Genomic DNA, 144,179 nt, shown 5'->3' with positions numbered 1-144,179 from the left:
GACCCGCCAACCCGCCTCTTAGGCGGGTTCGGGTTGGGCTTAAGCCAACCCGTTTAATAAACGGGTCGACCCGCGTAACCCGTTTATTAAACAGGTCGGGTTCGGGTTGGGGGTATGCCAACCCGGCTGACCCGTTTAATAAACGGGTTAGGCGGGTGGGTCAACCCGCCAACCCGTCTGCCTGACCCGTCAACCCGCCAACCCGATCTGTCAACCCGACCCACCAACCTGCCTACCTGCCAACCCGATCCGTCAACCCGCGAACCTGAAAACTCGTTTACCCGACCCAACCCATTTATTAAATGGGTTGGCGGGTCGTGTCGGGTTACCCGTTTATTAAACGGGTCGGGTTCGTGTTTGCCACAGCCGACCCGTTTAATAAACGGGTCGAGTTCGGGTTGAGGTATGCTGACACGCCAACCCGCCAACCCGACCCGATTGCCACCCCTAATGCTATCGCGATTTGCTTTTACGGGCTATGTCTATGTCAACGAAGGACGAACATTATAAGCCTTTGTTCACCATATACATCGCTAATCCCTTTTGTTATTTTCATTCAAGTAGGGTGAGCATCACAACAATTTATGAATAGTACATGTTTCTAATCGCTTATTGGATTTTCATTGACGAAGAGCAAACATTACAAGCCTTTGTACACTGCATGCATTGCTAATCTCTTTTGCGATTTGTAAGATATTATTTGTTTTCGAGTATCGATTTGTGAGATATGGTTTTGTTTGTCAATATCGATTTGTAAGCTATTATGTTAAATTTCTGTATATCAATTTGTAATATATTATGCTCAATTATTGTATATCATGGTATAAGATATTATGTGTTTTCTAGTATCGATTTTTATGATATTTGTAGTATGATTTTTATTGTAGAATTACAGTAAAGAATTATAATATTACAACACAGAATTATCTATTTACAACAAAGAATTATCGATTTACAACAAAGAATTATAGAATGCTAAACATTATATCGATTTGTAAGATATGAAAGTTAAATGCTACAACTATTTTGAAGCTGAAGAATCCACACACGATTCCTGTGTTGGGTTGCTCGCTTTTGAATTGAACAGAGCTTGTCATGAAACAAAACAATATCAGACACTACATTAAGTTCAACAAGAAATGATAACATCCTCCCAAAATTGTTATATAGCAAAAGACTTGTCATACTCATGTCATCGTTTCACTCAAACAGGTCGGGTGGATTGCAGGTTCCAACATTATAGTGCACGTCTGTATGGTATTGTTGCATGTTGAAAATTACACAAGATATTGATAGGTTGCACGTAATACAATTTACATGGGAAGCAATATATTGTATTACATACCTGTTCATGCGAAGGGGTTGGTTGTTTCTTAGACATTTTCTTGCCAACCAATTCCAGTGCACCCTTTTGTCTTCTGACGACTGCGATCAGAGGCAGGTTTCCTTTTGATACCCTTTGCTAGGTGAATATTTCCATCATAATCTACAACGTTTACTCCTGACTTGTCAAAGATGATGTTTACGCTTCGACGCAACTTCTCACAAGGGTCAGGAGAAGCGTGATTTTCACCTACGTTGTTCGATCCCGTTTTCTTAAATTGGTCTTCACGAGCTGCAACAGACTCATGGTAAATTAACTGCACTTTTCAATTAATTTCTTTGACACATTTTTCATACATACATAGGCTTCTTTGCTTTTCGATGACAAATCTGCAACATGCATAAGTGACCTACATAGTTGTTGGTAACGGGAGGTTATCTGGCACTTCTCATCAACACTAGATGGACTGACTTTATTTGTCTCTAGCAGTTCAATCTTTACTTGTCTCATCCATCTTCGCATTATATGACTCAGGTATTTCTTGTATCTTCTCTTGATTAAGTGCCTTTAATGCATGATGACATAAAATACCTTTGAATTCAAACATTTTGCATGTACATTCAACTGTTTTATTGTCAACATTGTACGTAACATGTGTTTCTTGCCTTTTTGGATACTCTTCATCATCCCATACAACATGGTATTTATGCATATTCTCATATTGCATATGTTCTTCTATGTTGCAATCCATGACCTGTATAACCTCCTTCTTAGTTCATTCAAATACAGTTAGTGTATACAGATCTGCAGGTCGCGTCAATATTTGCATGCCCAAAGTTACAAGGCGGGTGTTGATGCATTTCACATCTTGTTTAGGCTCATTGTCTAAGACCGTCTATAAATAATTCATACTCTTCCATGAAATGAAACATTATTAAATATGAATACAATGTTTTTTTCAGTGTGGCATGCATAGATTCAGCTCTTTGTGTGCTTATCATACCTGGACAAAAGTATTATCTTCTATATGCCAATGCCCACTTCTCTTTGTCTGCATCACAGTCTTCAAGGTCGTACATATGAATCATTTGCTCCCAATCAGATATAAAAGTGACCTCGTCTATGCTCTCAAGTACACACTGTCTAAACTTTTTATCAAACCTTGTCTTCTGATTAAAAATGTGTCCTATGTTCTTTGCTGCATTTTGAAAGATATGCCACAAACATAGGCGATGATGTGCATATGGCCATACATGAGACACTGCAACTGCAATTGCATGATCACCATTTATAAGTACATCTTTAGGGTGCTTCCCATTCATTGCTTGTGTAAATACTCTGAACAACCACTCAAAGGTTTCTTTGGTTTGGTCATACAAAAAAGCACCGCCTAATATGCAACTCTGTGAGTGATGGTTCACTCCGACAAACTGTGCAAATGGCCACTGTTCCATATTAATCTTCATTATCATATAAAAAATAAGCACATCATTAAAGCATTCATAATTCACTCTTGACTTTGAATCTGCCCAAAACATATTCACAGCATACCCATCTTCATCGAGTTGCATTGCACTAAAGAAACCAGGGTCAATGTTTGATTTTTTCTGTAGGTAATCAACCAAAGAACATATTCCTCCACTCTTTATGTTTTCTGACATCTTCCTTCTCGAATGGTTTCTTAGATTCATAGGTGTTAATGGTACATTCTCGCAACCACCATCTACGTGCGTGCAGAAATTGTATGCCTTCCTTGGTGCAATGCCGACGGTATCAACTATTTCAGCAATTACAGCATGCGCTTCAGTTACTTTACGATGTGACCTTAACATAGGAGTCATAAATGAAGTGGCTAATTCATGGTTATGAACATTGATTAAAGTATGAACTATATATTATCCATTCAGAAGTCTTCTTAACACCATTCTCGTTGGACAGTCGCATCTTGAATCTGGCTTGCTCCTTGTTGGATTTCCACTTGACTTCTTTCAACCTTGCTTAGAATAAATATATGCCTTTCTCACCATGACACCCTGTGCATTTTTTGCCCAAGAATACCATCTAATACTGAAGCCAAGTTTTAAGGCATAATCATTGTAAAATTTATATGCAGCTTCCTCATTATTAAATTGCATTCCCTCTACGGGAACAGAGTCAAGTGTACTATCATGTAGACTTGAGGTACCTGCACCTTTGTCAAGTGCACTGTCATGATCGTCTACCTCATTATCGGCTTGCATTTCGTCTGCTAGAATATTCAAGTCAAGAGTGAATCCAATGCCTACACTCTTCTTATCATGTGCATCATTAGTACACATATTCAATTCTTCAGGTGCGTTGATAGTATGGATGTCCGTTGCTCCATGACCTCCCAATGATTGAGATATGTCATCTTCATTGCAACTATCTGATATGCTCAATACTGTTTTGTGCAAAATATCAATTTGCGTTAGCAAGCACATACGTTTACTACGATTTATTCAAGATGCATATAATGATGACTACTGATTAGTTAAGCATAATAGCTTACAAATCGATATTAACAAACAACACCATATCTAATAAATCGATACTAAAAAACACATAATATCTTTCAAATCGATATACGACAATTCAACATAATATATTATAAATCGATAGTAACAAATAAAACAATATCTTACAAATCGATAGTAGAAAACACATAATATCTTACAAATCGATATACGGTAATTCAACATAATATATTACAAATCGATATTAATAAACAAAACAATATCTCACAAATCGACAATAGAAAATACATAATATCTTACAAATTGATATACGATAATTCAACATAATATATTACAAATCGATATTAACAAACAAAATAATATCTCACAAATCGTCACTATAAAACACATAATAGCTTACAAATCGATATATGACAATTCAACATAATATTACAAATTGATATCAACAAACAAAATAATATTTCACAAATCGATATTAGAAAATACATAATATCTTATAAATCGATATACGACAATTCAACATAATATATTACAAACGAAACAATATCTTACAAAATGATATACATGTTACTACAACCGCAATTTGTGTTACATTGCATATACTGAGTGAATAAACGATACCAGATGGGGTAGAGGCCCTTGCTCGCATCTGTAACCAAGCATTCTTGTCAACAGGTCCCAGCGTCTTACAAATGTCTTCAAGTTTTCAACCGTTGAAACTATAAAATATACCTGAAATTTCAAAATGCCTTAATGACACTCAAGATGGCATACGTTCTTCAACAATAGCACAATGACATGGAAAGGTACTCAAGACTTTTTAATGACACTTGTTGAAATGTTTGTGCTTCATTGCTTTTTTCCATATTGCTTACCAAAAATGAAAGAAGAGAAGACTGTAAAAAAAGATGGCCGACAAATCTTCCTTTGACACCCACCAATGATCAAACCAATTATTCGATTTATAGTTATCTCCAAGAGGTAGGAACGAACAAAAAAAAGTTTTCTATCTAACACAAGACAGGAACGAGAAGATAGCCATGTGTTGTAGCACAAACTAAAAACAAAGGCAAAACGTGTAAATCTATATATTTGGAGCGAGAAGACATTTGCGTGCAACACATATCTATTTTATAGAAGAACATTTCCGTCAAAAGCATATCTACCTTTTTTTATATGTTATTTTATTATAAAATCATCCCGGGCAACATTGACATCTGTGATGGCTCCCAAGATATTCCTCCGTACACGCTCATTTGTGTTTCGGGGATAACACACAGCACCCCTCGATCACTTAAGCATGGACTGAGTTGCCCGCGTTTTACTAACAAGCCACCGTAAACATTCTTTAATATCACAGCCTGATTATATTCCAACTAAATAGTCAACATAGCGTGCTTTAACCTAAATTGCCGATAAGCCCATATTGGTCATTGCGAGAATTAAGACCCTAACAAGTTGGTCCTAATTCGGGTAGTGATTTACAACGATTTGCTTACTGAATAACACTACAAATCGCTATAGCGATTTGCGGAAGACACTATAAATCGCTATAGCGATTTGCGGAAGAATCTACAAATCGCTATAGCGATTTGCGGAAGACATTACAAATCACTATAGCGATTTGCGGAAGACAGTACAAATCGCTATAGCGATTTGCGATTTGTAGTGTCTTCCGCAAATCACTATAGTGTTTCGTTGGAGACCTGAAAATACTACAAATTACTGTAGGAAAGCCCGATAATACTACAAATCATTGCTGGAAAGCCCAAAAAAAATTTGGTCCGGAGGGCGCTGCCCCCCGAGCCCCCCCCGCCAGGGGTGGCCCCCCCTGGACCCCCGCCCACTGACCGCGCAGTGGGATCCACGCCGAGGGGGAGCCCCCAGACCCCCCTCCTGTAAGGGCAAAAACTCTAAATCAGGCACATAAGTAGAGAGAGAAGGGAGAGAGAGTGAGAGGGTTGGTTTTCATGGCCTTCTCCAGGAGGAACTCTTTACCTCCCTTGATTTCTTCTCTAGAGAGAGAGAGAGTTTTACAGTGTTTTACGAAGAAGGAAGAAGAAGAAGATGGCGATGGAGCAATGTAGGATCGTCTGTTGGATGTGCACAGAAGTAGAGAGAGAAGTGAGAGAGAGTGAGAGGGTTGGTTTTCATGGCCTTCTTTAGGAGGAACTCTTTATCTCCTTTGATTTCTTCTCTAGAGAGAGAGAGAGAGAGGGTTTTACAATGTTTTACGATGGAGGACATGTTTGTCCTTTTTTTGAACAGAGAAAGAAGAAGAAGACTTTGAAGAGTCAACATTATCCTCGACTTTCTCGATGAAGGACATGTTTGTCTTTTTTTTGAACTGTTTGTTTTTTCTTTTTTGAATGAAAGGCATTTTTGTCATTTTCTCAAACCGTCACTTTATGAGAAGAATAGCAAGAAATGATACTTAAGTCTTTGCAACAACACCAAAGTTCGATGCAAAGTTATGTCAACATACACGGGAATACGAGCCCTATCTGCTTGTATACTTGGTGCGCCCCGAACAAAGACCTGAGATTCAGTGAATCATCGGGGGTTAACATACACCACCCTCTCCTGTTTTAGGTGTAATTTCTATCTAGAGCTAAAAGGCTGTCTGATGTATACGTTGGCTTTCTCCGTACCAAAGATACCTAAAGGATCACTTAAGCATAGACTGAGTTACTCGCGTTTTACTATCAAGCCACCGTAAACATTCTTTAATATCAAAGCCTGATTATATTCCAACTAAATAGTCAACATAGGGTGCTTTAACCTAAATTGCCGATAAGCCCATATTGGTCATTGCGAGAATTAAGAGAGAAAAGAAACACCATTATCACTTTGGCTGCTTCTTGACTTACGTTTTCTTGTTGAGGGGCAGGGCTTCACCTCTCTCTCTCTCTCTCTCTCTCTCTCTCTCTCTCCGCACGCACACCCTGATACCGTAGAAGCGGGCGAGGTCGGAATCAAGGCCGGCGGAGCCGAAGGGGCACTTCATCCTATCGATCGAGACTCGGGAGGAGGGAAGGACACACTAGAATGGCTCGAGGGACGTCTCAATCTCAGTCGGCGTCGTCGTCCACATCGCGGGCTGGCCTGGTGGCGGCACCGCGCGGGACAGCGGCGGCTGCGGCAGGTCTCAGGAGGAGGAGGGTGACGGCCGGAGGAGGAGGAGGAGCGTCGGGCGTCGGCGCCAACAACAACGTGCTGAGGTTCTACACGGATGATGCGCCGGGGCTGAAGATCACGCCCACCGTCGTCCTCGTGATGAGCCTCTGCTTCATCGCCTTCGTAACCCTCCTCCACGTCGTCGGAAAGTTCTACCGCTACAGATCCGGCGTATCCCCCTGAGCTGCCGCTGCTAGAGCTCTCTCGTTCTTGTTTCTCCCTGCACTTTACCACTTCCATCCTGTAAGAAGATCTCTTCTGCTGTTTTTTCCTTTTTCCTTTTTCCTTTCCCCTTTTAGTGTGGAAGGCTTCATGATGTCGTTTTCTTGTTTCCTTTTGAAAAGCTATGGCTTGTGTGTTTCTGTTTAATGCTGAATGGTTATGGAGTGATGATGATCAAGTTTTGAGTTTCCTTATCTTTTTGCTTGTTTAGTTGAATAATCGAAATTGAATGTTGTTAACCGTGCCTTTCAATTGTTGTTGGAATTGGATTGTTCAATTATGCGATTTTTACTATGAACGGTTATGTAAGACGTCGTGTTTGGAAGTGTTGCAAGAGAGGAGATGGTGAATATGGACTTTGTTCTTGGCATGCTCTCTTTCTTTTTCCAGTATCATGCGGCGATGGGTGTGGTGCGAAAGCGTTATAGCATTAAGCGTAGTTTTATTTGGTAGTGGTGAATTTAAATCGTTAATTGGATCTGTTATGATAATATGAGGCAATTGATGTCGATGGCTAGAAGCATGTTGTTATAATTCTTTGGTTTTCTGATTCAGAAATTGTTGACTCTTTCTTATTTCTGGATGAACATAACATTTCCTCTGTTATACAAGCTTAATGGTGTGACCTTACAGAGTAGGGTGAATGTAAGTGAGAAAATGTACATTAGCTCTAAAAACATTCAATCACTTGGTCTACAGTTAGCACATGGATGCTTCTTCGTTATAATGCTATTGCTGCGTGGTTGATCTTGTGGAAAAGCAATGCTCATACCTTACAGTTCTTTTGGAATTACATACCTTAAAGTTATTGCAAATCTACTGAATACGTTTCAAACGGAGCTTTGTTATAAGGGTTGACTTTTCTGGAAAAAATTCTAATGACCTGACTGTTAATTTGATGTGATTTGTGAACTTTGTGCTAGAAAAGAATTCTGCACAAGAGATATGCTACTTGAATCACTAGTGTGGAGAATGGAAAAGAAAAAAAATCCAAAAAATGCTTTTTGTTGAATCCTTACAAATGCCTAAAGCTAATGAGTCAGTGCCTAAGTGCAGGTTGGTAACTGATGGTTGGTAAAGCACCTATGATTGTTTTCAGTGGTTCATAGAGGTTTCTAATAGATTCACTGTGCATCATATGTTTTCATGTTATTTCATATCTTGTTTCTTCATTATGCTATGTGTCTACTTTTCTAATTTATTTATGATGATGCGATAACTCCATACATTCTTCATGTAGTTTCGTCTTTTCTTATTTTTTTCAAATACCCTATTTAACTGATAGGAAGGAATCTTTTGTTTGAACATGTGAGTTGCTTTATCAAAATTTTAACTTATTTCCCCCTCATCTGCTTTGTAGACTAGAATAACTATATATAGTTAAAGACAAATTAAAGGATATGCAATATTTTGATACAGCCTGATCCAGGTGTGTCAATTTTCTTTACTCATGCCACTTCACTATGCACATTATCAGTACTTTTGCATGCCACTTCCAACTGCAGGATGTCAAGTTTTGCTCCAAATTGATTTATTGTACTTCTTACAGAGTATTAGCTAGTATGCTGGTAACTGGTAATGCTCTCAAAGCATTCAGATCTTGTATAAAATGTATAAATGCAATACCATGTATTTGTTCTGTAGGTTATTGGAACCTCCATGATAAAGAGTATGACACAGGGATTTTAATGATAGTTTTGACAGTCATATGTGAATGTGTAAAAAGATGAATGTGTGCAGCCTTTGTTGAGAACTGGCATGATCTAAACTGGTGGGAAAATTTAGACACTATTTTCAGTTGTACCCTGGAGGCTTTAGCAAACCTTAAAAAGTTAAAAGAAAAGAGGCTGTTGATATATCAAACAGGATCTGTACTAAATCTAATGTGACCTTATCGGTTAGATTGGGATCTTTCCAAAGACATTGCCTATCCGATTTTCTTTTATCTATAAGAAGATTAATGATTCTAAATGCTGAGTATGTTATGTACACTAAGGCCAGCCTTATCCAACATGGTCTCATCTTGATTGAGCTCAAGTTATATATGAACTGACCTTGTCTATTTTAAACCAACTCGAACTAACTCTGATTGATTTGATACATTGTAAGAGGGAGAGTTATATAAAGAAAGTTAGAAGCCTCTATCAAATAAAACATTCTACTTGGAATTTTGCAGTATTAGTCATTTTCATTAGTGCCCTGGTATTTCATAACATTTGCCATAAACATGCCATGGAGCCTAATTGTGGAGTGTGGACACTGGTTGAATTCAAGCCTTTTGAGTTTTCTTATCTTATTCAATATTCAATTCCATCATATGATAATCAGCCCACTCATTTGTATGTAGGAGATGAGCAAAATTGTTCTGGGTGATTTGGGTAAAGAGTATCACAACTCTAAGTAGTGAAAATGGTTCTCTCGAGGTTGAGAGCCCACCATGAGTTTATTGTCCATTTACACATAATGCTAGTGTGGGTTGCCAGTTAATATGGTTGTTAAAATATGTATATTTTTGTATTTTTGTTACAATAGGTATCTCTTGTATATCTTTTTTTTCTTTTTCTATTTGTTTTGGTCATAAGTTATGTATACTTTGGTATATAGCTTCTGTCCTTGTGTCATAAACTATGTTCACTACAAAGTGTACATGTTACAACCCGAATTTTAGGCACGGAAATTCGATCTCGGGGCTTGCGGTTTATAGCTTGCGTCTAACCTAGAGGTACTGGTGCAACCCAATATCCAACGGTTTAGAGACTATGCCGGCACACGTTCATCACAACTTGTTCATAATGGGCGATTCGTGTGCACAACAATAAGGCCAAGTGATGCGGGTTTGATGCCAGGTAGATGTTGCTTATCAATAACTGGTCCTGATGCTCAGTAGAAGCTGAAATCGACTTGGGCAGATTAGCAATTGGCTGCAGGTTATCATCGTTGGCACAATCCTTAAACGTATGGAGAGAGAGAGAGAGAGAGAGAGAGAGAGAGAGAGAGAGAGAGAGAGAGAGAGAGAGAGATCCATTCTCTCTTGTGATGAGAGCTTCCTAGAGAGGAGGGAGAGGTTGTTCCTCTCTCCTTAGGCCAAATTCAGAGAGGCAGGAGATTGCTCAAAAAGAGGAAATCCTTGATTGCCTAGAGTTTCTTCGAGACGACTTATATAGCTTTGTATAAGAATCAATTTCTCTTCCCACTTACATGAATTTCCCTAAGCCAAACATAGAAAGAAAATACTAATTCACTACTCTTGATCTATGTCACATGGGTGCGGGTACGGGTACAGGTGCGAGTACGGGTGCAGAGCAATTTCAAAAATTTTGGACACGGGGACACGTCTATATATATACAACAACAACAACAACAACTACGCCTTCATCCCAAAACAATTGGGGTCAGCGATATGAACCAAAAAAGAAATTCATTTTGGGTCTTCCACATGAATCCTTTTCCTCCAATCATTTCTATCCAACGCCATGTCCTCGGTGAGATTCAAAGCATTCATATCCTTTCCTATCATCTCCATCCAAGTCTTCCTAGGCCTACCCCGACCTCTTTTAACTAATATATTTTCCCATTTCTCCAACCTTCTAACTGGAGCATCATTAGGCCTTCGCCGAATATGTCCAAACCACCGTAAACGATTCTCTCGCATCTTATTTTCAATGGGTGCAACACCTACCTTCTTACGTATCTCTTCGTTCCGAATCTTATCTTTTATTGTATTTCCACACATCCATCTAAGCATCCGCATCTCAGCTACACTCATTTTTTGAATATGATGTCTCTTGGCAGCCCAACATTCCGTACCATATAGTAAAGCGGGTCTAATAGTCGTCCTATAAAACTTTCCCTTCAACCGCAATGGCATTCTACGATCGCACAACACTCCAGTAGCACTTTTCCATTTCATCCACCCAACCTTTATCCTATGATTTACATCTCCATCAATTTCTCCATACTTTTGAATGATGGATCCCAAATATTTGAAATAATCATTCACCGGTATATCTTGCTCACCAAGCTTCACTACACTCCCATCACTACTTCGTTGCTTACTAAACCGACATTCCATATATTCAGTCTTACTCTTACTCAACTTAAAACCTCTAGCTTTCAATGTCTGTCTCCATAATTCTAACTTAGCATTAACCCCAGCTCTAGACTCATCAATCAAAACAATAACATACACCACGGTACATTTTCTTGAATTGATCTTGTAAGCTCATCCATCACTATCGCAAATAGGAAAGGGCTTAAAGCAGATCCTTGATGTAACCCAACCGTTATCGGAAAATCGGTTGTCACCCCTCCACAAGTGCGGACATTGGTTACTACTCCTTCATACATATCTTTAATTATACTAATGTACTTGAGAGAAACACCTTTCTTCATCATTGTCCACCAGAGAACGTCCCTAGGTACTCTATCGTATGCCTTCTCTAAATCAATAAAAACCATATGCAAATCTTTGTTCCTCTCTCTATATCTTTCAATAAGTTGTCTAAGAAGATGTATAGCTTCCATAGTTGATCTTCCAGGCATAAAACCAAATTGATTCTCCGATATCATGACAACCTTCCTCAACCTAGACTCAATCACCCTCTCCCAAAGTTTCATAGTATGACTCATGAGTTTTATACCACGATAGTTTGTGCAATCTTGTATATCACCCTTATTCTTATATAAAGGCACCAAAGTACTCTTCCTCCACTCATTAGGCATCTTATTTGTTCGCCAAATCAAGTTAAAAAGATTTGTCAACCATTCTAAACCTTTCTCTCCCAAGCATTTCCAAGCCTCGATAGGTATACCATCTGGGCCAACTGCCCTTCTTGATTTCATTTTCTTCAAAGCCTCTGCAATTTCTTTCTTTTGAATCTTGCGCATGAAGTCACGATTTATCTCATGAAAAGGAATGGAGAAGTCTCCAAGATCTTGAGCATGACTATCATTAAATAGCTTATCAAAATAATCTTTCCATCTCTCCTTAATCTCCTCATCTTTGACTAAAACCCTTTGCGTTTCATCTTTGATACATCTAACCATACCCAAATCCTTCGATTTCCTATCTCTCATCTTTGCAAGCCTATAAATATCCTTCTCGCCTTCTTTGGTATCCAACTTGTCATAAACCTCCTTATATACCTTAGCCCTCGCGTTTCGAACAACTTTTTTAGCTTCCTTCTTTGCTATCATATACTTCTCCAAATTCTCATTATCACGACTCTTACTTAGATTTCTATAACACTCTCTTTTAACCTTAATAGCTAATTTGACATCCTCGTTCCACCATGATGTATCCTTACCTAGTGGTGCACCGCCTTTAGACTCACCCAATACCTCCTTAGCTACTTTTCTCATACCACCCGCTATCTTATTCCACATTGATTCTTAATCCTCCTCGAGACACCAATCAACTTCCTTAACTACCTGCTCTACAAACATTCCTTGTTTAGCTCCTTTCAGTGCCCACCACTTAATTCTAGGATCTATCCTATGTCTATCCCTTTTGCGGCATTGTCTAATTCTAAGATCTAAAATTAAGACTCTATGTTGTGTAGCTACACTTTCTCCTGGTATAACCTTACAATCGATGCAACAACCCCTATCTCTCTTTCTAAGTAGGAAAAAATCTATCTGACTCGTATTAACCCCACTTTTAAATGTTACTAGGTGAGACTCCCTCTTCCTAAACCAAGTGTTTGCTAAGATCATATCATAGGACAAACAAAAATCTAAAATCCTTTCTCCACTTTCATTTCTTTCTCCTATACCATAGCCTCCATGGATATTCTCAAATCCATCCCTACTAATGCCTACATGTCCATTAAGGTCACCGCCGATGAAAAGCTTTTCTCCATAAGATGTCTCTTGTACTACTCCATCTAAATCTTCCCAAAATTGATGCTTAATGGAATCATCTAAACCTACTAGAGGTGCATAAACACTAATAATATTCGTACCTAATACTAATTTAATAAGTAAAATTCTATCACCCTTCCTACGGACCTCAACTACATTATCTATAAACTGACGACTCATAACAATCCCTACTCCATTCCTATTCCTATTTATTCCTGTATACCAAATCTTATATCCCCAAGGTTCTATCACTTTAGCTTTCTCACCTACCCATTTGGTCTCTTGAAGACATAAAATATCAATTTTTCTCCTACACATAACATCTACTAACTCTACCAACTTACCAGTTAAAGACCCTATGTTCCAAGTGGCTAACCTAATTTTATGGTCTTGGACTAACTTCTTTACCCCCACCCGTCCAACAAAGTGAGGGAACCCTTGCCTATTTGACACCACACCCGGGCGCCGGTGTGACGCGTCGCTTCTGGGCGACGACCTAGCAACCCTTGCACATTTATCACTGCCTCCGGGCCTAGAGAGTACAGCGCGTCGCTCAGTAGGGAACGCCCCAACGAAATTCTCATATTGGTTCATTTTCATAGGATATGACAAAGTTTTTATGCTGGCTGTCACAGGCCTACCGCAACCCTCCTCCTTTATCCGGGCTTGGGACCGGCAGTGTATAACTACACAGGCGGAGTTACACGTCTATATATATATTTAAAAAAAAAATATATATATATATATATATATATATATATATATATATATATATATATATATATATAATGTAACAACAATAAGATCTGATCCCGATACCGTCTTGGATCCGAATCGAGTTCGGATCTGGACCCAACCCGAGTCCAAATTAATTTTAATAAATGGACAAAAATAGACTCGGTCAAAGTTGACCAAGTCCAAAATGTGGATGGACTCTGCCCCGGTGTGTTGACCGAGTCCGACACTTAGTTGACTGTGTCCACCCCATGTCCGTGTCCACACCCGTGTCGGGGCGTGTCAACGTGGGTGCGTCGACCTTTTAGCCGAGTCCGTGTGACTTAGCTCTTGATGATGATGTATATTGGTTTGAGATACACTCTAATTCTTAACAATGTGCAAAGTTTATTTGGTTAGAAAATAGATAACCTCTTTCCATACTTGGGCATGCCTATATTTACAGGGCAACCAAAAGCTAATATGTGCAGTCCTGGCTCAAATCACTACAAACAAACAAACAACAACTACGCCTTCATCCCAAAACAATTGGGGTCGGCGATATGAACCAAAAAAGAAAATCATTTTGGGTCTTCCACATGAATCCTTCTCCTCCAATCATTTCTATCCAATGCCATGTCCTCGGTGAGGTTCAAAGCATTCATATCCTTTCCTATCACCTCCATCCATGTCTTCCTAGGCCTACCCCTACCTCTTTTAACTAATATATTTTCCCATTTCTCCATCCTTCTAACTGGAGCATCATTAGGCCTTCGCCGAATATGTCCAAACCACCGTAAACGATTCTCTCTCATCTTATTTTCAATGGGTGCAACGCCTACCTTCTTACGTATCTCCTCGTTCCGAATCTTATCTTTTATTGTATTTCCACACATCCATCTCAGCATACGCATCTCAGCTACACTCATTTTTTGAATATGATGTCTCTTGGCAGCCCAACATTCCGTACCATATAGTAAAGCGGGCCTAATAGTCGTCCTATAAAACTTTCCCTTCAACCGCAATGGCATTCTACGATCGCACAACACTCCAGTTGCACTTTTCCATTTCATCCACCCAACTTTTATCCTATGATTTACATCTCCATCAATTTCTCCTGGCTCAAATCACTATGATGCAAAATAGCTTGCGAATTGGAGTAGAAAGCTGCAGTTGTTGCTTATCCGAGTTTTTGGATTATGCATTTCAGGTTACCTCAAAGTGTGGTGCAAGGTATGGAAAGCATCACGTGTAGCTTCTTATGGAATGACTAAGATAGTGGACACCATTCCCACTTGATGTGCTTGGGTAAATTATGCAGACGTAAAAACACTGAGACAAAGAGCTGATCTTTGAATAGGAAAAAATATTGATCTGCAGGGTCCCAATTCAAAATTAAGTAGTACTTGCATACCTGAAAGGGGTTGCTGGTGAGAAAACAAGAATTTTCTTTTCTTCCTCGCTCTTCCTTAGCAGCGGTGAGGAAGGAAGCCGTCCTGGGTATAATTAGAATCCATGGGTCAAATCTTGCTCTTCTCTCCAAAACCTGGTTGGGCTGTCGCTTGAAGGCCCTTGCTTTCAGCTCATACTTGCTAGATATGGGTGGTCTGGATCCATATGGTTCAGATATAGAAAGGTGGGGAATCATGGGGCTGGGCTGGCCAGTATGAGTATTGCTAAAGGATCCATGGAGGATATGCAATGGGCCATTAGTCGACTTTTGGTTTGAACCATTGGTAGCGAAAATACTCACTGGTGTGCTTGCTAGGTGGTAGTTCATAAAGAAGGGGATCAATTTGGCCTAAGTGAGCTGATTTGGCTGAAACAAAGCATGTTCCAAGGGCTTCTCTCTCATTGTGAATGGCAATAGCTGCTTGGCTGGCTCATCACTCTGGGATGCCTAAAAAGATGGTTTTGAACTATCAAGCTGTTGTGTGCTATGCAACACAGGTGAGCAGATGACAAACCACATATAAAGTGCATAATTATTAGTGAGATTTCGAGAAAAGAACATGCATCTTTTTGGATGTTGGGAGACTCCGAGACTGGGATTAGATGAATCTCATTTTTGCTGGTGTCAAAAATGGTCTAAGGAGAAACAAATAAATCAAGCATGGCTGGTCGCTTTTCAGGTAATTATGCACAAATTGTGAGAAATCTGGAATAAAGTATTTTAAATTGATATCTGAGACAAATCAAGTATCTCATGCTGAATGAAGTGCATTTTTACGTGTTGTGCATTTGCGAAGGTTGGAATCACCCAATCAAACTCCCATGGCTTTATGTTGGAAGATGGGTCCCACCTACTGGAAAGATGATTGGAAGTTGTACAGTTTATGTCAAACATGTGGGAGATGGGATTTACTCCTAGATAACACAGAGGGAACACCTTTGTCACATGGGTGCGGGTGCGGCGCAATTTCAAAAATTTTGGACATGGGGACTCGGCTATATATATATATATAAAGTAAACAACTGATATGTATAAGATTCACTGATTATATATAAAAATAAACAGCAACAGTAAACAAATGGGCCTTCAAAATCTTATATATGTGATTATCCCAACAAAAAATGGCCACTACGTAAAGATTAATACCTGCCTATCAAAATAAAATCCTGAACACATGCCTGATCACACCCAATGCAGTTGCACAGATTGTGCAATGCAGTTGCACAGACTGTGCAATGCAGTCTGTGACTGTTGCAGCTGCATTGCACAGTCTGGCTATATATATATATTTTTTAAATATATAAAAAAATATTTTTTTTTAGTTTTTTGTCCTAAAAATGAACCAAAATAAACTCGGTCAAAGTTGACCGAGTCTATAAAGTGGACGGACTTGGACTCAGTGCGTTGACCGAGTCCGACTCTTCGTTGACCAAGTCTGGCCCGTGTCTGAAGCCTCACCCGTGTCCGCACCCGTGTTGGGGCATGTCGACGCGGGTGCGTCGCCTCCCCAGCCGACTCCGTGTGACATAGGGGAACACCTATTCATGGTTTGGTTGGTGCAAGATAGGAGATTGATGACATCAGAATGGATTGCCTGGATTGTTGTTCTGAAGGTCATTTCTTGTCAATTGTCATAGCTAGTTTGTTGCAAGTGTTGTCCAGAAGAGACAGTTGTCATCATCTTGGATGAACTGATTGAAAGGCAGGAGACAGCCCAACCTAGTGGATGTGGAACTGCTGGGCATTATAATTTCAAAGATGGGAATTTCATAGCATGGAGCTTAGCTAGAATATGTATCTTGAATTATGGTAGGATCTGGAAAGATGAGCCACCTGAATGGTTTTCAGATTCTTCATGCTTGCAATCTGATTGTAACAGGTTGTAATCTGGTAGGCCCAGCTTGCCAATCAAAATCGTAGAAAGTAAAAAGCAGCAGAGGGCCTCATAGTTTGCTTCTCCTTTTGCTTTTGTGAAATATCCTAATCTGTTAGTCATGATAACAGAAGAGATAGAATTTGGGGTACTGATGCAGAAGTGAAGAATAAAAAAGGAATCTTTTCTGCAGATATTGTCTTGGATTTTTTTTTTGTGCTTTCTCTCACACGTTTTCTGATCTATTCTATTGATATTGCTTTCATATTGTTTTGCGCGAATGATGGTAAATAATGAGCAGATGGAACAGTTCTGTGCGGCTGCAAGTGGAGATTCTCCATTTTCCTGAAGCTTGAAATTTTCAGGTTTGTGGAGGCTATGAAGTTAGTGGATATTGAAAGAAGAGTTAATAAAAATATAGGTGTAATTACAGTTATCTCTGAGCTAGTCTTGGATTTGGAGATCGCTACTGCACAGACATACATTAAGGCCTTGATGCGTTTAGCTAATTTCATGCCTAAGTTGGAATGATCGGATTTGCCAAAATTCTCTGCTGTAACTTGTTGAAGTTGGCTAGGGTTTCAAGAAAACCAGAAGAGAGAGAGAGAGAGAGAGAGAGAGAGAGAGAGAGAGAGAGAGAGAGAATAGTTAACCCTCATTAGGTCTAATCTCACTTAAATAAAGAGATTAGACAGGAATAAAGTATGTACAATAATACCCTTTGCTACAATAAGAAAATATGATAGATCCGACCTATTAAATAGTTACCAAACTACCCTTAATGCACATGCATAGATACGGTGACTGCTTCTCAGAACTCTCCCTCAAGCTGGAGCATATATATCAATAATGTTCAGCTTGTCACAACATTTTGAAAAATTTGAACTAGCTAGGGGTTTAGTAAAGACATTAGCAATTTGGTTCTCTAAAGGTATGTGCTTGGTACAAATGTACTCAGTCTGTACCAGGTCATGTACATAATGACAATCCACCTCAATATGCTTTGTCCTTTCATGAAACACTAGGTTATTAGCAATATAAGCAGCATCTTTATTATCACATATCATCTCCATAGGTAATGAGACTTTCACTTTGAGATCAGTCAACACAGATTTAACCCACATCATCTCTGCAGCAGTCTGAGCCATAGCCTGATACTCTGACTCAACGCTCGACCTGGCAACAATAGTTTGTTTCTTGCTTCTCCAAGTGATCTGATTTTCTCTAACACACAGAATCCAGTTGTTGACTTTCTATCAACAACCGACCCTGCATAATCTGCATTTGAGTAGGCTGTAACATCTAGAGAAGGATTTTGTTTAAACCATAGTCCTTTACCAAGAGATAACTTTAGATATTTCAGAATCATCATTGCAGCCTCCCAGTGAGCCTTTGTAGGTTTGTCCATAAACTGACTTATCTTGCTCACGGCTAAAGATATGTCTGGTCTGGTTATAGTCACATATAATAGATTGCTAACTAAGGAGCGATAACGGCTATTGTCCACATACTCTGATTTTTCATCAAACAAATAAGTCTTAGGATCCTTAGGAATCCTTGCAGGTTTGACACCTAACATCGTTGTCTCCTTCAGCAAGTCCAAGACATATTTTCGTTGTGACAAAACTAATCATTCTTTACTCCTTGCAACCTCTATGCCTAAGAAATATATGAGTGGTGCCAGATCCTTAGTCACAAAGTGTTTATGAAAGTGAGACTTTGTCTCAGAGATGTCTTTTTCACTGCTTCTTGTCACTATAATGTCATCAACATATACTATCATAACTACAATCCATGTACATGTCTTTTTAATAAAAAAAGAGTGGTTAGAGGCAGATCGAGCAAACCCAAATGCTGACATGACCTCAACCAGCTTGGAGAACCACACACGGGGACTTTGTTTGAGACCATAGATTGCCTTGTTCAACTTGCATACCTTCTAACACTCCTCCTGAACTTCAAACCCCAGAGGTTGCTGCATGTAGACTGTCTCTTCCAAGTCTTCATACAGAAATGCATTTTTGACATCAAGCTGACATAGAGACCAACCATGGTGCACTGCAACTGACAAAACAAGACGAATAGTCCCAAGACGAGCAACATGAGAAAATGTTTCAAAGAAGTCCATTCCATAGGTTTGAGTATAGCCTTTAGCAATCATGCGGGCTTTAAACCTTTCAATCGATCCATCTGAGTTATACTTAATATTTTAGACCCATTTACAACCAACAATATCTACCTCATGTGAAGGATCGACTAAGTTTCATGTTTTTCGAGAAAACAGTGCATCCATTTCATCTTGCATGGCCTTCGCCCATTCGGAGTCCAGAAGAGCTTGATGATGATTGAGAAGAACTGATGCAACAGATAATGCTAATACAAAATTCTTCATATTAACACCAAGTCTTGCCTCGAAAACAAATTGAGAAATAGGGTGAAGTGTACACTGCTTTTTTCCTTTCCGAAGAGCAATAGGTAAATCACCATCAACAATAGGCTCGTCAGTAGGGTCAGGGACACTCACCTCTGGAGAAGCTGATGGCAAATGCAGAGTTGGGTGGAGCTCGATGGGTGTACACTACAAGAGGATTTTTGTAACGAGACGAAGTCAGACTTGGAACAAGAGGCTCAAGGCAGACATACTCTAATGGAAAAGGAGGAACAGGACGAGGAAAGGAATCACCTTGACTGGTATGTAATCTTGGAGAAGTACTAGAAAAATATGGCATAGACTCAAAAAAAGAAACATCCGCACTGACATATTCTCTCTGGGATATGGGATCATAACAACGATATCCTTTTTGGTGCTTGTGATACCCAACAAAAACACATTTTATAGATTGGGGCGACAATTTATCTCGGTTGGGACCAAGTTTATGAACAAAGCACATGCAACCAAATACCTTTGGAGCGATAGGGAAAAGAGGAGCTTCAGTCCTAAGAATTTGAATGGGAATACGATCCCCCACAGAAGTTGAAGGCATATGGTTTATTAGGTATCCCGCAGTTAGAACCGCATCTCCCCAGTAAGACGCATGCATATTAGACTGGATCACGAGGCAATGGGCAACATTTAGAATTTGTCTATGTCTGCGCTCAGCTACTCCATTCTGTTGCGAGGTACGAGGATAATAAATCTGAGGTTGGATTCCAAGATTTTTGTAAAATTGTAACAATTCAGAGGATTTGAATTCAAGAGCATTGTCAGTGCGAACAACTTTGACACAAGAATTAAACTAATTTTTTATTTCAATAATCAAGGATTTGAGAATAATGTGGGCTTCAGCTCTATCTTTTAACAAGAATACCCAAGATAATCTAAAAAAATCATCTACAATGACTAAATAATAACGACACTTAGAACGACCAGGAATTCTACTTGGACCCCAAACATCAACATGAAGAAGATCAAATAGATTTTGACTTGAAGGACTCTGACTAGACGGAAATGAACTCCTATGATGCTTCCCAAGCTGACATGCTTCACACAGCAGAGTAGTGGATGGTGAGATATGAGGAATAACTCTACGTAATTTAAGCAATGGGAGATGACCAAGACGATGATGCCAAAGCCGCAGACTAGAGGACTCAACTGCCGAATGGACAGATCCAACTGGTTGATGTAGATAATAGACTCCACCTTCTTCATAGCCTCCACCAATCGTCTTCCACGTCATCAAGTCCTGAAAAGTGCAACAGGTAGGATCAAATATTACTCTACAATTCAATTCTTTTGCAACACGACTAATATATAACAAATTTTGAGGGACTGAAGGGGCATGGAGAACATTTGATAACTGAAGAGTAGGGGAGATGGAGATATTTCCCTGGCCAACAATGGGAGAGGAACTTCCATCAGCAAGAACAACCTTTTTATGGTTAGCAACACTATCCAAATTTAAAAAATCACAGGCATTTCCACGCAAATGTCTAGATGCCTCTAAATCAATAATCCACCTACTACCTTAGCAAGATAATTCATCACCTGCGGAACATGCAACATCAGCCACGGGGGAACTAGACGGACGATGTGCCAACAAATCATCATACTCAGCATGAGTGAGTGTAACTGAATCAGTAGGAGGAACAACATAAGACTCGGGTTTGACAACTTGAGTTGTAGGAACAACCTTAGTTGAAGATGCGGGAGGCCGTCCATTCTTGTCAAAGCATCTATCTTCTAAATGCCCAAATCTCCTCAGTAAGTACACTGGAGCTTGCCTCATCCTCCTGTGCCTCGACCACGTCCATGACCTCATGTATTAGGAATAAAACCTTGGCCTCGGCTATAGGAAACAGATAGAGCAGAGGTTTGTGATTCCGATTGAGATGAAGGAAGGGACATGGCAAGCCTGATCTGTTGATTATATGCCTCAGCAAGAGTGGGAACATAAGAGCCTGTCAACATCTGAACTTTGACAATTAAGAATTCAACTGACAAGCCAGTAAGGAACCATGCGACCATGGTGTGCTTTTTGTGTAGTTTTTGTTTGTCACAACACAATGGTCTATGTGCATTTAGTCTCTCAAAAGCTGCCTTCACAGAGGCATAGTACTGGTCTAGAGTTTGCTCTCCTTGCTGCAATTTATAGATCTCCTGCTGTACTTGAAGAATACGACTTACATTAGATTCTTGTAAGTATCTTGCAAATTATCTCACATTTGTTTTGCAGAGGTGTAATAAGCCCGTCAGCTATGTGAGGTTGCACACTATTTATAATCCAAGACATGACAATATCATTGTCTTCTTTCCATGTAGCATACTTTTCAGTTTTATCTTTAGGTTCATTTTTCAACAAAATATGTTTTCTACGATGCCCTGAGACAAACATCATGAACGTACGAGACCATCTAGCATAGTTAGTCTCATCCAACTTTACAAATGATCCATATGAAAAGGGATTTGCAAAGGCTTTATAATCTAAGCCACAGTTTCAGTCTTCATGTCTGACTTCTGAGTTTCAGCCATGGAAATAGATAATGGGTTTGTTCCAAAAATGCAAATACAACCACACACAACCACAATCGGCTGAAAACTCGGATATGATGTGCACACCAACTACCAACTATGAAACTGACTATACCAGATTTTAATCACACTGATAAAATCTGATATACACGATTAATGACTGTAATACGATGTTCAGATCTGAAACTTGCATATCTAACTTGAATTGGACTTTACCTAAACCATCCACCTTAAAAAAAATCGCCTTAAAAAAATCTGCAATAAGCTGCATACCACAACCACTTGCACAACTTCATATCTGAATTATACAGATGAGATATGATCTAACCATGGCTGCATCGTGACGGAAGCTGCAGGCCTCTTCGACGTCCACACTACCATCATCGGCCACCATCGACACGATCTGAAGTCAGATCCAAAACAGTCTGGTCACCATAAAGATGACGTGATCCAGACTGCAGTTTGGGTTTGACTTCAGATTTGAAAACATGAGTCTCCCTGCTCCTACGCGCACAACGATCACTGTAGGCGCTGTACACATTGGACCCAATCTGCTGTACACACTGAAAAAAAAGTGCTCGATCTGCGTTTCTGCTGGAGGAGGAGGATGGCTTCAGATCGATGTACATGGCTTCAGTTCTGCATTTCTACTGTACATGCTGGACCCGATCTATATGTGGGTCGATCAAATCAGACGCTCAGAGCTATGTCCTGCTCTAATGCCATGTTGAAGTTGGCTAGGGTTTCAAGAAAACCAGAAGAGAGAGGGAGAGAGAGAAGGTAAGAATCGTTAACCCTCATTAGGTCTAATCTCACTTAAATAGAGAGATTAGACAGGAATAAAGTATGAACAATAATACCCTTTTGCTACAATAAAAAAATACGATAGACCCGACCTATTAAATAGTTACCAAACTACCCTTAATTCATATGCATAGATACGGTGATTGCTTCTCAACATAACTAAATGGCAGTTGTAATCAATGGATGAAGAATTGAGTCGCTGTTTACTGGGGGGAAAAGAGTTTTTGGCAGTGTTGGCACCGAGAAAATGTTTAGGGGATGGTGAGTGCCTTCACTGGGAGAAGGTAGTGCTACTAAGCATCATCCCACACCCACTCATGCTATAGCAGAATTCAAATTGTAATAAACAATCGAAAACTTCCTAGATGTAGAATAACAACAATTTTTAATTTTAGAATTAAAGTGAGATTTAGCTCTATTTAATATGTTACTGTGGAGTCCTTGTTATATGATGCTTTGCTTTTTTGTTATGCTGGTTGAGGTGGCCACGCTCAAGAAGGGCAGTAAACTGACGAGGAATCCTAACTTTTGCTGAACCTTGTGCTCTTGCGACTAAGGTGCAGGTCTGCAACGAAAAGATGGAAGTCGTATAATTGTACAGGTGTGATGGACACATTCAAGGTCAAGTTCTATCAAGGAGGAACCTTTCCAGAACTTTTTAGATGTTAAATTGGAGATGCGTGGACATGGAAAGCCTCTATGCATCATAGGAAGTAAAACTTGCTCTCTTAGCTTTCTCTAGCAAAATTCTCATTTGCTCACCCTTAGCAAGATTACTTAAACAATTGAGGAATAAATTGTAGTGCCCCAATTTTTGAAACTGAAAAAATAGATTTTTTAAAAATTTCTCTTTACATTGGTTCATATTCATAGGTTATGACTAAGTTTTTATGCTGTCATGATATCGGAGAATCAATTTGGTTTTATGCTTGGAAGATCAACTATGAAAGCTATACATCTTCTTAAATAACTTATTGAGAGAAATAGAGAGGAACAAAGATTTGCATATGGTTTTTATTGATTTGGAGAAAGCATACGATAGAGTACCTAGGGACGTTCTCTGGTGGACAATGATGAAGAAATGTGTTTCTCTTAAGTACATTAGTATAATTAAAGATATGTATGAAGGAGTAGTAACCAATGTCCGCACTTGTGGAGGGGTAACAACCAATTTTCCTATAACGGTTGGGTTACATCAAGGATCTGCTTTAAGCCCTTTCCTATTTGCTATAGTGATGGATGAGCTTACGAGATCAATTCAAGAAAATGTGCCGTGGTGTATGTTGTTTGCTGATGATATTGTTTTGATTGATGAGTTTAGAGCTGGGGTTAATGCTAAGTTAGAATTATGGAGACAAACATTGGAAGCAAGAGGTTTTAAGTTGAGTAAGAGTAAGACAGAATACATGGAATGTCGGTTTAGTAAGCAACGAAGTAGTGATGGGAGTGTAGTGAAGCTTGGTGAGCAAGAAATACCGGTGGATAATTGTTTCAAATATTTGGGATCTATCATTCAAAGTATGGAGAAATTGATGGAGATGTAAATCATAGGATAAAGGTTGGGTGGATGAAATGGAAAAGTGCAACTGGAGTGTTGTGCGATCGTAGAATGCCATTGCGGTTGAAGGAAAAGTTTTATATGACGACTATTAGGCCCGCTCTACTATATGGTACGGAATGTTGGGCTGCCAAGAGACATCATATTCAAAAAATGAGTGTCGCTGAGATGCGTATGCGGAGATGGATGTGTGGAAATACAATAAAAGATAAGATTCAGAACGAGGAGATACGTAAGAAGGTAGGCGTTGCACCCATTGAAAATAAGATGAGAGAGAATCGTTTACGGTGGTTTGGACATATTCGGCGAAGGCCTAATGATGCTCCAGTTAGAAGGATGGAGAAATGGGAAAATATATTAGTTAAAAGAGGTCGGGGTAGGCCTAGGAAGACATGGATGGAGGTGATAGGAAATGATATGAATGCTTTGAACCTCACCGAGGACATGGCATTGGTTAGAAATGATTGGAGGAGAAGGATTCATGTGGAAGACCCAAAATGATTTTCTTTTTTGGTTCATATCGCCGACCCCAATTGTTTTGGGATGAAGGCGTAGTTGTTGTTGTCTCTTTACATGATTTTTTAGAAATAAAACATAAACTTTTTTAAACGATGTTCAAGCTTGGAGCGTGTTACCGTTCCCTACTTACAAGTGTAAGACTAGAATTAACTGAATCAAACCATTAATAGAATTGAAATAACTAAAAGTATCAATCTCATTTTATCGAGTTTACAAATTCAATGAAATGTTTAAATCATAATTAATGAAAATAAATAAAGTCTTCTCATAAGCTTAAAAAGAATGTGACTTTCTTGGCACTACCCTGAGCCTCTTGCCATCACTTGCCAAACTACTCTCTACTTAAAATTGTTAAAAGTAAGCGCATTAACAATGGTCGTGGTAAAAAATATCACACAACATAGGCATGAAAAAATTATAACACATCTCATACATATGTTCATAATCCAAAACATTTTTAACATGATAATTTTATGGCATAAACATTTATAACATGATAATTTTATGGCATATAAACATATACAACGTAAGTCAAGATTTCAAATAACACAATAAGATCACAAGCATTCCTAATTGACAAATCTTACCCATAAGAGCACCTTTAATCACACTTATTAAAAATCCAGATCATAAGCAATTATAGAACTAAGTATGTTAATATTCACCACTTATGCATGAAATCATAAAATATGAATGTAATTCATAAACATATATAACATATGACGATGATGTACTTGTGAACATTTTAGTTTATTGTTATATTGTTTCTCTTTCTTTTTTTGGAGGTATACTCTCAGTCCTTTACTCTCGATCAACAATCATTTGGGGGTTTATTATTTTATTTATTTTAATTACTCCAAGGATCCAAAGAGTATGTGAACTTTTATTAGGGTGGTATTACCGTGGGAACCCCCAATGAATCATGCAAAATCCTGATTTTTACTATGAAAAGCAATGAATTATCTATCTAGGCGTTTTTGGTAGCTTGGGTTCTTACGTCCGAGGATGGGGAATCCATGGAGATGTCTTTGCTTTTCGAAAGCATTAACAACACTTTTCTTGGTCGTGTATACCGACCATCCTCTCCAAGGTAGTCATCGTCTGAATAGACTACTAGGTATTCTTTATTTAGGGTTGTTTAAGTGCTCTTAGTACTAAGTCTCTCTTAGCCCAGTGTCTCTTCGAGAACTAGAACACAACATAAATGATTTGTAGTCATTCAAGACTAGGTCACGATCTTACCTCATATGGGTATCCTTGAGCCAACAATGCTTCCTTAAAGCTTATGTGTGTATAAACATATCAATCATATATTTAATTTGGTGCTCACTAGCACTCATAGTTTCATTGTGACTCACTCACGAGCCTAGTAAATGCATGACTTACAACACATCATATGCCACATACAACTCTATATGATGCATCATACTCATTTCAATATAGCATGAACCATGAATAACATAAAATATCACATGTTTGCCAATGCACACTACATGACCCATCTATCATGCTTAAAACTCATGTGCTAACATACAGTCTCATATGTCATCATGCATAAATCATAAATATGCTTGCATACAACATAAACATGGAACATCATATATTAGAAAATACATGATTAACATTTTATATCATAATCAAACATAAGATATAGAACAAGGAAAGTTCACAAGACATGACATAACCTGCACCAGGGACTGTATATATATGAATTTTAGTATTTTTCACGAATCTGTTAGACCATCTTACCGAGCATATCAGAGCTCTAAAAAATTTAGTCATACCAGAGTGTTAGCTCTTATATCCAAGTGATAGCTTAAAGAAAACCAATGTCATTTGTCTGTAGTAATTCATAGACTAAAAACTGTTTTTCAATACATGACATAATTTTGCGTCACAAAGAAACTGTCACCAGACCCAATCCGGGAGGAATATCAGCCTCTCAAACTTTTTGGTGATAATTATATGTGTTAACTTTCAAATGAATCTGATTTCACCAAAAAACTATCATATGATTTTTTTGGATTTTCTTGATCGGATCTTGTCTGAGACAATCCCAGATTCATATTTGCTGCAGAATCCTGAATTTTATCTAACATGTGTGATATTCTAGGATTCACAGATAACAAATTTATTTTTTTTTTTTATTTTTCTCAAATTCATCCATATAACAACTATAACATTTTTAAAAATCAGCAATAAACACCAAACCATTGATTTATTAGATTTTTCGCAAGATAGACTTTCAAAATTCGCTCTACATCGGAGAAAATTTATGTCTTGTGTTACAATAGCCATAACCCTCAATTCTGTACCACAACTGAGACTCAATTTTTTTTTGAGACACCTTCCAGATGTCTAGAAGGTCTCTATAAAAGGATTTGGCTAGAAGTGGTTCAGTTTGAGAGTTATAATTTTTCTACCATAATAAGTCGGTTAGAAAAATCATGACATTATGTGCATCATAATATATAACTTGCTAAATGATGCAACTTTTCGTGAAGTATTTTAAAAGATGTTTTTCAATAAAACTCGCTTGTGTAAATCGTGCATCAAATTTCAATTCGCAGTAGTGGTGAAGTCTGGGTCAAACACAGGAAACGTGAAAAAAAAATTGTACTCCAAACAGAACAATCTTTATTGCCTTAAATAAAAAGTAAAATAAAAAGTGTTATCCTCTGTGAAGGGCTTAAAAATAAAAAGACTTATTACAACCTGTTATCATTGCAAAATTTTACTTTTGCAAGTCAAACTGACATTTGAAAAAGTTTTTGAAAATAACTCATCTTCATTTTAAAATGCGGGATAATTTCGAAGAATGAGACTCGCCTATCGGTACGAGGTTCAACCGTTCCTAGCACATTTACCAGGGGTAATTGAACCAAGGATCAATCTGGTGCTTTGCTTTGCTTTGCTCTATTTGTCTAAATTGTGTTCTATTTTCTAAATACACAAAGAATCAGGCATGCGTTATGAATTTCTAAAAATGCAGGTTTTGAAAACATGATATTTACCTTAAAGATTTGAAATACTTAGGTCATCTTTGGAAAAGATAACACTTTGAAAACCGTGTGCCTTGTTGAGAGAATATTTTTGAAGAAAAAAAAAGATTGATTTCTGAAGAAATCTTGAAGCTTTGAAGAAATCGATTTCTGATAAACTCAAGATGACTTGGATAAAGTAGATTTCTCTGAATTAGAACTTGGAAATTGAAAATGTTAGGACTTGGAAAATTGTTATTTTGAACTTGAGAAATACTTGAAACATCCTGAAAAAAACCATAAGGGGTTTTGAGAAGATTGATTTTGAGGGAAATCAGGGCAAATTTGAGAAAATCGATTTTATGAGATGAAATTTGGAAAATGCATCAAAAGGATGGGCGTGTGGCCCTGTGAAATATGTTCATGATGCAATCTAAACCTAGATGATGCATGTATATGATTTTGAGAAAAGAATTCTGAAGATTTCTGAGAAAAATATTTAAAAAGGAATTTTTGTGCCTTATAGAATTTCCATGAATCAAATTCTCTACATATCCCTGACTATGACCACAGATATGGGTTGAATATAACCCACTTGATTCTAAAAGGATAAAAATATTTATAAAAGATTAAAATATGCTATGGTTTTTTAAAATAGCCTAAGAGTGTAGGTTGATTGTGACTTAAAAGAAGATGATAAATCTGGATTTCGTTCGTATTCTGACTATGTTCATAAATACAAACTCAATCGAGTTTACCAACTCTCTAGAAGCTAGTTCACGTGTCATTTGTGTAGATCATGGTGGAATTGAAATATGTGCATGAATGATAAACATAACAGTTATATATCAAAGTTTAAACTATATGCAATGCAAATCTTAATTCTAAGAAGGAATTTAAATTCTTATTCCAAATTTATTTACAATTTACATCACTAATTGAATTTAAATAAAGGAAAATGAAGGAGAATACAACCTTGAGCATCCCTGCAAAATTAGAAAACTTGTTAGTGAAGATATGTTGGCTTTTTTAGATTTATCCAGTAATATCTGGAAATTTTTGAATTTATCTAAATATAAGCCTTTTCCATGTTTTCTCTGATATAAACATAATGAAATATGAAATAATAAAGATAAACAACTTTGAAATTCGAAATTTGAGGAAATTGACAAAAATACTCCTGAAAACAAGACTATGGCCTTGAAATCAGGGTTTTTCAGAAAATATTTTGGTAAAACTTTGGATTTAGGGTTTAAAAAGACTCAAATCAAAGCCAAATCGAATATGCAATGTCCTAGCATGATTTTAAATATGTAAAAACCCTAAAAATACAAACTTTTATGAAGAAAATTAAAAATAACACAAAAAACCTGATTTTGCCAGTGTTTCGGGATCCTGCAGGCACCCTGTTTTGCAATATAATCAATTCAAGCTTCAAATGAGTTCCAAAATTAACAAAAATCAACACTTGCACTTCTGATAAGCCTAAAATTAAACTAGAATCATAAAAATCTATTTTTGACATTATTTAAATCCAAAATTTGCACAAAAACCCTAAAATGTGCTATTTTTACCTGCAGGTACGTACCTGTCATAGTGTCAGACCCGAATCAGGGGTCAAATCACCATGAAAATTTATAAAATTTTACAGAGGAATAATAGACAGAAAAAATAGAGATCCTCTTTTTTACAGATCGGAAAAATCATCTCCGGTTAGGGAGATATCATTTCTGCAATCTGTGCTTGAATTTAACTAATATAAAATAGGTGCTTCATGTTTTGGACACAGAGAAAAATAACAAACTTCATTCAAAATTTATGAAATTTTAGCAGTGAATAGCAGACACTCAGACAAAGATTTTTCTTTTTACGGATTGTCAATCGGATCTTCGGTTAGGAAGATACGATTGACACAAGTCAACTTAGGGTTTAAAAGAAGCATAATGAGTTCTGAGAAATTGATCTTACTTTCTGACATAGGAAAAATAGCAGACGCAGACAGAAAAATATGATAAAATTACAGAAAACAATAGACATCAATACGAAGCTACTGCAGTTTACGGATTGCAAATTGGACCTTGGATGATAGAAATATCACATCTGCAAGTTATACCTAAATATCAATAGCGATTTTAAGAAACAGGAATCACAGTTCGACTTTGTATTTTTCTGATAGGGTTCTCGAACCCAAAATCATCTGATTTTTTTACAGGGAGTTACTGACAAATTCATGGACTTACTCTAAAAAAAATCATAATTTTCAATGAATATTTAAGCATGCATCAATACGATTTTTGAGTGCCCAGATTTGAAACACATAAACATTCGATAAAACCCAAAAAATCCTAATTCAAACATGAAAAATAATGGAAAATTAGACAAATAATACAACAAAATTTAATTTAATGTTGTAACATATAAAATAAACATCAATATGACAAGAAAATAAAAAAGTACAGGGAATAAATGGTTGAATTTGATTTGCCTTTTGAAAAGATGGATTCAGCCCATTTAACAGGCAAATCGCACCTTTCTTTGGTTAAGAACATAAAAAATGTATTTATAAACTATTCTAACATATTAGAATCTTGGAAAACACCATTGAACAATATTAGATCATCTTCTTGGCTCTGTTTTAGGGTTCTTGATGATGAACCATGCTCAAATCCATGAACTAGGGAGCGCCCATGGTGAAATTCATGGCAAAATCATAAAAAAGATTAAGAAAACATAAAAAAAAATCATAAAACCTTACCTTGGATGGTTGCAGCTGCTAAGGAGGAAGGAGAGGGTGCTGGGAGGAGAGAGAAACTCCAAGAAACTAAGAGAGAGAGGAATAGGGGTCGACCCTCCCCCCCCCCCCCCCCCTTGGGTTCCTTTTATAAGAAATTTTTAGGTTTTTCAAAAGAGTTTTAAAAAGAACCAAACTTTTTTTTAATTGGGTTTGCTAGGGGGGGGGGGGGCGATTTTTGTGAGAGATTACTATCCTACCCCTAGCCCTAACTACCTAATATAATTCCTAATGAAACCCTAAAAGATCCAAATGTGGCGCCACCTAGTGTGGGCCCATATTGGTTTTTAAAACTTTAAAAACTACTAGTTAAAAACCAAAGTAAAAATAGATTTTTCAAAATTGATTTAGACTTTTCTAAACCCCTATTCTAACTAGGACACTGACTAACCCTAGTCTAACCCTGACTTCTGCAAATGTGGCGCCACCCCAAGTGGTCCCCATTTGGTTTTTCAAAAACGATTTTAAAACTTGAAAATAAGAGGTTTTCAAAAGATATTCAAAAGTAGACTTGAAATTGAAAGTTTTGAAATGACAGAGTCCTGACTGGGTCATAACTCTTCTAGATATGGCGCCAACTGAGTGAGCCCCACACCAGGGTTTTAAAAAATTTGAAATAAAGACTGAAGATGGCTTTGAAAAGGGGTTAAAATCAACAAATGAAATTCAGAGGTTTCGAAAATAGAGTCCTAAGCAGACTGAAACTCTGGACCAGATTTCTGAACCAATTAGGACTCTGAGATTTTAGATTTTTGAAAGCCAAATAAAGTTTTTGAAAGATTTTAGCAGAACTGGTAAAAATAAGTCGGAAAATGCAGTCAAGGTTAGAGTCCTCACTCAACCAAAACTCTGAAATAGAGTCCTGAATCAATTGGAACTCTACAAAATAGACTAATTTTCGAAAAATAAATTGACAAAACGAAAATGGAAGTAGAAACAAGATTCAGAATAGAGTCCCGATCAGGTTGAAACTCTGAAACAGAGTCCTGATCGGACTGAAACTCTATTTTTTGGGTTTTTCCTGAAAAACATATGAGAGAATTTATGAAAACCAGTGATAATGACAACAAACAATGACATCAGAACAGAGTTCTGATCCAACTGGGACTCTGGTGACAGAGTCCTAATTTGACCAGGACTCTTAAAATTTTGGATTTTTGAGAAAACAAATGAGGGAATTTTGAAAAATAGGTGAAAAAAAAGCAGAGATTGAAGTCTGGTTCAGAGTCTTGATCTGTCTAGGACTCTGAGAAAGAGTCCTAATTCGACTAGAACTCTGAAAATTTTTTGTTTTCTGGAAAACAAATAATGAGATTTTAAAAAGAACTTTTGAAAACAAGCGAAAATAAAGTTAAAAATGAACTTAGGATAGAGTCCTAATTCGATCAGGACTCTAGGATAGAATCCTAGAATTTTGAAATTCTGTGATAAAAGTGTAACAATTTTAGTTTATGAAGAGATATATGAAGGGATTTTTAAAAGATTCTCTCAAAATTGAGGTCAAGTTCTGAGTCCTGATCCAACTAGGACTCTTTGAATAGAGTTCTTATTCAACCAAAACTCTGAGTTTTTTACTCTTTTCGAAATATTTTGAAGAATTTGGTTGAAAACAGGTAAAAATAACAACGAAAGATAGAATCCTAATCCGACTGAAACTCTGAAAAAGAGTCATAATCTGAATGAGACTCTGAAATTTTGGCTCTTTTGAAAATCAGATGAGAAGGTTTTCGAAAACAGGTGAAAACAAGAGTAAATGATGAAATCGGGATAGAGTCCTGATTCGATTAGGACTCTGAGAAAGAGTCTTAATTTGACAGGGACTATAGAATTTTGGCCAAAACGAAGGATTTTGAAAGATTTTCTCAAAAACAGGTAAAATGATAGTGAAATGTAGAGTTCTGATCCGACTGAGACTCTAGAAAAGAGTCCTAATCCAACTAGGACCTTAGGATTTTGGCCAAAATGACAGAAATGGATAAGGGATAAGACTATGTCTGGTTTAAAATCAAAATGGAGTTTTGAAAATGTCTAAAAAGATGAAAAGACAGAGTCCTGATCCAACTAGGACTCTGAAATTTTGAGAAATTTGATAAATGAAGGATTCCAGAAGCGACACCACCTAAATGGGTTTCATTTGAGAATTGAAATCAGTTAAAATTTTATTTTAAAACAAATCCAGATTATTTTTCTGAAGAAAATATTTTTAAAATAAGAAATAGAAAGCCCTGGGGGTTGGCAAATGGCAAAATATCGGTTTAAAACCCAGGTATTTGAAATCGATTTTGAAAGAAAAGTTTTAAAACTCAAATTTGAATTTAATATTTTGAAAATAGGAGTGTTGGATATCGAAAATGAGATGCGATGACATACAATATAATGTAATGTTATGAAATTATATGAAATGATATGCCAAATGTATGCAGTGATATGCAATGACACATGAAATGTAGACCTTGGATGAAAGACTTGAAATCCTGGACCCCTGACAGAGACAAAGAATTTGGAGATTCTCATCTGAGGATGAGAACTGACAATTGAAATTGCACCAAACTAAGGATTGAATCTTGATTGTAGGATGGAGCATTGAAATTTTTGTAAAATTTGGGCTATGAATAACCCTGGCTCAGATATCGACCAACTGGTTTCCTGAAGACCGAACAAACGTATGGAACAATTTCTAAAACAAAGGTTAGTTATAACAAGAAATAACTCAACTAAATTTAAACTAACTATAATGTAATAAACTAAAAGATTTTAACTAACTACAAAACAAAGTAAGGCAAACTCTAACTAACCAAATTCAAGACAAACGTTAAATCCAAACTAACTAATTAAAGATATAAAACAAGCAAATTCGATCTAACTAATTGATCTAAAACTAATTTAAACAATCCTAATGAACTAATGCTAAACTATTGAATTAACTAAGTAATGAATAAAAAAACATGAAACTAGAACTAATTAATCGTAAAATTTAAAATGATTAAGCAATCTAATTAAAAGAAAAATGTTGGATCAAACAGCCTAACAAAACAATACTAAAAAAAATTTAATTATGCTGACTATGAAACGCAGAAAGCATTGGGATAACACAGGCCTGGGATCGATCAACATCAATCACGTTGGAGTGCATGATTGGTGGTGATTTCTGAAAAGACGCAGAACCAACACTGCGTATGATATGCGTTATCTGATTCCCGCAATCTGCTAAAAAAATTATTATTTATGCGGAGCAGATAAAAAAAAGAGTGTGATTGACAAATCACGTTACGCTTGATTCAAACGGGCAGCGTGTTCACGCTGCAAACACGCATGAACTGATCGACGCTCGATCTGAGGGAAATTGCGGGAATCAGATCCCTCAGACTAAACTCACTAAAGATGGCTCTCCACTCTTCCATGATGCCACCTTATATCGAAGCATTGTTAGGGGTTTACGATCCCTCACCATCACTCAGCGTGATGTGGTGTTTGTAGTCAACAAAATCTGCCAATATATGCACCAATCCACGATTGCTCATTGGTCTGTTGTTAAACACATCTTGCATTATCTCAAGAACACTCTTCATCATGGACTTCTGTTCAAAAGATCACCATCATTACAACTCAATTCAAACGTCAATCGGACCGGTTGCCCGGATGATAGAAAATCTATTGGTGGGTTAGTTGCTTTCCTTGGCCCCTAGATACTCTCTTGGTCCTCTTGCAAACAGAAAATAGTAGCTCGGTCCAGCACCAAAGCTGAATACAAATTCATAGCATGTGATGCCTCTGATCTCATTTGGTTCAAGTCATTGCTCAATGAACTTGGTTTCGTATCTCCAGCTCCCCTTATTCTTTGGTGTGATTACATTGGAGCATTGTACTTAGCTGCTAACCTGGTTTTCCATGCCTTTGCTTGTAACCATGTTAGCAAAGGTCATCTTCAAGTTCTATTCATTTCCTCGGCAGATCAATTGGCGGATGGTCTTACCAAACCACTCTCATTTGGCAATTTTTCTGCTGTTCGTGCCAAGCTCAAAGTGAGGGACCTCACGCTGAGCTTGCTAGGGCATGTTAAGGAAACCTACTCTCGTCACAAGAGAGTCACATCCAATGAACTCTATCGACACATAAGGATGGCAATCAAGAAAGGCAATACAGGCATTTCACTTCAAATGGACTTCAACCACCTCAGCGTATTCTTAGGAAAAGGGAAAGTGATCAACGTGATCACATTTGTTATCTCTTTGTAATCTAGCTAAACTCTTTCCAGATTCAATCTGCAACCAACGTTTTTATATATATCAAAGCCTCTCGTCTCTCTGTGAACAAGAGAGATTCGAGAGTTTTCCACTGTGTGCGTCGCTCTATTATACAATATCCCAGTAGAGCTGAAAGAAAGAAGCAGGAAATCCATCTGGTCCAGGGGCCTTATCAGGATTTGCCAAAAAAACTGCTTCCCGTACTTCGCAATCCGTGACTGGAGCAAGAAGTAGTTCATTATCGCTATCAGAACAGGAGGGACTAGAGGCCATGTGGGGAAATATACCACCAGAAGCTTGATCTTTAGTGAATAGAGTTTCAAAGTGACGAAAAAACACAACTTGAGTATGATCTAAATTAACAAGATTAACCCCTTGATCAGTGATACTATAGATGGTGTTCCTTTGACTCCTTATGCGCACCACAACGTGAAAAAAAGCAGTATTAGAGTCTCCCTTTTTTAGCCAACTATCCCTAGACTTGTAAAATTTTTTGACCATTTTTCCATTTGTGCGTGAAGAAGATGAGGGGTGGGTGTTTGGAACGGTAAAACACCATTCTTGGGATGCAGCATACGCACATTCTGCATGTCCGCCATATCCAGCGTTTGTCTGCAGAAGCTTCCCACAGGACACAATCAAACGCTGCCTAAATCTTGGTTGGTCCGTGTGTGAATGAACTTGGCCTAGGCCTCAAAAGGGTAAATATTATTGGAAACAAAAAATGGAAACTGGAAAAAGTGGAAAAGCCATGCAGAATAACTGGCTCAAGTAGTTATTCAAATAGTCCTCTAATGAATCAATTGTCGTCTTCATTGACTAACGCTTGCATGCCTCCTTGGGGCCTTGCAGGCTTGCAGCCCCTATGAGGTTCCTGTGTGTGTGTGTGTGTGTGTGTGTGCGCACGTGCGCTCATGTGTGTGTGCACATGTGATCCAGATTGCATTGGTCCTTGTTCACATCCATATTGCCAAGAAACTTGTGAGATTTCAAAGCCATCACCAACTTAAATCCTCTTTATTTTTGAAAAATGAGTTTAATATCTAAAGGAAAAAAGGTGCCATATTGACGCACCTGCAAAACTTTCCGAAAAAAGCTCTGCCACATAAATGACAAATAAATGCCTGAGCTCGCTCAAATAGCAGCAAGCCAGAATGCACTTAATGTTTGCCTGGTCTGAGTACCCACTTTGATTTGGTTCTTTCCCTTATGTTCTTTGGAGACAGGAGTATCCTTCAATGGAGAGGCCATAACAAGTTCCACTGTATAATTGGAAACTAAATGCATGGGTCTGTTTAGAGAGTACAAAGCCAGATAAGGACGCTGTTGTGGTTGCCTGGAACGCCCTCAAACACTTAATACTCTCAGAGCATCCATCAACAGTAATAGAAGCCTATAAATCATCACCTCAGAGAGTAACAGTCAAGCATTCTGGGATGGCATGCTCTGTAGACTTTATTGTTCATGCTGTTGATGCAGTTTTCTGCCTCGTGATTGGCAAGCGGTATCATTATCTAGTAGTTGAGGATTTTGATCATGAGATATCAGCAAAACATATCCCTCAAGAAAAGAAATCAGCAAAATATAAACTCCTAGAAAAGACTTTGTATTTAATCAAACGAATAAAAAGGCTGCACCTGAATAAATTGATAGCAACAAGCCAGTGCAAAAAGTTCAACAAAAAGTAAGCATACTGCTACACTTCCACAAACAGTTACATAAGACAGTCATTCTCAAATATTATTGACATGTAACTTGATTCAATGAGAAACTCAAATGGAAATCATCAACTCTAGAAACACTGCATATCTACAGCAACTTATAAGACCGCCCAAATTTATCTGAACTAGACATGACTCAATACAAACAATAGCAGCGTTTATTATGAAAAGACTCACACATATTTACACAATTACATCCAGGAATTAACCACGACCCCCACCACCACCCCTCAGAAAAAAACAAAGAAATCAAAAGATGACAGCCCCACAAAAAAGAATATGGAGTTGATCCTGTAAGAGATCATAGTCCTGATACTTCACTTACTGAGAAATCTTGGCTTGACTTTGGACTGTAGAGTATCTCATAAGGCCGGTCATTGAGGCTGTCCTTTAATATTGCAATCTGACCCTCCTTGACTAAAATTTCTTCGTCAAGCACTTCAATTTTTTTGCGCAAGGAATCCAGTTCATAATTTTGTAGCATATTCTTCTCACTGTATTCCTTCACTTGCTCCCATATCAGATCTCTTTCTTCTGATACCTGAGTTAGGATCCCCTTCAAAATTGTAAGCTCCTTTTGGTATTTTTGCAAGTCCATTTCAAGCTTGTTTACTGTTTCATTCTTTGTGCCAACCTGTCCACGATATGCCTCTTCATATAAGATGCAAATGAAAAAAGCACTCAACTAAAATAACTGATTACATCTTTTCATGCATGTAATTAATACAAATGCAGTTCAATTACAGGAGCCAACTAGAAAGAGAGATGGTCATCGAAAAGAATTATAATGCAACCATTTATAATTTATAATGCTAGTACACTAACACATAGTGGCCATTCTGTCTTCTTTTAATCACTATAGAAGAAACTTGAGCATCCATATCCATCTGAATATAAAGAAAGAAACTACTATTGGACATGATGAAGGGTTTACCTCAAGTTCAAGGTTTTTCATTTTGTGGGTTAGGCAGGATAATGAATCCTGGGTTCTCTGAATCTCTGATTTAAGAATGTCATGAAGCCTAACTGATGAAGCAAGTTCTGCTTGAAGACGTTCTAACTCGACCTCCTTTGTCCACAACCTCTCTCTTAATACTCTAGCCAGCAGCATTTCAGCCTCCAGCTCAAAGCGTGCATTTACCTAAATACACAAGGAAATGAATGTAAAAAAGTTAAGGAAAAGAATCAAATTCTTCTATTACCAAAGTCATAGTATAACTTGATTTTGGATACATTTGAGAATTAGCAATCAAATTTAGCCAGTACCAATTATCATTAACTACAAAAGCAACCATTTGAAGATGCATCAGCAGCAAAGAGCTTATTGCAGAGTTCATATTTGAATGATGCATCCTGCAATGAGCATGAAGCTGGTCCAAAGGCCATACTAGCTTCAAAATTTCCATCCTGGAATGTACACTTAAATGTCATGCAATTGTATCATTCAAGGCTTTTAGGTTCAAATGGAATTTCTGGTGGAGCAGTAAACCGCATAGATGTCACAAAGAATAACAATGAGAAAAGCAAGTCAGAAAGCATAATATGTGCTCCGCCAACTATTATATACTTTCCAATACTGGACCAGTTATAGTTTCTAATACTCTATCCACCACATAAAGTGGTTATTCCTGCATAAGTCATGAAAGGCATAACTAACATAAAGTTTTAATGATGTAGTTCCTAAACTATGCATATTGATAAAACACAATATAGATGTCCTGCACAACATTATTACATCTGTGTGCGCATATAATTGAACAAACTAGACATAAATCAACCAAGAGATCATAACAATATGCAAATATAGATGCTCTCAAGGATTTCCGTATCTGTACCTGCATACATGTATTTGAAAGTGAATAAAATAGGACTGAAGATGAATATATGTAGCTTAAGCAAACCAAAGCACATGTAAGCATTCCAGTTAGCCCGATGAAAACTAAGTCCACAGTGAGGAAAAAGCAGGAATTTGTTTAATATGTGCATTTTCTCTGACACGTAATGTATTTCCATGTATGTTTATTTACAGCATATTGAAGAATTACTTGATTATATGTCTATTGACCACTTCAGATATGTGACTGGTCATCCAATTAGTGTGATCTGCAATGCTGTGATTCACAGAGCTCACTTCATAATAAATGATATGAGTTTTTCACTTAATTGTTTTAGTTTTATGTATATCTAGTGCATGCTGAATGGAACACAGAGACATAATGATGTTATATGCTTCACCAGTTGACATAAGCATGTCAAATCTTCTACTTGGCATATATAAGGCCTCAGGCAGAGCAAATAAATACATACTGATACCAGTTTCATATGCTTCTTGTGATATAGTATGAGCTGTCAAATCTGCATATGATGAAAAGCCTGAAATTCAGCTGGATAGCAGCTTAACGATTATGTGTGCACATAATTTCTTTATTGGAGATATACTGAATGAAGCTCTTTAGGTTTCTGAAAGTGGCAAACCTCTTTTTCTTTTTGTCCTCCCTAAATATGATTAAACTTATGCTAATTTTACAGTTTTGAACAAGTGTTGCATGTACTGCCTTTGAATTCCGTTAATTAGCAGTTCAAGTAGAAAACACCCTTTATTACACCATGCAGGAGGCGGAGGAAGGAAGACAAATAAATGCATAAAAAAAGGCATCTCTTTTACCTGTGTTGTCTGCAACTTCATCCCTTGTTTGGATTCATTTCCATCAACATCCAATGATCGGCATCGGTAGCCACAAGATACAAGGCTGAGACTCTCATGCGAGATTCCAGATATTATCTGCAGACTCCTTTTGAAATTCTCAATTTCCTGTTTTAAACTCTGGACTTTCATATCAGTTTCAATGAAAGAATAGTCCACTAATTGATGAGCACCTTGTCCTAAATGTTCACCTTGCTCTGAAGAACAGTTTCTGCATAGCTTGTATCTGATGAACTCCAATAATTCATTACAAATAATGCTGTTCTGATCCAGCAGAAACAGCCCCTGGCCTTGCAAGCTCCCAATCCGAGCATGAAGTTCTTGATCAAGCTTGAGAATTGTTAATCCATCACCATTTCCAGCAGATTGCAATCTCTCCAGGAGAGATACATTCTCCCGTCTAAAGGTCTCTATTTCATATCTCGAGGACTCCAACTCCTTCCTCAATGTTTGCTCTATACCTGTCAGTCTCATTTGCTCAATCTGTAACTCACGCACATGGTCATTTTTATCAATTGATTCCTTTCCAATCTCAACATTCAAGTTCAGTCTTAACCCATTGATCGTCTTCTCTTGGTCACTGCAAGTCTTTTGTAATCTAACCACCACTCTCTGCAGGTCCTTACTCTCAATTTCCTTCTCCATGTAGCCTCTTCTGATATAGTCTCTATCAGCTTCTGCGCCATTGCAACGTTCTTCCATCTCGGTTAGGGACTGCCGAAGACTAGAAATTTCCACCTTTGCTTCTTTCAGTTTCATCATTAAGTCATTCAGCTGCAGTTCACTGGTTTCTAGTCTTGTCTGGTTCTCTGCTTCTTTGCTACTTAAGGAAACAACTTCTCTCTGAAGAGATACATTTTGCTCTGCCAAATCCCTAACACGCTCTCGAAGCCTCTTTTCTTCTACCTTAAACTTTTCATGCGTAGATGACCAATCACTGGACCTCCTGTCCAATTCCCTTTCCAAACATGACTGCATTTCATTTTTCTCCTTCTCAATCTTCCTCATCAGTGCCTCATGTTCTATCTTGGTATTTTCAAATGTACTTTTTAAATAGTTCCTCTCTATTATCCGTCTCTGTATTTGCTCAACCACTTCAGCGGCCAAATTTCTCCTCGCGCCACTAAGAACCTTTACCATGTGGATCAGTTCGCCTGATCCCAAAGCTCTATTCTGAACATGCTGCTCAAATTCATCTGAAACATGCCTAAGCCTCTCCTCTGCCTCCTTGTGTTCTTCTAGCAACCGGTCGTCTTTGTCATGAAAATTCTTCAATTTCCACTCTTCAGTTTCTTCCGTCTGTCCTTCAGTTTCTTCCGTCTGTCCTTGGTATACTGCACATTCTTGTTTAGGACCAACCAAACCATTGGTAGGAAAGGGCATGCACTCTGAACTGAACCTGTTCATGGTTGTAAATGGAATGTGTGCGGCATCACATGACTGCTTATATCCAGCCACATAGGAATCAGATCCTAAAGCAGGGGGTTTCTGCAGGCACCCATCATTGTAGTCTTCCGCCCTAGGGGATGATTCTGCATCAAACTCCTGTAATTTCAGCTTAGATTTTCTAGGAAACGCATTTGATGGTCGTTCAACAACATTCTTTGCAAGGTTGTGATTAGGTGAATAGCTGGAAAGGCTTTCCAAGCCATCTCTGTTTGAAAACAGGGAATCTGTGTCCCTAATATCCCGAAACGAGTGAGACCTCAAAACCTTATTATTATTTCCCAATGAATCAATCGCCAAAGAATTCTGGCTACGCGGAGGCCGCCCCAAGTTCCTCAAAGGTCTATCTTCTACCAAGGCACCATCTTCACCAGTACTATAATAATACCCATAACAATCCTGTTTGGACCTCATACCTTTGTCATGTTGCTCCCCATCGATGTACAGGTCCAAGGTTCCACTCGAAGCGTGGGTAAAGCGGGCAGATCGGCATCTTAGGCGCATGGGAGATGAATAAGGTGAGCTTCCAGCAGATTCAGGGTAGCTTCTCGATGATGGGTTTCCAGAGTCCATCTCTTCCCCTCCATAAGACTTTCGATTCAATTTGCTGGCTATTTTGACTCTCAATTGCTTTTCAGGGGTTATTTCACTGCAAATAGAAACCAGGAATGAGCACAAGAAAACACAGGCGATATATATATATATATATATATATATATATATATATATATATATATATATATATATATATAGAGAGAGAGAGAGAGAGAGAGAGAGAGAGAGAGAGAGAGTCTGCTGGATAAGCCACCTACCAGATGGATCGTTCATCCTGATGCAGAGGGACATGGTTTCTGCCAACAGGGGACTTGGCCATCTCTCTGGACCAGTTGTATCCATCTGAATCAAAGCCACTTGGATATTGTTTCTCTTGCTTGATAACAGAATCTTTGACGAGTTGGGACGATTCAACCCCATTTGCACCATCCCCAACTCCACCACCATCTTCCTTTTGAACCTTCCCGTTGGTGGCGGACGCTGAAGAATCTTGAAAAGAAGACCTAAAAAAGAATAGCTTCCTCATGTATGCTGCAAAAGGTAACAAAAAAACAAGAACCACCCTGAACACTCGTTCACTGCTCTTCTTTGATCACCAAAACAAACCGAAAAGTAAACTGAAACTCCAAGAAAAATTAATAAAGATCTTTTGGGCCTTGCCTTGCCCACTTTTACAGAACGCACGTACCTCTCTCTCTCTCTCTCTCTCTCTTTCGGAGAAGCTGAAGCTCAGAATCGACCGTACGGTAGAAGAGAAAGATGTTTCTTGGTCGTGGGCTATCGAATCTCAGATGGAAATCAGAAACCCTAGATTTCAGCGCCCTTTTCCGCGTGCCCTACAGCTTTTTGAGGATGCAACTGATGCATAACACCAGGCTAGCGACTTTCAAAAAGTTGGAGAGGGTTGTGTATGTTCGCCCTCCGATGATTCACTGAATCTCACGTCTGTGTTCGGGGCTTTGAATGAGCACCACATATACATGCACATGGGGCTCGTATTCCCGTGTATGTTGACATAACTTTGCATCGGACTCTGGTGTTGTTGCAAAGACTTAAGTACCCTTTATTGCTATTCTTCTCATAAAGTGATGGTTTGAGAAAATGACAAAAATGCCTTTCATTCAAAAAAGAAAAAACAAATAGTTGAAAAAAAGGACAAACATGTCCTCCATCCAGAAAGTCGAGGATGATGTTGACTCTTCAAAGTCTTCTTTCTTTTTCTGTTCAAAAAAAGGATAAACATGTTTTCTTCTTCTTTCTCCGTAAAACACTGTAAAACCCTTTCTCTCTCTAGAGAAGAAACATGTTCATCTCGTTCCGGTGACGGGTGTTCTACGAAATGTAAATCCCCCCTTTCTGTAAGGGCAAAATGCCATGAACACGTTGGGAGGAGACCTCAGACCCCTCTTCTGTAAGGGTAAAAGCTCTGAATCAGACTCCATAACTCTTCAAGTTGAATGATGCTACCCACACTGGGAGGAGCTCTCAGACCCCCCTTTCTGTAAGGGTAAAAACTCTAAATCAAACTCCACAACTCTTCAACTCCAGGGAACGAGATGAACACCCGTCACCAGAACGACGGCTCCGCTGAGACCTCCTCGTTAGGGAGAAGAAGAAGACGTGGTGGAGCTTCTGCTGGCCATCCTCAGCGCGACTGCACCGACTGGGTTGCTGTCGAGGAGGAGGGCGAGAACGGTGACTCTTAGCTTGGGCAATCTTTCTTTTGATGATTGTGGTTGTAATGTATCGTTGAAGTTAAAATGAGGAATGAAATGACAATAAAAATTGCTGAAAATTTACACAAATAAACTAGACTCAATAACGAAGACATCACCTTTTACGGATTTGGAATATGACCTCCGGTTAGGGAGATATGACTCTGACAAGTTGGTCCTAATTTGCGGAAGACACTACAAATCGCTATAGCGATTTGCGGAAGACACTACAAATCGCGGATTTGGAATATGACCTCCGGTTAGGGAGATATGACTCTGACAAGTTGGTCCTAATTTGCGGAAGACACTACAAATCGCTATAGCGATTTGCGGAAGACACTACAAATCGCTATAGCGATTTGCGGAAGACACTACAAATCGCGGATTTGGAATATGACCTCCGGTTAGGGAGATATGAATCTGACAAGTTGGTCCTAATTTGCGGAAGACACTACAAATCGCTATAGCGATTTGCGGAAAGAGGATTCAAATTTTTCCCACAACCAAAAGGAGTGGGCCCGGTTCTGGCCCACATTTATGTAATATAAATCATGAAATGAGTAGTGTCATAATCATGAGCAGAACTTTGTTTTTGTTTATCAAATTGGGTTTTTGAATCACTAGCCAAACATAAACAATGGGTGAAGAAAAAATAATTGCGAGACCAAGATGACTTAACTTTTGTTTCTTTTGGATCGTACGCACCGTAAAAGAAATGAGTGTGAACCCTAAACCCTATCCAAGAGACGGATCATATCATCATCGATTGGTGAGAACGTCATCACCACCCATCATTGGGATCAGAGACCATGATGATGATGTCATTATGTTGGGCCCCACCTATCGCCACAATCAGCGGTGGAGAGATACGTTATCACCGACAGATGGTGATAAGTAGAGGTGTCAATAGGTCAGATTTGACTGGTACCAAACCCTACAGGGTGAAGGTTCAAGGAGGTCCAATTAGAATCTGGACCAGCTTATATTACCCATTAATTACGAACCTTGAGAGGGAAAATTACATGATACTGTATTTAATTAGTTGAACTTTTAAATTAAAAAAAAGAAGATGAAATGGATCAATCTAAAATATCTGTCGATTTATATTCCAAGAAAATGCAAAAACAGAAAGAGCTGCAATCAGTCACGATAGCTTGTTTAAAGAAATAAAAGCAAAAAGAGAGAAAAACACGATATCATATTTAATTGGTTGAAATTTTAAATAAGAAAAAAAGATGAAACCGATCAATCTAAAACACCGCTCGATTTATCATTCCAAGAAAAACCGATATTTAAATCTCTGATTAGCAATTAATTACGATTCCTAATCATGGTAATCAATTGAAGCATTAAAAATCAAAATAAATCAGAATTATTTATCGTCACACTCACAACTTATGTCACATGGACTCTTCAACTAGGTGCCGCACCCGCACATGATGCTGTTAACGTAACCCAAGGTCATTTATGTTCAACTTTTGGACTATATATATATATATATATATATATATATATATATATATATATATATATATATATATAATTTTTTATATTTTGCCGCACCCCCGCATCCAAGTTTTTTGAAAGTGCCACACCCCGCACCCGCACCCATGTGACATAGCTCACAACAAACACATGGTTGCTGGTTTTTGAAATTGAGTCACTCTGATTTTGATCGAAGTTTTAGGAGAAACTTCAAAACATTCCTCACAAAAGCACATCCTTTGCAGTAGATCATTTGCTTTGTTGCAGAATTCTAGGCTTTTGGTTAAATGAATCTCTGTCAGTACAACAATACAAATTACAACATGAGAAATAGCTAAATGGTGAGCCAACTCCATGCAGGCCAACAACCAAAATCACATGGTATTGGAAGGCTACTTCAACATTTCTACATATTTCGGAGCAAAGTGGCATCCTGCTTCCATGTGACATCACTAAAACCAAACAATTTCACAAAACCGGAAATCAGCTGCTCGTGAATAACTTCATCAGCAGGAAGGTCCATCTTGGATTCTCTTCTCAAGTATGTCAACCCTTTATCATCTATCCCACATGGCACAATATGTTCGAAAAATTTCATATCTGGATCAATGTTGAAGGCCAACCCATGAGAACTGATGCCAGAGGCAATTCTCACACCAATAGCACCAATCTTTCTGTCATCAACCCATACCCCTGTTTCTCCACTTCCACCAGCACGAGCACACACACCATAGTGTGATGCAAGCTCAATCATTGTCAACTCAAGGTTTTCCACATAATTCCTTGCTCCTAATCCAATCTCTCTCAGTGAAATAATAGGATAGAGGAATGCCTGGCGTGGACCATGAAAGGTCATATCTCCTCCCCTTTGTGTGTAATGCAACTCTGCTCCCATTGATTGAAGTTCATCGGTTCATCCTCACAGACAAGCAAGTTGTGGATTGTCCTCCTTGCTGAAGTGACAACACTGTCTGGAATCCTGATTTTCTTAGAAATACCAATCTCCTGAACATTAAGTGCATCTAAGTAGTTCACCAACCCCACCTTCCACACCTCAGGGCTCCTCAGGGCCTTCATCTCTATGAATCTTCTAGTTCAATTGTTCAACATTTTCATACGCAAACTGATTGACACTAGCTCCAGCATCCGATAGAGGGCTTCAACAACATGCATGGTTACACAGAGGCAACATGGAAACAAAAAGGGTTTCTCAGTTATTCATTTCTGCACCAACAAGAATGCATGGTTTTAGCTACACATATTGTCAGGTGTAGGTGACCCACAAGGAGAATGAGATATCTGTACTATATTACTCAATTATGCATCCATGAGCACATAGACGTCTCTCGAACTTACAAACATTCTCTAAAGCTAAAAATTAGTACATTCACATAAGCATGTAATATATCAACTTGGCAAAAATTTGAGGGCATGGGGACCAAAATGAAGGAGACCTCAGTTGACAGGATCATAAGCTTTTGATAAATCTATTTTGAGACAGATCAGGAACCTTGTAAGCAATTATGGAGTGGACGACCTCATGGGCCATGAGAATGATTTCCTAAAGTTGCAACTTGCAAAAGGAAATGGGATGAAAGTCTGCAAATGATTGAGACTTTGCAAGCTTCGGAATCAATACTATATCAGTAGCATTAATTTTGCGGACTAACTTGTCTTTAGCAAAGAAATTTTTAATTGCCTTAGAGACATCATAGCTTACAATGTTACAGGTCGATCATGCCCCTGATGCCTTATGGTAAAAATAAAAAATAAAAAAAATAAAAAAAAAACTACAAAGGAAGGGATGCGATAAAACATAATCCTTACAGGGAATCAAAAATAAAAAGGGGAAGATGATGGTCATTTACCTTAGCTGTTGGTGGGGTTGATCTCCTTCAGGCGACTATAGGGATGCACCTCAGGGAGAGATCGATCTTCACTTGCCGAGGAGGGCTCGAGAGAGAGAAGCATAAATGGAGGAGAAGGGATCAGAGAGATAGTAGAGAAGGAAGAAGAGGGTGATGAAGAAAGAAATCAAAAGAAGAGAGGAAGAAGGAGAAATCGATCAGATGCAAGATGGAGGGGTGGAAGCGGATTTCAGAGGAAGCGTGAACCATGGGGAGGTGAGAACGGGAAAGAAAGTCGTATCCAATGGACTATCGACACAAATAAGGATGGCAATCAAGAACGGCAATCCAAGTGATCATGCATACATTTTTACATTTTATTCATACTATTTTATGCATGATCCATAGAAAAATCACATTAAAAACCCATTTTTATAGTTAGTTTTGAGAAACCGCATTGAAACATAAAATATCAGAAAATCGCCAATTCCAAAGCTTGCCCTGCATTTTTTTAGTGTTTTGTTTAGTTTAGGATTTTTCTAATTTGTAGTTTAATTAGATTAGGAATTAATTAATTAATTTTAGTTAGTTTAGAAGTTTTACTTGTTGAAAAACATATTTTTTAGAGGCGACCTCTTTTAGAATTTTTGAAAACTATCCGGACTTCCATAGAAATCATTTAAACCTAATTTTTAAATATAAATAGTCATTTTTTCAGTATGCATAGATGTTTTTTTCAACCCTGTAGCCTGCACCCTCCCCCCCCCCTCTCTCCTCTCTGCCTCCCTTTCTTTCCCTTTTTCGACCGATCAGTTGCCTACCTCTTTCTTCTACTTCTAGCTTCTTATGCTTTTCAATCTTTCTTCTAATCTCCATCGTCGCCTGTTCCTCCCATCCCCTCTGTCGGAGAGAGAGCGGAGTTCGTTTGATTGCAGCAGAAAAGACCATCTTCTTCTTCTCAATCCTCCCGTCGGAAGCAGATCGTACGGTTTGCTTCTTCTTCATCTTTTTCACCGTAGTTTTAGTTTTTGCATCTCATAATTCATGTCATTGCATCATCTGTATATTTAGTTAGATTAACTCTAGATTTAACATCTGAAAATAAAAAATAAAAAAGAGAAAGAAAAACATATATATTTCGCTTAATCTAGTTAGCCGTTTTCTTGATTTGTGCATAAAATACTCCTAGTTTAGGTAAATCGATAGTTTTAACATAGCATTTTCTGATATTGTCTTGTGTTTTAATTTAGTTTACATTAGATTTAGATTAGGTTTTCTCCAAATTGATTATTTTTCCTATTCGGTGTTTATTAGATTGATGAATTAGGTGTTTTTTTATATTAGCCGATTAGGGTTTTTATCTTTTTAATATAGTGTAAAGTATTTTGTCAAGCATGTTTTGTTGTAGCATAAAGTAGTGTTAGTTTACATTCATTAGATTAAATTAGGTTAACCCAATTAAATTTAGTTAGATGTTAGAGTAGAGTCCTCATTTCATCCATTATCGGGTTCCTTTTTTTAGCACAACACGTTATTCCCATCATTGCTGCAGTTTTTTTTTTTTATATTTTCTTTAGCTTCATATAAAGGGCCATCCATTATCGGATTTTTTAGCATGTTTTGACTTGATTTCTTTTCCTTGTTGTTTCTTTATTTTTTTGAACTAATATTCATCCAAATAAGATGACCCACTAGGATGGCGCGTCCTCTCCTAAGGAGTCTCTTACTTGACTCAAGATAGATGTTTTCCCTTTTAATAAAAATCTAATTTACTCTATTCTTAATTAGACATCCAATTTCAATTTAATTTGGGAAAAGTTCCGATTTCTTTTGACCTGGATTTAATAGACTTTATTATACATATTTTTTTCTTTTCCATGTAGGATATCCAGGTTGGGCACACATAGGGGGCGTCCAACCCATAGGACTCCAAACACATTGTAGCATTAGTTTGTTTTGAAATTCTAATTTCATAAATTTGCCCATTTAGATTTTTCCATGGATTTTCTTCTTGGATTTTAAATCCAATTAAGATCCAATCCAATTTATGCAAGCCATACCACATCCATATCCATACTCAATTAATAAAACCCATATCCAAATAAAAATCCAAATTCACCTTAAATTTTTTTCAAATTAACTTAAATTCTACATGTGATTTAAATCCAATTTAACACCAAATTTAAATTCAATGTTAAACTCTATTTAGACTATGACTCGATTCAATATATAGTTTTAAATTAAAGTTGGCATTAGATAAATTTTCAATTCTACCAAATTAAAGTATAAAATTTACATTTTAATGATTTATTCATTACTAAAAATCGCAGGTATTACATAGGATTTATGTAATAAACTGGAAAAAAAATTTAATTAAGTTTGGATTCGGGTCGGATCCAAACCCGGACCCGACCCAGACCCAAAAGGGAGGCACCGCCTCCCGTGTCTTTTGAAGATAGCAAGGCAGGGGTTTCAAAGAGAACCCCCGCCCCCCTTCTTCCTCTCTCGGTCTGTCTCCCTCCACCGACTCCCTCTCTGCGTTGCTGAGCATCGCCGCCGACGCCCCCCCTTCCGACAAGCATCTTCCCGCAGCCTCTCCAGAGGAGCCCCCGACGTAGGAGCTCCCTCTTCTCTTAGGATACCCCCCCCCCCTTCGTTGCCGCCGCCGCCGGCGACCACCAGGTACACCCCTCTTTTCCCTCTCAGTCTCTTCTCTCTCTCCCTCACCTCTCTCTGTGGCCACGGGAGGGGTCAAATCCCCTTCCTGTGCCCCCTTTTAGAAGAGGAGGGGCACGACACCCCTCTCTGCTCTCCGATACGGTTGGGGAGGGGGGGGGTGAGCCCCCTCCTCCCTGCCTCCTGTTACGGCAGAGGAGGGGCTCAACCCCCTCCTCTCTGTCCCCTCTGTCACGGCAAGGGAGGGGCCGAGCCCCTCCTCCCTGCCTCTTGTTACGGTAGAGGAGGGGCTCAACCCCCTCCTCTCTGACTCCTCTGTCACGACAGGGGAGGAGCCGAGCCCTGAAATTCCACTAGAGGGGGGGTGAATAGTGAAATATGATGCAGATCGATAAAATAAAAAATAAGGCAATAAGGCACAACACAATAAACACAAGATTTATACTGGTTCGGCCGAGTTACTGACCTACATCCAGTCCCCAAGTAAAACACTTGAGCCTTCCACTATAACATCCGAGTTACCGGATAAATAGTACAACACCCTCTTCCTCAGAGGTCTACTTCTCTCAACAGAGAAGGGAAACACCCTCTTCCTCAGAGGTCTACTTCTCTCAACAGAGAAGGGAAACACCCTCTTCCTCAGAGGTCTACTTCTCTCAACAGAGAAGGGAAACACCCTCTTTCTCAGAGGTCTACTTCTCTCAACAGAGAAGGGAAACACCCTCTTTCACAGAGGTCTACTTCTCTCAACAGAGAAGGGATACAACAGAAATCAGAAAGTTACAACACTTTCCTATAGAACCTTCAGAATGATATGTAGAGTATGAATGCACGTATGAAGATTCTCAGAATGATCTTTTTCTTTTCTTACACACTCTTGTATTTTTCTGAGAGTTTTTCTTGACTTTTTCTCTTCCTTTTTCTCTTTCTTTTTCTAAGCTCTTTTCTCAGAGTGTCGAGCAAGAATATTTCTCGTTGAAAGCTAGCTTGTCTTTTCACACTGTTGTGTTTGTATATATATAGTCTTTAGAAAACTAGTCGTTGTCTTTTTGAAATGATTGTCTTTTTGGGATATGAGAAGTCAGGTCATTTCAAAAACAACTTAGTGTGAAAAAGATAAGTGTACTATATTGCTTTTTCAAAAAGCCTTCTTTCCATACGAAACATTTTTGGAGTACACTATTCGTTGGTGTATTTTAAATGAGTTATTCTTTGTATTAGGTCTATTCTCATAATAAATGTTCTGTAGTATTTTTGAACGTTGAAGTGTAGTTTATCATGTAGTTTTGTCTTTACTCAATTTAATGGTTTGTAGTACATTGAACATTGGAATATATTCTATCATGTAATTTTGTCTTTACTCAATTTAATGAATATTAGTATATTAATATTTTTCTTACAAGTCGTCACTTATAATAAATGTATGTAAGTGTGATAAATGTTTGTTGAGTACTTTATTTATAAATGGTCATTTCTTAAAAGCTTTTTGGAATAGCATTTAATGTTTACAGAAGGAATGCTGACTTTAAGTAAGTCGACATTTTTGAGTGTGGGTTTTATTTATAAATAAATATTCATTTCTTTTTGAGGTGGCATTTAATGCTTACAGAAAGAATGATGACTTTAAGTAAGTCGACATTCTTGAGTGTGGGTTTTATTTATAAATAAATAAAGTCTTTTTCAAACACAATTGTCTTGTATATAAAATAATATTTGTTTTCTCAAATTGTCAATTCAAGATGAATGGTTGTGAAGTACACTAAATGCTTGAGTAATACTTATATTACAAATAGTCATTTCTCAAATAAATGTTTGTGTATTATCTTTTCATAATTTGTCTTTTCTTATATAAATGTTTATGTATTATGAACCAAAATTTCTTACGTAAATATTTGTGTATTATGAACTAATGTATTTTGTCTTTTCTTACATAAATGCTTATGTATTATGAACCAATACATCTTTTCACATTTTGTCTTTTCTTACATAAATGCTTATGTATTATGAACCAAAATTTCTTACGTAAATATTTGTGTATTATGAACTAATGCATTTTATCTTTTCTTACATAAATGCTTATGTATTATGAACCAATACATCTTTTCACATTTTGTCTTTTTCTTTCATATTTGAAATCATTAGCTTTTATATCTTGTCAAAATGTCTTTTTCATAAATGCTTGTAAGAAAGTACAATTAATGCTTTTGAAATCATGAGCTATTATATCTTGTCAAAATGACTTTTTCATAAATGCTTGTAAGAAAATACAATTAATGCTTTTGAAATCATGAGCTATTATATCTTGTCAAAATATCTTTTTCATAAATGCTTGTAGGAAGTACAATGATTTGTTTCAAAAAGGTGTTTTTGAAATGCTAAAATATACATAACGTATCCTTTTATGAAAGCTTAACTTTTTGTAAATAAATGGCTTGTATGATTTCAAAGCATATAGTCTAATATGAAATATGCATGCTTCTGAAGGTTCTGTTACATATGACTCTAAAGAAGAAAAAAATCTTCATCTTGAGGTAGCCGATCTTCTTGGATAATCTTTATGAATGTATGGCCCATCAAGCTTTTTCTTCAAAGTAGTATGATTGCATCAAATAGTTGCACTTGATCAAGTTGTCTTCACTCTTCTTAAGTGAAATAACCTTGCATCAAATACTCGTTAAATACATAGCACATCATATCCAGTCATAATATAACATATTCAGTTTCACATATGAAAGCATATCATATTTATCATATCTCATGAAAGCATATCATGTATTTATCATATATCATATATATATGCATCATGAAAGCATATCATATTTATCATGTATCATCAAAACATAGTTTCTCAACAAGCCCCTCCTCCCTGCCTCCTATTACGACAGAGGAGGTGCTCGGCCCCCTCCTCTCTGTCCCCTTTTTCACGGTAGGGGAGGGGCCGAGCCCCTCCTCCCTGCCTCCTGTTATGGCAAAGGAGGGGCTCGGCCCCCTCCTCTCTCTTCCCTCTGTTATGGCAGGTGAGGGGCTGAGCTCCCCTCCCTGCTCTCTTTTAGGCAAGGGAGGGGCTGCGCCCCCTCCTTGCTCTCGGTTACGGCAGGGGAGGGGCTGAGCCCCCTCCCTGCTTTGTGTTACGACAGAGGAGGGGGCCAAGCCCTCCCTGTGCCTCTCTTCTCGTTAGGCAGGGGCATCGCCCCTGCCTTCGCTGTTTTTTGCCAGGCCGGAGCAAGCCCCCTGGCATCGGGCGGGCCTCCGTTCGTTGTTGAAAGGAAAGGTGCGACCTCCTGCTTCCCCCTTAGTGGCTTGCAGGGACAGGCCTCGCTTCTTTGCTCTTCTGGCAAGCAGGGTGACGCCTCGGCATTCCTCGTGCCTTCATAAGGCAGGGGCGCAACCCTGCCTCCCCGTTGTTTGCTGACAGCATGTCAGCAGGGGCTTGTGGCCTTGTCTCTGCTCTTTGCGCTTATAGCAGGTGCGCATGTGCACGATGCCTCTGCCTCTGCTTCCTTTACGTCAGGACAACGACAATGCCCCTGACCTTCTATTTTGGTGTTAGCTTGCTAAGATCGTCACTTTTGCAGCTCATGCGACGGATCCTGCTTGCGCTCCGCGACCCGAGCCGTACATCGCTTACACTCGCAGACGCCAGCAAGCTTGCAACTCTCAAAGGTAGGGGAAGATTGCATAGAAGACTTGAACAATTGAATTAAGTTCAATTAACTAAAAAGGACAACTAAATAAATATATATCATATATATTTATATGAGTACGCATTTAACTCAAGGACGCGGTTTCGCAATCCTTGTCCTTTACTTTGCCGTCGTGCATCACACAAAGGTTTTGCGTTGCACTCCTGCTTATAGTTTCTTTACTTTGCCGTTGTGCATCACGCAAAGGTTTGGCGTTGCACTCATGTTTACAGTCTTTACTTGCCGTTGCGCGTTATGCCGAGGGTTGCGTTGCACTTTTGCTTACCGCCTTTACTTTGTCGTCGTGCTTTGCGCCTAGGCTCTTGCTTTTACATATGTGTTGGTATTGCCTTGCTATTGTCGATGACGTGCATGTTCTTGCTCTTTGTGTATGCCTTAAATGCATCCTCGTGGAGGATGCGAGGGGCATTTACCACTCTCCCTCTTGCGACAAGAGTCAGTCGGGAGCGAGCAACACATCCTCGACTAAGGAGAGGGATACCTTGCAAGGATCCTGGCTCTTCGTGTGCGCAGTCCTGCAGAGTCGACTTGAGATTTTAGGGAGCTGCGCAAAAGCATCAAAGACTACTCCAAATCGAAGCATTTGGAAAGATGTGACTGGTTGGTTTTGCTCGCCTTCTTGGCTTATCTCAGGTTATCCCGAATTGGGGGTTCTAGCGAACTTTTTAGCAGGTGTTCTGTTGAGAAACTTGTATCCCGTCTATCGAGGCCGGTATCGAGTCATGCGAGACATATAGATACCTCGATAGCGGATATGATTCGAGATAATCACATGCATAATGTTGGCACAAGATACTGTTGTTTCAAAAGATAAAGTAAAGTTGATAAACTTTACATCTTTGTGAAACACTCCTGTTGAGGCTTCTATTGAGGACCTATACCCCCTTCATCCTAGAGTACTTGTAGTCGTGCACGACACGTCTAGTACTGCGATGATCGGATGAGACGGTCATGCGACCTCGAACAACGCTAAATACAAAATGTTATAATCACATAAATGGCCTCACATTCGCCTTCACAGGCAAGATGCTCGAGTGGTTTAAAGACCACAACATAGAATGGGTCATTAGTTAAGCAACCCCTAACGTACCTATTCGCATCTATGTGTTTGTCAAGGGAGAGGACAAAGCGGTGCAAACTCCAATGGACAGGTTGTTAACGACCACCCTACGGGCAACGATCCGACCTCCTCAGTCATTGGAGTTAGGGGAAAGGGGCTACATTAGTTACTTCAACACTTCTGCAGAAGTTGGATGCGTCCGTGGCACAACCTCCTTTGGGGAATCCTCTCTCGGCTAAAGTTGTCTGTTTGGAGCGAACTCAACTAGCTATTCGGGTTATTGAAAATACATAGAATAACAGACGCCCGAACTAGTCTCAGTTGGTTCTACATTTTGCCTGCGCGTACCCGCAGGTTCGTAATTATCGAAACATAAGGTTTGTTCACACTAGTCATTGAGTCGTGAGATTCGCTTGCACTACTAATTCGCTTGCTTGCTCGATAGTTCAGTATGCTACTCGTTGAGCTATGCACGCCTGTCAAGGCGTTACTCTAGTTGGTTAAACTGTTTACGCAGTTCTTTGCGGAGTAATACGAAGCTTTTCATACTAGTTAAATGCTTATAATAATAGCATTATGCCAGTTGCTACATATTAGCATGTGACTTGCTTTATCCCTTGGTCGAATTGTTTGGTGCTTATTGTAGCGTAGCACTTGTTGGCTTGCATCTCTTATGATTGACGTGATTGCATACAACTCGTAATCTACGAACTGGTGGCAACTAGGATTGATGTGGCCGCTTGTCTTATAAGCTGCTTACATATTGTGATATAACTGTTGCCGTATGATTGCTTATGAATGACTTGTGATGTAATGGTTTATGCCTTACGATTAATTTAATTACTTGTTGATGGACTGAGCCATTTTATGGTAATTATATGTTTTACGAGCATTGATCATGCATATATTTTAGGGATATTTCATATAAAAATATGCATGATTTCATGAGAAAATGATTTAAAAAACCCAATTTTATGTTAGTTTTGAGTAAATGTGCTAAAATGATTTAAAAATAGAAAATGCATGAAAAATAATTTTATTTTACATTTTAATGCCTAATTTAGTTTTTGTCATAGTTGTAGTTGTTTAGTTTTTGAAAATCTTAAAAAAAATTAGATTTAAAATAGACTTAGTTTTATAATTTCTAGAACATAGACATTTTGAGTTGTTTTGCAAATACTTTTTGAAGAAAGGTTTTGAAATGGAATTCTTTGAAATAAGATGGACTTATGGAAAAACTTTCAAAATTATAAATACCATACGTAGGGGGAAGAGAGGCTTGTCTTCTCTCTTATTCCTTTGCCCTCTTTTCTAACCCTTCCCCTTCACCTTGTTTCTTTCCTCCTTCTTCTCCTTCTCCCTTGATCTCTCTTCTTCCTCAATCCGGTGGAGGCATCCAGCTACGGTAATGGCATATAGGAGGATTCCACCTCTCTTCTAATCCCTCCAGTGAGTTCGTCTTCTTATCTTCTTCTTCTTCTTTTTCTGTTTTGATAATTTGATTTGTTGAAGTTAGTAGATAGTATGTGTGATTCCAGCCTTATGTTCCATTTTCAATTCATTGTAGGTAGTATTAGCATTAGCATCTGAACTTTCAAAATTTTTTAGTTGTTTGTTTGTTTTCAAATTTTTTTTTCTACAGCATCACAGGTGATTACAGTGAAATATCAAAAATCCGGCTTACTTTAATATGAGATCTGATATTCTTTTGCCTTTATCAGTATGACTTAGGCATCTGAATCGGAAGTAATTAGATTCAAATCATCATATCTGTGTTTGTGCATTCATCAAATTTCAACAAATTTGTTTTTTTTATTGATCGAACATCTGGATTGAGCATTGTGTTTTTCGGCAATCACTATTTTCAAAGATCTCGGTGAATAGTTTTTTTCCTATTATTCCGATCGATCAATTTCAGGTGATCAATTATTTGATGCTGAATGATCAGAAATTCCTCTAAACATGCTGGATCTGTGATAGACCTGACAGAATTCAATTGCATTTTCCGATCGGATTTCCCTGCATCTACCGGAGTTCATTTACATTCACCCAAATCCGTTGCATTCATCGGATTTCCATTTGATCGAATAGAATCCTCTTCTGTTGCCGTGAATATCAAACAGAATCACTCCAACAATGGCTAGAATCTAGATCTTCCTCTATTAGCTGCCAGGATAATTTTTTTCGGAGTACTTCTACATCGGCTGGAAGTTTTCCTTCCACCGGAGTTCAGTCATTGCTCTGTGATCTGCCAGATAGCTTAGTTTGCCGGCACTGCAGCAATCTCCGATCATTTTCCAGTTCTCCGGCAATTTCTCTTACTGAGCCATTGTGAGAGCCGATCATATTTGTGTGAATCAAATGTGAAAAGTTATTTCCACAATGTGTTGAAACAAAATTGGGTTTTCACAGTCGGTTGAATTTAAAAACTGATTTTCACGGATGTGTTGATTTTAAAACTGGATTTTCACTGAAAATTATCTTGTTTTTACTGTTGGTTCTCACTGGAACTTTTATTGTTAGCTAATTGATAAAATTAGTTAGTTATTAGTTAATTGAGTAGTTAGTTGTTAGTTTATTAAATCACTAGTGATTAGTATAAAATTTTTGTTTGAAGTAGCTAAGTAATGTGTAATTGTTAGATTAGTTACTTTTGTTAAGTAAGTATTAAGTATTAGTAAAATGTTAGTAATTGTTTTGGAATTAGTTAGTTGTTATTAGATTTACTTAGAATTAGTTTTCAATTGTAATTAGTCATCTAGATTTCATTAATGATTTCTTTCGTATTCTTAGCATCTAGTTAGTATATTTTGTTTAGTATAGTTTTATTCTTTTATTTTGTACTGCTCGTGTTCATTTGAATTATGCAGGATAGCACAGGACTGGAGCGGAAGTGATTATGTGACACGAAGTACGAAGAATAAAGCCTCTTTTTACTTTTTAGTTTAGAATTAGGAATTTAAATTGGGTTTGTAAATATTGCACTTTACGCCCTCTGCGAAGGGTATTCATTTGTTGTAATAGTTAGTTGTTATTACTTTTCTTGAACATTTTACATTTCAATAATTCGGCAATAAAGATTAGTTTAGATTTGTGTACTTGAATACGAAATATTCCCGTTCCCTGAGTTCGACCCGGTCTCATCCACTAGTGAGAACCGGTTTTTATTATTTGATGTCTGGTTTTCACATGTTTTACATTTAAAAATCTTTTCAAAATTACAACGATTTAAAAGAAGACATCAAATTTTTGGCGTCGTTGCCGGGGAACGGCGTAATATTAGTATTCACTTTATTGCCTAGTGTTTGTGTTGCATTTAGGTTTAGAACCACGTATGTGCATATCTTAGAGAAGAGCTTACTTTTCTGCACAGCCCACCTACTAGGACCCCCTTAGAGGTGACTGTGTACGATTGGTACCGCACACATAGATTTTATATTTCTTTGCATCATCTCTGTTATGTTTACTTGCGTGGTGATTGTTTAGTTTTTGTCGTTTTTAGTTTACTCGCTTTGTAGTTTGCGTGGTTTGGCCGCTTAGTGCGTTAGTTAGGTAGAAAACCCAAAGTTAGGACGTGAGCTACATCGGTCTATTACGAGGTATATGCAAGGGTGACGCTCACTTGACCCCGAGCTGGTAGAGCCGATTGAGGACCCCGAGTCCCTTATTAGGAGAGCCCAGAGATCTGCAACCATGGCTGAGAATCAGCAGATTACTCGTCCTCTGAGGGAGTATTTCATGCCCAACACTTACACTCCCGCCTCCTGCATCACAAGACCTGATGTAGGAGCAAACCATTTTGAGATAAAGGCCAATGTGATCCAAATGTTACCCTTGTTTTATGGCCTTAGCAATGAAGACCCATATCGTCATCTCGATGAATTTTTAGAGATTTGCTCGACAGTGCGAATCAACAACTTTGGAGATGACGCGATGAGGTTGACCCTGTTCCCCTTCTCTCTAAAGGACAAAGCGAAGAGTTGGTTAAAATCATTAGATATTATTCGAATTACCACTTGGGAACATATGCAAAGAGAATTTTTAAAGAAATATTTCCCAATTGGTAAAACGAACCAGTTTCGTAAAGCGATAACCAGTTTTTCCCAAATTGAGGGAGAACAGTTTCATGAGTCATGGGAGAGATTGAAAGATTTTCGCCGCAAGTGTCCCCACCACCAGGTGCCTCGCTGGCAACTGGTGCAATATTTCTATGACGGTCTTACTGAAAAGAACCGTCAAATGGTGGATGCCGCATGTGGGGGCACATTTATGCTCAAAAGTGAGGATGAAGCATGGTCGCTTTTTGAGACATTGAGTGAGAATTCGATGCACCATGCGACAGCCTCACGGTTCGATAGGGCTGCACCTGCACAGGATAGCATTAAGAAGGCAGGTATTTTCGAGTTAGGGATGAACCTTGAGTTGAGCAACAAGGTAGACCAACTGACCCAGAAATTAGATCAGTTTTTGTTGGGTCCCTCCCCTGCCATGCAAGTGTGCGCGTTGTGTGCGAGTCCTGCACACCATGTCTTTGAGTGCCCAGTTGCGCCACAATATCCTGAGTTTGTCCAAGAGCAAGCTCAGATGGCTCAAAACTTCGCTAGGCCCGTACCTAATCCATTTTCCAACACTTATAACCCGGGCTGGCGAAATCATCCCAATTTCTCATGGCGCAACTCACAGATCCACCCCCCCAACCCTTCCCAGAGTCAACCAAGTCAAAGCGGTTATGCACCTGGATTTCAAAGATCCAATTATCCCCCAGTCCAACCTGTTTATACTCAACCTCAGTCTCATGAGCCTTTGCATAATCAATCTTTTGAGCATAAGATTTTGCAAGCTTTGAGCTCACATACCCAGTCTATTGCAAAAACTAGAGACTCAAATGGGGCAGCTTGTCGAAGCACTTAGCAGGCGAAATGAGGGGACATTGCCTAGCCAGCCTATTGTCAACCCTAAGGGAAAGGAGCCCATGCGTAGCTTGCATATGACCGATGCACATAAAGAGCAAGCTCAAGTAGTAACCCTTAGGAGTGGGAAGCAGTACCAAGCGAGGGAGGCTGCAGAAAAAAGAGAGAAGATAAGCGAGAACCAGTCTATCCCTAATGTTTTACCTCAGGAAAGCGAGAAGGTTTTTCCATCTGAGCCTTCACCATCCTACATTCCCAAAGCCCCTTTTCCTGAGGCGTTAGAGAGGCTGAGAGCACTAGGTAAGTCCGGAGTGAACATGCAAGAGATGCTTGAGATATTCAAGCATGTTCAGATAAACCTCCCCTTACTAGATGCTATTCAACAGGTCCTTGCATATGCAAAGTTCCTCAAAGAACTTTGTACGCAGAAAAGGAAGTCGATGTCCCATGTGCAGAAAAAAGATTTATTTAACCGGGCAGGTGAGCGCAGTATTGCAACATCAAACCCCACCTAAGCTCAAGGACCCAGGGACTCCTATCATCTCATGTGTCATAGGAAACATCAATGTTGGGCGTGCATTGCTCGACCTTGGGGCAAGTGTTAACATCTTGCCGGGTTTCTTTTATGACCAATTTGGATTGAAAGAGATGAAACTTACACCTATGACTCTTCAGCTTGCAGATAGATCTATCAAGGTCCCAAGAGGGATACTTGAAGATGTTTTAGTCAAGATGGAAGATTGTTATTTCCCTGTCCACATCGTGATATTAGATATGGAGGGAGTTGATAGCCCACAGCAGACTCCTATTATTCTCGGTCGCCCCTTCCTAGCTACCGCCAACGCGTGCATTAATTGCCGCACTGGTGTGATGGATGTGTCATTTGGAAATAGGAAGATGCGGCTAAACATTTTTTGTGCTGCTATGGGGCCTGCTGTTGACGATCTTCTGAGATTGTTTGTGATAGCCAACTATGAATTCATAGTTTCGGCTTTCTGTTTTAGCATGATTACATGCTTGACTCAGGTGTGAGAATCAGATCGTTAGCGATTTGAGTTAGTGATCATGTTTTGGACCTTCTATGAAAGGGTGAGCTTTTCTGAGAAAGTATGATGCCTTAGTACGTCATAACCAGTGACAGTTAGCCGCGTAAGACTTTGAGAGATGAGAATAGATTAAGGTTGTCCAGGACAAAGCGTTTGTTAGAAGTAGTGAGCGACAAACGATGTCTTGATGGTGATTAGATGCAGAGACCTCATTCTAGGAACGAGGACAAGCTTGTTGCATGGTGGTTCACAGCCTACGATCAATTGAATCGTATGCTGTGTTTGTCACTTGCGCTGCTTGCTTTGCACTGCTTACTTGCTTTGTACTGCTTACTGTTTGCCCTACTTACGCATTTGCACTGCTTACGCGCTTGCACTGCTGACTCGCTTGCACTACTTATTCGCTTGTACTACTTACGCATTTGCACTATTCACCTGCTTGCATTGCTTACCTGTTTAACTGCATATATGCTTTAAACTGCGTAGCCTACTGAATTAAATGTACTTAATTCAATTTCTTGTAGTATCTCTTGTGCACCTACTAGTTTTTCGCGAAACTAACCCATTCTATGGGTGCATGTGATGATTAGGTACTCTACGGGCGATGGCGCGATTGCAAGATAGCTTCAAGACTTCTTCTTCCTACTCTTAGCTCGCGTCCTGGACTCTATGGGTTTGTATCTGATTTTTTTCTTCGAATATCCGAATCTCGTGAGTTTTGGTTCTTTTAGCTAACGTGCCCAAAGTTGTCAGCTTGCCTTATGATTTATCAAAAGAAAAATCTTCCAGTGATTTTATAAACAAACTCTGAAGGAAAGAGATATTTCTAGTCTCTTGCCTGTTTTTCTGAAAATGTTTGCAAGTTTGAAATTTGGGGTGTTACAACTTGGTATCAGAGCTAAGGGAAGTAAGAATTCTTGACCATTGAGCATCCGCATCGCGCTATAAGTATACAATTTTTCTTATTTTATAGATGTTTTTAGCATTGTTAAGCTAAATGGCTTAACACGTTGTGCTTATATACCAGCATTGCTGGGTTTTTTGTAAACTACTCATGTCACGCATGAATAGTATGGATGTTTTTTGCTTCTTTTTCGAGTTTCCTCAGATTTTGATCTTTGGTATCCCTTGTTTACATCAAGGATAGTAAAGAACTCGAACAAAGATTCGGCTGACGAATGGTCAAATAATAGGAAAAATTACCCTGACTTGTATTTTTACTAATGTAGGTCAAGGTAATTTCGCGGATGAAATTCTTTTAAGGAGGGTAGAATGTAATAAACTAGAAAAAAAATTAATTAAGTTTGGATTCGAGTCGGATCCGGACTCGGACCCGAAAGGGAGGCACCGCCTCTAGTGTCTTTTGAAGACAGCGAGGCAGGGGTATCAAAGAGAACCCCCGCCCCCCTTCTTCCTCTCTCGGTTTGTCTCCCTCCACCGACTCCCTCTCTGCGTTGCTGAGCATCGCCGCCGACGTCCCCCCTTTCGACAAGCACCTTCCGGCAGCCTCCCCATAAGAGCCCCCTACGTAGGAGCTCCCTCTTCTCGCAGGATACCCCCCCTCCCCTTCATTGCTGCCGCCATTGGCAACCACCAAGTACGCCCCTCTTTTCCCTTTGAGTCTCTTCTCTCTCTCCCTCACCTCTCTCTGTGGCTATGGGAGGGGTCAAATCCCTTCCTTGTGACCCCTTTTAGCAGGGGAGGGTCACGACACCCCTCCCTGCTCTTTGATACGGTTGGGGAGGGGGGGGTTGAGCCCCCTCCAACCTGCTTCCTGATACGGCAGAGGAGGGGCTCAGCCCCCTCCTCTCTGTCACGACAGGAAAGGGGCCGAGCCCCTCCTCCCTGCCTCTTGTTACGAGAGAGGAGGGGCTCAGCCCCCTCCTCTGTCCCCTCTGTCACGGCAGGGGAGGGACCGAGCCCCTCCTCCCTGTCTCCTATTACGGCAGAGGAGGGGCTCAACCCCCTCCTCTTTGTCCCCTCTGTCACGGCAGGGGAGGGGCCGAGCCCCTCCTCACTGCCTCCTGTTACGGCAGAGGAAGGACTCGACCCCCTCCTCTCTGTTTCCTTTGTTACGGCAGGGGAGGGGCTGAGCCCCCTCCCTGCCCTTTTGATCGGTAGGGGAGGGCTGAGCTCCCCTCCTTGCTCCCTTTTAGGCAAGGGAGGGGCTGCGCCCCCTCCTTGCTCTCGGTTACAACAGGGGAAGGGTTGAGTCCCCTACCTGTCCTTTTGATCGGCAGGGGAGGGGCTGAGCCCCCTCCCTGCTTCGTGTTACAGCATGGGAGGGGGTCGAGCCCTCCGTGTGCCTCTCTTCTCGTTAGGCAGGGGCATCGCCCCTACCTTCGCTGTTTTTTGGCAGACCGAAGCAAGCCCCCTGGCCTCGCTTTTCCCTGGCATCGGGCGAGCCTCCGTTTGTTGTTGAAAGGAAAGGTGCGACCTCCTGCTTCCCCCTTAGTGGCTTGCAGGGAAAGGCCTCGCTTCTTTGCTCTTCTGACAAGCAGGGCGACGCCTCGGCATTCCTCGTGCCTTCATAAGGCAGGGGCGCAACCCTGCCTCCCCGTTGTTTGCTGACAGCATGTCAGCAGGGGCTCGTAGCCTTGTCTCTGCTCTTTGCCCTTAAAGCAGGTGCGCATGTGAACGATGCCTCTGCCTCTGCTTCCTTTACGTTAGGACAACGACAGTGCCCCTGACCTTCTATTTTGGTGTTAGCTTGCTAAGATCGTCACTTTTGCAGCTCGTGCGACGGATCCTGCTTACGCTCCGCGACCCGAGCCGTCCATCGCTTACACTTGCAGACGCCAGCAAGCTTACAACTCTCAAAGGTAGGGGAAGATTGCATAGAAGACTTGAACAATTGAATTAAGTTCAATTAACTAAAAAGGACAACTAAATAAATATATATCATATATATTTATATGAGTACGCATTTAACTCAAGGACGCGGTTTCCCGATCCTTGTCCTTTACTTTGTCGTCGTGCATCACGCAAAGGTTTTGCGTTGCACTCCTGCTTATAGTTTCTTTACATTGCCGTTGTGCATCGCGCAAAGGTTTGGCGTTGCACTCATGTTTACAGTCTTTACCTGCCATTGTGTGTTGTGCCGAGGGTTGCGTTGCACTTTTGCTTACCGCCTTTACTTTGCCGTTGCGCTTTGCGCCTAGGCTCTTGCTTTTGCATATGTGTTGGTATTGCCTTGCTATTGTCGATGACATGCAGGTTCTTGCTCTTTGCGTATGCCTTAAAGGCATCCTCGTGGAGGATGCGAGGGTATTTACCACTCTCCCTCTTACGACAAGAGTCAGTCGGGAGCGAGCGACACATCCTCGTCTAAGGAGAGGGATACCTCGCAAGGATCCTGGCTCTTTGTGTGTGCAGTTTTACAGAGTCGACTTGAGATTTTAGGGAGCTGTGCAAAAGCATCAAAGACTACTCCAAATCAAAGCATTTGGAAGGATGTGACTGGCTGATTTTGCTCGCCTTCTTGGCTTATCTCGGGTAATCCCGAATTGGGGGTTCGAGTGAACTTCTTAGCGGGTGTTCTGTTGAGAAACCCGTATCCTGTCTATCGAGGCCGGTATCGAGTCATACGAGACATGTAGATACTCCAATAGCAGATGTGATTCGAGATAATCACATGCATAATGTTGGCACAAGGTACTGCTATTTCAAAAGATAAAGTAAAGTTGATAAACTTTATATCTTTGTGAAACACTCCTGCTGAGGCTTCTATTGAGGAGCTATACCCCCTTCATCCTAGAGTACTTGTAGTCGTGCACGACACATCTAGTACTGCGATGATCAGATGAGACGGTTGTGCGACCTCGAACAACGCTAAATGCAAAATGTTGTAATCACATAAATGGCCTCACATTCGCCTTCATAGGCAAGATGCTCGAGTGGTTTAAAGACCACAACATAGAATGGGCCGTTAGTTAAGCAACCCTTAACGTACCTATTCACTTCTATGTGTCTATCAAGGGAGAGGACAGAGCGGTACAAACTCTAATGGACAGGTTGTTAACAACCACCCTACGGGCAACGATTCGGCCTCCCCAATCATTGGAGTTAGGGGAAAGGGGCTACATTAGTTAGCCCAACACTTCTGCAGAAGTTGGATGCGTCTGTGGCACAGCCTCCTTTGGGGAATCCTCTCTCGGCTAAAGCTGTCCCTTTGGAGCGAACTCAACTAGCTATTCGGGTTATTGAAAATACATAGAATAACATACGCCCAAACTAGTCTGAGTTGGTTCTACGTTTTGCCTGCGCGTACCCGCAAGTTCGTAATTATCGAAACATAAGGTCTGTTCACACTGGTCGTTGAGTCGTGAGATTCACTTGCACTACTGCTTCGCTTGCACTACGGATTCGCTTGCACGACTGCTTCACTTGCACTACTAATTCGCTTGTTTGCTCGATAGTTCAGTATGCTACTCATTGAGCTATGCACGCCTGTCAAGGCGTTACTCTAGTTGGTTAAACTGCTTACGCAGTTCTTTGCGGAGTAATAAGGAGCTTCTCATACTAGTTAAATGCTTATAATAATAGCATTATGCCAGTTGCTACATATTAGCATGTGACTTGCTTTATCCCTTGGTCGAACTGTTTGGTGCTTATTGTAGCGTAGCACTTGTTGGCTTGCATCTCTTATGATTGATGTGATTGCATACAACTCGTAATCTACAAACTGGTGGCAACTAGGATTGATGTGGTCGCTTGTCTTATAAGCTGCTTACATATTGTGATATAACTGTTGTCGTATGATTGCTTATGAATGACTTGCGATGTAATGGTTTATGCCTTATGATTAATTTAATTACTTGTTGATGGACTGAGCCATTTTATGGTAATTATATGTTTTAGGAGCATTGTTATGAGTGCTTGTCTTATTCAGTTGTTTTGTTTGGCTGACTGGTAGAGTTAGTTATTCTTCGCCCATAGAATCAACTGAATTGCCATATTTGCGTGTTCTCATGTGTCGTTTACACATGCTTTGAGGGCCTATTTGAGGATTGCAATATTCCTTGTGGCAATAACACGATGCGTAGGATTATATGCTTCTAGGTGAAGTGATACGATGCATATTGCTGATATGCATGTTTGTGCCCATATTGTGGCTATCGACCCTGAGAGCGGTCATTTGTGTTGATGCGTGTATCGCAATGATTTTCATTAGATATGAGATTTGTTGGGGACCCGCTTCCCAAAGGTTTTGCTGTGGGGGTATGTATAATCAAGATCTGGTGACCCGGCTAGAGCGGTAGAATCTCTGTGAAGATGTACACTGTTCACGAACGGGTAACCGCGAAGTCGGTGAATTCCTGTGAGGAAGTGTATGGTCCAAGATCAGGTATACTCTCTTGGCAGTAATTCCTTGTCAGGTCGTATATCCCCCGGACCGAGCGATCCGATGTGAATCTTGTGTTTTTGCTTACCATAAAAAGTTATGGTGAGCTGTGACGATCTTCTGAGATTGTTTGTGATAGCCAACTATGAATTCATAGTTTCAGCTTCCTGTTTTAGCATGATTACATGCTTGACTCAGGTGTGAGAATCAGATCGTTAGCGATTTGAGTTAGTGATCATGTTTTGGACCTTCTATGAAAGGGTGAGCTTTTCTGAGAAAGTATGATGCCTTAGTACGTCATAACCAGTGACAGTTAGCCGCGTAAGACTTATAGAGATGAGAATAGATTAAGGTTGTCCAGGACAAAGCGTTTGTTAGAAGTAGTGAGCGACAAACGATGTCTTGATGGTGATTAGATGCAGAGACCTTGTTCTAGGAACGAGGACAAGCTTGTTGCATGGTGGTTCATAGCCTATGATCAATTGAATCGTATGTTGTGTTTGTCATTTGCGCTGCTTGCTTTGCACTGCTTACTTGCTTTGCACTGCTTACTGTTTGCTTTACTTACGCATTTGCACTGCTTACGCCCTTACACTGCTGACTTGCTTGTACTCCTTACTCGCTTGCACTACTTATTCGCTTGTACTACTTACGCGTTTGCACTATTCACCTGTTTGCATTGCTTACCTGTTTAACTTCATATATGCTTTAAACTACGTAGCCTACTCAATTAAATGTACTTAATTCAGTTTTTTGTAGTCTCTCTTGTGCACCTACTAGTTTTTCGCGAAACTAACCCATTCTATGGGTGCAGGTGATGATTAGGTACTCTACGGGCGATGACGCGATTGTAAGATGGCTTCAAGACTTCTTCTTCCTGCTCTTAGCTCGCATCCTGGACGCTATGGGTTTGTATCGGATTTTTCCTTCGAATATCCGAATCTCATGAGTTTTTGTTTTTTAGCTAACGTGCCCAAAGTTGTCAACTTGCCTTATGATTTATCAAAAGAAAAATCTTTCGCTGATTTCATAAACAAACTCTGAAGGAAAGAGATATTTCTAGTCTCTTGCCTGTTTTTCTGAAAATGTTTGCAAGTTTGAAATTCGGGGCGTTACAACTTATGTCATAGTACATCTCAGCGGTTTGGGAGGTACAAAAAAACGGTCAAAGAGGAGAAACATTCTCACAAGTTTTGATAGAAAAATTGGTATGCCCAAATGGTGTGAAAGAAAATTTCCAAATTTGAAAGAAATGTTACAAACACCTTAGGAAAAGTAAGTACCAAATTTTAAGTTTAGGCAACATATGGGCAGATCATTATAGTTTTTAGAATTGGACAGATAGATAGACAAAACAAGATTGGGTCGGACTAGGTTTGGAGACTAACACACCCTGCTTGTAAAATTGATATCTTAGAACTGAGATTTAATAAAATAGTATTTTTTGAGGGTTCAAACTAGATATCTTAAGGAAGTTTGGGTCCAAATTTTAGACTTAGAGGATTCACTGTTTAGGCTGGGCAACTTTTGGAAGTTAAGCTAATTTCAAGGTTTATCAATTTTTAGGTCTAGTCCAGACTGGGTCACGTGGGTTCTAGTAAAGGTTATGGTTCATATATGTAATGACTTAGTCTGAGGGTTCTTGGGTTACCTAAGGACATATGTTAGGGTCTGATATAGGTTCCAAGGCTCAGGGATATCAGGTTGAGGCATATAAGAGGTCGGTGAGGTGGAACAGGTCATGCTACATGTTTTTCTGAATCATTAAGGTGCAATTTTGGTATTTCAAGTTTCAAACGGCTTAGATGGCTTTAAAAAGGGTTAATGACTGGTCCTAAGAGATGTTAGAGGTCTAAGAAGTATAAATACTTGAGACGCATTCGTAAAGAAGGTTGATCGGCAGAACCACGACTGATAGGGCTCTTACGTCGAATGCTAAGGTTAGGATCACTCTATAGAAAAGATACAGGTACAAGAAGGGCTTGGGCCATTGGAAGGGTTGAAGGACCAACCTAGGGAAGTTTGGCCTCACATGGATCACAAAGAGGAGAGGGAGAATCGTGAGGGAAGAGAGAGAGAGAAGAAAGATAGAGAAGAAGGAGAGAGACATGTTTAGAGAGAGAATTTGATAAACTTTAATTTCTTATTCTATAATGCATAAAGGATAACCCCAAACCTCTATTGATAGAAGATATGTGATAGAGTTCCTCGCTAATCAACCTATCCTAAAATATAAAGGCTCCTATTAAAAAATAAAGACTCAGTAAGGACTCTAGAGTCTTTCCTCTGATAAGAGAAACGCCTTAAAAGAACAAATCAACTAAGGACTCTTTCATAATCAACTTTTATACTAGGTTACATCCCTTCAGACTCTCCAGCATGGAACACCCTCTAGGATGGACCCCGCTCATTAATTGGCTTGTCTCCTTTGTTTGACACGTGTCCTGTTTATCCTTCTCTTGCCTTGGACTCTAGATCTCTGACTTGTCACCCATTAGAGAAGCCATGTTAGCTGCCATGTCATCAACTAGAGTCTCACCTAAGCCTGAATGACCCTCAATGCCTACAAGAAAAGGCATGTGGATCCTAGAACACAAATTTGTACCATCTTCTGAAATTTGAGTCGTAACATACCACCATGCTTCACACCACTTTACCCCTAAAGTGGAGACCATGACCCTTTGAATTGTCATATTGTCAGGATCGAACACGAGGTTTTGATCAACCACATACATTGTGGCAACTTTGCAGTTGCTCTTTCATTATTTCATAACCACTGCCCAACTCCCAAGCTGAGTGAAATCTAGGCTAAAGAGTTTGGGACGTGACCATGTTGCACCAAAGTTGACATAAGTACAACTTCGTGGCACAATCAGTTCAACAGTCACAAGACATGGGGTGACACCCTAAACTTCGAAAAGACCCATGCTCATGGTAGTTCAAAATTCTGCAGGTATGCTCATGACCTGGACTCTCACAATTTTCTCTTATAATCCATTTTGATTAGATCTGATCGTGCAGTGGGTGACCCAGTTTAGGCAACCTTCTTGTTACAGACCCGACTATCAGTCAGTACAGTGAAAACAAGACAGAAGATTATGCCCTGAATTTTTTAATGCCTTCAACACATGTTGTGACAGATTTCAGCTTGTGAGCTCTTGACTCGAACTGCTATCGATTTCATCATGCAATCAACTGCGTTCAACTGTTGATCAAGCCTTGCCAAAGATGGCTCAATTTGTATGTCTGGCACACCCAAGAGTGCTTCACTCCTTGCGGGTTGGGGTTGTTGATTCACTGTTTCACACAAGTGTTGCACTATGGCTAGGATTGTTCACAGTTGAGCTATTGCCTATCGGAGTACGCAGGCTCATGTCTCGTTTAGCACTTACAGATATGAATTACACTTAGTGCACACAGGAACAATGTGATTGACTGCTTGCAGGCGTAGTGCTATGGCGCACGTAGGCGCTTGCAACGTAACATGCACAAGTGTAGTAGAATGTTGTGCATGTAGGCACATGGAATAACCACGACGTTCGCAGATGCACAGGCTTCCACTACATAGGTAGGCACAAGCAGTGACTTGCACTTGTAGGCACAAGGCGACACTGAGTGCATGTTTGTGCTACAGTGCTCAACGCCCGATGGCAGGTGCTCTCAGCAGAAGATTGCACAAACTTAACCTACTGCATGAATGTACAAAAGGCAGCCTCTAGATGAACTCTTAAGACTATAGACAATTGTGATTGCACTTAACTGAATGCAGGGAAGCAACGCCGTGAGCATATTGCTCAGCAGTCGTCGAAGGCAAAAAATCCACAAAAAAGAAATCATTGTTGCAGATCAATTGTCTGCAATCGCGACACTGAAATGCTCATGCAACAGAGTGTGTGCTGATTTGCTTTACATAACCTATACAAGCATGATTATAGTGTAGTTACAGAAGTAAGCATGGTAGGAATATCCGATAGTTATAATTACACTCATCTGATCTAGATTAATGATGATCTAGAGCGTGTTAGGCTCATAGACATCTCAGCGCGAGTGCACAGACCTAGCCTTGTGCTATGGAGGTTGTGGTGCTTCTGTTGTTGAAAGTGCAGTGCTTAAAATGCTGAAGCTATCAATCGTCTCTTACGCAAGATGCTAGTTACAGTGAAGATGATCCGAGGCTTTGAGAATCATCTCCGCTGGAGATGAATATCTCAGTTTGAAGGATAATGGATAGGAGAGAATGATAAAGAAAGAAGAAGATATTCTCTTTAGCAATTCAAATTGCCTAAGAGAAGTTGAATCCTTAATTGAGGCCGGTCTCCAAAAGTAGGAGCCAAAAACAACTAATTTTATTCCACAAAATCTCAAAGATTACATAATGATTCAATTACAAAATCTCACATATTTATAGCATTGATTTTCACCTTGGCGCTAAGCCTTGGGTGGCCCAAGCTTCAAAAGCCCTTGTTGTCAATCCATGTTGTGTTGCTGAAACCACTCTGCCAATTGTTGTTCAGCCTGTACCACACCCATACCTACTTAGTTGCATGCTATGCTACGCACTAAGCTGAATTGACCCAGTTGCGGCATCCAACCTTGTTGTACCAACTGTGCTGGCGTGCTGACCTCTATCTGCCCTATATCTTGATCTCCTATGTTGTGCGACAGTTGATTCTTCCTCTTGTCTTCGTCTGGACTTAGTAGGGTCCGCAACAATCCCTCCCTTTTGAAATGTTCCTAGTCCTCTTGGAATAAATCTAGGATACTTAGATCTCATGTTGAAATCCCATTCTCATGTTGTCGTGGATTCTCTTCATTGTCCCACTCAACCATATATTTCTTAAGTTGTCTGTCACCTCTTCTTTCCTTTTGATTTTTCAAAATTCTAGTTGGTTGCCTTATTATTATGTCATTAGATTCCTCTATTGGCATTGGCCTATGATAGGCTTTTAAGCGAGAAACATGAAAAATTAGATGAAAGAGTACCCCTTGTGGCAACTTCAATTTGTAAGTTACTTCCCCATTTTTAGCTATTATTTGGTAAATCTTACAATATTTAGGTGTAAGCTTTGTTATGTGAGCCTTATTCAAAGAAAATTGCTCATGAGTAATGCACTTAAGCCATACCCACTCTCCTACTTGAAACTCTCTATCCTTTCTTTGCTTGTTATAGATTTGTCTTATTCGGTTTTGGGCACACTCAATATTTTTCTTCAAAATTCTTAGTATGTCATCTCTATCTCTTAGTTGCTTCTCGGTTATGGGGATTTTTGTCGTTTCTTCTTCATAAAAAAAAGATTGAGGTGGAGGTTGTTCATACAAAGCCTCATAAGGTGCCATACTCATAGAAGAATAAAAAGAAGTATTACAACACAACTCGGCCCACGGTAGGAACTCAACCCACTCATCTTGTTTTTCACTAATGAAGCATCTCAAGTCTCAAGAGCTCTATTCACCACCTCCATTTGGCCATCAGTTTGTGGATGACTTGTCATGCTATAATACATCTTGGTGCCCATCAATATGAAGTACTCTTTCCAAAATATACTAAGAAAAGCTAGATTTCTATCACATATTATAGTCTTAGGCATGCAATATAGCTTTGCCACATTTTGCAAAAAAAAATTAGCCACCATTTGAACCGAATGGGTGCTAGGCAAGGCTATAAAATGAGTAAATTTTGTGAGTCTATCCACTACCACAAATATGACTTTCTTCTTTTGAGAAGGAAGCTTCTCAATGAATTTCATATTTATGTTGGTCCACACTTGTGAAGGGATAGGTGGAGGTTGAAGAAGACAGGGTGGTCTAATCCCCTCATACTTGTTTGCTTGACAAACTTGGCATTCCCTCATATATTTTTTAATATCTTTTTTCATTCCGAATCAATACAATTCGGATTTGACTCTCTGTCAAGTCTTGTGCATACCTTCATGTCCCCCCTCTCTTGAATTATGGAAGTATTCCAAAACTTTATTAATGAGTGGAGAATCATTAGGTAAAACAAACTTATTATCAAAGTATAACTTGTCTCCCTTCACCATGTAAGAGGGATGACTAGTAGAGTCTTCCTTCAACTCATAAATGATCTTTTGAATTTCTTCACTTTCTAGTTGAGCTTGGCTCAATCTTTCTCCAAACATGCAAGTGACATTGGAAATGACTAAGAGAGTCATTTTTTATTTTTCTTGACAATGCATCTGCAACTACATTCTCAACTCCTTTCTTGTATTTAATTTCAAAGTCATAGCCCATAAGCTTAGTTAACCACTTTTGTTGGAGAGGAGTAGAGACTATTTGTCGCAAAATATACTTGAGGCTTTGATGATCCATTTGGATTAGGAAATGTCTCCCAAGTAAGTAGGGTCTCCACTTCTCTAAGGCCAACATAATGGCAAGAAGTTCCTTCTTATATGTAGAAAGGCTTTTGATCTTACCCGAAAGAGCTTTACTTAAGTATGCCAATGGATGTCTTTCTTGCATTAGGATGGCCCCAATACCAATGTCACAAGCATCGTTCTCTAAGACAAAGACTTTATCAAAGTCAGGCAAAGTAAGTACTGGAGCCTTAACTATAGCTTGATTAAGCTTTTGTAAGGCTTGCTCGGTCATACTATTCCATCCCCAAGAATTCTTTTACAACAATATCGTGAGTGGTTGAGCAATGATGCCATAATGTTGAATAAACCGGCGGTAATACCCAGTGAGACCCAAAAAACCTCTTAAGGCTTTGATGGTGCGAGAAGTTGGCCAACTAGACATAGCTTCAATCTTGTCTGGATCAGTACTCACCCTTTTGCATCCAACTATATATCCAAGATATGACACACTCTCTTGTCCAAAGCTACATTTACTTCGCTTGGCAAAAAGAGTGTGTTCTCTTAACACATCCAACAAAATATTCACATGATTGAGGTAATCCTCCCAATTTGAACAATAGATCAATATATCATCAAAGAATACCAACAAAAACTTTCTTAACATTGATCTAAATATGCTATTCATTGTTTTTTGGAAGGTGACAGGCACATTAGTCAATCCAAATGGCATAACCAAGAATTCATAGTGACCATCATGTGTGTGAAATGTGGTCTTATCTATGTCTTCCTTAGCTATTCGGATTTGATGATATCTAACTCTTAAGTCAAGTTTAAAAAAGTATTTGGCACCAAATAACTCATCAATGACCGGGATGAGATGCTTATCTTTGTAAGTCACCTCATTAAGTGCTCCATAATTAATGCAAAATCATCATGTGTTGTCCTTCTTGCGTACAAGAAGAAACAGAGAAGAATAAGCACTTAAACTTGGGCGAATAATACCACTTTCAAGCATCTCTTGTATTAACTTTTCAAATTTACCTTTTCGTGCAAAATCATACCGATATGGTCTTACACTAATCAACCCTTGTCCTTTTATAAGAGGTATGTGATGGTCTTGAGTACGTGAAGGAGCCAAACCCTTGGGTTTTCCAAAAACATCTTTAAATAACTCAAGCAACTCACTCATGTCCAATGGAATAATGTCTTCCAACTTGGACTCCTCTTATAGGTTGCGCCACACATAAGAAAGTCATGTGAGTAGCCTGGAAATTTTAAATTGCCTCTTGGCCATCAACTACTTCACTATCTTGTGTGGGATTTGCTTTTAAAATCATTGGTCGACCCGCCTTAGCAAATGTCATCTCCATGTTGATGAAGTTTCATGTGATACTTCCTAAAGAGCAAAGCCAATGCATTCCTAACACAACAATGGTTCTCTGCATAGGTAAGACAAACAAGTCAAGTTTGAAGTGAGATCCTTATAGGTTGATCTCCATATCCATGCAAAGTTGGCCACATTTGAGATCACTTCACTCCAACAAAGCAGTAGATTAGCGACGACCACATTCCGTCGCTAACATGGGTAGCGACGGATTAGCGACAGTATGCTTACGTCGCGAATATTTTGACGCTAACTGGCGACGGAATTATTTCATCGCCAGGTCTGTCGCTAATTGCGACAGAATAACGAGCGCTATATTCTGTCGCCAATCCGCCGATACTAAATGGCGACCACGGCTTGGCGACAGATTTACTTCCGTCGCTATGTCGTCGCTAGATTAATATGAATAGCGACAGATGGTTTCGTCGCTAATCCATCGCAAACAAGAAAAAAATTAAAAAAAAAATACCGAGAACTGTAAAATTTATATTTCCTGTACAATTTATATTTACTGTAAATAAAAAACAAACCACACAAAAAATTTCATATAACAAGAATCTACAACAATTAATCGTTCCACCTTAAAATTAACAAGTTTAATTATTTACAATTCAACAATTACAATTAGGAAACATAAAAAATAGAACTTCTTCAACACAGTTTTCTAATCATCGCCAAGATTTTGTGCGTCTTCTTGTTCATTGTCTTTATCTGTCCCTTCAGCTCCACTACGCTGATTATCGCTAGCAGCCTACACAAGAAAAGAACAGTCAGTATTGATAAACAAAATATAATGAAATAAATTACACACTATATGTGATTCTATCATGTGCTCATGTGTGATCTAAGGCAATAAAAAAACTCTATATGTGATTCTATCATGCTCATATGTGCTCTAAGGCAGACAAAAAGTTATATATATATATGTGATTCTATCATGCTCATATGTGTGCTAAGGCAGTCAAAAAATTGAATATGTGATTATAGCATGTTCATATGTGTTCTAAGGCATCTAGAAAAACTCTATATGTGATTCTACCATGCTCAGATGTGCTTTAAGGCAGGCAAAAAACTATATATGTGATTCGATCATGCTCGTATGTGTGCTAAGGCAGTCAAAAAATTGAATATGTGATTATAGCATGCTCATATGTGCTCTAAGGCAGGCAAAGCAAAAAAATTTATATGTGATTCTATCATAAATGATATATGTTCTAAGGCAGTAAAAAAACTCTATATGTGATTTGTGCATGCTCATATGTGTGCTAAGGCAGTCAAAAAACTGAATATGTGATTATAACATGCTCATATGTGTTCTTAGGCAGTCAAAAAACTGAATATGTGATTATAGCATGCTCATATGTGTTTTAATGCAGTCAAAAAAACTTTATATGTGATTCTATCATGCTCATATGTGTTCTTAGGCAGTCAAAAAACTGAACATGTGATTATAAGATGCTCATATGTGCTCTAAGGCAGGCAAAAAATTTTATATATGATTATAGCATGCTCATATGTGGTCTAAGGCAATAAAAAAACTCTATATGTTATTATAGCATGCTCATATGTGCTCTAAGGCAGGCAAAAAACTCTATATGTGATTCTATCATGCTCATATGTACTCTAAGGCAGGAAAAAAGTTATATATGTGATTCGATTATGCTCATATGTGTTCTAAGGCAGGCAAAAAAACTTTATATGTGATTATAGCATGCTCATATGTGCTCTAAGGCAATAAAAAAACTCTATATGTTATTATAGCATGCTCATATGTGCTCTAAGGCAGGCAAAAAACTTTATATGTGATTCTATCATGCTCATATGTGCTTTAAGGCAGGCAAAAAGTTATATATGTGATTCGATTGTGCTCATATGTGTTCTAAGGCAGGCAAAAAAACTTTATATGTGATTATAGCATGCTCATATGTGCTCTAAGGCAATAAAAAAACTCTATATGTTATTATAGCATGCTCATATGTGCTCTAAGGCAATAAAAAACTCTATATGTTATTATAGCATGCTCATATGTGCTCTAAGGCAATAAAAAAACTCTATATGTTATTATAGCATGCTCATATGTGTGCTAAGGCAGTCAAAAAACTGAATATGTGATTATAATATGCTCATATGTGTTCTTAGGCAGTCAAAAAACTGAATATGTGATTATAGCATACTCATATGTGTTCTAATGCAGTCAAAAAAACTTTATATGTGATTCTATCATGCTCATATGTGTTCTTAGGCAGACAAAAAAACTTTATATGTGATTATAGAATGCTCATATGTGCTCTAAGGCAATAAAAAAACTCTATATGTTATTATAGCATGCTCATATGTGCTCTAAGGCAGTCAAAAAACTGAATATGTGATTATAACATGCTCATATGTGTTCTTAGGCAGACAAAAAGTTATATATGTGATTCAATTATGCTCATATGTGTTCTAAGGCAGACAAAAAACTGAATATGTGATTATACCTGAGAGGGACCTGGAATCGAAGATCCCCTTTCCATAACAGCGGCCTTGATCTCATTTCGTAGAAAGGGGGCGACGGTGTATTGGAAGTAGTTATTCAGTTATTCATTAACGATCTGGCGTACATCATCATCGGAAAGAATAGTCGGTTGCTTGGAGCTTATGTCGGCGCAAGAAGTCGGTGAGCCGTAACTGGAAGAACCAATAACTGGTGAAGTGTTCATATTACTCCCAAACCCGAACATGCGACCTTTTTTGGGTTCACCTGCTGCAGTCACCCATGCTGTAGGATCAAATGATGGATGCTGAGTAGCGTCATCGCCATATCGCTCTACCATCTGTTGCTCATATGCCTCCTACAAAATAATGTTTAAAGTATTCATTAATAATTAATGATAACATTATGATAACTTGCATATATATTGCAATGATTATTAATAGAATTAATACATACCGTTGTCGTTCTCGCCTTCTCTGATACGAAGACTCCCGTGGTCTTCTGTTTATGTGTTTCTACAAACACATCCTTATATGGTACACTACCTCATTTTTCTGCTTCCTACGAAGTTAAATAACAAAAGATTTAGTACACAAGTTTGCAACAATACTTATAAAATTAATATTATATATTTATGAGTTACCATTTTCTTCAGGTGGCTCCCAAATGTCCTAGATCCACCTGTGTGTAGATGGGCTTCGGGCATTTTTGATCGATTTTGTGCAGCCTTCGCAAAGCGATTTCTAAATGCATCTCCCGCCCACTTATCACACATTTCATCCCAGTAATCTCTCCTGATAGTAATAGGACCATGGCCCTTCCACAGTAATAGATCATCTACTACGCCAGATGTTTTTTTTGCTGCAGTCTTCATAGTGTGCAGCATGTCTGCAAATCGATTGGCAGCCACCTTCTGCCACACCTTCCTTGGATCATTTTCTTCCACCGTAGTTGCGAAGCGATTTGAAGCCTACAAATATTTTCAGAAAGTTAGTAGACATTGCTTAAATAAATTAAATATGAAAAACATTAATTATGAGGAACAACTGTATACCATAAATGAGGACCACAATCTGTCTAACACCTCCTTTGGGTACTCTTTCTATTACGCAACTGGTCCTGGTAGATGTTGAAGAAGTGAATTCCTAATCTCCCGTACTACTTCTTGTGGCTCAAACCTCATGCTGCACATGAATTGTTACACAGTAAATATCAATATAAAATATTTAAAAGATATGCAATAATTGAAAACAAAATACTTACGGTCGATTATCGATATACAATATTCGAATGAGTCTTCTTGTGCCAGCCTGAGAAGACTCTGTTTTCTGTGTTGGCTGTTGACTTATGCGATCAACTGGTGTAGGTGGGTCGTGTACAGGCGCAACATCATCTGTAAAAAAATACATTAGAAATTCTCAGAATGCGCATTTGAACTAATCAAGCATCAATTAGTTATATGATATACCTATCACAGGAGCCCGTGAAGATGAAGGTTGAGCCTGGCTACTACTGGATGAGCGACCACTATAACCTCCATGAACCATATTCTAACAAATAACATATGTCATACAATACATTCAAATAATTCACATCAAGTATTACAATACATTCAAGTTATCTACATCAAGCATTGCAATGCATTCAAATCATTCGCATCAAGTATTACAATGCATTCAAATAATTCAAATCATTCACATCAAGTATTGCACTAATTCAAATCATTCGTTGCATAAATTATAATACATTCAAATAATTAAAATCATTCACATCAAGTATTACAATGCATTCGAATCATTCGTATCAAGTATTACAATGCATTCGAATCATTCGTATCAAGTATTACAATACATTCAAATAAAATTTTTAATCATTCACACCAAGTATTGCAATACAACTCACATCAAGTACTGCAATGCATTTAAATAGAGGTTTGTAGTATAAGATTTTGCTCACTAGCTTGAGAATTCTTCCTCGTCACTAGTTTGACTTTCTTCTTCTTCTTCTTCTTCTTCTTCTTCATTGTTTGCCCATCCACTTGGTACATCATTTGGATCACATTCCTCTATGAATGTTTCATCGGCCAATGGAGATATGACATGCATATCATGCACAACATCGTGACCATAAGCGAAGTCATAGACATCATCTGATTGATAGTAATCGCTGTCTTCAGCTAACTCATCTTCCTGTAACTGATCATACTCGGGGTATAGTTTGGATTTCACCTTGCAAACTGCCCACCATTCATTTCTATCTGACTTTTTTATACTCGGATATGAAGTATAATAAACTTGTTGAGCTTGCGAGGCTAATATGAATGGTTCATATGTTCCAAACCTGGATTTATGATTCACCACCACAATGCCTGAAGCTTTGTCGAGTCTTGTTGCGGTTGGATCAAACCAATGACACTTGAATATCGTAACCCTGTTATTCATACCTAAGTAAGTCAACTCCATTATTTCTTCTATAACACCGTAGTAATCATGTTCATTTTCACCGTAGCTGCTACCCTTGACACACACGCCACTATTTATCGTTGATTTGTTTATACCGTAGTCTTTTGTATGGAATCAATAACCATTTACGATATACCCGTTGTAGCATTGCACAACTTTGGTCGGACTATTTTCTAAATCACATATTCCTTGATCTTTAACATCACCATGGCGAACCTACGCACAAACATAAACAATGATTGTGATCACGATCAATTAAGTAACTTAGTGTTGTTTATAAGTACAAAATTTATGTTAGCTTCTTTACCAACTGTTTCAACCACTCCACAAACTTAGTTTCACGTTCTTTTTGTACTTCTGCATCAGTGAGATGTGAAACTTTGCTTTGCAACTCCAGATCAAATCGTCTGCAAACCACAAATACTTATATTACCGAGCCATGTATCCACATATAGAACATAAAAGGATTTATAATTGAGTTGCATATACATATACTTACTCGATGTATGGGTCGATCGCTGAGCAATTAAAAAGAATATAGATGTGTGTTGCATCTTGCTCTCGATCTGTCAATAGCCTTGATCGGCAACTACCAAATGCATGCCCAAGTGGTTGAAATATCGACAGCTTGTCAGCTACAGTTACTTGTTCTCCATCATCGTTACGGGGCGGGCATGTGTAACGTGTTGGAATATGAGGTTTAAAGTACATAGATGAGAAATTTGAAATCTCTTCTAAAGTGTACGCCTCACAAATAGAGCCTTCTACTCTGGCTTTATTACGAACCTTTTTTTTAGGTCGAACATGCATCTGACAATAATATACATTTCAAATTTTAAATATCTGTCATTAAAGAGACAAATATAAAAAAACATATACCTTTCAAATGAGTACATCCATCGATATTGCACATGGCCACCAACCCTTAGTTCATATGACAGATGTATAATCAAATATTCCATAACATCGAAAAATGCTGGCAGAAATATCTTTTCTAGCAGACAAACAGTGGTGATGACAGAGTCCTCGAGATTCTTTACATCTGATACAACGACCTCCGATGCGCACAATGTTCTGAAAAATCCGCTCAACTCAGACAATACCTCCCATATAGGTTTGTCTAACATATCATGGAATGCTAGGGGTATCAATCGTTGCATAAAGATATGACAATCATGGCTCTTCAACCCATATAACTGTCCATCGTCAATCTTCACAGCCCGAGCAATGTTAGAGACATATCCATCTGGAAATCTCAGTTGTCTCAACCATTGACATACATGTTTTATTTGATCAGGTCCGAGCACATACTTCGCCTTTGGTTTCAGTACTTTGCCATTATACTCTTTGAGTTCCAATTCTGGTCTTTTACATATTAATTTTAAATCCATACGGGCCTTCGGATTATCCTTCGTTTTTCCTTTAATATTCATTACTGTATTGAACACATTATCAAACACATTTTTCTCTATATGCATCACATCCAAATTATGTCGTATCAATAGGGTCGGCCAATACGGTAGTTCCCAAAAAATAGTTTTTTCGTTCAATTGTGATCCTTCCCAAATCCACGGAAGGGTGTAGGACTGCAGGCATCTGTTAATACATCTGGAAAGTATCGCAATCTTCTTAGAATCTCTTTGCCGGACAATCTTGAGGATGGACCTTCCGTTTCAGTTGTGCCTGCTTTAAATGCATTTTTTTGACATTGGAACGGATGATCGTTGGGTAGAAATCGACGATGGCACTCAAACCAGCAAGGCTTCCTTCCATGCCTCAATCTAAAAGCTTTGGAATCCTCCATGCAGTACGGACAAGCCAACCTCCCATGTGTGCTCCAACCAGATAACATACCATATGCAGGGAAGTCACTGAGTGTCCATAGAACATCGACCTTCATGTTGAAATTTTGTTTTTTGTGGGCATCATACGTGGTAACACCGTCATCCCACAATACTTTTAGTTCATCAATCAATGGCCTTAGATATACATCAAGATTTTGGCCAGGTGAGGTCGGACTAGGGATCAACAGAGACAAGAAAAGATTTGGACGTTTCATACACAAGCTTGGTGGAAGGTTGTATGGAGTTATAAATACTGGCCAGCATGAGTATGGAGTTGATCTACCCCCAAATGGATTAAATCCATCTGTATATAGACCGAGTCTAACATTTCGCACTTCCATTGCGAAGTTCTGATGAGTACGATCAAAGTGCTTCCAAGCTTCAGCGTCAACAGGATGCGTGATCTTGTTTTCATCGTGTCGAACTTTATTTGCATGTCATCTCATGTGTTTAGTTGTCCTTGAAGACATATACAATCGCTGCAATCTAGGAGTGATAGGAAAGTAGCAGAGCGACTTGTATGAAACTTCCTTTGATCTCGTGCTACCATTGCCTCTTGTCTTTGGCTTGAACCGAGGATGCCCACATGACGGGCATGATATGTTGTTTTCCTGATCCTTGAAATACAACATGCAGTGATTTGGACAAGCATCAATCTTTTTGTAACCCATACCTAGAGCGTTGACCATAACTTTCGCACGATAGAAATTTTGTGGCAATTTCTCATCTTTGGGCAACATACTCTTCATAATCATGCACAAACGGTCAAAACATGATTGACTCAAATTATACTCGGACTTCAAATTCATTAGTTGAAGAACTGCAAACAAGATAGTGTGACTCTCACAACCGTTCCAAAGTGGCTCATCAGCATCTCTAAGTAAATCATAAAATCTACTAGCTGCATCGTTTGGTGATTCTTCATCTACGACAGTTCTTACATCACTAGAACTCATAGCAGAATCCAGTTCTGTTCCTGCGGCATCAAATATCAAATCCGTATATGGATTATCGTGCACCACATTCACCCGTGCATCAAAATCGTTTCTAAATTCTTCTCTATGAAACATCCAGTTTTGATAATCACTCACAAAACCCTTTCTGTATAGGTGATGTCTAATGCTATGAGGTTCTACAAATCGATTATTCTTACAAATCTTGCAGGGACACCTAATCTGACCTGTAGGATCCACTGTACTGATACTTGCCGTTGCAAATTCAATAAAACTGTCAACACCATCAATATATTTATGCGATAACTCATTGTCCACTATCCTACGGTACATCCATTCACAGTTTGTAGTCATTCTGTCGTATGATGTTATGAATAGTATCCTAACGAATTAAAAGAAAACAATCAGAATGCTACGATGAAGAAAATATCAAATTTATCATGAATATATTATGTCAAACAATAACAAGAATTTTGATGCATGCATTGATAACTTAATATTTTCATGTGCAAACTATTAATGACACGATACAATCATTTGAAGCATGCTTTTATTATAAAATTTTACATAGAAGTCAAAATCAAATTGAAAGTAACTACATGCAAGCATGGATACAATTACATCAAACATTGCAATACATCGTAATCATTCATATCAAACAAATGACAAACATGTACCTGCAGCAAACACACTTCAATATCTCACTAACTACTACCATGCTTAGCATGGACTCCGTACTCCAAAAATAAGAACACTTCCATATTCATACATTAAAATCATGCTCAGCATGATCTCCGAACTCCAACAAAGCAACCCTAAATATCAACAACTAAGTGAGTGTGTGAACAATAAAGTGTTACATCTAATAAATTAAATAACATGTGATACGCTTGCATCACTTACTCACCACGGGTATTTACCCGATTTGCATTGTTTTTGTCACTTACTTATCACAGGTCGCTGAGCACGAGCTAGTTCCGTTGAAAAATCTGCACAAAAAAATGCAGTTTTAAAAAAAAGTCGCCACAAAAAAGGAAGTTGTTCCGGCAAGGGGTCGACTCCCCTGCTGTTCCGGTAGAGGGTCGACCCCCTTACGGAACATAGGGGGTTAACTGACCCCCAGCCTTTCCGCCAGTGAGTCGACCCCCTACCGGGGTCGACCTGCCGGAAAGGCAGGGGGGTCGACCCCCTGCTGGAAATGCAAGGGGTTAACCCTCTGCCGGAAATGCAAGGGGTTAACCCCCTGCCTGTTCTGACATGGGGTTAACCCCCTGCCGGAAAGACAGGGGGGGTCGACCCTCTGCCGAAAAGGCAGGGGGGTCGACCCCCTGCCGGAAACGCAAGGGGTTAACCCCCTGCCTGTTCCGGCATGGGGTTAACCCCCTGCCGAAAAGGCAGGGGGTCGACCCCCCATGCCGGAAACGCATGGGTTAAACCCCTGCATTTCTGGCACAACAGAGGGTTAAACCCCCTGCGTTTCCGGCAGGGGGTCGACCCCCCCTGCCGGAAACGCAGGGGGTTAAACCCCCTGCCGTGCCGTAAAGGCAGGGGGTCGACCCCCTGCCTTTTCGGCAGGGGGTCGACCCCCCATGTCGTAAAGGCAGGGGGTTTAACCCCTGCTTGAAACGCGTAGGGAGGGCGGGCGAACCTGTCTCCGGCGGGGAATGCGTCGGTCGGCGGGGCGACGGCTCGGGCGGAACGCCGGGCGACAGGGCGGCGGGCAGCGGAGGAAGGCGTCAGGCTGCATAGGGAGGGCGAGAGAGAGGAAACAGGAAAAGAGGGAAAAGGGTTCTGATCAGATTTACGCGAAAATTAGTGACGGATTGGCGACAGAATTATTCCGTCGCTAAGCCGGCGTAAATATATACAACTCCTTAGCGACGGAATATGTCTGTCGCTAACGGCATCGCTAAGTAGCGACGGAAAAATGTCGTCGCCCAATCCGTCGCTAACCGCAGCATGTTGTTGCGACAAAAATGGTCTGTCGCTAAGCCGTCGCTACGTTGCGACGGCTTAGCGACGGACCATTTTCGATCGCTACATCTGTGAATATCACGAAACTTAGCGACGGATTAGTGACGCTCGCTAAGCCATCGCTAATTGGCGACGGAAAAATGTCGTCGCTACTATCCGTCGCTAATTGACATTTTTCTTGTAGTGCTTTCATCTCCTATCATAACATCAAACTTAGGATGTTCATGTGGCCGAAACTTGAACTTAGACATTAAGTCCTCTCTCACAAAGTTGTGGGTAGATCCCATGTCTATTAAAACATCAACCATTTTACAGGATAAGGTGTCAGAGACTCTCATGGAATTAGGGGATGATTTGTTTCCCAAAGAATAACATTGGCCAATCGGTTCAATTCCCTCTTGGTCCAATTCTTCCATGATCTTTTCCTCTTTCGACTCATATTCATCTTTTTTATTGGTCACTATCAAGCATTTAAGAGATTTGCATTTGTGACCCGACATCCAATTGCTCTTGTAATTGAAACATAAACCTTTCTTTCGCAAGTCTTTTATCTCCTCCCTAGAGATGCACTCTATTTTAGGGTTATTAGAACCCTAAAACTTAGCTCTTTTGTTTGGTGTAGGCCTTGGTATAAACTTTGAATTAGAATTGGCATTTAAAGAGCTTTTGTAAAATCCATGCATTCTTTTGTGTTTCTCTTCAATTATGCGTGCTTGAAGATAACAATCCTCCAGTGAGTGTGAATTTTGAGCCAAAATCTCATGACTGATGTCATATCTCAATCCACTAATAAAAGAACTCAAAAGTGCATCTTTATTCCATTCACCACATAGAGAGCATAAATCCTCAAATTGGGCTTGGTACTCTTGTACGAATCCAATTTGGAAGAGTTTCTTCATTTGTACTCCATGATTAATGTATGGAGTTCGGCCAAATCTTTTGAGAAGTTCACGTTCAATTACTTCTCAAGTAGGATAGCCATTTCATTTGTTGAACCATCTAAACCACCTTAGAGCTTCACTTTTAAAGCTCATCATGGCACATCAGACTATATGCTCAACCCTCACATTATAACCAATGAAGAATTGGCGGGACTTATAAATCCATTCCATCGAATTTTTGCCCGTGAAGGTAAAAAATGGAATGTTGACTGATTTAAGCAAGTTTGCCTTATAAAAATTTTCTTGTTAGTCATAGGAGTGTGCACCAATTCCATGCTCATATGTGAATTGGCATCCCTGCACTGCCTCATTCGAATCATAAGGATTTTCATCGTATTGATTTTGCCAAGGAGAAATATCCCCTAAAGGTTCCTTATTTGCATAGTCGGCTTTGACGCACGCATGGTGCACATGTTGCGCTCTGTCAGCCATGCGACATGTAGAGTCGACACTGTATGGTGCGCTGCATATGCCGTGCATCACAACGTAGCATGCATTGTGCGGTTACTCGCTCACGCAGTAGTCTTCTCGCGCATTGTGCAACGGTGCATCCATGCTAGCATATCCGCATGCGTCGCATGGTGATGCAAGGCGCACACATGCAGTAGTGTAGTGTGCTTCATATAAAGGTGTGTCGTACTAGGGCAAGTTAGGTCCGGACGTGTTGAGCACAATAGCATTGGCACCAATCCATGGCACGTCGTGTGCTTGTGACTATGCGTGATGCACATCATCGATATGGATTGCGGAAGGACCTGCTGTAGTTTGCACATCATCCAACTTTTGTGCATCAGGCGCGCGCCTGTTTGCAGAGTATCCGAGCGATTCCGGCCGCTTACCATCAGCCTTCATTTGAGTCTGTAAGTCAGTAAATAGTTCCTTGATATTCTGTTGCAGTGAGGAGATCTGCGCCTCAAGGCCCGTTAATCTTCCATAAGCTTTCTCCAGCTTATCTTCAATTGAAGCAGTTTGAAGTGAAGTCTCTTTGAAGCACTCATCAACTTGCTGCTGCAGCTGGTCCAACACTATCTTCTTAAGCGGTGTCGCCTTCGGCAGGATGGCTTTGATACCACTTATTGCACTATGGCTAGGATCGTTCACCACCAAGCTATCGCTTATCAGAGTATGTAGACTCACATCTTGTTTAACACTTACAAATCTGAAATACACTTAGCGCGCACATGCACATCATGATTGAGTGCTCGCAGGCACAATGTTGTGGTGCACACAATCGCAATACTATAACACACACATACACTTGCAATATAATATGCACATGCATAATACAATGTCATGCACACAGGCACACAAAATGACCATGACGTTTGCAGATGCGCGAGCTTCCTCTGCGTAGGTAGGCGCAGACAGTGACTTGTGCTCATAGGAACAAGGTGAGACTGAGCGCACGTTTGCACTATAATGCTCAACGCCCGACGATAGGTGCTCGCAGCAAAAGATTGCACGAACTTGACCTGCTGCACACACGTACAAAAGGTAGACTCCAAATGAACTCTTAAGAGTATAGACAATTGTGATTGCACTTAACTGAATGCTGTGAAGCAATGTCGTGAGCATATTGCTCAGCAATCATCGGAGGCAAGGAATCCACTAAAAAGAAGTCATCGTTGTCGATCAGCTATCCGCAATCATGACACCGAAATGCTCACGCGACAGAGAGTGTGCAAATCTACTTTATGAAACCTATGCAAGCATGATTATAGTGTAGCTAAAGAAGTGAGCACAGTAGGAATATCCAATAGTTATAATTGCACTCATCTGATCTAGATTAATGACGATGTAGCACATGTTAGGCTTGTAGACGTCTCAATGCGAGTGCACAGACCTAGCCTTGTGCTACAGAGGCTGCAGTTCTTTTGTTGTTAAACGTGTGACACTTAAAATGCTGAAGCTATCGATCATATCTGACGTAAAATGCTAGTTGTAGTGAAGACGATCCAAGGCTTTGAGAATCATCTCCGCTGGAGTTGGATATCTCAGACTGAAGGATAATGGATAGGAGAGAATGATGAAGAAAGAAGAAGATCTTCTCTTTAGCAATTCAGATTGCCTAAGAGAAGCCAAATCCTCAATTGAGGTCGATCTTCAAAAGTAGAAGCCAAAAGCAACTAATTTTATTCCACAAAATCTCAAAGATTACATAATGATTCAATTACAAAATCTCACATATTTATAGCATTGATTTTCACCTTGGCGCCAAGTCTTGGGCAACTCGAGCTTCAAAACCCCTTGTCAACCCTTGCTGTGTTGCCAAAATCACTTTGCCAATTGTTGTCTAGCCTATACCACACCAAAACCTACTCAGTTGCATGTTATGCTGTGCACTAACCTAAACTGACCCAGCTGCGACAACCAACCCTGTTGTATCAACTGGTGTGCTGACCTCTGTCTGCCCTATATCTTGATCTCCTATGCTGTGTGACAGGTGATTCTCCCTCTTGTCTTCGTATGGACTTAGTAGGGTCCGCAACACAGGGGTGTTGGCCTACTGCGCACCCTGATGTTTCCTATAGATTGAGGGCTTTGGTTCAGTGTTATGGATAGGGGTACTTCCTTGTGTCACCATGACTGTTGTAGGCTGGTTGAGCTTGCAACTAGGCTGGACGTGCTCTCGGTGGTGTGTTGTTATGACATCAGTAATGGCCACACTGGAGGAAGAATCACCACCGGTGGCAAATCGATCAGCGAGATATTCAACTCCATATATTTTTGGGGAATCCAAAGCCCATTGCCATAAGTAGCATGTGGTTGTGCCATGAGCACAAGGGTTGCACACAAAGATGGCATTGGTCCTTGCATGCTGCACATACATAGCAACTCTCTTAGTTGCCATATCGGGTGATGATTGGCCGCTATCGTGTATCACTATCTCCAATCAACTTAAAGTCCCACACACATTCATTATAGTGTTTGGTCTCTTTGTTGGTAGATCGACATAGGTAACAAATCAATATTCGTCAATCATCCTTTTTCATTCCGATTCATCTAGTTTCAATAATCAGAGTAAGGAGGCAAAGTCCATTATCTACGTTAAATCTCCAAGTGTCCGATTTATTCTTTACAAGTAAATTCTTCATTCGTATTTACCTTAATCGCAATACGGTCTTCCATATAGCATTTAAGCTTTTTTATTATTTTTAGCAACTCATCTCTCATTCTCGCATTTGGACTGAATCCCATATCATACATCTTTCTTACAACCGCAACTATATCTGAATATAATTTTTGAAGCATGTCGCAAAATTTATACTGGTCTCTAAATCTGGTAAGAGCGGTGTGTTTTAGCAAAGCAGGTTATATGTTCCCCCCCCGAACAGGGCAGTTAGCTACATCTCATGTTTGGGGGTCCCAAAGAGCACCACGTATGTAAGCATGTGCGTCTCGTATCCCCATGTTTGTCAGCATTAATTAGCGTTGGAGTTTGATGCGATTGCAAAGACTTAAGTACCCTCTCCTCCATTGGTGCCAAAAAAAATGACGATTCTTGAAAAGGAGTGATTGTAAAGACTTAAGTGCCCCGAAGATGATTATTTAAGACCCAGTCTCTGCACTGTAGGATTATCTGAGAAAGAAATCTCTCCTGGAGGAGACCATGAACATCAACCCTCTCACTCTCCCTTCTATTTCTGCTTCTGTGCACATCCATTAAAAGATCATACATTGCTCCTTCAAGCACCGACTGACCTGCACATTGACTGTTGTGGAGCCTGATTCAGAGTTTTTACCTTTACAGGAAGAGGGTTTGGGGGCTCATCCCAGCGTGGGTAGCATCATTCAACTAAATGAGTTGTAGATCCTCATTCAGAGTTTTTACCCTTACATGAGAGGGATCTGGGGGCTCCTCCCAGCGTGGGTAGCATCATTCAACTTGAAGAGTTGTGGAGTCTGATTTAGAGTTTTTACCCTTACAGAAAGGGGGTCTGAGAGCTCCTCCCAGTGTGGGTAGCATCATTCAACTTGAAGAGTTATGAAGTCTGATTCAGAGTTTTTACCCTTACAGAAGGGGGGTCTGAAGGCTCCTCCCAGCGTGTTCATAACCTTTTGCACTTACAGAAGTGGGGTTCGGGGGCTCATCAACCCTCTCACTCTCTATCTCCCTTCTATTTCTGCTTCTGTGCACATCCATCAGAAGATCCTACATTGCGCCATCAAGCACCGACTGACCTGCACATTGACTGTTGTGGGTCCTTACTGATGAACTGCCTCTAAATTTATTCGACTCTGGGTCTTTACTGCACTTGAAGTTGAGTCGTTGTATTTTTTGTTGTTCGGTGGGTGGTGAGGCCCTCCTCTACTCTCTCAAGACTCTTAGTTTGGGCAATCTTTCTTTTGATGATTGTGGTTGTAATGTATCGTTGAAGTTAAAATGGGGAATGAAATGACAATAGAAATCGCTGAAAATTTACAGAAATAAACTAGACTCAATAACAAAGACACCACTTTTTACGGGTTTGGAATATGACCTCCGGTTAGGGAGATATGACCCTAACAAGTTGGTCCTAATTCGGGTAGCGATTTACAGCGATTTGCTTACTGAATAACACTACAAATCGCTATAGCGATTTGCGAAAGACACTACAAATCACTATAGCGATTTGCGGAAGAATCTACAAATCGCTATAGCGATTTGCGGAAGACATTACAAATCGCTAAAGCGATTTACGGAAGACAGTACAAATCGCTATAGCGATTTGCGATTTGTAGTGTCTTCCGCAAATCACTATAGTGTTTCGTTGGAGACCCGAAAATACTACAAATTACTGTAGGAAAGTTCGATAATACTACAAATCATTGCTGGAAAGCCCAAAAAAAATTTGGTCCGGAGGGCGCTGCCCCCTGAGCCCCCCCCGCCAGGGGCGGCCCCCCCTGGACCCCCGCCCGCTGACCGCGCAGCGGGATCCACGCCGAGGGGGAGCCCCCGGACCCCCCTCCTGTAAGAGAAAAAACTCTAAATCAGGCACATAAGTAGAGAGAGTGAGAGAGTTGGTTTTCATGGCCTTCTCCAGGAGGAACTCTTTACCTCCCTTGATTTCTTCTCTAGAGAGAGAGAGTTTTACAGTGTTTTACGAAGAAGGAAGAAGAAGAAGATGACGATGGAGCAATGTAGGATCGTCTGTTGGATGTGCACAGAAGTAGAGAGAGAAGTGAGAGAGAGTGAGAGGGTTGGTTTTCATGGCCTTCTCTAGGAGGAACTCTTTATCTCCTTTGATTTCTTCTCTAGAGAGAGAGAGAGAGAGTTTTACAATGTTTTACGATGGAGGACATGTTTGTCCTTTTTTTGAACAGAGAAAGAAGAAGAAGACTTTGAAGAGTCAACATTATCCTCGACTTTCTCGATGAAGGACATGTTTGTCTTTTTTTTGAACTGTTTGTTTTTTCTTTTTTGAATGAAAGGCATTTTTGTCATTTTCTCAAACCGTCACTTTATGAGAAGAATAACAAGAAATGATACTTAAGTCTTTGCAACAACACCAAAGTTCGATGCAAAGTTATGTCAACATACACGGGAATACGAGCCCTATCTGCTTGTATACTTGGTGCCCATTCAAAGCCCCGAACAAAGACCTGAGATTCAGTGAATCATCGGGGGTTAACATACACCACCCTCTCCTGTTTTAGGTGTAATTTCTATCTAGAGCTAAAAGGCTGTCTGATGTATACGTTGGCTTTCTCCGTACCAAAGATACCTAAAGGATCACTTAAGCATAGACTGAGTTACTCGCGTTTTACTATCAAGCCACCGTAAACATTCTTTAATATCAAAGCCTGATTATATTCCAACTAAATACTCAACATAGGGTGCTTTAACCTAAATTGCCGATAAGCCCATATTGGTCATTGCGAGAATTAAGAGAGAGAAAAGAAACACCATTATCACTTTGGCTGCTTCTTGACTTACGTTTTCTTGTTGAGGGGCAGGGCTTCACCTCTCTCTCTCTCTCTCTCTCTCTCTCTCTCCGCACGCACACCCTGATACCGTAGAAGCGGGCGAGGTCGGAATCAAGGCCGGCGGAGCCGAAGGGGCACTTCATCCTATCGATCGAGACTCGGGAGGAGGGAAGGACACACTAGAATGGCTCGAGGGACGTCTCAATCTCAGTCGGCGTCGTCGTCCACATCGCGGGCTGGCCTGGTGGCGGCACCGCGCGGGACAGCGGCGGCTGCGGCAGGTATCAGGAGGAGGAGGGTGACGGCCGGAGGAGGAGGAGGAGCGTCGGGCGTCGGCGCCAACAACAACGTGCTGAGGTTCTACACGGATGATGCGCCGGGGCTGAAGATCACGCCCACCGTCGTCCTCGTGATGAGCCTCTGCTTCATCGCCTTCGTAACCCTCCTCCACGTCGTCGGAAAGTTCTACCGCTACAGATCCGGCGTATCCCCCTGAGCTGCCGCTTCTAGAGCTCTCTCGTTCTTGTTTCTCCCTGCACTTTACCACTTCCATCCTGTAAGAAGATCTCTTCTGCTGTTTTTTCCTTTTTCCTTTTTCCTTTCCCCTTTTAGTGTGGAAGGCTTCATGATGTCGTTTTCTTGTTTCCTTTTGAAAAGCTATGGCTTGTGTGTTTCTGTTTAATGCTGAATGGTTATGGAGTGATGATGATCAAGTTTTGAGTTTCCTTATCTTTTTGCTTGTTTAGTTGAATAATCGAAATTGAATGTTGTTAACCGTGCCTTTCAATTGTTGTTGGAATTGGATTGTTCAATTATGCGATTTTTACTATGAACGGTTATGTAAGACGTCGTGTTTGGAAGTGTTGCAAGGGAGGAGATGGTGAATATGGACTTTGTTCTTGGCATGCTCTCTTTCTTTTTCCAGTATCATGCGGCGATGGGTGTGGTGCGAAAGCGTTATAGCATTAAGCGTAGTTTTATTTGGTAGTGGTGAATTTAAATCGTTAATTGGATCTGTTATGATAATATGAGGCAATTGATGTCGATGGCTAGAAGCATGTTGTTATAATTCTTTGGTTTTCTGATTCAGAAATTGTTGACTCTTTCTTATTTCTGGATGAACATAACATTTCCTCTGTTATACAAGCTTAATGGTGTGACCTTACAGAGTAGGGTGAATGTAAGTGAGAAAATGTACATTAGCTCTAAAAACATTCAATCACTTGGTCTACAGTTAGCACATGGATGCTTCTTCGTTATAATGCTATTGCTGCGTGGTTGATCTTGTGGAAAAGCAATGCTCATACCTTACAGTTCTTTTGGAATTACATACCTTAAAGTTATTGCAAATCTACTGAATACGTTTCAAACGGAGCTTTGTTATAAGGGTTGACCTTTCTGAAAAAAATTCTAATGACCTGACTGTTAATTTGATGTGATTTGTGAACTTTGTGCTAGAAAAGAATTCTGCACAAGAGATATGCTACTTGAATCACTAGTGTGGAGAATGGAAAAGAAAAAAAATCCAAAAAATGCTTTTTGTTGAATCCTTACAAATGCCTAAAGCTAATGAGTCAGTGCCTAAGTGCAGGTTGGTAACTGATGGTTGGTAAAGCACCTATGATTGTTTTCAGTGGTTCATAGACGTTTCTAATAGATTCACTGTGCATCATATGTTTTCATGTTATTTCGTATCTTGTTTCTTCATTATGCTATGTGTCTACTTTTCTAATTTATTTATGATGATGCGATAACTCCATACATTCTTCATGTAGTTTCGTCTTTTCTTATTTTTTTCAAATACCCTATTTAACTGATAGGAAGGAATCTTTTGTTTGAACATGTGAGTTGCTTTATCAAAATTTTAACTTATTTCCCCCTCATCTGCTTTGTAGACTAGAGTAACTATATATAGTTAAAGACAAATTAAAGGATATGCAATATTTTGATACAGCCTGATCCAGGTGTGCCAATTTTCTTTACTCATGCCACTTCACTATGCACATTATCAGTACTTTTGCATGCCACTTCCAACTGCAGGATGTCAAGTTTTGCTCCAAATTGATTTATTGTATTTCTTACAGAGTATTAGCTAGTATGCTGGTAACTGGTAATGCTCTCAAAGCATTCAGATCTTGTATAAAATGTATAAATGCAATACCATGTATTTGTTTTGTAGGTTATTGGAACCTCCATGATAAAGAGTATGACACAGGGATTTTAATGATAGTTTTGACAGTCATATGTGAATGTGTAAAAAGATGAATGTGTGCAGCCTTTGTTGAGAACTGGCATGATCTAAACTGGTGGGAAAATTTAGACACTATTTTCAGTTGTACCCTGGAGGCTTTAGCGAACCTTAAAAAGTTAAAAGAAAAGAGTCTGTTGATATATCAAACAGGATCTGTACTAAATCTAATGTGACCTTATCGGCTAGATTGGGATCTTTCCAAGGACATTGCTTATCCGATTTTCTTTTATCTATAAGAAGATTAATGATTCTAAATGCTGAGTATGTTATGTACACTAAGGCCAGCCTTATCCAACATGGTCTCATCTTGATTGAGCTCAAGTTATATATGAACTGACCTTGTCTATTTTAAACCAACTCGAATCAACTCTGATTGATTTGATACATTGTAAGAGGGAGAGTTATATAAAGAAAATTAGAAGCCTCTATCAAATAAAACATTCTACTTGGAATTTTGTAGCATTAGTCATTTTCATTAGTGCCCTGGTATTTCATAACATTTGCCATAAACATGCCATGGAGCCTAATTGTGGAGTGTGGACACTGATTGAATTCAAGCCTTTTGAGTTTTCTTATCTTATTCACTATTCAATTCCATCATATGATAATCAGCCCACTCATTTGTATGTAGGAGATGAGCAAAATTGTTCTGGGTTATTTGGGTAAAGAGTATCACAACTCTAAGTAGTGAAAATGGTTCTCTTGAGGTTGAGAGCCCACCATGAGTTTATTGTCCATTTACACATAATGCTAGTGTGGGTTGCCAGTTAATATGGTTGTTAAAATATGTATATTTTTGTATTTTTGTTACAATAGGTATCTCTTGTATATATTTTTTTCTTTTTCGATTTGTTTTGGTTATAAGTTATGTATACTTTGGTATATAGCTTCTGTCCTTGTGTCATAAACTATGTTCACTACAAAGTGTACATGTTACAACCCGAATTTTAGGCACGGAAATTCGATCTCGGGGCCTGTGGTTTATAGCTTGCGTCTAACCTAGAGGTACTGGTGCAACCCAATATCCAACGGTTTAGAGACTATGCCGGCACACCTTCATCACAACTTGTTCATAATGGGCGATTCGTGTGCACAACAATAGGGCCAAGTGATGCAGGTTTGATGCCAGGTAGATGTTGCTTATCAATAATTGGTCCTGATGCTCGGTAGAAGCTGAAATCGACTTGGGCAGATTAGCAATTGGCTGCAGGTTATCATCGTTGGCACAACCCTTAAACGCATATATATATATATATATATATATATATATATATATATATATATATATATATATATATATATATAGAGAGAGAGAGAGAGAGAGAGAGAGAGAGAGAGAGAGAGAGAGAGAGAGCCATTCTCTCTTGTGATGAGAGCTTCCTAGAGAGGAGGGAGAGGTCGTTCCTCTCTCCTTAGGCCAAATTCAGAGAGGCAGGAGATTTCTCAAAAAGAGGAAATCCTTTACTGCCTAGAGTTTCTTCGAGACGACTTATATAGCTTTGTATAAGAATCAGTTTCTCTTCCCACTTACATGAATTTCCCTAAGCCAAACATAGAAAGAAAATACTAATTCACTACTCTTGATCTATGTCACATGTCTGCGGGTACGGGTACGGGTGCGACACGGGTGCAGAGCAATTTCAAAAATTTTGGACATGGGGACACTGAAAAGAAGTCATCATTATGTATATGCAGGACCCGACCCGCTTTATATATTGGATCGGGTCCAGACCCAATCTATGTATAATGTAAATCAGCATGTCATTAAGGGGTATTTTTGTACCCTAGTAATTTTATACTCAACATATTAAATAGAATGAAAGGCGCAGCCACAAGGGGTCTGACGCACTTTTTTCTGGAATCTCTCTCTCTCTCTTTTCTTCTGGGTGATAGATCTGGGTAGAAAGCTGCTCCTTTCTCACATGGTATCAGAGCAGTGACGTATCTGGGAGTAAGAAAACTGCTCCATCTGCAAAAGCTGTACCCAACCAGTCTGCAAAAGCTGCTCAGCCTCTTCCTATCAGGTCGAGTACCCTGCCAGTCTGCAAAAGCAGGTCTCGTGAACAGTGTTCCGTGAACAATATCCTGCCAGTCTGTAAAAGCTGCTCCAACAGTCTGCAAAAGCTGCTCCATCAGGTCTTGTGCTGAAGCTGTACCCTGCCAGTCTGCAAACTCTGTCATGCTCCATCTGCAAAAGCTGCTCCAACAATCTGCAAAAGCTGCTCCATCAGGTCTTGTGCTGAAGCTGTACCCTGCCAGTCTGCAAACTCTGTCATGCTCTATCAGGTCTTGTGCTGAAGCTGCTCCATCAGGTCTTGTGCGAAGAACCCTTTTCTTCTATTCCTTCTTGTCACACGCAATATAAATCCCTTTTCTTCCATTTACCGAACCCCTATCATTTGTTCAGCCACAAGGGATATAAATTCCTTTATTTCATTTACTGAACCCCGAGATCCCTTTCTTTATTTCATCCTACAGAACCCTTTTCTTCTATTCCTTCTTGTCGCACGCAATATAAGTCCCTTCTCTTCACATTTACCGAACCCCTATCATTTGTTCAGCCACAAGGGATATAAATTCAACTTCTACGTCTCTTCTCTTCACATTTACCGAACCCCTATCATTTGTTCAGCCACAAGGGATATAAATTCAATTTCTACCGTAAGGTTGTTTTCTAGCATAAATATGCAAATGGATAATACTCATGCGCAATCATGCTTGTCCTCAAGCTTTCTCGGTCAATTAGTTTCTGAAAAACTGAATAACTCAAATTTCTTAACCTGGAAAAGACATATCATCCCATTTATAAAGAGTCAAGACCTCTCTGGTTATCTGGATGGATCGGTTCTTCCGCCTCCAGAATTCATTTCGCAAGAAAAAGCGGACGATAAAGGAGAACAGTCTATTGTTCTTCACAAGAATCCAAAATATGTTGCTTGGATGAAGAGGGATCAATCGCTAGTGGCATACATCACTTCAACTCTCTCACAGGAGGTCCTTGTTGCACTTCCTGATGATTGTTCGACCAAGGAACTGTGGGATAAGTTGGTTCAGACATATTCGCAGATCTCTGAGGCGAGAATCATGTTTCTCAAGCGAGAATTTCAAATGCTGAAGAAAGATTCCATGTCTATTATGGAATACCTGAACAAAATGAAAGGCATCACAGACCAGCTGGCTCTTGTTGGGTGTCTTGTCAGTGAAAAAGATAAGGTGCAACAAATCTTGAGCGGATTGGGGCCAGAATATCATGTTATGACGACAACCTTACTATGTTTACAAGAACTTCCAAAGTTTGAAGATCTTCGTGCGAAATTACTGCAATATGAAATGACTCTGAAAGGATCTACTAAAGATTTTCATGGACATTCAAGAACTCAAGATGTTCTAGCTACAAGAATGAGTTATGGTCGAGGACGAGGAAGTTCTTTTTGAGGAAAAGGAGGTCAAGGAAGAAATACCTATGGAGGTCGTGGTATACTTCCAACACCCAATATACAAGGACAGAGACCCATCCCCACCTGTTTTCTATGCAACAAGAAAGGGCACATTAAAGCAAATTGTTGGTTTAATCCTCAAAACAAAGGGAAAGCCCCACAAGCAGAGGCTAGGAAGGATGAGGAAGTAAAGGACTTGCTGTTGGCAGCCTTGGCAGGATTGAATATGAAGCAAAATGACAAAGGCATTTGGTATGTTGACTCCGGAGCAGCTGCTCATGTCACGGGTGATGCAGGTAAACTCTTGACTCTTACCCCTTATGTTGGTAAAAATAGCATAGTCACAGGAGATGGATCTCATCACTCAATCTCACATACTGGAAATGCCATTATACCCATGTCAAAGTCCTCTCTTAAACTTCCAAGTGTCATTCATGCACCTAATATTCAAAAGAACATTGTTTCTGTCTCAAAACTCGTTGATGATGCTAATGCTTCAGTTGAATTTACTCCCTCTTCTGTTTATATCAAGGATCTTCGCACGAGGAAGACATTCGCTGAAGGAAAACGATGGGGCAACATGTACATCTTTCAAGAAGATCCTTCTGAAATGGAATGGGGATCTTCGAAACACGAGCTTTGATTAACAAGAGCAAGTGTCAAGAATGACACTAAAGCATAACCCTTAAAAAGGGTATAACTGGAAACAAAATAAAAATAAAAATGTATTCTTTATTGATATGAAAAACCAATTGCTTAAGAAGCATTAGAGTAAAATACAAGAGGGGCTGCACCCCTTTATATACACAGCTGAAAGAGGACTCAATAGAGCTGTTGGGCACAGTCCAACAACTCTATTTAGAGCTGTTGGAATGTGTCAGTCCAACAGCTCTATTAAGAGCTGTTGGACTGTGTCAGTCCAACAGCTCTATTGCTAGTCAAGTCTGGACAGGACTTGACTAGCAACAGTCATTCTAGTTCAAACTGAACTAGATAACATAAAGACAAAAAATAAAAATAAAGGAAAAAAAATACAGAAAAGAAAGAAATTAAAAATGTATTTATATATATATATATATAATAATATAATATTATTATATATACATATATGTACAGTTTTACATTTTAACACTCCCCCTCAAACTTACGGTACAATGAGCGAAAGTTTGTCTAAGAGAAAGTGAAATCGGGGAGCAGCGAGAGGCTTTGTAAAGAGGTCTGCTAACTGATATTCTGAAGTGACATATGGCAGATCAATTATCCCGTGTAGATATTCCTCTCTGACGTAGTGACAATCCATTTCGATGTGTTTGGTGCGTTCGTGAAATGTTCTGTTACTGGCAATGTAGATCGCACTTTTGTTGTCACAACACATTTGTGAAGCCTTTGTTACTTCAACTCCCATGTCAGTAAGCAGTCGTCGGAGCCAAACTACTTCCATGGTCGTGGTTGCCATGGCTCTGTATTCAGCTTCGGTGGATGAGAGAGATACCTTCTGCTGCTTTTTACACCTCCACGAGATTAATGATTCCCCTAAAAAGACACAAAAGCCAGTGGTTGAGTGTCTGTTATTGGGATCACCTCCCCAATTAGCATCAGTATATGCAATTAAATCAAGAGAAGAGGAGGAAGATAAGAAAAGTCCTCGTGAAAGAAAGGACTTGATGTATCTGATAATACGCATGACTGCTCCCATATGAACAGAAGTAGGAGCATGTTGAAATTGACTTGCTGTATGAACAACATGTGCTATATCTGGTCTGGTAATGGATAGATAGGAAAGTGCCCCGACAAGCTGTCTGTAAGGAGTAGGGTCTGCAAGAAGTTCTCCATCATCAATCTTCATTTTAACATTAACAACTTCTGGAGTGTCAACTTTCTTATCATCAGTAATACCAGACCTGAAAACAATATCAAAAGCAAATTTAGTCCGAGATAATAAATATCCTCTAGGAGAATAAGCAACTTCAATGCCTAAAAAATATCTCAACAAGCCCAAATCAGTCATTTCAAAATGAGATTTAAGAAGTGTTTTGATTGTTTCAACTCCCTGTTTATCGCTTCCGGTGATGATCATATCATCCACATAGAGAAGAAGCACAATGATCCCTGCATCAGAATTCTTAATAAACAAAGCAGTGTCAGTTAAACAGAATTGAAAACCAATATCAATCATAACACGACTAAACCTATCATACCAAACTTTTGGTGCTTGTTTAAGTCCATAAAGAGTTTTTTCTAAGCGAAGGACTTTACCCTTAGGAATACTTAGACCAGGAGGGGGTTCCATATATACTTCTTCAACTAGCTTTCCATTTAAAAAAGCATTTTTGACATCCATTTGAAAAATAGACCATTTTTTGATAGAAGCTAAGGCAATTAAGGTTCGGACAGTAGTCATACGAGCCACCGGAGCAAAGGTTTCTTCATAATCAATCCCATATTCTTGGGCATAACCTTTGGCTACTAAACGGGCTTTATATCTTTCAAGAGTACCATCACTCTTGGTTTTAATTTTATAAACCCATCGACATCCTATAGTTTTTTTCCCTGGAGGAAGATCTTGAATATTCCATGTAGAAGCCTTTTCAAGTGCATCTAATTCAACTTTCATGGCTTCTATCCATTTGATATCATTTTTTGCTTGAAAATATGTGGATGGTTCTTCATATGAGTGAATTAATGCAATAACTGCCCTATATGTGGGTGAGAAAGACTCGTATGATACAAACTTTTCTGGAGGCCTCGAGATTCGGGATGATTGTCTAGTTGGAATGTTAGAATATTTCTCAAGTGCACATGGAGTATTAGACTCTTGTCGCCTGGAATATTGAATACTAGTATCTCTATGAACTTCTTCATTTTCAACATTAAGATCAATAATTCTTGGATCATCATCAAAGTTACAATCAAGGTCATATTCATCAGATGTTGATGTTAGATCTAGCAAAAAGGAGTACTCAGTGACGTCTTTTAATTTTCTAAAATCAAAGAAGCTCTCCTTTTCAAGAAAGGAAACATTTCTAGACACATATAGTTTATTATTTTTGAAGTCAAAACATCTATAACCTTTCTGGTTTTCAGCATATCCTAAAAAGGCACAGGGAATCACACGAGGGGAAAGTTTATCATTTTTGTCAGTAAATATGAAACATTTGCACCCAAATATTCTTAATCTAGAGTAGTCTGGAGAAATGTTCATAAGTTTTTCAATGGGAGTGATATTTTGTAACGAAGAAGATGGCATCCTATTAATGAGATAGGTGGCAGTTAAGGCAGCTTCTGCTCAAAAGTCTTTAGGGACTTGATTTGCTATTAATAAAGTTCTAGTGGTTTATATAATATGGCGATGTTTTCGTTCTGCCAGTCCATTTTGTTGAGGTGTATAAGGACAAGATCTTTGATGTGTGATGCCATGCAATTTAAGATAATTTTGAAAATCTGTGAATAAAAACTCTCCCCCTGAATCTGTGCGAAAAATAGTAATATCATTTTGAAATTTGTTTTTAACCATATTATGAAAAGTTTGAAAGTATGAAAATACTTCAGACTTATGTTTGAGAAAGTACATCCACGTATGTCGGGAGAAATCATCGACAAAAATAACATAGTAAACAAATCCTCCTTTAGAAATTACTGGTGCAGGACCCCAAACATCCGAGTGTATTAATTCAAGTGGTCTTGAAGAGAAAAAGGTTCTGTTCTGAAATGGTAATCTTTTCATTTTGCCGAGAATACAATCTTTACAATCAAATGATTCAGAGTTACAAAATTTCCCTAGATTTGGAAAATGTTGGATTTTGGCTATATGTGGGTGACCAAGTCTCTTATGCCACAGTTCCAACTCTATTTTTTGAATATTATAACAAAAACTTTCTTCGGCATTTCCAAAAAATCCATGTAATAGAGTCCTCCTTCTCTATGGCCTTCCCCAATCAGCTTGCCTGACTGGCGATCCTGTACCCAACAACCATGAGAAGAAAAAGAAATATTACACCCATAATCAGAAATTTGAGATACAGATAAAAGATTTAAATTTAATTTGGGAACATGTCTAATTTCTGGAATAAAAAAAATTTTTGTTTTATAAATTTTTTCAAAATCTCCTATTCCTTCTATTTCAAGAGAAGTCCCATCAGCAGTAAAGACCTTTGACACACTTGTTTTATTTTTAACACATTTGGATAGACTTTGATTATTTGGGGTCATATGAAAAGATGCACCAGAGTCAAGAAGCCAAGAAATTTTACCTAAATCAGAAAAAGATGAGGCTGCTGCGCCGGTTGAAGCTTCAGATGAGGAAGAGGCACCTTTGATGAGAGGCTGAAGGATCTCCATTAGTTGGGCCAGGGAAACTGGTGCATCCTGATCTTTAGGCTCTGATCCAGCAATTGCAGCTCTTTTTTCTCTCAGCTCCTTAAGTTTGGGACATTGTGGCCTGTAGTGTCCCGGTTCATGACAGTGATGACAAATAACTTTCTTCTTATCATAGTCACCATTTTGTCGGTTAAAGTGAGGAGGCCTATATGATCGAACATGATTCCCTGGTCTAGACACGGCTAAAACAGAATCATCTTCAATTTTTAAAGAACCTTTCCGGAGACGATTTTCTTCCATTGTTAACTCTTCAATAGTTTCAATAATAGAAGGAATTTTTCCCCGGTGAAGTAGGGCCGATTTAGTGGTTTCAAATTCCGGCCTTAATCCAGTGATAAACTGGTAAAAATGTTCAACATCGAGTTGTTTCTGACGAAGCTCGATGTCTTCGGCACAATGCCACTTTGGTTCTAAAAGGGAAAGTTCTTCCCAAAGTTCGGACAACCCATTGTAATATTCACGAATAGTTTTGTCTCCTTGTGTCATCATTCGAACTTTTTCTTGGAGGTTGCACACGTGTGCAATATCTTTAAGGGAATACATATTCTTAAGGTATTCCCATGCCTTATCGGCATGATCAAATTTGGCAAGACTTGAGCATTTTTTAATGTCAACGCTATTGATAAGCCATGACATTATCTTCGCATGAGATATTCTCCATTCTTTCCATTTCTTCTCGTATGAGGCAATAGCCTTGATTTTCTCTTCTTCCGATAGAGGGACGTCTTTATCTCCCTCCTTTTTAGTAAGAGATAGCTTAGGTTCCGAATCGGAACCATCCACAATCCCCCATAAGCCTTTTCCCCATATATGGTGCTTCATGATTGAAGCCCATGTTACATAGTTCGTATCGCTTAGTTTCATAGGCATGATGGTGACTTTATCATTGTCATCCATCGATTACAAGGAGAGAAAGAATAGGGATAGAAGAGAAACAAGAAGGAAAATGAGAAAGAAAGAAAAAAAAAAACAATACAACAAGATGTGAAATCTTCTCCAATGAAGTGATAAAACACTTCTCTTCAAGTGGCGAACACTTTTGCAAACGGGCACGGAAACCGAGGCAGCTTTTCCTCAAGATTTAGTACTTCCGCGGCTCTGATACCATGAAATGAAATGGGGATCTTCGAAACACGAGCTTTGATTAACAAGAGCAAGTGTCAAGAATGACACTAAAGCATAACCCTTAAAAAGGGTATAACTGGAAACAAAATAAAAATAAAAATGTATTCTTTATTGATATGAAAAACCAATTGCTTAAGAAGCATTAGAGTAAAATACAAGAGGGGCTGCACCCCTTTATATACACAGCTGAAAGAGGACTCAATAGAGCTGTTGGGCACAGTCCAACAGCTCTATTTAGAGCTGTTGGAATGTGTCAGTCCAACAGCTCTATTAAGAGCTGTTGGACTGTGTCAGTCCAACAGCTCTATTGCTAGTCAAGTCTGGACAGGACTTGACTAGCAACAGTCATTCTAGTTCAAACTGAACTAGATGACATAAAGACAAAAAATAAAAATAAAGGAAAAAAAATACAGAAAAGAAAGAAATTAAAAATGTATTTATATATATATATAATAATATAATATTATTATATATACATATATGTACAGTTTTACATTTTAACACCTTCCTCCATTCATTCTGATTATTCATCCTTGAAGCCTCACCAACGTCAAATTTTTTATCCTGATTTTATATTTACTATTTCTGAATATAATAAGCTAAGACTTTGGCATAGTCATCTTGGCCATTGTGGTCGCCATTTTATTGAAAAACTTGTCTTGAATAATCTCATTCCTAAGTCCAGTCTGAGTTCAGAGGTCGTTGATACTAAGTGTTCTAGTTGTCATTTATGTAAGAGTCATGTTTTACCATTTGCTTCCATTAATAAAAGAGCTTCAAGGCCATTTGAGGTCATTTGTTCGGATGTCTGGGGTCCTGCCCCAATTACTTCTCTTTCTGGCAGTAAATATTATCTTATTCTCATTGATAGTTACTCGCGCTATACTTGGATATTTTTAATGAAGCATAAATCAGAAGTCTTTGGATTGTTCTAGAGATTTCATTCTTTTGTTCAAAATCATTTCTCTACCAACATTCTCAATTTCCAGTGTGATGGAGGAGGTAAATTCTCCTCAAGTGACTTTGTTAGTTTCCTTCAACACAATGGGATTAAGAGAAGAGTGTCTTGCCTGCATACACCTCAACAAAATGGGATTGCTGAGAGGAAGCATCGACATATTGTTGAGACTGCAATGAGCATGATGCACGGGAGCAATCTCCCTGTATCATTATAGACTGAAGCTTTTCACTCTACAGTTCATGTGATAAATCGACTACCCATGAGTATCTTAGAGAATAAGTCACCATATTTTTCTCTATTCGGCACACAACCTGATTATCATGAATTACGTGTGTTTGGGTTTGTTTGCTATGTTCACATTGACAGCTCACTAAGGCACAAGTTCCAAGATAAAGCCTTAAAATGCAGGTTTATAGGATATGCAAAAGACTACAAAGGTTATAGGTGCTATGATCCCCTGAGTAAGCGTGTCAAAATATCAAGGAATTTAGTTTTTGATGAAATGAATTTTGATGATCAGAGTGCTAGTTCAACTCTTCATGCTGACAACTCAAGCCCCACCGTTGAGATATACTACCCATGGTTAAATTCAGAACTCTTTTCCAATAGTAAAGTAGACTGTCCAGCAAATTGCAATCAGAAGGCGACACATGAGGCATCAACCAATGAAACTCAAACAGAAGAGACTGTTACTCATGACTTGGAGCCAACAAGGTATAAGGGTGTTGTGTACACCCGGCGAGAGAAAGAGCCTTCATCCATTTCTTGTACAAGTACGGAACCATCTGATCCCACTTCACAGATGATGGATATCAGACGATCCTCACGGATTCGACATCCGCTTGATAGGTGGGTAAGTTATAAAAATTTTTCAATGGATTTTCAGTTGTTCTTGACATCCATAAGTAAAGAGGATGAGCCTCTCATGTTCTATCAAGCTGCGAGTTCTAGAAGATGGGTAGAAGCAATGAATAAATAAATGGAAGCCTTACATGAATGTGGGACATGTGAGATTGTACCTAGACCACTAAACAGAAATGTTGTTTGGTCAAAATGGGTGTACAAGATAAAGTATAAGCCAGATGAGAGCATCGAAAGGTACAAAGCTAGACTTGTAGCCAAGGGATTCACACAAGAGGAAGGACAAGACTTCGATGAAACCTTTAGTCCTGTAGTTAAAATGGGGACTATTCGCATTGTGTTGAGTCTAGCCATTGAACATGGATGGACATTGAGCCAGCTGGATGTAAAAAATGCATTTCTACACGGGGATTTAAAAGAGGAGGTCTACATGGAACAACCCACTGGATATGCAGAACGAGACGCCAAAAAATATGTATGTAAGTTAAAGAGAGCACTCTATGGTTTGAAACAAGCCTCTCGTTCCTGGTTCGACAACTTTTCTCTAGAGATACAAAGGCATGGCTTCTCTCGGTCCCTTCTAGATCACTCATTATTTATTCACAATGAACAAGGTGTCACTACTCTTCTATTGATATATGTAGATGACATCATCATCACAGGGAACTGTAAAAGTCACATTGAGCGGGTGAAGAAGTTATTAAATCAGAGATTTAAGATGAAAGATTTGGGAGAGTTGCAATATTTTCTTGGGGTAGAAGTTGATAAAAGAAGTGATTCACTCACCCTTACTCAACACAAATACACGTTGGACATTCTCAGCAGAGCGAGCATGACAAATTGTAAGCCGTTAACAACTCCAAGTGTCATCCATCAGAAACTGAGTTCAAAGGAAGGAGATATATATGAAGATCCCACTAAGTATCGCAGCTTAGTTGGCATGTTACAATACCTGACTTTTACTAGACCTCATATAGTATACTCGGTTAATCAGGTATCTCAGTTTATGCATGAACCTCGTATGTCACATATGGAGGCAGTCAAACGTATACTTCGTTACCTGAAGGGTACAGTTGGTGATCGGTTGGTATACAAGAAAAGAGAATTAGATCCAGGCGGGGGCCATGAGATCGTCATTTATGCTGATGGGGTAGGTGATCCAGATGAACGGCGATCAATATCCGGTTATTGCAGTTTCATTGGACCAAACTTGGTATCTTGGAGCAGTAGAAAGCAAAAGGCGGTTGCTAGGTCAAGCACTGAGGCTGAATACAGATCGATGGCTGCTGCTACGGCTGAGGCTACATGGATAAGACATCTCCTGACAGAAATGGGAGAACCGATTGCTCGGTCATTACTACTGTGTGACAATCAAAGTGCCATCAACATGTCCTTCAATCCCATCCACCATAGTCGAGCAAAGCATATTGAAATAGATCAACATTTTATTAGGAAAAAGGTTAAAGATAAAGAGATTGAGCCCATGTATGTGCCGACTGAAGAACAAGTTGCTGACATTCTTACTAAAGGGTTGACAAAGGATAGATTTTGGTTTCTGAAAGGCAAGTTGTGCATGGTTCAGGACCATGCACAACTTGAGGGAGGTTGAAAAGAAGTCATCATTATGTATATGCAGGACCCGACCCGCTTTATATATTGGATCGGGTCCAGACCCAATCTATGTATAATGTAAATCAGCATGTCATTAAGGGGTATTTCTGTACCCTAGTAATTTTATACTCAACATATTAAATAGAATGAAAGGCGCAACAAGGGGTCATAGCATGGAGCTTAGCTAGAATATGTATCTTGAATTATGGTAGGATCTGGAAAGATAAGCCACCTGAATGGTTTTCAGATTCTTCATGCTTGCAATCTGATTGTAACAGGTTGTAATCTGGTAGGCCCAGCTTGCCAACCAAAATCGTAGAAAGTAAAAAGCAGCAGAGGGCCTCTTAGTTTGCTTCTCCTTTTGCTTTTGTGAAATATCCTAATCTGTTAGTCATGATAACAGACGAGATAGAATTTGGGGTACTGATGCAGAAGTGAAGAATAAAAAAGGAATCTTTTCTGCAGATACTGTCTTGGATTTTTTTGTGTGCTTTCTCTCACACGTTTTCTGATCTATTCTATTGATATTGCTTTCATATTGTTTTGCGTGAATGATGGTAAATAATGAACAGATGGAACAGTTCTGTGCGGCTGCAAGTGGAGATTCCCCATATTCCTGAAGCTTGAAATTTTCAGGTTTGTGGAGGCTATGAAGTTAGTGAATATTGAAATAAGAGTTAATAAAAATATAGGTGTAATTACAGTTATCTCTGAGCTAGTCTTGGATTTGGAGATCGCTACCGCACAGACATGCATTAAGGCCTTGATGTGTTTAGGTAATTTCATGCCTAAGTTGGAACGATCGGATTTGCCAAAATTCTCTGCTGTAACTTGTTGAAGTCGGCTAGGGTTTCAAGAAAACCAGAGAGAGAGAGAGAGAGAGAGAGAGAGAGAGAGAGAGAGAGAGATTAGTTAACCCTCATTAGGTCTAATCTCACTTAAATAAAGAGATTAGACAGGAATTAAGTATGTACAATAATACCCTTTGCTAAAATAAGAAAATACGATAGACCCGACCTATTAAATAGTTACCAAACTGCCCTTAATGCATATGCATAGATACGGTGACTGCTTCTCAGCACTCCCCCTCAAACTGGAGCATATATATCAATAATGTTCGGCTTGTCACAACATTTTTGAAAAATTTGAACTAGCTAGGGTTTAGTGAAGACATCAGCAATTTGGTTCTCTAGAGGTATGTGCTTGGTACAAATGTACCCAGTCTGTACCAAGTAATGTACATAATGACAAGCTACCTCAATATGCTTTGTCCTTTCATTATACACTGGGTTATTAGCAATATAAGTAGCATCTCTATTATCACATATCATCTCCATTGGTAATGCGACTTTCACTTTGAGATCAGTCAACACAGATTTAACCCACATCATCTCTGCAGCAGTATGAGCCATAGCCTGATACTCTGACTCAACGCTCGACCTGGCAACAATAGTTTGTTTCTTGCTTCTCCAAGTGACCAGATTTTTTTCAACACACAGAATCTTGTTGTCGACTTTCTATCAACAACCAACCCTGCATAATCTGCATCTGAGTAAGCAGTAACATCTAGAGAAGGATTTTGTCTAAACCATTGTCATTTACCAGGAGATAACTTTAGATATTTCAGAATCATCATTGCAGCCTCCCAATGAGCCTTTGTAGGTTTGTCCATAAACTGACTTATCTTGCTCACGGCTAAAGATATGTCGGGTCTGGTTACAGTCATATATAATAGCTTGCTAACTAAAGAGCGATAATTGCTATTGTCCACATACTCTAATTTTTCACCAAACAAATGAGCCTTAGGATCCATAGTAATCCTTGCAGGTTTGACACCTAACATCCCTGTTTCTTTCAGCAAGTCCAAGACATATTTTCGCTGTGACAAAACCAATCATTCTTTACTCTTTGCAACCTCTATGCCTAAGAAATATCTGAGTGGTCCCAGATCCTTAGTCACAAAATGTTTATGAAGGTGAGACTTTGTCTCAGAGTTGTCTTTTTCACCGCTTCTTGTCACTATAATGTCATCAACATATACTATCATAACTACAATCTATATACATGTCTTTTTAATAAAAAGAGAGTGGTCAGAGGCAGATCGGGCGAACCCAAATGCTGACATGACCTCAACCAACTTGAAGAACCACACACGGGGACTCTGTTTGAGACCATATATTGCCTTTTTCAACTTGCAACCTTCTGACACTCCCCCTGAACTTCAAACCATAGAGGTTGCTGCATGTAGACTGTCTCCTCCAAGTCTCCTTACATAAAGGCATTTTTGGCATCAAGCTGACATAGAGACCAACCATGGTGCATTGCAACTGACAAAACAAGACGAATAGTCCCAAGACGAGCAACATGAGAGAATGTTTTAAAGAAATCCACTCCATAGGTTTGAGTATAGCCTTTAGCAATCAAGCGGGCTTTAAACCTTTCAATCGATCCATCTGAGTTATACTTAATAGTATAGACCCATTTACAACCAACAATATCAACCTCACGTGGAGGATCGACTAAGTCCCATGTTTTTCGAGAAAACAGTGCATCCATTTCATCCTGCATGGCCTTCGCCCATTCGGGGTCCATAAGAGCTTGACGATGATTGAGAAGAACTGATGCAGTAGATAATGCTGTAAATTAGTGGATCTTCAACACAATACAAATATAAATCTGTATCTCACTCAAGACAAAGGAAATAAGTGCACTAACGCACTGTGTATTATTAACAAAAAGTAGAAAAGCTTCAAAGAAGCAATAATATACAAGAAGGCCAAGAGGCCTTTAAATAAGAACAACATGAGGTAGCTGTTGGAGTCCCCAACAGTTAGAAAACTAGTAGTTGGGGAGGCCAACAACTCCTATAGCTGATATAGTCTGCAAAGGAAATAAAAAAAAAGAAAAAAGAAAAAATACAAAAAAAGAGATACAAAAATACAGAAGGACAACAATATATATATATATATATATATATATATATATATATATATATATATTAACACCCCCCTCAGACTCACGAGCAAAGGACCGAAAGTTTGTTGAGAAGGAAATTAAAGCGAGGAGCCGCAAGGGGTTTGGTGAAGAAGTCAGCCAGTTGATGCTCAGATGTAAGAAATGGCAGCTCAATGGACTTCTTAAAAAATTCTTCCCGAATATAATGACAATCCATCTCTATATGCTTGGTTTTTTCATGAAACGTGTGATGCTGGCAATGTAAATAACACTCTTGTTGTCGCAGCATAATTTTGATGGAGAATTCTGGCCTACACCCATATCTTTTAGGAGACTTTTTATCCAAATAAGTTCAGAAGTTGTAGTAGCCATCTCTCGATATTCTGCTTCGGTTGACGATAAAGATATTTTTTGTTGTTTCTTGCACCTCCATGATATCAATGAGCTTCCCAAAAAGATATAGAAGCCAATAGTAGAATGACGATTATTAGGATCTCCTTCCCAGTTTGCATCAGTATATGCAGTGAGTTCCAACGATGATGAAGAAGACAAAAATGCCCCTTTGTTAGAGTATTCTTGATATATCTGACAATGCGAAGGACAACTTCCATATGAACTATAGTTGGAGCATGTTGAAACTGACTGACCGTATGCACAACATGAGAGATATCTGGACGAGTGATAGTAAGATATGAAAGTGCTCCGATGAGTTGTCTGTAAGAAGTGGGATTGGATAGTGGTTCCCCATCATTAATCTTCATTTTTACACCTAAAGCTTCAGGGGTATCTACAACTTTATCATCAGTGATTCCTGAACGATCAATAATACTAGACGTAAATTTAATTTGTGATAGGAGGTAGCCTCTGGGTGAGTAGGCTACCTCAATACCAAGAAAATAAATCAGGAAACCTAAATCTGACATGTCAAATTTTTGTTTAAGAATATTTTTGATTTTAGTATTCTCATGTTTGTCACTTCCAATTATGATCATATCATCAACATACAATAGTAAAATCACAATTCCTTCTCGAGAATTTTTAACAAAAAGAGCAGTATCAATGTAACAAGATTTGAATTGAAGTTGATCCATTATCTTACTGAATTTGTCAAACCAAGCTTTAGGAGCTTGTTTCAAACCATACATAGCTTTCTTAAGTTGAAGAATTTTTCCTTGAGAAAGATTCATACCAGGAGGAGGTTCCATATAAACAGTTTCATTAAGGTCTCCATTTAAAAATGCATTTTAACATCCATTTGATAAAGAGACCAACCTTTAATGGAAGCAATAGAAATAAGAGCTCTAACATATGTCATACGGGCTACAGGAGCAAAGGTTTCCTCATAATCTATCCCATATTTCTGAGCATATCTCTTCGCTACAAGTCTAACTTTATATCTCTCAAGACTTCCATCACTTTTAGTCTTAACTTTATACACCCATCGAGACCCTATAGGTTTTTGTCCTTTGGAAGGTTAACAATCTCCCAAGTTTTACACTTTTCAAGAGCATTCAATTCACATTTCATAGCTTCCTCCCATTTGGGTTTGCCTTTGGCATAATTGTAATTAGTGGGTTCAACAAATGCATGTAAAGCTATAAGACAAGATCTGTGTTTTGGAGAAAAAGAATCATATGAGACATTTTGTAGGTGGCCTAGTCATTTTTTGAGATCTAACAAACTCTTGTTCATTTCTAATAGGAGAATCACTAGTAGACTCATTCAGATCAGAGGGATCATCAATGGATTCACATCTGATAGGTAAAATCTCTACATTTGTGGTTTCTTCATCAAATGGATCATCAATATTAGTATCAAAGTCATCATTAGTCAATATAGGTATATTTAGAAAAGAATAATCATTGGAGTTTTGTGAGATACTCTTATCAAATTCATTTTCATTTTCAAGAAAGGTCACGCTCCTAGATACATGAAGTTTGTCATTTTTTAAATCATAACATCTGTATCCCTTTTGGTTTTCAGCATACCCTATAAAGACATAAGGAATAGCCTTGTTAGAAAGCTTGTCATTTTGATCTGTTAGGACAAAACATTTACATCTAAATATAAGATGATTGTAATCAGGTTCTATTTTCAAAAGCTTGTAAATAGGAGATATATTTTGAAGACATGAGGAGGGCATTCTATTTATTAAGTAGACAGCCGTAAGAGCAGCTTTTGCCCAAATTTTTTTTGGAACATTCCTTGAAATAAGTATAGTTCTAGTTGTTTCAATGATATGTTTATGTTTTCTTTCAGCTAAACCATTTTGTTGAGGAGTTTTAGGACAAGACCTTTGATGAATAATTTCATTTTCTTCTAAATAATTTTTAAATTCATTAGAAAGATATTCTCCTCCTGAATCAGTTCTTAGCATAATAACATTATCATCAAATTGATTTTGAATCATTTTGTGAAAAATCCTGAAGTAACCAAAGACTTCAGATTTAAACTTGAGGAAATATATCCAAGTATATCTAGTAAAGTCATCAACAAAAATTACATAATAAGAGAAGCCTCATTTAGAGACCACGGGTGCCGGTCCCCATACGTTCGAATGAATTAATTCAAAAGGTTTAGCAGAAAGAAAATTCCTTGAACCAAAAGGTAGAACTTTCATTTTTTCCAAAATACAATCATTACAGACAAATTTTTTCGTAAAAAATTCCTCAGCAAAGGATAAGGTAGACAATTTTTCTATGTGGGGATGCCGTAATCTTTCATGAAGAAGATTTATATCAACTTTCTTCATGGAATTACAAAAAGCTTTTTGGCCTAAGTCAAGAAAATTCATGTAGTACAAATCTCCTCTTTTATGGCCTTCCCCAATCCGCATCCCGGACTGACGATCCTGCACAATGCAATCTTTGGATGAGAAGAGGACATTGCACCCATGATCGGTTATTTGTGAAGCAGATAAAAGATTTAAATTCAATTTGGGAATGCATTTAACATTAGGAACTTTAAAAAGTTTGAGATTTTGCAGGTTCTTTTCAAGTTTTCCATTACTTTTAATTTTTAAATTTGTTCCATCAGCCGTAGAAACATATTTGTCCAAGTAGATGGGTTTACATTCGGAAAGAATAGTTTCATTGGGAGTCATATGAAAATAGGCACTTGAGTCTAGAAGCCAGGAATTCATACCTTGATTGGACGAGATGGTGGCTCCGGTGAAAGAATTTCCCTTGATCAAAGGTTGAAGTGCTTGAACAAGTTGAGAGATAGAAGCTTGCATCCCTCCCATAAAGGCTTGAATGTCACTTAAAGAAGATTCTTCCTTACTTTCAATGGTGGCAACTTTCTTTTCTTCCTTCCTTAGCTTGGGACATTTAGGTCTAATATGTCCCGTTTGTTTGCAATAATGGCATATAACATTTTTGTAAAAATCTTCATTGCTTTGCTTGTTGAAGTGCGGAGGTCTATAAGGCTTGACATTATATCTCGGTTTAGACATGGCAAGGACACTATCATTCTTGAGATTTTGACTTGTCAACCTTGTCTCTTCCATTGTTAACTCGGCAAGTGCTTCTTGAATCGTAGGTGGTCGTTCTCTATGAAGAAGGGCTGTTTTTACTCCATCAAACTCCGGTCAAAGGCTATTAATGAATTTAAAAAGTTTGTCTTCTAATTGTTGCCTTCTAAGAGCTAAATGAGTTGTCCATTTGGGTTCACATAATAAAAGTTGATCCCATAATTGCATTATTTCTCCATAAAATTTCCTAATAGGTTTGTCTCCTTGTTCCAGCATAATGCCTCTTTGGAGATTGGCCTTGTGAGCAACATCCTTTAAAGTAAAGGTTTCCTTTATATAATCCCAAGCTTCATAAGCTAATTGAAAATTGGATATTTGAGCTTGTGTGGCTGAATCTGCACCCGCTTGAAGCCAATGAATGGCCTTATGATGACCACACTTCCAAGCTCTCCATTTCTTATTGTATTCATTGAAAGCCTTTTCTTTTTCATTTTCATTTAACTCCACTTCTTTCCCTTCATCTTTCTTTGTGAGAGATAGTTGAGGTTCCTCATCCGATCCATCTATATATCCTCAAAGATTTCTTCCCCAAAAAATATGTTCCATAGAAGAGGCCCATGTTTTATAATTGGTAGAAGAAAGCTTGGGAATGGTAGACAAGAAACCGAATTCTTTCTCTTCCATTTCAACAAAACAGAATTTAAAATAAGAAGAATCACACCTTATAGATTTTAAGAAGAGTATGACTTTTGAACACAAGAATGCCTTTAAAATGCAGCAGTCTTCAAAATTTCAACAATACACCAATGATGACAGCACAAGATTCTTCCGCAGCAAAGTTGGTTGCTGCAGCACTTCAAACAGCAATCTGTCGCAGCAGATTTGACAGCAACAGATTATGCCGACAGCAGCAGCGTAAGAACAGAATCAGATCAGAAACTGATCTGCCTTTGATCAGAGGCAAAACGCCAAACAGTTGGTGTTCAGAAACCAGCAAACAGAGATGCTTCAAAACAAGAAATAGCTGTTTACAGGGAACATGGCTCTGATACCATGTAAATCAGCGGATCTTCAACACAATACAGATATAAATCTGTATCTCACTCAAGACAAAGGAAATAAGTGCACTAACGCACTGTGTATTATTAACAAAAAGTAGAAAAGCTTCAAAGAAGCAATAATATACAAGAAGGCCAAGAGGCCTTTAAATAAGAACAACATGAGATAGCTGTTGGAGCCCCCAACGGTTAGAAAACTAGCCGTTGGGGAGTCCAACAGCTCTTATAACTGACACAGTCAGCAAAGGAAATACAAAAAAAATAAAAAAGAAAAAATACAAAGAAAGAGATACAAAAATACATGACAGCTATATATATATATATATTAACAAATGCTAATACAAAATTCTTCATATTAACACCAAGTCTTGCGTCGGAAACAAATTGAGAAATAGGGTGAAGTGTACACTGCCTTTTTCCTTTTCGAAGAGCAATAGGTAAATCATCATCAACAATAGGCTCGTCAGTAGGGTCAAGAAGAAGCTGATGGCAAATGCATAGAGTTGGGTGGAGCTCGATGGGTGTACACTACAAGAGGATTTTTGTAACGAGACGAAGTCAGACTTGGAACAAGAGGCTCAAGGCAGACATACTCTAATGAAAAAGGAGGAATAGGAAGAGGAAATGAATCACCTTGAATGACATGTATTCTTGGAGAAGTACCTAGAAAAATATGAGATAGACTAAAAAAAAGAAACATCCGCATTGACATACTCTCTCTTGGATATGGGATCATAACAACGATAGCCTTTTTGGTGCTTGTGATACCCAACAAAAACACATTTTATAGATTGGGGCGACAATTTATCTCGGTTGGGACCAAGTTTATGAACAAAGCACACACAACCAAATACCTTTGGAAAGATAGGGAAAAGAGGAGCTTCAGGCCTAAGAATTTGAATGGGAATACGACCCTCCACAGAAGTTGAAGGCATACGGTTTATTAGGTATCTCACAGTTAGAACCGCATCTCCCCAATAAGATGCAGGCATATTAGACTGGATCATGAGGCAACAGGCAACAAGCAACATTTAGAATTTGTCTATGTCCGCGCTTAGCTACTCCATTCTGTTACGAGGTACGAGGACGAAATCTGAGGTTGGATTCCAAGATTTTTGTAAAATTGTAACGGTTGATTGTAAGGTGAGATGCGGAGAGAGAGAGAGAGAGAGAGAGAGAGAGACGACTGAAGAATAATCTAACTCATAATCAATTAGGGCTAATCTCTATATTAAATAGAGATAGTCCAAGGAACAAAATTACACCCAGGTCCCTCATTAAAGAATAAGTTTCAAATAACCTCTAGTTTAGAGAAACTTATTTACTAAAAACATCTTAGTCTCAACACTCCCCCTCAAGCTGGAGCATAGATATCAATCATGCTCAGCTTGTCACAACACTTTGAGAAATTTGGTCTTGCCAGAGCTTTGGTAAAAACATCAACTACTTGATCTTTGGAAGATACATGATCGATGCAGATATACCCAGCCTGAACCAAGTCGCGAACATAGTGACAGTCAACTTCAATATGTTTAGTCCTTTAATGAAACACTGGATTGTTGGCAATATATGTAGCAGCCCTATTGTCACACATCATCAACATAGGTAGAGATACTTTCTCCTGAAGCTCGGTCAAGACTGATTTTATCCACATAATCTCAGCTGCAGTCTGGGCCATTGCTCGGTATTCAGATTCAGCACTCGACCTGGCTACAAAGGTTTGTTTCTTACTCCTCCAGGTAACAAGATTTCCTCCCACAAACACACAAAATCCAGATGTTGACTTCCTATCTTCAACAAATCCTGCATAATCCGCGTCAGTGTAAGCAACAACGTCCAAAGATGAATTTCGTTTAAACAACAGACCTTTACCAGGAGATGCCTTTAAGTACTGAATAACCATCATAGCTGCATCCCAGTGAACTTTTGTAGGTTTGTCCATGAACTGACTGATTTTACTCACAGCTAATGAAATGTCAGGTCTAGTAACAGTCACATATAGTAACTTACCCACCAAGGATCTAAAGCTGGCACTGTCCACATACTCAGACTTCTCATCGAATATGTGAGTTTTGGGATCCATTGGAATATTAGTTGGCTTGGCTCCTAGCATTCCAGTCTCTTTTAATAAGTCCAACACATACTTTCTTTGAGACAACACTAAGCCCTCTTTGTTTCTTGCAACTTCGATACCCAGAAAATATCGAAGGTGACCAAGATCTTTAGTAACAAAGTGTTTCTGAAGATGATATTTTGTGGTAGAAATATCTTGGGCACAGCTCCCTGTTAATATGATGTCATTGACATATACCACCATAACAACAATTCCAGCACTGGTTTTCTTGATGAACAAGGAGTGATCTAAAGCTGACCTGACAAAGCCAAAACTCGACATTACCTCAAATAATTTGTGAAACCATGCCCTTGGACTCTGCTTTAGGCCATAAATAGCCTTCTTTAACTTGCACACCTTCTTACACTCCCCCTGAACCTCGAAGCCTGGGGGTTGTTGCATGTAAACAGTTTCATGCAAATCCCCGTACAAAAAGGCATTCTTGACATCCAACTAAAACAAGGGCCATCCATGGTACACAACAACAGAAAGAACAAGACGAATAGTGCCAAGACGAGCAACTTGGGAGAAAGTTTCAAAAAAGTCAACACCATAAGTCTGAGTATACCCTTTTGCAACCAACCGGGCTTTGTACCGTTCAATTGACCCATCCGAGTTGTATTTAATGGTATATACCCATTTGCAGCCAACAATATCTGCATCAGTTGGAGGATCCACCAAATCCCAAGTGCCCCTAGAACCTAGGGCATCCATCTCATCCTTCATAGCCTGCATCCATTTAGGGTCGAATAGAGCCTGACTGTGATGAAGCGGAACAGAGGCAGACAAAGCCGAGATAAAATTCTTCATAGACGCCCCAAGATTATCTTCAGAAACAAACTGAGAAATGGGATGAAGAGTGCACTGTCTTTTCCCTTTTCGCAGAGCAATAGGAAGATCCTCATCAATAACTGAAACTTCAGTATGCTCAGAGATACTTGCCTCAGGAGAAGGAGATAATGGGGGCATGGAGGTAGGTGGTAACCTGTGAGTATACACTATAGGAGGGTCTCTGTATCGAGACTCCCCAGAGGATGGAGCCACAGGCTTTGGAGAGAACGACTCTAAAGGAAAAGGGGGAATTGGCAGAGAAAAAACATCACCCTGACTATCTTGTAACCTTGGAGTAGTACTCGAAAAATAAGGAATAGACTCAAAGAAGGTAACGTCCGCACTGACATACTCTTTATGAGATATAGGGTCATTAGCAACGATATCCTTTTTGGTTCTTAGGATACCTAAGGAAAACACATTTAATAGACTACGCAACAAGTTTATCTCGATCAGGACCCAGCTTATGCACAAAACACACATCCAAAAACTTTAGGGGGGATAGGAAAGAGAGGAGCCTCTGGATGGAGAATTTGAATTGGGATCTGGTCTTCTACAGAACTTGACGGCATGCGATTTATAAGAAACCCGACTGTCAAAACCGCATCGCCCCAGTATGTAGCAGACATATTGGATTGAATCATAAGACACCGAGCAACATTAAGGATTTGTCTATGTTTCCTCTCAGCCACCCCATTTTGCTGGGAGGTATGAGGACATGTAAATTGAGGTTGAATCCCATTAACAGAGTAGAATTGAAGTAAGTATTTGGATTTGAACTCAAGAGCATTATCAGTGCGAACAATTTTAACACATATGTTAAATTGAGTTTTTATCTCTGCAATTAAAGATTTAAGAATGACAGGACCTTGAGACCGATCTTTTAACAGGAACACCCACGATAGTCTCGAGAAGTCATCAACAATAACTAGATAATAACGACATTGAGACCTACTCGGACCCCACACATCTACATGAAGAAGATCAAACAATCCTTGACTTGATGGACTCTGACTGAAGGGAAAAGAGCTTCGACAATGTTTTCCCAATTGACATGTTGCACACTGAAAAGAAACTAAGGGAGGTATATGAGGAATGACACGACGAAGTTTTGTCACTGGAAGGTGACCCAAACGATGATGCCACAATAGAGGACTTGAGGATGATGTAACAACAGAATAGGCTGAAACCTCTGGTTGGTGTAGGTAATACATACCACCTTCCTCATAGCCACCACCAATCCTTCTCCCCGTCAACAAGTCCTGAAAGGTGTATCCCATAGGATAAAAAATCACTCTACAATTCAACTCATTTGTCATTCGACTGACGGATAATAAATTATGTGGAAATGAAGGAGCATGAAGAGCATGCGACAATTGAAGAGTAGGGGTAATAGACATGTTTCCCTGCCCTACAATTGGGGAAGAGCTACCATCAGCAAAACGTACCCCTTTTTGACCTGTCACAGGTTTTAAACTCAAAAAGCTGCTCGAGTTTCCGCATAAGTGACCAGAGGCTCCAGAATCAATGACCCACCTACCACCTTGAGCAGATACGCCATCACCTGCAGAGCACACAACCTCCGCAACAGAAGACTTCGAATTGGATGATCGTAAAGCAAGGAGCTTGTCATATTCAGCCCTACTAAGAGTTACACAATCATTGGAGGAATCTGCATCTGATTTAACCACTTGAGCCATAATATAAACTAATGGGCTTGATTCACAAAATGCAGGAGCAACCACACGTGCATACCCACAATCAACAACAAACCCGACTATATCAAGTTTTGACTTCACCAATGAAATCTGAGAAACACGACCTTCGACTGTTCAGATCCAAACTTCAAATATAATTTTAAAGAAACTTGACCAAAACCTTCTACCTCAACCAAGGATGACTATAGGTTGTAAATCAAGATTACACATCCAACACGACTTAGAATGTGTTACCATCACACATCCGCCACTACGACAACCAGTAGCAGCACCCAACACAGAATCCCACTTCAAAAGACAAGGTTCCCACAAACAAAATATTTTTCAACACAGTAGGGAATCACGCCTGCTGAATAAAAAAGATCACGACACAACACCCAACTGCTTGCTAAATAGAATCTGAGCACAACCAGCGATAACATGAGCAAAATTTTTTTTTAAACTCACGACATCTGCTCCCAGCCATATACATCATGACAGCAAAAAAAAAAAATCAATTTCACGACTTTTGCACATCATTTGTACTTATCAACATAGATAAAGGTATTCACGACAGCTGCTCTCAGCAATATAAATCACGACGGCCAAAATAAAATCAGTTTCACGACTTTTGCTCAGCACTCGTACTTATCAACATGTATATCGATATTCACCATAACCATTAGATCTGATTACAGATCTGGAGTCATGACATTTGTCAGATCTCAGATCTGTTATCAGATCTGTATTACTTATTTCGAAACAGAGATCGATCACACCTTTTCTGTAATCACTCGAACTTGGCGCAGGGCACGAGATCATGCTCCCAAGGACAATGGATCAGATCTCTGCTGTATCTGATTCTTCACAGCCTTCAACAGAACCGACCCCCACTTGATTTGGTTTCGTGACTTCTTTGTATCAGATCTTCACTCGATCTGAACTTCTCCACCATCCACACGTCCAAGATCATTTGTTTTGAAGCCCGCAACATCCAATCAATTTGCAACGATCAGATTTTTTTTTCATGTAAAAATCTGTGTCGACAACACAGAGAAACAAATCAGATCAGCAGCATCACACAACCCATGATCTGAGTGCTTCCACGATCAGCCACGATCTGAGTGCTTCCACGATCAACCACTTTCCACGTTTCACGACACTTGATGCAGCTTGCTGCAGTTTTCCACGATCAACCACAACAGCATTACACGACCCACGATCAGAAACTGTATCCCAGGAGGGGACGCTGCTATGATACCATGTTGATTGTAAGGTGAGATGCGCATCAATAGAGGTAGAGAGAGAGAGAGAGAGAGAGAGAGAGAGAGAGAGAGAGAGAGAGAGAGAGAGAGAGAGACGACTGGAGAATAATCTAACTCATAATCAATTAGGGCTAATCTCTATATTAAATAGAGATAGTCCAAGGAACAAAATTACACCCAGGTCCCTCATTAAAGAATAAGTTTCAAATAACCTCTAGTTTAGAGAAACTTATTTACTAAAAACATCTTAGTCTCAACAGTATTTGAATTCAAGAGCATTGTCAGTGTGAACAACTTTGACACAAGAATTAAACTGATTTTTTATTTCAATAATCAAGGATTTGAGAATAATGGTGGCTTCAACCCTATTTTTTAACAAGAATACCCAAGATAATCTGAAAAAATTATCTACAATGACTAAATAATGACACTTAGAACGACTAGGAATTCTACTTGGACCCCAAGCATCAACATGAAGAAGATCAAACAGATTTTGACTTGAAGGACTCTGACTAAACGAAAATGAACTCCTATGATGCTTTAACATCGTATCATGTTATAATTGTCATCTAATAATTTTTTATTATTTTTGGGCCGATATAGAATGATTCAGTTGAGTATCGGTATCAGCTACAACTGAATCAGTGGCCAAACGATTCAGGGACGATACCGATACTGACAACATTGCAATGTGGACGTAGATAGGGATGGCAGTGGACCGGGGAAAAGCGGGGCCCCGCCCCGTTTGGACCGAGGATGAAGGGTATGAAACGAGGATGGAGGCGGGGACGAAGGTTAAAATCCATCCCCGTTCGGGGATGGAGGTGGGGATGGACGTACCCTTTTCCCCGCCTCATCCCCCCCCCCCCCCCCCCACCTCCATCCCCGTTTGAACCGGGGATGGAGGACATGAAACAGGGATGAAGGCGGGGGTGGAGGTTAAAATCCATCCCCGCCGGGGATGGAGGCGGGGATGGAGGTTCTAATCTTGAGCCGGGGCGGGGGTGGAAACCTTGTCCCCCGCCCTGCCCCGCTGCCATCCCTAGACGCAGACTAGTCTCAAACAGATCAATACCAGGCCCATTTTCAGCCATGGACAAAATCGACATTTAAGAAAACAAGAGAGGCATTCTTTGGAAAATCACCGATGAAAATTTGAAAACATATATACGTTGGATATCCCTGCTTAGTAAAAAAAAATGACGATTCAAACGAGTTCCTGCTTCCTTTCCAAGCTGACATGCTTCACACACCAGAGTAGTGGATGTCGAGATATGATGAATAACTCTACGCAATTTGAGCAACGGGAGATGACCAAGACGATGATGCCAAAGCAGCGACTAGAGGACTCAACTGTCGAATGAACAGATCCAATTGGTTGATGTAGATAATAGACTCCACCTTCCTCATAGCCTCCACCAATCGTCTTTCCCGTCAACAAGTCCTGAAAAGTGCAACAGGTAGGATCAAATATTACTCTACAATTTAATTCTTTTGCAACACGACTAACATATAACAAATTTTGAGGGACTGAAGGGGCATCGAGAACATTTGATAACTGAAGAGTAGGGGAGATGGAGATATTTTCTTGGCCAACAATGGGAGAGGAACTTCCATCGGCAAGAACAACCTTTTTATGGTTAGCAACACTATCCAAATTTGAAAAATCACAGGCATTTCCACACAAATGTCTAGATGCCTCTAAATCAATAATCCACCTACTACCTTGGCAAGATAATTCATCACCTGCAGAACATGCAACATCAACCACGGGGGAACTAGACAGACGATGTGCCAACAAATCATCGTACTCAACATGAGTGAGTGTAACCGAATCACTAGGAGGAACAACAGAAGACTCGGGTTTGGCAACTTGAGTTGTAGGAACAACCTTAGCTGAAGATGCGGAAGGTCGTCCATTCTTGACAAAGCATCTATCTTCTAAATGCCCAAATCTCCTGCAGTAGGTACACTGGAGCTTGCCTCGTCCTCTTGTGCCTTGACAACGCCCATGACCTCATGTATTAGGAATAAAACCTCAGCCTCGGCCATAGGAAACGGATAGAGCAGAGGTTTGTGATTCTGATTGAGATGAAGGAAGGGACATGTAAAGCCTGCTCAGTCGATTATATGCCTCAGCAAGAGTGGGAACATTTGAGCTTGTCAACATCTGAACTTTGGCAACTGAGAATTCAGCGGACAAACTAGTAAGGAACCGTGCGACCATGGTGTGCTTCTGGTGTAGTTTTTGTTTATCACAACACAATGGTCTATGTGCATTTAGTCTCTCAAAAGCTGCCTTCACAGAGGCATAGTACTGGACTAGTGTTTGCTCCAGAGTTACCAGTCGAGGAAGCGGGAGTGGGAAGCGATACGGGAAGCGGGAAGCGAGGCACATTAAAAAAATTTAGGAAGCGGGGAAGCGTGGGACCACTTAGAAGAAAATTTCGAACCGTCTCGGAAGTGACCTAGGAAGCGAACCGGAAGCGAGGGGGAAGCGAAAAAAATGAAAAAATGGGGGAAGCGAGGGGGAAGCATGGGGCAAATGTGGGGGAAGCGTGGGGGAAACGTGGGGGAAGCGTGGGGGAAGTGCGCTTCCCATAAAAGGGAAGCACGTTTTCCATAAAAGGGAAGCACACTTCCCATAAAAGGGGGACGCTTCCCCTCACGCTTCGGAAGCGCGACGTTTTGCGCTTCCGAAGCGCGCTTCGGGGAAGCACGCTTCTCCTTTTACCTAGGCACTTTCAGTAACTCTGGTTTGCTCTCCTTGCTGCAATTTATAGATCTCCTGCTTTACTTGAAGAATACGACTTACATTTGTTTCTTGTGAGTAATTATCTTGCAAATTATCTCACATTTGTTTTGCAGAGGTGTAATAAATAAACCCATCAACTATGTGAGGTTGCACACTATTTATAATCCAAGACATGACAATATTATTGTCTTCTTCCCATGTAGCATACTTTTCAGTTTTGTTTTTAGGCTCATTTTCCAATAAAATATGTTTTCTACGATTCCCTGAGATAGACATCATGAACGTACGAGACCATCTAGCATAGTTAGTCTCATCCAACTTTACATATGATCCATATGAAAAGGGATTTGCAAAGGCTTTATAATCTCAGCCACTGTTTCAGTCTTCATGTCTGACTTCTGCGTTTCAGCCATGGAAATAGATAATGAGTCTTGTTCCAAAAACGCAGATACAACCACACACAACCACAACCTGCTGAAAACTCGGATCTGATGTGCATACCAACTACCAACTATGAAACCGACTATACCAGATTTTAATCACACTGATAAAATCTGATATACACGATCAACGACTGTAATACGCTGTTCAGATCCGAAACTTGCATATCTAACTTGAATTGGACTTTACCTAAACCATCCACCTTACAAAAAAAATTTTCCTTAAAAAAATCTATAAAATCTATGATAAGCTGCATACCACAACCACACAACTTCATATCTGAATTATACAGATCAGATATGATCTAACCATGGCTGCATCATGACGGAAGCTGCAGGCCTCTTCGACGTCCACACTACCATCATCGGCCACCATCGACACGATCTGAAGTCAGATCCAAAACAGTCTGGTCACCATAAAGCAGACGTGATCCAGACTGCAGTTTGGGTCTGACTTCAGATTTGAAAACATGAGTCTCCCTGCTCCTACGCGCACAACGATCGCTGTAGGCGCTGTACACGTTGGACCCGATCTGCTGTACACACTGAAAAAAGGGGCCGATCTGCGTTTCTGCTGGAGGAGGAGGATGGCTTCAGATCGATGTACACGCTGGCTTCAGATCTGCAGATCTGCAGTTCTGCTGTACACGCTGGACCCGATCTACATGTGGGTCGATCAAATCAGCTGCCCAGAGCTACGTCCTGCTCTGATACCATGTTGAAGTTGGCTAGGGTTTCAAGAAAACCAGAAGAGAGAGAGAGAGAGAGAGAGAGAGAGAGAGAGAGAGAGAGAGAGAGAGAGAGAGAGAGTCGTTAACCCTCATTAGGTCTAATCTCACTTAAATAGAGAGATTAGACAGGAATAAAGTATGCACAATAATACCCTTTGCTACAATAAAAAAATATGATAGACCCGACCTATTAAATAGTTACCAAACTACCCTTAATTCATATGCATAGATACGGTGATTGCTTCTCAACATAACTAAATGGCAGTTGTAATCAATGGATGAAGAATTGAGTCGCTGTTTACTGGGGGAAAAGAGTTTTGGCAGTGTTGGCACCGAGAAAATGTGTAGGGATGGTGAGTGCCTTCACTGGGAGAAGGTAGTGCTACTAAGCATCATCCCACACCCACTCATGCTATAACAGAATTCAAATTGTAATAAACAATCGAAAACTTCCTAGATGTAGAATAGCAACAATTTTTAATTTTAGAATTAAAGTGAAATTTAGTTCTATTTAATCTGTTGCTGTGGAGTCCTTGTTATATGATGCTTTGCTTTTTTGTTATGCTGGTTGAGGTGGCCACGCTCAAGAAGGGCAGTAAACTGACGAGGAATCCTAACTTTTGCTGAACCTTGTGCTCTTGCGACTAAGGTGCAGGTCTGCAACGAAAAGATGTAAGTCGTATAATTTTACAGGTGTGATGGACACATTCAAGGTCAAGTCCTATCAAGGAGGCACCTTTGCAGAACTTTTTAGATGTTAAATTGGAGATGCGTGGACATGGAAAGCCTCTGTGCATCATAGAAAGTAAAACTTGCTCTCTTAGCTTTCTCTACAAAATTCTTATTTGCTCATCCTTAGCAAGATTACTTAAACAATTGAGGAATAAATTGTAGTGCCCCAATTTTTGAAACTGAAAAATTAGATTTTTTTTTTTAAAATTTCTCTTTACTTAATTTTTTTAGAAATAAAACATAAACTTTTTTAAACGATGTTCAAGCTTGGGGCGCGTTACAGTTCCCAACTTACACGTGTAAGACTAGAATTAATTGAATCAAACCATTAATAGAATTGAAATAACTAAAAGTATCAATCTCATTTTATCACAGTTTACAAATTCAATGAAATGTTTAAATCATAATTAATGAAAATAAATAAAGTCTTCTCATAAGCTTAAAAAGAATGTGACTTTCTTGGCACTACCATGAGCCTCTTACCATCACTTGCCAAACTACTCGCTACTTAAAAATGTTAAAAGTAAGGGCATTAACAATGGTTCTGGTAAAAAATATCACACAACATAGGCATGAAAAAATTATAACACATATCTCATACATATTTTCATAATCCAAAACATTCATAACATGATAATTTTATGGCATAAACATTTATAACATGATAATTTTATGGCATATAAACATATACAACGTAAGTCAAGATTTCAAATAAGACAATAAGATCACAATCATTCCTAATTGACAAATCTTACCCATAATTAAGAGCACCTTTAATCACACTTATTAAAAATCCAGATTATAAGCAATTATAGAACCAAATATGTTAATATTCACCACCTATGCATGAAATCATAAAATATGAATGAAATTCATAAACATATATAACATATTACAATGATGTACTTGTGAACATTTTAGTTTATTGTTATATTGTTTCTCTTTCCTTTTTTGGAGGTACACTCTCGGTCCTTTACTCTCGCTCAACAATCATTTGGGGGTTTATTATTCTATCTATTTTAATTACTCCAAGGATCCAAAGAGTACGTGAACTTTTATTAGGGTGGTATTACCGTGGGAACCCCCAATGAATCATGCAAAATCCTGTTTTTTACTATGCAAAGCAATGAATTATCTATCTAGGTGTTTTGGTAGCCCGGGTTCTTACGTTCGAGGATGGAGAATCCATGGAGACGCCTTTGCTTTTCGAAAGCATTAACAACACTTTTCTTAGTCGTGTATACCGACCATCCTCTCCAAGGTAGTCATCGTCTGAATAGACTACTAGGTATTCTTTATTTAAGGCTGTTTAAGTGCTCTTAGTACTAAGGCTCTCTTAGCCTAGTGTCTCTCCGAGAACTAGAACACAACATAAATGATTTGTAGTCATTCAAGACCGGGTCACGATCTTACCTCATATGGGTATCCTTGAGCTAACAATGCTTCCTTAAAGTTTATGTGTGTATAAACATATCAATCATATATTTAATTTGGTGCTCACTAGCACCCATAGTTTTATTGAACCTGACTCACTCACGAGCCTAGTAAATGCATGCCTTACATGACTTACAACACATCATATGCCACGTACAACTCTACATGATGCATCATACTCATTTCAATATAGCATGAACCATGAATAACATAAAATATCACATGTTTGCCAATGCACACTATATGACCCATCTATCATGCTTAAAACTCATGTGCTAACATTCAGTCTCATATGTCATCATGCATAAATCATAAATATGCTTGCATACAACATAAACATGGAACATCACATATTAGAAAATACATGATAACATTTCATATCATAAGCAAACATAAGATATAAAACAAGGAAAGTTCACAAGACATGACATAACCTACACCAGGGATTGTATATATATGAATTTTAGTATTTTTCACAAATCTGTTAAACCATCTTACCGAGCATATCAGAGCTCTAAAAAATTTAGTCATAGGAGTGTTAGCTCAAAGAAAACTAATTTCATTTGTCTGTAGTAATTCATGAACTAAAAACTGTTTTTCAATATATGACATAATTTTGCTTCACAAAGAAGCAGTCACCAGACCCAGTCCGGGAGGAATATCAGCCTCTCAAACTTTTTGGTGATAGTTATATTTGTTAGCTTTCAAATGAATCTAATTTCTCTAAAAAACATGATTTTTTTTGGATTTTCTTGATCGGATCCTGTTTGAGACAATCCCAGATTCATATTTGCTGCAGAATCCTGAATATTATCTGACATTTGTGATATTCTAGAATTCACATATAACAAATTTGTCTTTTTTATTATTTTTCTCAAATTCATCCATATAACAACTATAACATTTAAAAAAATTAGCAATAAACACCAAACCATTGATTTATTATATTTTTTGCAAGATAGACTATCAAAATTCGCTCTACATCGGAGAAAATTTATCTCGCAGCAGCCATAACCCTCAATTCTGTACTACAACTGAGACTCAATTTTTTTTTCTGAGACACCTTTCAGATGTTTAGAAGGTCTCTATAAACGGATTTGGCTAGAAGTAGTTTAGTTTGAGAGTTATAACTTTTCTACCATAATAAGTCGGTTAGGAAAATCATGACATCATGTGCATCATAATATATAACTTGCTAAATGATGCAAATTTTGGTGAGGTATTTTAAAAGATGTTTTTCAATAAAACTCACTTGTGTAAATTGTGCATTAAATTTTAAATTTCAATTCGTATCAAACATAGGAAACGTGAAAAAAAAACTTTTGTACCCTAAACAGAACAATCTTTATTGCCTTAAATAAAAAGTAAAATAAAAAATGCTATCCTATGCTGAGGGCTTAAAAATAAAAAGACTTATTACAACCCAACTTAATCAAATGGCATGTGGCCCTAAAAAATAAAAATAAAGAAATGAAAAATCTGGAGGGCCTTCTTCTCTTGTGATCTAGCCTCTCTTGTTCGTCGTAGATGCTACAATTGAATCTTCAGGCTTAAGAGCCCCTTTCTCAAGGGCTACGTCCAAACAAGAAAACTTACCTGCAAAACACAAAAATACAAGACAAATGAACAGAACAATTTCTAAAACAAAGGTTAGTTATAACAAGAAACAACTCAACTAAATTTAAACTAACTATAATGTAATAAACTAACTATAATGTAATAAACTAAAAGATTTTAACTAACTTCAAAACAGAGTATGGCAAACTCTAACTAACCAGATTCAAGACAAACGTTAAATCCAAACTAACTAATTAAAGATATAAAACAAGCAAATTTGATCTAACTAATTGATCTAAAACAAATTTAAACAATCCTAATGAACTAATGCTAAACTATTGAATTAACTAAGTAATGAATAAAAAAACATGAAACTAGAACTAATTAATCGTAAAATTTAAAATGATTAAGCAATCTAATTAAAAGAAAAATGTTGGATCAAACAGCCTAACTAAACAATACTAAAAAAAATTTAATTATGCTGACTATGAAACGCAGAAAGCATTGGGATAACACAGGCCTGGGATCGATCAACATCAATCACGTTGGAGTGCATGATTGGTGGTGATTTCTGAAAAGACGCAGAACCAACACTGCTTATGATATGCGTGATCTGATTCCCGCAATCTGCTAAAAAAAATTATTATTTATGCGGAGCAGATAAAAAAAAGAGCGTGATTGACAAATCACGTTACGCTTGATTCAAACGGGCAGCGTGTTCACGCTGCAAACACGCATGAACTGATCGACGCTCGATCTGAGGGAAATTGCGGGAATCAGATCCCTCAGACTAAACTCACTAAAGATGGCTCTCCACTCTTCCATGATGCCACCTTATATCGAAGCATTGTTAGGGGTTTACGATCCCTCACCATCACTCAGCGTGATGTGGTGTTTGTAGTCAACAAAATCTGCCAATATATGCACCAATCCACGATTGCTCATTGGTCTGTTGTTAAACACATCTTGCATAAAAAAATTATTTTATCTTGAACAGTGTGGTTGCTGTTTTTTACAGAACGTTCTGTGTTAGTTTGAATGTCACGTGATCTGCAAATCACGCAAATCAGCGTGAGTTTGTTGCTGATGACATTTTTTTTCCGAAGTAAAAATTAATGCCCATCAGAAAATAACGTGAAACCAGCACACACAACGACCTGGATCACTGCAAACAATGTGATCACACTGGTAAGATGCTTGATCTGATCAGACGCTCAGTCTGCCAGTCACGCACAACAGCGTGAATCCGCAGACCACTTTTTTCAGAGAAAATATTTGACGCTGATCTTTACCAGTGTGTAAACAAACCGGCCTGCGTGAATGGGATCTCACACAGGTCTAGTTATTGACCTGAAACTATAAATCTAATTTGCATTTCCTAAACTAAAAATAGACTATTATATTCACATAAAATAAAATAGCAAGAAAAGCTATGCAAAAAATGAAGATGTGAAATCAGATTATACTAAATGAAACTGTAATGCTAAAAATAAAATAAGCTGTATACAATAATTCTAAACTAAATAAAGAGATGAGTGAGAAGAAGCAAACCTCGCAACCGCTTCCGATGGAGGGGTTGAGAAGAAGAAGTGGCCGTTCTTGTGGGTGAACGCATGCTCTGATGACAGGGTAAGAAGCACCGGCAATAGCAAAGATCAGAAAAATGCTGAAACTAAGATCGAAGAAGGGAAGAGACGGGAAAGAACCGATGATCGAACAAAAAGAGAGAGAGAAGAAACGAAGAGGAGAGGGAGAGAAGGGGCTGGCATTTTTCTCAATGGGAGGATGCCAGTTTCTTTCTGAAAATATTTTTTATAATCTAGATTTAGGTTAAAACATCATTTTCTAAATACTCTATTTAACTTTTCAAAATTTCTAAAATTACCTCTTCTAAAATGTGTTTTCAAAAATTAAAACTCATAAACGATGCGAAACACTAAAACACACAGGTAACCTTGTTTTTTTTATGTTTTTTCTTCTTTTTGAAATTAAATCAACACCCTGAAAAACATTGATAAGTTTGAGTTTTTAATTCGTTTTTGCGACAAATCATGCATAAAATCATAAATCAGGATCACTAAATATAAGGAAAACACAAGCTTCAATGTAAAATATTGATTTTCAGCCATGCATCGACCATGTACATAGTACCTATGCACCACATAGGCTCATAGAAAACATCACGCGATCATAAACATGCATTATATCCTAAACTATCTATATAACTCATGATTTATGCACATATGCTAAATCATCATAGAACACGTGAGATAAATTTGTAGAATCATGATTCATACTGTAAACACATAAAATAAAACAAATATTCACTTGATCATGCTGAAAATGACATACCAATTTTAAATAATGTAGGAACACAAAACTATGCGTTTTACACTACCTGATTTTCGAGTTTGGGCATTCGGGCATAATTTTATCAAAAATGTGTTTTTTAATTTTTTCAAAGCATGATATTGATTAAAAAACAGTTGTAAAATACTTTTCTAACTCTTTCTAGGTTTGATCTACCATGGACCAACCCGTAGAATCGGCAAGACTCACAATCAATGCACTTGCATTCGTTCTACAACTATGAGTGAGATGAATCCTCACTTAATCGCGTAGAATGAAAAATCACTTGATGATAGGTATTAATGCGAAGCTTCACCACCTTTGTAAGGGAGCTCTAATGACTACCACAATACCCAGGTTCTTCTCCTAGGGTGGTGGGTTAGGGAAGAAGAAGAAGATAGGGAAGAAGAGCAAATTAGAGATAGAGAACTTTTGAGTGATATAGGAAAGGGGAGGGACGTGTTGGAGGTTTTATACATGCCCACGCCTCCTTTCTTTTCACTTGGTTTGGGGTCTCTCGCCCAAAACCATGTCGGTGGGGAGAGAGTCAAATAATTTTGAAGTCTCTTAGTCTTATCTCTCTTCTAACTTTCCTTCTTAATTTAAAACTCTTAATTTGTTTTGAGCTCTCAAATTTCGACTTCTCTTAACCAACTAACCTCTAATTAAGTTAATTGATTAAATTAATTAATGGTTAGAGAGGTGGAGGCGTCCCTCCTTCATCTAGATCATTCTCATATGATTAAGAGTCTCATCCATGTGGACTCTAAGGCATTAGGTGAGTCCCATATGGGTCGTCCCACCCTATGGGTCAAAATCAAATCAACATTAGATCAATAACCCGTAAACAAAACCAGACCAAATTCCTCAAATTAAGGATCCAAATACATTAATTAATCCAAATATGTATTAAGGATCCAAATACATTAATTAATCCAAATATGTATTGAATCCAAGACTAAGGTTTGGATCCATATTTGACCTATCCAAAATCCATAAAAAATACCCCTGACCACCTACACAATCCCTGTGGGCCCCCATATTGACACTTGGCATCCCACTGGGCTGGGTGTGACCCATTGGGCCCCATAAGAACTCTAGGTTGATCCAAAACATGACTCAGTTAATTTTGAAAAATCAAATTCTAGGTCCAATCTAAGTTTGAAAACCTAAAATGAATGTCAGTCCATTTTGAAAAACACATTTTCTGAACCAACCCAAATTCAAAATCACCAAATCGGACTCCTATGAGATCTATGACTCATAATGAATCTAACTAGAGTTCGGGTTCAATTAGAACTCTTGAATTTTGCTTGAATTTAAAAATTAAAATAAACAAAATTTGCAAGTGTTACATCCTATCCCCAATAAAGAAATTTTGTTAACAAAATTTAGTACTTACTCGAATAGGTAAAGATATTTATCTTTCTTGCAGGCCTCGGGTTCCCAAGTACGTTCCTCGATTTCGTGGTGTTGCCAGTGCACCTTCACTAGGGGAACAGTCTTCGACCATAACAATTTTTCCTTTTTATCTATGATCTCAACTGGTTGTTCCTTAATGGTGAGGTCTTTCTGAACCCCTCATACTGGATCACATGAGACAAATCAGTTACATACTTTGTTAGCATCAATACATGAAACATATTATGAATACGCGAATTCTGAGTCGATAATTCTAATCGATAAGCTACTGCACTTATCATTTTTAGAATCTTGAATGATCCAACATATCTGGAGCTGAGCTTTCCCTTCTTATTAAATCTAAACACACTCTTGGTCGGAGAAACCTGAAAAAGATGAAATCTTCTACCTCGAATGTGAGCTCTCAACATCGTCGGTCCGCATAACTCTTCTGCCTACTCTAAGCTGCCAAAAGTCTGTCCTGTATCTTTTGCACCTGCTCGGTGTAGTGCTCAATAACCATTGGTGTCTTAACCATCCTCGCACAAACCCCGTTCTAGTAGACTGATAATCTATATGGTCGTTCATACAATGCTTCATAGGGCGCCATCCTTATACTGGCATGATAACTATTGTTATTAGAAAAACTCTGCCAAAACATGTCTGTTCCACTCGCCTCTTCAGTTCAGGACACATGCTCTCAGCATGTCATCTAATGTCTGGATTGTCCATTTGTCTGAGGGTGAAAGGCCGTGTTGAATTTCAATTGCGTACCCAAGTCTTCCTGCAAATGTCTCCAGAACTTAGATGTGAATCTCGGATCCCTGTCTGATATGATTGATAGTGACACGCCATGTAACCACACTAACTTTTGTGCATATAAATCTGCCAAACTCTCCAAGGATTGACTGAACCTAATAAGGAGGAAATGAAACGACTTGGTGAGTCAATCTATTATTACCCAAATCGCTTTCGTACCCTTACGGGTTCTGAGTAAGCCAACCACAAAATCCATTATGATTCCTTTTTACTTTTATTGAGAGACCTCAATTTGTCAGATCTCTAGTGTTCTATCTTGATATGCTGGTAGGTCAAGCATCTAGACACGTACTTAGCTACTTCTCTCTTCATACCCGTCCACCAATAACTCCTTTGCAGATCTTTTTACATCTTGGTACTACCAAGGTGGATGATATGCACAACAATAAGGCCAAGTGATGTGAGTTTGATGCTAGGTAGATGTTGCTTATCAATACATGATCCACATGCTCAATTGAAGTTGAAATCGACTTGGGCAGGCTAGCAATTGGCTGCAACTTATCATCGTTGGCACAACCCTTAAACATATGGAGAGAGAGAGAGAGAGAGAGAGAGAGAGAGAGAGAGAGAGAGAGAGAGAGAGAGAGAGAGAGAGAGAGAGATCCATTCTCTCTTATGATGAGAGCTTCCTAGAGAGGAGGGAGATGTCATTCCTCTCTTCTTGGGCCAAATTAAGAGAGGCAAGAGATTGCTCAGAAAGAGGAAATCCTTGATTGCCTAGAGTTTCTTTGAGACAACTTATATAGCTTTGTATAAGAATCAATTTTCCTTCCCACTTACATGAATTTCCCTAAGCCAAACATAGAAAGAAAATACTAATTCACTACTACTGATGATGATGGATATTGGTTTGAGATACACTCTAATCCTTAACAATGTGCAAAGTTTATTTGGTTAGAAAATAGATAACCTCTTTCCATACTTGGGCATGCCTATATTTAAAGGGAAACTAAAAGCTAATATGTGCAGTCCTCTATGCAAAATAGCTTGCAAATTGGAGTAGAAAGCTGCAGTTGTTGCTTATCCGAGTTTTTGGATTATGCATTTCAGGTTACCTCAAAGTGTGGTGCAAGGTATGGAAAGCATCACGTGTAGTTTCCAATGGAATGACCAAGATAGTGGACACCATTCCCACTTGATGTGCTTGGGTAAAGTATGCAGACGTATAAACACAGAGACAAAGAGCTGATCTTTGAATAGGAAAAAGTATTGATCTGCGGGGTCCCAATTCAAAATTAAGTAGTACTTGCATACCTGAAAGGGGTTGCTGGTGAGAAAACAAGAATTTTCTTTTCTTCCTCGCTCTCCCTTAGCAGCGGTGAGGAAGGAAGCCGTCCTGGGTATAATTAGAATCCATGGGTCAAATCTTGCTCTTCTCTCTAAAACCTGGTTGGGCTGTCGCTTGAAGGCCCTTGCTTTCAGCTCATACTTGCTAGATATGGGTGGTCTGGATGCATATGGTTCAGATATAGAAAGGTGGGGAATCATGGGGCTGGGCTGGCCAGTATGAGTATCACCAAAGGAGCCATGGAGGATATGCAATGGGCCATTAGTCGACTTTTGGTTTGAACCATGGGTAGCAAAAATACTCACTGGTGTGCTTGCTAGGTGGTAGTTCATAAAGAAGGGGATCAATTTGGCCTAAGTGAGCTGATTTGGCTGAAACAAAGCATGTTCCAAGGGCTTCTCTCTCATTGTGAATGGCAATAGCTCCTTGGCTGGCTCATCACTCTGGGATGCCTAAAAAGATGGTTTTGAACTATCAAGCTGTTGTGTGCTATGCAACACAGGTGAGCAGATGACAAACCACATATAAAGTGCATAATTGTTAGTGAGATTTCGAGAAAAGAACATGCATCTTTTTGGATGTTGGGAGACTCCGAGACTGGGATTAGATGAATCCCATTTTTTCTGGGGTCAAAAATGGTCTAAGGAGAAACAAATAAATCAAGCATGGCTGGTCGCTTTTCAGGTAATTATGCACAAATTGTGAGAAATCTGGAATAAAGTATTTTAAATACACAATGATATCTGAGACAAATCAAGTATCTCATGCTGAATGAAGTGCATTTTTACGTGTGCATTTGCGAAGGTTGGAATCACCCAATCAAACTCCCGTGGCTCCCACCTATTGGAAAGATGATTGGAAGTTGTACAGTTTATGTCAAACATGTGGGAGATGGGATTTACTCCTAGATAACACAGAGGGAACACCTATTCAAAACATAAACAAAACATAAAGGTAGTTTCTGTTTACATGAGAACCGGCACATGCTTTGAAAAATTGATTGGGGTTGGGTTCATATTTTCTTCATGTAAAATGCACTGGATTGCTTATGTGGCACTCAACGTTCTAATAATTAAGATTATGTTGTCAAACCCTTTCAGGACTTTACGCTCATCGAGGTAGACGATGATGATACTACATCGAGTGACATGCATTATCTTGCGAACAAAACAGTTCATGCAGTCTCCCGGTCACTTGGAGGATTGGAGGTTTATCCTGACATGTAGTAGAAGGATGCATTCGAAACAACCTAGTGGGGTTTATCCTGACATGAAAACTATCGCCCCACTACGGACAAGATCACTTAGGTCTCTGGGCATACAAAAATGCACTGCATAAAAACCACCAGATGACTTCGTTTGATGCCGAAGTTAAGTTCTCATGTATATCAGGGGGTGGACTCATAATTATCAAAATAATGTATTAGCTATAGGTACACCAATGAATGAATGAATTTACGTTAGCGCTACTCATGCATCACCTTGTGTAAGGTATTGATCTTGGTGCACTATTTGACCGATCGGGCAAAAGACCCAAATTGTATTTATATGGCTAAGCTAGGATCGAGAAGTTCTTGCTTCGATTCATTGGATACCGATATGCTAAGTCATGGAGGCTTGAGCTACGATGAATTCAACTGCAACCCTGAAGTGACTTTTTATGTCTTCAATGTATTATAATTGTTAGAATTGAAATGCTTTTTTACTAGACCAAGAATGATTCTGACCCTATTTTATGGAAGATACAGGTACTGAACCTACGGTGTGATATACAGAGCATGACGACGTTAAGATTCAGGGTTTTCTCTAGAGTTTGTTGGACATTTCATTTACAAACCCAATTTTATCTAGTACTGCTTTAACAATTAGTATTGTTTATGATAAATAACTCATTTTGGTTTGCTTAAATGAAATATTTTGGTAGACAATGAGTGATTGGCTACATGCCTCTGACTTGCTCGACATCTTCTAAAATCGAGGACTAACTATCATCTATTTTCCTGCTTAAATCTTTTCTAAATTTCACTGCAAAGAAAAAATAATAAATCCATAAAATTTGGATAAAGTTTTGTTTTAAAAATTTGGGGCATTACAATATTCATATTAGAGCCTAAGTCTGGGAAACTTGGTTCAAGATTCGTCATGCTCGCAATATCACACTGTAAGTATTACCTTCAATATTCTAACCTCAGAAAAAATATTTTGTCAAATATAGATGGCAACTTTCGACTTGAGGGGTTATGACGATGTTTGCTTACTTTGTAATTGTATAAAGTACACTTTTTGCTTCCTTATATGCAATTGAAGAAACTAAATCATGTTAACCTAGTCACCGCTGAGCGAGGAGTCCCATACTTAGGGGTTTCTTTTAAAAACCCTCAACAATCTAGTCACCGCCATCCGTGAGACAACGCAAAAACTATTCCCGCCTCATAACAAGAACGTTACAAGAATCACTTACGAAAATTTTTCAAGTTAGACCCACCGATCTTCATCGGCAAAGCTGACCCAGAATTCATAAAAAGCTGAATCGAGGAAACTGAGCGTGTGTTTCAAGTGTTGGGAGTGCCAGATGAACATAAAACCAATTTTGGCACATACTGATTGAATGACAATACACAGAAGTGGTGGGATATCACCAAGTTAATCCAATTTTCTGAATATGAAGTCATCCCTTGAGATGATTTTTGAATGGCCTTCGTAGATAACTACTCCATACACTCTAGAAACTAGAAGAAGATGGAGTTTTTGGAGTTGAAACAAGGTAGTACGAGTCTCATCGACTATACTACAAAATTTCAAAACCTCAAACAATACTACTCTAGGTTGTTTGAGACTGACTAGGAAAGAGCCAACAAGTATATCCATGGGTTGTAGGAAAGGTTGTGGTCTCCCGTAATAACGAGCATGCCCCAAACATTTCAAGTTATTGTAGCGGTTGCTTCAAAGATAAATATAGACTGAGAATGATCCAAGGGGATCATAGGAAATAGTCTAACAACAAGTGACAGAAAAAAACAAGAGAATATTCCCTGGTGGGCAGGAGTCATGACCACCTTTTCATAACAGGGAGTTTTGAGGAAAGAACTTCACTCCACCAGTCGAGGGGCCACCGCAGATAGAGGGGAGCCATTCAACCCTATCAACAATCCAATTTTGGTTGTCTGAGGTATAGCACATATCACCCTTGATAGGCCTGTCACTGCAATACAGGTGATTTCTTATATTGCAGCAAGTAGGGCCATTTTATAAGAAAATGTGGCAAGAGGGCCTTAAACGATCAATGGAGAAATACGGGATCTCCAGGACCCTCCCAACAACCACAACATCGTCCTCTGTTCTAGCGGCCACCACCACCAAAGATAGAGCAAACCCACAACGGGTTGTGTCTGAACAACTCGTAAATGATGACCTTATCGAGGAACTCAAACGCCCTTGATAGGTAGAAGCTGTGTTGAATATAAAGCAACCAATACATATCATAGAGCGTCGGGAACAAGTTCTTAGATAGAAGGTCATCCCACTCGTTAAAGCGAGATGACAACACTATGGAATAGGCAATTGCACCTGGGAGCCTAAATCTAATGTACGTGAGAAATATCCCCAGCTATTCATATCGTACTCACAATAGAATTTCAAGGACAAAATTCTTTTAAGGAAGTAATGATGTAAGATCCATAAATTTTCAATAAATTTCTGAATAAAAATAAGAGGTATTTTTATGTAAATCTATCGTATTAACCAGGAATACGAAACAAAAAAATTTCACATAGACAATATCTCACCCACTTGGGTCAAACCACTTGACCTATCATGTTAGCTTTTCTCTCATTTTGTTTTTGGTCTTAGCTTAGGTCAAGCCCACTTGACCTAGTCTGAGCCCATTTGAGGTGAGCTTGGGCCCACCTGACCTAGACTGAACCCAATTGGGTCAAGACCCCTTGACCTTGACAACTTGACTTTCTTTATCTTTTTCTTGACTAGGTCCAACATATCTGACCTAGTCTAGCCCACTTGAAGTAGTTTTGAACCCAGTTGGACTTAAACTAGGTCCAATCTGTTTTTTGGCCTATACCTCTTCGTTTCACTGTGCCAATGAGTTCTACACGAGACACTCTTAGTTGTGACTGTACCAGACGTAGAGACGTGTCGACCATGACCTAGGAGCACTTCTACATTGCGTTGAGCCATTGCTGCCAAATTTTGGATGGTTTGCACGCTGTTATCTCTCTTTCAAGTTATTTGTTGGATTAACTATCATGTATGGTAGGTTTTTTCTTACCGTAAATCTTTCTAAAACAATATCTGGTCCTGGTCCTAGTCCTTGGTTCACACCCTCTAGAGTACCGCAAACTTGTTTCAATGTTTATGCGCATACCCTTGCGACTATCACTAGATATTTACGATGAATTATGTGCCATAGGATCTTAGTTTTTTGTTTATACCCTCTAGACCATCATAAGTTTGCTTTGGTGTCCACGCGCGTATTCTTGCGACTACTTCTCTATTTACTATATATATGTAAAAATATACATATATGTTGTTTTACATATTTTACTTAGCTTGATGCGTGGTTTTATTCATCGGACCTTACTTTACGTACTTTACTTTGCCTTCACGTTGTTATGTGCACAGACTCTTGCTTTACACAATTTACTTAGCCTGATGTATGATTTGATTCACCAGGCCTTGCTTACACATTTTACTTGGCCTAATGCGTGGTTTCATTCATCGAGCCTTGTTTTACGCACTTTACTTTATCATCGCATTATTATATGCATAAACTCCTGCTTTACTAAATATAACTATGCTATAATAAATGTACAAACGATGATTGATCCCTATCGCCCAAAGCGATTCTAAATGCCTTGTCTCGTTCAAAACATTGTTTGGCGAAGAAACCCCTATTAAAAGGTTGCAGATTTGCGCAAAACCACATTTACATAAACATCTAAGTTACCATCATAAAGCATAACTAAAGCCTAGGTTTCTAATAAACCATGGAAGATGCAAAGTATGCACAAAGGTGTACATCTATCCAAAAATGATTATAGCGATTTCTTCGTTAAACCAGGGAGATGCTGTCAATTTTTTTGAAAAGATGCTATTTGAACTAAAAGAAACATCGCGTTTTCCCATTAAACAGAGGAGATGCAGCCATTTTTTTTGGCAAAATACTCACCTAAGCTAGTATAGATAGCACAATGATGCCTTTATTGTGGAAATCCTGCATGGATGACTCATTCCATTTCTACCTTAAAGGACACTGTACTCATAAGGGCCAATGTGTCAGAGTAGCCATTGCGTCTTGTTAAGGCAGTGCTTGTTGCGGTTAAATATGCCAAGCAGTCGATCAAAAGTGATCTTTGATTATGCATTCCTATGTAAAACACTATAAAACAATAATACTCATAAGCGTTGTTATGCTAGAGTTGGTTATCCATCCACAAGGGGTGAAGTGCTCGTGTAGGCTGCAGATATCAAGATCGATGTTTGCATGCATATAAACAAAACATAAAGTTAGTTCCTGTCCACACGAAAACTGGTCTGTGCTTTGAAAAACTGATTGAAATTGGGTTCATATTTCCTTCGTGCATAATGCATTAGATTGACTATATGACACTCGACGTTTTAATAAGAAAGATTATCTCATTGAACCCCTCCAGGACTTTACACTTATCGATGCAGACGATGATGGAACCACCTCGAGTGACATACATTATCTTATGAACTAAAGAGTTTAGGTGGTCTCCCGATCACTCAGAGGTTAGGAGGCCAGGTTATTCCTAAGATGTAGGGATTCAACCCCACTACTGCAGTAGAATGATGCATTCGAAATAGCTTAGTGGGGTTTATGCCGACATGAAAACTGTCACCCCACTATAGACAAGATTACTAAGGCCTCCGAGCATACAAAAATACATAGAATAATAAATACTTAGATGACTTTGTTTAATGCTGAAGTTAAGTTCTCCTGCATACCAGAGGGTGAATTCATAATTATCGAAATAATGCATTAGCTATAGGTACATCGGTGAATGAATGAATGTATGTTAGTGCTACTCATGCATCACCTTGTGTAAGGTATTGATCTCGGTACACTATTGGACTAATCGAGCAAATGACCCGAATTGTATCCGCATGGCTAAGCTAGGCTTGAGGAGCTCGTGCTTCGATTCATAGGATACCGATATGTTAAGTCATAGAGACTTGAGCTACGATGAATTCAACTGCGGTCTTAAAGTGACATTTTATGTTTTCAACGTATTAAACTGTTAGAAATAGAATGCTTTTCTATGAGATCAGGAATGGTTTTGACCCAATTTTATGAGAGATACATGTACTGAACTTGCGATGTAATATGCGGAGCAGGGCAGCATAAAGATCCAGGGTTTCTCTAGACTGTGTTGGACATTTTGTTTACAAACCTAGTTTTATCTAATATTGCTTTACCAAGGAGTATTGTTTGTAATAAATAACTTGTTTTGGTTTGCTTAAATGAAATATTTTGGTAGATAATGAGTGATTGGCCATATTCCTGTGACTCACCCGACATCTTCTAAAACCGATGACTAACTATAATCTATTTTCACGGCTAAAGTCTTTTATAAATTCTGGTGTAAAGAAAAAAAAATTCATGAAATTTGGACAAAGTTTTGTTTTGAAAAATTGGAGCGTTATAGTAGAAGTGTGTGGGGCCTATATGATAGGGACACCCCACCACCTTATTGGCTCTTTTTAAAATTTTGTAAGCAATGTAGAGGAGGGAAAAAACCATGCACATTTTATGTGTAACCCATGTAAAGAGGTTTCTTGGGAGAAAGGATCTTTCTTTTCTTGTCTTAGAGCTGCAAACTTGAGGTGGAGTGTTCCTTTATGCAGGGTTTGACTGTGCTTAGCTCTTCATTCCCCCACAAAGCCTCTCCACCATCCATCTTAGAGCTCAAATATTTTTTTTTAAGCATTTATTAGGAGGGGGTCTCCTCCCATTCACATTTTGGGCTGAGAAAGAGTAAGGGCTGGACACACTCTCCACTCTCCTCTTTTTCCTTCTTTTTCCACTCTCTTCTTCTTCTAAGCTGCACATTTTTTTGTTGTTGTTTAGAGCTTCACCCAACCAAGAATCTTGTAGAGAGAGGAACTTACGAACTTCTCTCTACACCAGTTGAGGAAGGGACTTATCGTTTTTGTTTTTGGTTGTTTGGAAGAAAATCAAGTTTCAATACCACTCTTATACGGTTTGATTTTTTTTAGAACAAACATCTAGTAAAGTTTTTTTTAAGCTGGTTTACACATTGGATGACTTGAGTTTATTTACATTGTATATATGCCATGTTTGATTTTTCATTCTGTTATTACTTAGACTAATGCTGCTTTTTAATTTTTAGAATGTTATCAATGTACATCATGTTGTGCTTTACTTTTTTAGCATGTTATTATAACCTAAATTATACTATGGTTTACTTCAACGTTTTGAGTAGTTTGCAATTGTTATTTGAATAAAAAAATTAAAATGTTGAGGTCTATTGAGACCGAGTATAATTTCTAGTGAGTCAACATACTTAGCCTGCCATTATTCTTTGATTCAAAACGTTGCAATCTATAGACCAAATACATTTTAGTGTTCATGTTATCAGTCGGTCCCTGTTCAGACCAAGGTCCGCACAGTGACCAGTGGGTCCCACGCATGGTGCAGTGATTCTTGATTTTTTTTTAATCTTTCTTTTGAGGAATCAAATAGGCCTTGCAAAATATTTTGTTTTAGGTTCTGTAAATCTTTTTGTATATTCCTCGATGTCTGCAATATTTCAAGAGACATGTAAGCCTGGTAAAGAGGTATTTTTCTAAGTTCACGTTTCCATAAATCTGGAAAATGCTTAGTTCTGAGATTTTTCAGAAACTCTATGGTTCTTCAATTGTCCGGATATTGCACAAGTCTAGAGAATGTTAACCTCTAAAGTCTGTAATAAAAAAAAAGAGATGAGGGTGCGTGTTTTGTGAGTGCAGCAACCTGCATCATAAAAAAAATTGCGGTTATCTTTGTCTCAGACCCTGGCTTGAACTCAGCCGCGTCAGACCAAGGTCTGGACTCACGGCTAGCCAGACCCACCCGGGTAGCACCTGGATCCTTGGCAGATCAGACCCACGGTCTGACCTGTTAAGCGCCTAGACCAGGTCTGAACGCTATGGTTGAACAATGGGTGTGGGCTGGTGCACTTGCATGTTCAAAATAAAAAAAAACTGATTTGGGAAAGTAAGATTTTTCTTACCTCTGGAAGGATTTGGAAAAGAAAGAAAAGAAAAACTGATCAGAGTTAGCTCCATACCTATATAGATATACATTAGCATATCAAAAAATATATGTGTATATATATATATTTAATAAGGTGCAATGACCATTGGAAAGAATCTCCATGGTTCTAACCCATGTCTTCTCGACGTAGACTATAGATATAGTTTAGAAAAAACATCTATACATATATATGTTTTTGAAATTTAAATGCATTCGAGTGCGGGGGTAATGTGCAAATCCAAAAAAAAGCCTATGCATATGACTATGCACACTCACACCTCGACATGTTTTACATTCAAATATTTATGAATGTTGAAATTTTATATTTAAGCATGTGTTTGCATTTTCTTGAGATTGATAATGGTGTTATGAGTACTAACCACATTGGTTGAAAGTCGTATGAGTGACTTTCATGTTTTCATTATCTTGCTTAAGTTGTGTGAATGGTTCGAGGGACCTTCATGGTGAGACACATTTGTGTAGATATTCTTAATGATTGAACTAGATATATGTTTCGGTGAAGTTTTACACATCATTAGTTCGTGAGCGAGCTGGGGTCTGTTAAGAACCTGTGAGGCACGTGAGAAAGTGCCATAAGACATGAACGAATCCACACTTGGAGATGAGTTGCTTATGTTGAAAAAGTGCTCTTATGGGCTAAAACTGCCCAAGCATACGTGAAAATTGGTTGGGTACACATGGTGTTGTGACTATCCCCTGAGGAGGTACCTGGGCTTATGAGCCCTGATTGGCCTCATGTAATAAGGTGTAGACTATAATAAATGTTAATTATACACTTAACCTTAATTGTGGGTTTTTAGATATTTCTTGAAAAAGGTCTATATTATTGGATTTCAGGATTCTGGCTATTTCCTAAAAAAGGGTCTATGCTACCAGTTTTTTTCATAGATCTACTTGGAGAGGTAGATAGTACAGCCTCGAGTGATGTTCGACATGTAGGTTTACCTACGATGCTACTTTTATTTTGTGAGTGAGGTGTCCTATTGGTCTCCAGTTACTCGGAGTTAGGGAGGCCAGGGTTTTCAATGTGTCTTAGGTGATTATCCCATCTACTGCAATAGTGTTGAATTTATTTACTTTTAGTTATAGTTGTCATTGTGGTAATTCTCTTTGTCATATGCCGCTCATTTGTAACCCTTGATCAGGTTGACTCTTAGAAAAAATAATACACCCAAAGTAGCTTGTTAATTCAGTGAGGACTTCAGTATCACTAGTCAAGTAATCAAGATGAAACATTTATACAGTTTGAGAATTGTTATCATTTATTGATATTCATCTCATGTAATCGTATCATAGATACATAGTTGATGAATTGTGAGATTCACGAAATTGTTGCATTATTATCATATCATGGATATGTTGCTAAACTATGAATGCTTTTTTGTTAAATTACAATATCACGAATGAGGTGATTGTTCTAGCTTGTAAATCTTTATGATTGTGGTATTTTAACTTACATACTCAAAAGAGGCTGCCTCTATTTTATGGGGATGTAGGTGATGATTGATGGTGTGAGAGAGCGACGTGGCGGTGGGGTCGGTGAACCAAGACTGTACTCATTTTGCAATCTTAGGAATGTTGAGATTTCAGTTAGACTGAAATCTATGACCCTACATACTTTTTGAAACTTATTTAAATTTATACATTGGTCATGTAACTGCTTTATTTTTTCACCATTGCTAGATAGATGTAAATTTTTAATCTTTGAATATATGAGAGTCTGGTTTCCTCACACTACAAGAAAATAGGTGATTAGCGACGAAATTTAGCGATAGAATTATTCTGTCGCTAGTTAGCGACGGATTAACGAGAGAAACACATCCGTCGCTATAATCAATGAAATTTACGAAAATAACGACGAAATATATCCCGTCGCAAAATCCATCGATAATTAGCGGCGGATTTTGCGAGGGAATATTTTATCGTAATGGACGCACCATTTAGTGACGTCTTTTGCGACAGAAAATGTTTCATCGCTATTTAGCGACGGAGTTGGTGACAAAATATATTCCGTCGCTATGTTCGTAAATTTGATTTACGGCGGTTTAGCTATGGAATTAATCCATCGCTACGCCGTCGCGAATTGTCGATAAACCTAATCCCATACCTCTTTTCCTTTTCTTCTTTCGCTGCTCCCGCTCCCGCCGTTCGCTCCCACCGTTCGCCCGCTCCCGCCGTTCGCCGGCCCCACCGTCCGCCGCCCCCGTCGTTCGCCACCGCCCGGAGACAGGTATTAAGGGGGTCGCCCCCACCGCGTTTTTTGGCAAGGGGTCGACCCCCTGCCGGAAAGGTAGGGGGTTAACCCCCTATGTTCCGGAAGGGGGTCGACCCCCTGCCGGAACAGCAGGGGGTCGACCCCCTGCCTAAAAAAGTATGTTTCACATTAAAAACTCTCATAACAACTGCAAATGCCTAAGATTTTTTAAAAATGGCATCATAGTATCAATGCTTCTGAACTAAGACCATCCCTCCATAGAAACAATGACGGAATTCACATCTAATAACATGGTAATAGTTTCACATAAGGGTGTGAATTGAAAAGGGTAAACATATTAGAAAAAAAAAAAGAAAACATCATTTCCGATATGTTTAATCCACCTCGTCCTTTTGGAGTTTAATGACCCAAGATTGGTCACTGGTGCAACCTGGAATCATCCCTTGGATAATTGAGCTAGCTTCATGGTTATCAAAAGACAGAGAAATGCAACCATCATTATCAAGAAAAACTAATTAGGAACATTTGCCTAAAGTAAAATCTATGAAAAATTTGCCACAATAACTGCTAAAAAAATTATTTAAAAAAAAAGAGAGAAAGGAGGGACAAAAAAAGAAGTTCGCCCACCAAGTCCTCAAGTTGGTGTACAATCTGGATTGCTTGGAATGTGTTAGAGTGGAAATCTGTTGCCTGTATGCATAGTCTTGAGGCATCCAATGAATGAATGTAGAAAATGTGCTTCCGTAAAGGAGTCGAGCTCGCGTTCGACCATTCGGGCTCGCATTCTCCAAAGATAGCCACAAACCCCTCAAAGTTCTTCGCCATGAAAACTGCACAAAGCAGAGCCTCACACCACAAAGTCAATCGAAGCACACCCACATTTCCAACATGCCTGTGCCCAAGTAAAATGTATGTGTCAAAGTGAAACAACCAATCTACACCATGGTACAGACTACAGACACCAGCAAACAAAACCAAAAAATGTAAACAGTGTAATTCTGATTGAGCTATCCTCTCTATGTGTGCCAAAGTGAAGTACCATCAACGCTACTATAATGCCCAAAACACAAACCGAAATTTACAAAAACATTGATTAACAGATTCAAAATCAACCATGTTACGCCAATAGAAATCGTAAAAGCTATCTATCTCATACATCAACCCAAGAAGTAAGGAAATAGAAAAGATGGTGCGCACACAATATTGAGCATAGGCTTGTTGAATTACGTTCTCGAGCATCGGGAAGATTAAAGAACACGTTAAGACCCATTTACAAACCACATAAATTACTTGGGTAGGAAGATTTACATGAATTCTCATGATCGGCATTCTTGAAACGCCATCGAGAGAGACCCTTTCCCTATTCCAAGACAGGAAATTACGTTCAGAACCTTAATTAAAACCAATCATTTGAATGTATTGCAATACTTGATGCGAATGATTTGAATTATTGTAATACTTGATCCGAATTATTTGAATGTATTGTATGACATATATTATTTGTTAGAATATGGTTCGTGGAGGTTACAATGGTCGTTCATCCAGTAGTAGCTAGGCCCAACCTTCATCTTCACGGGCTCCTGTGATAGGTATATCATTTAACTAATTGGATGCTTGATTAGTTGAAATGTGCATTCTGAGAATTTCTAACATATTTTTTTACAGATGATGTTTCGCCTGTACACAACCCACCTACACCAGTTGATCACACAAGTCAGAAGCCAACACAGAAAGCAGGGTCTTCTCAGTCTGGCACAAGAAAACTCATTCGAATAGTGTATATCGATAATCAACCATAAGTATTTCATTTTCAATTAATGCGTATCTTATAAATATTTTATATTGATATTTACTGTGTACTGTGATCATGCAAATTTTTTCCTCTTGGTTTCTCTCTCTTCCTTCTCTTTTCCTTTCTAACATTTATTTCCCTTTTTTGAAGAAGAAAATAAAAGACAGAAAAGAAGAGAGAATAGAAAAGAAAGAAAGAGAGAGGAACTCTTTTGCAAGGTCTCATCTGACCAAAATTTTGAAAAAATGTTTTAAAATCACTCGCCTCTGTTTTGAAAAATATGCGGGAAAAATGGAGAGACGAGATTCGCTCGTCAGTATGAGGTTCGACCATTCTTGACGCCTTTACCAGGGGTAATCGAACCAAGGATCAAATTTATGCCTTTTGCTTTGCTAAAATATCATCTAAGAACTTATCCTAAGTCTAAATGCACAAAGAATCATGCTTGTGTGAATGCAAAGATGTATGCTCTTTTGAGAAAATGATTTGAAAATTTCCAAGTTTTCTGAGATGAACTTGATAATGGAGTGAAGAAATGATTCAAAGAATTGAATTTGATTTTAGGTTTTGAATCCAACTCAGGATTTGAAATGGATCTGGAAGAAGAGACTTGAATTTCCAAGTCTTGGAATGATCAGGATTTGGAGAGATAAGTCTGTGGATGAAGAGAAAAGGAATTTAGAATTGGCATTTTGAAATAAGAATGATTTTTTAAAGTCATAATGGACTTTGAATTGGGATCGATTTTCAAGAATCAACTTTGAATTCAATATCTAAACAAGAATTTGAATTGGAATTTAGACTTGAGAAATAAATTTAAAATTGGCTTTGAAAATTGGAAATGAAATTACGTTTGAAAATCTAGAATAAAATTTTGATCTGAAG

The 144,179-nt window shown here is 39.0% G+C and overlaps 3 protein-coding genes and 1 pseudogene across 12 annotated transcripts; 2 read left to right on the top strand and 2 right to left on the bottom strand.

Annotated features, from left to right (window-relative positions):
* The first annotated feature begins 6,714 nt into the window (after nucleotides 1-6,714).
* On the top strand, nucleotides 6,715-23,682 carry LOC149820834 (uncharacterized). 4 transcript variants are annotated; one of them, XR_016426876.1, is made up of 2 exons: nucleotides 6,715-7,239; nucleotides 23,457-23,682. XR_016426876.1 is itself a non-coding variant. In XM_089983906.1 (1 exon), the coding sequence occupies exon 1, from the start codon at nucleotides 6,868-6,870 to the stop codon at nucleotides 7,177-7,179; it is 312 nt and encodes a 103-aa protein (XP_089840032.1). In that variant the 5' UTR covers nucleotides 6,715-6,867; the 3' UTR covers nucleotides 7,180-8,145. The 4 variants fall into 4 exon arrangements, 1 of the variants encoding a protein (XP_089840032.1); XR_016426877.1 differs by lacking the exon at nucleotides 23,457-23,682 and adding an exon at nucleotides 8,863-9,260; XR_016426875.1 differs by lacking the exon at nucleotides 23,457-23,682 and adding an exon at nucleotides 8,579-9,256.
* A 12,919-nt stretch (nucleotides 23,683-36,601) lies between these two features.
* LOC149820833 (uncharacterized) lies at nucleotides 36,602-42,138 on the bottom strand. Its single transcript, XM_089983223.1, has 4 exons — nucleotides 41,670-42,138; nucleotides 39,373-41,506; nucleotides 37,642-37,848; nucleotides 36,602-37,341 (listed from the first exon to the last, which is right to left on the bottom strand). The coding sequence occupies exons 1-4, from the start codon at nucleotides 41,936-41,938 to the stop codon at nucleotides 37,009-37,011; spliced, it is 2,943 nt and encodes a 980-aa protein (XP_089839349.1). The 5' UTR covers nucleotides 41,939-42,138; the 3' UTR covers nucleotides 36,602-37,008.
* Nucleotides 42,139-44,986: 2,848 nt separating this feature from the next.
* Nucleotides 44,987-45,689, bottom strand: LOC149820832 (octanoyltransferase LIP2, mitochondrial pseudogene; annotated as a pseudogene).
* A 43,789-nt stretch (nucleotides 45,690-89,478) lies between these two features.
* LOC149820831 (uncharacterized) lies at nucleotides 89,479-140,900 on the top strand. 7 transcript variants are annotated; one of them, XR_016426870.1, is made up of 3 exons: nucleotides 89,479-90,010; nucleotides 91,350-91,418; nucleotides 122,050-122,210. XR_016426870.1 is itself a non-coding variant. In XM_089983905.1 (1 exon), the coding sequence occupies exon 1, from the start codon at nucleotides 89,639-89,641 to the stop codon at nucleotides 89,948-89,950; it is 312 nt and encodes a 103-aa protein (XP_089840031.1). In that variant the 5' UTR covers nucleotides 89,479-89,638; the 3' UTR covers nucleotides 89,951-90,916. The 7 variants fall into 7 exon arrangements, 1 of the variants encoding a protein (XP_089840031.1); XR_016426872.1 differs by lacking the exons at nucleotides 91,350-91,418; nucleotides 122,050-122,210 and adding an exon at nucleotides 140,784-140,900; XR_016426873.1 differs by lacking the exon at nucleotides 91,350-91,418 and having other exon boundaries at nucleotides 122,050-122,208.
* Nucleotides 140,901-144,179: the final 3,279 nt, after the last annotated feature.

The sequence above is a fragment of the Nuphar pumila genome, chromosome 12 (genome assembly GCF_984573655.1).
Source record: "Nuphar pumila chromosome 12, dmNupPumi1.hap1.1, whole genome shotgun sequence".
NCBI classification, from domain to species: Eukaryota; Viridiplantae; Streptophyta; class Magnoliopsida; order Nymphaeales; family Nymphaeaceae; genus Nuphar; species Nuphar pumila.
Note: the sequence above shows the minus strand (reverse complement) of the source record. Positions and strands in the feature narration are given on the sequence as shown.

Excerpts from the sequence above, each read along its gene's own strand:
- LOC149820834 (XM_089983906.1), top strand. The coding sequence starts at position 6,868 with ATGGCTCGAGGGACGTCTCAATCTCAGTCGGCGTCGTCGTCCACATCG.
- LOC149820833 (XM_089983223.1), bottom strand. The coding sequence starts at position 41,938 with ATGAGGAAGCTATTCTTTTTTAGGTCTTCTTTTCAAGATTCTTCAGCG. Across the intron at positions 37,849-39,372 it reads TGAAGTTGCAGACAACACAG|GTAAATGCACGCTTTGAGCT; the intron begins GTAAAAGAGATG and ends TTGTGTATTTAG. Across the intron at positions 37,342-37,641 it reads TGAAAAACCTTGAACTTGAG|GTTGGCACAAAGAATGAAAC; the intron begins GTAAACCCTTCA and ends TATCGTGGACAG.
- LOC149820831 (XM_089983905.1), top strand. The coding sequence starts at position 89,639 with ATGGCTCGAGGGACGTCTCAATCTCAGTCGGCGTCGTCGTCCACATCG.